General features: G+C 44.8%; 6 protein-coding genes across 10 annotated transcripts; 2 read left to right on the top strand and 4 right to left on the bottom strand.

Moving 5' to 3' along the window:
- Positions 1-1,712: 1,712 nt before the first annotated feature.
- On the bottom strand, positions 1,713-17,970 carry LOC120050736 (cytochrome P450 27C1-like). The gene is made up of 10 exons (XM_038997298.1): positions 17,843-17,970; positions 15,094-15,211; positions 12,448-12,638; positions 9,099-9,298; positions 8,671-8,868; positions 8,166-8,329; positions 5,568-5,734; positions 2,746-2,827; positions 2,366-2,572; positions 1,713-1,965 (listed from the first exon to the last, which is right to left on the bottom strand). Exons 1-10 carry the CDS (start codon positions 17,968-17,970, stop codon positions 1,849-1,851), a joined length of 1,572 nt encoding a protein of 523 aa, XP_038853226.1. The 3' UTR covers positions 1,713-1,848.
- On the bottom strand, positions 12,542-33,248 carry LOC120051283 (mitogen-activated protein kinase kinase kinase 2-like). 2 transcript variants are annotated; one of them, XR_005477249.1, is made up of 16 exons: positions 32,890-33,248; positions 29,245-29,323; positions 28,909-29,027; positions 28,646-28,786; positions 27,520-27,633; positions 27,020-27,116; positions 26,667-26,797; positions 25,988-26,067; positions 25,697-25,857; positions 25,339-25,551; positions 24,977-25,125; positions 24,771-24,902; positions 24,433-24,562; positions 23,986-24,163; positions 22,677-23,045; positions 12,542-12,638 (listed from the first exon to the last, which is right to left on the bottom strand). XR_005477249.1 is itself a non-coding variant. In XM_038998064.1 (15 exons), the coding sequence occupies exons 2-15, from the start codon at positions 29,294-29,296 to the stop codon at positions 22,826-22,828; spliced, it is 1,917 nt and encodes a 638-aa protein (XP_038853992.1). In that variant the 5' UTR covers positions 29,297-29,323; positions 32,890-33,248; the 3' UTR covers positions 18,740-22,825. The 2 variants fall into 2 exon arrangements, 1 of the variants encoding a protein (XP_038853992.1); XM_038998064.1 differs by lacking the exon at positions 12,542-12,638 and having other exon boundaries at positions 18,740-23,045.
- Positions 33,249-36,485: 3,237 nt separating this feature from the next.
- Positions 36,486-40,013, top strand: LOC120050467 (small ubiquitin-related modifier 1-like). Its single transcript, XM_038997056.1, has 5 exons — positions 36,486-36,630; positions 37,231-37,305; positions 38,344-38,421; positions 38,550-38,621; positions 38,899-40,013. The coding sequence occupies exons 1-5, from the start codon at positions 36,619-36,621 to the stop codon at positions 38,965-38,967; spliced, it is 306 nt and encodes a 101-aa protein (XP_038852984.1). The 5' UTR covers positions 36,486-36,618; the 3' UTR covers positions 38,968-40,013.
- Positions 40,014-42,012: 1,999 nt separating this feature from the next.
- On the bottom strand, positions 42,013-45,191 carry LOC120051282 (frizzled-7-like). Its single transcript, XM_038998063.1, has one exon. The coding sequence runs from the start codon at positions 44,527-44,529 to the stop codon at positions 42,850-42,852; it is 1,680 nt and encodes a 559-aa protein (XP_038853991.1). The 5' UTR covers positions 44,530-45,191; the 3' UTR covers positions 42,013-42,849.
- Positions 45,192-83,895: 38,704 nt separating this feature from the next.
- Positions 83,896-113,469, bottom strand: LOC120051281 (cyclin-dependent kinase 15-like). Its single transcript, XM_038998062.1, has 13 exons — positions 113,219-113,469; positions 108,544-108,575; positions 99,889-100,029; positions 99,087-99,181; positions 97,501-97,580; positions 97,142-97,299; positions 96,867-96,990; positions 94,016-94,136; positions 92,494-92,587; positions 92,091-92,154; positions 87,935-87,983; positions 86,429-86,571; positions 83,896-84,672 (listed from the first exon to the last, which is right to left on the bottom strand). Exons 1-13 carry the CDS (start codon positions 113,262-113,264, stop codon positions 84,557-84,559), a joined length of 1,263 nt encoding a protein of 420 aa, XP_038853990.1. The 5' UTR covers positions 113,265-113,469; the 3' UTR covers positions 83,896-84,556.
- An 8,473-nt stretch (positions 113,470-121,942) lies between these two features.
- Positions 121,943-143,026, top strand: LOC120051280 (alsin-like). Of its 4 annotated transcripts, none has more exons than XM_038998058.1 (35): positions 121,943-122,217; positions 122,795-122,899; positions 123,161-123,309; positions 123,501-124,492; positions 124,767-125,130; positions 126,482-126,653; positions 126,886-126,982; positions 127,071-127,148; positions 128,162-128,359; positions 128,551-128,776; positions 129,028-129,217; positions 129,350-129,415; positions 130,092-130,254; positions 130,357-130,488; positions 130,768-130,896; positions 131,087-131,110; positions 132,150-132,220; positions 132,502-132,568; positions 132,769-132,959; positions 133,092-133,157; positions 133,257-133,355; positions 133,534-133,698; positions 134,368-134,479; positions 134,599-134,676; positions 134,821-134,954; positions 135,197-135,361; positions 135,479-135,602; positions 135,883-136,040; positions 136,145-136,261; positions 136,618-136,794; positions 137,027-137,072; positions 137,184-137,245; positions 137,364-137,513; positions 139,155-139,251; positions 141,044-143,026. In XM_038998058.1, exons 2-35 carry the CDS (start codon positions 122,880-122,882, stop codon positions 141,080-141,082), a joined length of 5,118 nt encoding a protein of 1,705 aa, XP_038853986.1. In that variant the 5' UTR covers positions 121,943-122,217; positions 122,795-122,879; the 3' UTR covers positions 141,083-143,026. The 4 variants fall into 4 exon arrangements, with proteins under 4 accessions (XP_038853986.1, XP_038853988.1, XP_038853989.1 ...); XM_038998060.1 differs by having other exon boundaries at positions 121,944-122,217; positions 128,551-128,722; XM_038998061.1 differs by lacking the exon at positions 131,087-131,110 and having other exon boundaries at positions 121,944-122,217; positions 128,551-128,722.
- Positions 143,027-143,581: the final 555 nt, after the last annotated feature.

Genomic DNA, 143,581 nt, shown 5'->3' with positions numbered 1-143,581 from the left:
TTCTTACTTTTACCTAGTTTATGTCACGTCTCTTTGGAGACGTGAAGAGAGGGAATCAAAACTTTCTCTCTGAGAAAGTTTCCCTGGTTGTTTACTTTTGCTTTTCTTACTTTTACCTAGTTTATGTCACGTCTCTTTGGAGACGTGAAGAGAGGGATTTGTAATAAATACCATTTAAAATAACACAAGCATATTGCTATTACATTGTTATAACTAACTTCTTTCTAAGCAGGGTTTCTCACACACTTATAAACAGATACAGAGACAGACACACACACACCCAAGGACAGAGGGCTGACGTAAACCTTTCATAAACACTGATAAGGAAAGGCTTTGATCAAAAGAGTGCTTGGGTCCGCATTTCACGAAATAATGAGACACACACACATAACCAAGGACAGAGGGCTGACTACGCACACACAAAATCTCCTGCTTAGCTGAACATTTGATAACAAAGAACTTTTGCTATAAGACTCAGAAGGATGACGCCCAGCTCATCAGGACCAATCTGAGAAGACAACAACCTGTCCAGAACCAACCAAAGGACCAGAACTTCCAGACTCAACCTACTTTCTGTGTTGTATAAAATGTCTATGCATTTCTGTTATCTGGGCTTTTTTCTGGAGATTCTCTATGAGCCGAAGGAACGAGACCGTATACGCTTGTACCAGATATCTTCACTCTGAATAAAACTGTCACTTGTCATACAATTTACCACCTTGTCCGAATCGATCCTTGACCGGCTCACCCTTCTCAATATCCAATTATCAACACTGTGGTCCATGAGCTACTTAACAAATATGTCTAGGTTGGCTATGGGCCTGTAATATAGCCCATATGTGAGATGTAAAATGTAGGCCTAATCATCCATAAAACTGCCGACAGGATTGATGCCTATGTGGCCTGTACTGTAAAAAAAATGCTTCAACAAGTTGCAAGTAAATGAGTTAGGTTCTAAATAAATAAAATAGGACATTTGTTTAAACCAAATATATGATTCAACACCAACTGTTATGTTTGATTATTAACAAACCTATATTTCAAGTTGCAACCTGCTGTATTTAACACAACTTACTTTCCCCCTTTAGTTAAACCTAATAAATAACATCAATACAAACTAATATTTAACGTAAATAAAACCCATCTTTTAATCTTTGTATGGACCACAGAGTTTCCAGCACTTGTTAAATGCTAATATAGGACATAGGAAACCAATGTGGGCACATTAGTTCACATTTCATAGAGACTTTTAATGAAGTAAAAGGTTGATGGCCAATACCCTAGACAAATATTCAAAGTGTATTAGCATCTAATGATATTATATTATGTTGCCCTTCACACACACACACACACACACACACACACACACACACACACACACACACACACACACACACACACAGTGATACATTTCTCCTCAACACCAATGTGCATTTATTAAGGGGCAGATCAATCTGTAAGTATTAGCGTCGTAGTAAAGGTCAACAGAACAAAGGTCCCAGTCATACACCTCTGATATGCCTGATATGAATCAGATTTGATTTGATGGCATAGCCACAGGAAATAGGGGTGCTGAGGGTGCTGCTGCACCCCCTGAAAAATTATCATAAAAAATAAAATAATAATAATATAATTGTTTCACAAAAGTGGGCCTTTACTAGTTCTGTATTAGCGGACCGATATAAGCTATCTGTAGCACGAGCAAACTTTATTTTTCAGCACCCCCCCCCCCCCCCCCCAAACTACTTCCTGCGGCTATGTTTAAGGGGATCTAGGGGACTGGAGGCTATCACATCACAACACCAGACCCTCCTGTCAATCTCTTTCTATAACTCCCTGGCACCCTCCTCAGGCTCGGGGTAGGAAGCGCAGGGTGATGGGTTTGGACGGGATGAGCAGTGTTCTAGTCTTGGGCTCTGTGGTCGGGGCCCCATCCTCTGGCTGGATCTCATAATGCTGCATCAGCTGTAGAGAAGGAACAAGAGTTCAAGGTCAAGGGTTTAGTGTTAATGAGCCACCTGGTTGTCTGACGTCTCTCTAGCCAGAGAATAAGTTTACAACCATACAATTAAGTCTTTTATAATGTCCCATGCCAAATTTTGCCAACTGGGACAGTAAAAGCAGAATATTGCGCCGCTCATAAAAATGGGGTTCGTCACCCCTGTTGGAAGTGTTGCACACTTAAGTTCCCACACTCTCTCCAATTGCTTCTGGGGATTTACCATTAGCAAATCACCGCAGATGATGGACAAAATCATCCAACAACAATCACCTTCAACCGTCTGGTAACATCATTTTGGCACTGATGGCTTTTTATTACTCAATACTTCCTTGAAAATATCAATGAAATACTAATCTTACTCACCCTGGAGAGTGCAAAGTACATCTCTAGCTCTGCCACTCTCTTGCCCACACAGGCTCTCACGCCCACCCCGAAGGGTATAGAGCTGTAGGGGTGGTGTTGGTACGACTCTGGGTGCCCTCGCAGCCAACGCTCAGGCTTGAAACACTCTGCATCCACAAACTCCCCCTCGTCATGACTGGCAGCATAGTGACATAGATGGAACTGGGTCTGGGAGAGGGGAATAGGAGGAAGTAGATATATAGGAAGTAAAGAGAGACTGACAGAATTTCATGGAAATTACATCACATCCTTCGGGGGATTTTTTTTTGGATTTCTTAAGTATTGACAAAGGTGAAAGAGAGGGGTGTTGATATCTTTCTCGCTTCATCGCCTGCCCCTACCTTCTTTGGGAACCAGTAGTTGTCCACAACAACGTCATTGTCTACGGTTAGACGGCCATTCCCTGGAACTACAGGGTACATCCTGAAGAGAGAACAGCTTCAGCAACATGGGATCCTCTGTAGGGACTGCCTTAAATACACCTTTGTGTGGCTAGGAAGGTTCAGTAAGGTAGTAAGGTACTTAGCATTGGTATTTGGTAAAGTTTTAATACACCTAAACACCAGAAAGAGTTGGCAATGGCAGGTTGTGATTCTGACCTAGATGCTGTTACTGAGCATTTGAATCATTAGAAAATCAAGGACACACGGGAGAAATGGCTATGACCATATAGGAAGAGGTGGAGGGGGCCAATTTCCTTCTATAAGCCTGTCATTCAGGATTTCTATACAAGGTGGTGTCAGAGGAAGGCCCTAAAAATTGTCAAAGACTCCAGCCACCCAAATCATCTGCTACAGCACAGCAAACGGTACCGGAGCGCTAAGTCTGGGAGCAAAATGTCTCCTGAACAGCTTCTAGTTAATAGTTAACCATATACAGTTGAAGTCAGAAGTTTACATACACCTTAGCCAAATACATTTAAACTCAGTTTTTCACAATTCCTGACATTTAATCCTAGTAAAAATTCCCTGTTTTAGGTCCGTTAGGATCACCACTTTATTTTAAGAATGTGAAATGTCCAAATAATAGTAGATAATTATTTATTTCAGCTTTTATTTATTTCATCACATTCCCAATGGGTCAGAAGTTTACACACACTCAATTAGTATTTGGTAGCATTGCATTTAAATTGTTTAACTTGGGTCAAACGTTTCCACAAGCCTCCCACAATAAGTTGGGTGAATGTTGGCCCATTCCTTCTGACAGAGCTGGTGTAACCGAGTCAGGTTTGTAGGCCTCCTTGCTCGCACACGCTTTTTCAGTTCTGCCCACAAATTTTCTATAGGATCGAGGTCAGGGCTTTGTGATGGCCACTCCAATACCTTGACTTTGTTGCCCTTAAGCCATTTTGCCACAACTTTGGAAGTATGCTTGGGGTCATTGTCCATTTGGAAGACCCATTTGCGACCAAGCTTTAACTTCCTTACTGATGTCTTGAGATGTTGCTTCAATATATCCACATCATTTTCCTACCTCATGATGCCATCTATTTTGTGAAGTGCACCAGTCCCTCCTGCAGCAAAGCACCCCCACAACATGATGCTGCCACCCCCGTGCTTCACAGTTGGGATGGTGTTCTTCGGCTTGCAAGCCTCCCCCTTTTTCCTACAAACATAACGATGGTCATTATGGCCAAACAGTTATATTTTAGTTTCATCAGACCAGAAGACATGTCTCCAAAAAGTACGATCTTTGTCCCCATGTGCAGTTGCAAACCGTAGTCTGGCTTTTTTATGGCGGTTTTGGAGCAGTGGCTTCTTCCTTGCTGAGCGACCTTTCAGGTTATGTCGATATAGGACTCGTTTTACTGTGGATATAGATACTTTTGTACCCATTTCCTCCAGCATCTTCACAAGGTCCTTTGCTGTTGTTCTGGGATTGATTTGCACTTTTCGCACCAAAGTACGTTCATCTCTAGGAGACAGAACGCGTCTCCTTCCTGAGCGGTATGACGGCTGCGTGGTCCCATGGTGTTTATACTTGTGTACAGGCGTTTGGAAATTGCTCCCAAGGATGAACCAGACTTGTGGAGGTCTACAATTTTTTTCTGAGGTCTTGGCTGATTTCTTTTGATTTTCCCATGATGTCAAGCGAAGAGGCACTGAGTTTGAAGGTAGGCCTTGAAATACATCCACAGGTATACCTCCAATTGACTCAAATGATGTCTATTCGCCTATCAGAAGCTTCTAATGCCATGACATCATTTTCTGGAATTTTCCAAGCTGTTTAAAGGCACAGTCAACTTAGTGTATGTAAACTTCTGACCCATTGGAATTGTGATACAGTGAAATAATCTGTCCTTAAATAATTGTTGGGAAAATTACTTGTCATCTACAAAGTAGATGTCCTAACCGACTTGCTAAAATGATAGTTTGTTAACAAGAAATGTGTGGAGTTTTAATGAATCCAACATAAGTGTATGCAAACTTCCGACTTCAACTGTAGCTACCTGGATTATCTGCATTGACCCTTTTTGCACACTCTTTTTGACACATACTTACACTTACACATACTCACCCACAGACAACACGTACACACAGGCACACATTTGCCACACACACACATCCACACTCATCACATACGCTGCTGCTTCTGTCTATTATCTATCCTATCCTGTTGCCTAGTCACGTTACCCCTACCGATATGTACATATCTACCTCAATTACCTCATACACCTGCACATCGACTCAGTATTGGTACCCCGTGTATATAGCCAAGTAAACATTACTTATTGTGTATTTATTCCTTGTGTTAATGTTTTTTTATTTATTATTATTATAAAAAATATATATTGTATTCTGCATTGTTGGGAAGGGCCCGTAAGCATTTCACTGTTAGTTTACACCTGTTCTTTATGACATTTGAACACACCATTCAGGTTATATAAGGACACTGCCGCCCCCCCCCCCCCCTTATATACACTGTCCAAAAAGCATGTCCCATACCTTGACCCTCTGCACTCACTTATCAGTCATTATCATCATCAGTATAATTAGGGAAAGGGAAATGCAAGCACACAAACTCTTTGACCAGGCATGCTCAAAATAAGAGGCCAGTTGCAGGTCGCTGTTCTTGGTGCATGTGTGTGCGCGTGTGTTCACCTCAGAACCTGGATGTGTGTACGTGTACATGCATCTGTGCCTACGTGCGTGTGTGTATTCACCTTAGAGTCTCCTTGATGACAGCCTTCAGGTAGGGCATCCTGCTCAGGTCCTCTGATCTGGGCTGCTGTCTTCCCGGACACACGGACATGATCTCACGGTACAGCCTGTCCTGAGACGCGGCGTCGCGAGCCAAGAGGTACAATGCCCACGACAAGGTGTTGGACGTCTGAGGCGAAAGGAGAAGGACGATAGAAAGAAAGAGGGGTTTACTTAGGGTGAAGTGATATGATATATACGGAACAAAAATATAAACGCAGCATGTAAAGTGTTGGTCCCATGTTTCATGAGCTGAAATAAAAGATCCCAGAAATTGTCCATTATCACAAAAAGCCTATTTCTCTCAAATGTTGTGCACAATTGTTAGTGAGCATTTCTCCTTTGCCAAGATAATCCATCCACCTGACAAGTGGCACATCAAGAAGCTGATTAAAAAGCATGATCATTACACAGGTGCACCTTGTGCTGGGGACAATAAAAGTATGTTTTAAAATGTGCAGTTTTGTCACACTACACTGCCACAGATGTCTCAAGTTTTGAAGGAGCGTGCAATTGGTATGCTGATTGCAGGAATGTCCACCAGAGCTGTTGCCAGAGAATTGAATGTTCATTACTCTACCATAAGCCGCCTCCAATGTTGTTTTAGAGAATTTGGCAGTACGTCCAACCGGCCTCCCAACCGCGGACCACGTGTATGGTGTCGTGTGGGCGAGCTGTTTGATGATGTCGACATTGTAAACAGAGTGCCCCATGGTGGTGGTGGTGGGGTTATGCTATAGGCAGGCATAAGCTACGGACAACGAACACAGTTGCATTTTAGCAATGGCAATTTGAAATCACAGAGGATCTCATCACGGTATCTAAGGCCCATTGTCGTGCCATTCATCCGCTGCCATCACCTCATGTTTCAGCATGATAATGCACTGCCCCATATCGCAAGGATCTGAACACAATTCCTGGAAGCTGAATATGCAAGAACTGGGACATTCTCACCAGACATGTTACCCATTGAGCATGTTTGGGATAATTTGGATCAACGTGTACAACAGCTTGTTCCAGTTCCCGCCCATATCCAGCAACTTTGCACAGCCATTGAAGAGGAGTAAGACAACATGCCACAATCAACAGCCTGATCGACTCTATGTGAAAGAGATGTGTCGCGCTGCAATGGTGGTCACACCAGATACTGACTGGTTTTCTGATACATGCCCCAACTTTTCTCTCATTTTATCATTATTTTTACCCCAATTGGTAGTTACAGTCTTGTCCCATCGTTGCAACTCCCATACGGACTCGGGAGAGGTGAAGGTCGAGAGGCCACGCGTCCTCCGAAACACGACCCTGCCAAGCCGCACTGCTTCTTGACACACTGCTCGTTTAACCCGTAAACCAGCCACACCAATGTGTCGGAGGAAACACGGTACAACTGGCGACCGTGTCAGAGTACGTGCGCCCTCCCCTAACCCGGATGACGCTGGGACAATTATGCGTCGCCTCATGGGTCTCCCAGTCGCGGCCGGCTGCGACACAGTCCGGGATCAAACCTGGATCTGTAGTGACGCCTCAAGCACTGCAGTGCCTTAGACCGCTGCGCCACTCGGCAGGCTCTACTTTTTCTTTTAAGGTATCTGTGACCAACAGATGCGTATCTGTGTTCCCAGTCATGTGAAATCCATAGATTAGGGCCTAATTAATACATTTTAGTTGACTGATTTCCTTAAATGAACTGTAACTCAGTAAAATCTTTGACATTGTTGCGTTTAGATTTTTGTTCAGTATACTTTATTGTCCCTGCGGGGAAATTTGACTTGGACAATTAAAATGCTGATGTTTAAAAATATATATATATATTAAAAGTTGAGGGAGTGGTGGAGGCTGTATCAGAGACAAGTTATCAGTGATCATCAACATTTATTGACATCAATTCATCATCAAAGCAGCTGAGGAATTTACTTTGGAACATTAGATCATTTCAAGTGACATCTAGTCATTGAATAAAAGTGAGAACACTGATTCCCAGTAAGCAAAACACATTTTTTATCTCGATGACATTACATAAAAGGTGGAATAAATAGAGCTCGAGGCTTGTGTTTTACTCAGCAACAGATTCCAGAGAGCAGCAAGCGGCGCTTGACAAAGACAAGCCCAGACTGCTCCAGGGAATGCAGTCGGGCAGGTCCTGCTGTGTTTGTATGGTTACTGTGTGTTTGTCTTTGGTTACATGCGTTTGTGTACGAGTACATTTTGTACCCTCTAAAACAAATAAAAAGTTACACTGCAAATATATATATATATATATGTCAACAAACTAAAGGAAATGGTCTCAGTATTTATGGCCTGGGGAGAATCATGTCATCTTAAAGCCAAAATACACCTCCACCCATTCCCTAGGACGTGTCCAGTAGGCACAAAACAGAAGAAAACACTTTGAAATGTAGAGGAAATAATAGCATTTTGCCAATGAGAAATTCACATGTTCATTTTCTGTTGCAAACGGTTTGTTTACGGTGTACCCTACTGAACGCGAACCTGCTGTTGTGTATGGCACCACCCTCCTCTCTGTATGACCTCCCATGACCCTCTCCTCCCATGACCCTCACCGTGTCCACTCCGCCCAGCAACAGCTCTGTGACGCAGATGTACACCTCTCTCAGGGTCAGTTTATCACAGGACAGCAGGTAGGTGAGATACATCCCCTCCACCTGCTTCCCAGCAAGCACCTGGGCATCCATCTGCGCCAACTTATGGTCAATCAGACGCTGAGCTGAGGGTTTATAAAGAAATACATTGAACACACACATTCATGTAGGGGACACACACAAACACAAAATGAGTCTCAATAGTGAACATAGCTCAACAGTTAGTCTCCCTAGGCAGACGGGTTGCCTCCCACATTAACAAAGTTCCCACATAGGTCTGCGATTTCCGACACTTCTCAACAGTGCTTAGCGGCTGACAGTGGCTGACGTGCAATTGACAGGGCAATAGAAACAACCATATGCTTCCATTGTAGAGGTCGAACCTACCATGTCTACTTTCCACCTACACATTTAAGTCTGCTTGTCGCTCAATAGATGGAGCCCCTAACATTATTTACAAACATACCTACATTCACCAGGTCGTCCCAGGCTTGGATAAATCGTTTCCAGAAGGGCAGGACGTTGCGTGTCCAGAGCGGGAGGAAGAGGACGGTCTCAGACAGGGTTAGCATGTCGTTGGCTGCAGCGATGAACTTCAGCGTGTCCTTAGGGATCTCCTCCTGCAGACAACCCAGCCGCGTCTCAAACAGGATGGAAGAGATCCCTGCAGGGACGGAGAGAACACAGTGAACAATGAGGACTACACAGAGCTGGTGGGGATTCTAGGTATCCGAGATGCCATCTCCTGCCGTTGTGCCCCTGAGCAAGGCACTTTACCTAAGCTGCCCTAGGGGCACTGTGGCAGACCCTGGCTTCCAACCCCACTGGGTGTGTGTGTGTTTCTGAAGGGGTTAAAAGCATAAAAAAATACTGAATGAATCAATGGTATCACACCTTCAAAGCCAAACTTGTAGAGCTCTGCGGTGAGGTCTGGTACGGTGGTGTGGTCCTGACTGCGGAGGCGGAGCCTCTCAATACGCTGTAGCAGGTCCCCTACCACCTGGTGGATGACAGGCGCATACGCAGATACCTCCGCTAGCTTCAGCATCTTTGGATTCAGGACACTACGGATACGGTACCACTGTAGGTCTTTACTGTAGGAGAGGAGAGGACAGGAGACAGACAGTGAATCTACAGTAGATATTCAGAATAAAGGGGTGGAGGTATATCTACGTGTCACGGCCAAAATAAAGGGAAAACTTCAGTAACGAGGGATACAAAGTATATTGAAAGCAGCTGCTTTCACACAGGTGTGGTTCCTGAGTTAATTAAGCGATGAACATCCCACCATGCTTCGGGTCATGTCTAAAAATGCCCAGTTGCCTATTATTTTGGCTACCGTGGCTAGAAGAGATCTCAGTGACTTTGAAATGTGTGTGTCAGTCACTAGATCTCAACCCAATTGAACACTTATGGAAGATTATAGAGCGGCGTCTGAGACAGCTTTTTCCACCACCATCAACAAAACACCAAATTATTACATTTCTCATGGAATAATGGTGTCAGATCCCTCCAATAGAGTTCCAGACACTTGTAGAATCTATGCGAAGGTGCATTCAAGCTTTTCTGGCGACTAGTGGTGGCCCAATGCCCCATTTAAGACGCTATGTTGGCGTTTCCTTTATTTTGGCAGTTACCTGTAGGTTAGATGGATAAAGTTGAGGTGGAGGTTCTACTGAAACAGGTTTACCTGTAGGACCATGGTTTCCTCAAACCAGACCAATATTGCTTTTACCCAAGGCAATGATTTATTACCAATAACAGTCATAGTGTATCTTTGAAGCATAGGGTGTAAGCAATGTTCCCTCTAAGCTGCGCACCTCCTCCAGGACTGCCGCGCTGAAGAAATGCCATGCAGAGACCCAAGAGGTTGAACTTTACTGAGTTCGCCGCATTAGTTTGCACTATATAGATTAAAGTTTTTTTCTGTGATCGTATCAAAATTATGAACTGGGTGGTTTGAGCCCTGAATGATGATTTTTCTGACAGGCTGTATCTAGCCACTCCACATTGTGTCGTGCGTGAGATCATCCCTTAGCTGTGGTATATTGGCCATATACCACAACCCCGTGCCGCCTTATTGCATAAATATACAGTGCCTTGCAAAAGTATTCACCCCCTTGGCGTTTTTCCTATTTTTTTGCATTACAACCCTTTGCTATGAAGCCCCTAAATAAGATCTGGTGCAACCAATTACCTTCAGAAGACACAATTAATTAAATAAAGTCCACCGGTGTGCAATCTAAGTGTCACATGATCTCAGTATATGTACACGTGTTCTGAAAGGCCCCAGAGTCTGCAACACCACTAAGCAAGGGGCACCACCAAGCAAGCGGCACCATGAAGACCAAGGAGCTCTCCAAACAGGTCAGGGAAAAAGTTGTGGAGAAGTACAGATCATGGTTGGGTTCTAAAAAAAGATCAGAAACTTTGAACATCCCACAGAGAACCATTTAAATCCATTATTTAAAAAATTGAAAGAATATGGCACCACAACAAACCTACCAAGAGAGGGCCGCCCACCAAAACTCACGGGCCAGGCAAGGAGGGCATTAATCAGAGGCAACAAAGAGACCAAAGATAACCCTGAAGGAGCTGCAAAGCTCCACAGCAGAGATTGGAGTATCTGTCCATACGACCACTTTAAGCCATACACTCCACAGAGATGGGCTTTACGGAAGAGTGGCCAGAAAAAAGCCATTGCTGAAAGAAAAAAATAAGCAAACATGTTTGGTGTTCGCCAAAAGGCATGTGGGAGACTCCCCAAACATATGGAAGAAGGTACTCTGGTCAGATGAGACAAAAAATTTGCTTTTTGGCCATCAAGGAAAACGCTATGTCTGGCACAAACCAAACACCTCTCATCACCCCGAGAACACCATCCCGACAGTAAAGCATGGTGGTGGCAGCATCATGCTGTGGGGATGTTTTTCATCGGCAGGGACTGGGAAACTGGTCAGAATTGAAGGAATGATGGATGGCGTTAAATACAGGCAAATTCTTGAGGGAAACCTGTTTTGTCTTCTGAAACGTTTCAGAGATTTGAGACTGGGACAGAGGTTCACCTTCCAGCAGCACAATGACACTAAGCATACTGCAAAAGCAACACTCGAGTGGTTTAAGGGGAAACCTTTAAACTTCTTGGAATGGCCTAGTCAAAGCCCAGACCTGAATCCATTTGAGAATCTGTGGTATTACTTACAGATTGCTACACCAGCAGGAACCTATCCAACTTGAAGGAGCTGGAGCAGTTTTGACTTGAAGAATGGGCAAAAATCCCAGTGGCTAGATGTGCCAAGCTTATAGAGACATATCCCAAGAGACTTGCAGCTGTAATTGCTGCAAAAGGTGGCTCTACAAAGTATTGACTTTGGGGGGGTGAATAGTTATGCACGCTCAAGTTTTCTGTATTTCTTGTTTGTTTCACAAAAAATATTTTGCATCTTCAAAGTGGTAGTAAATCAAATGATACAAACCCCCCAAAAAATCTATTTTAATTCCAGGTTGTAAGGCAACAAAATAGGACAAATGCCAAGGGGGGTGAATACTTTCGCAAGGCACTGTAGGTCAACAATGGGGAGTTATTGTAGGCCACATTTCAAGCTCTCTTTGAAAAGCTAATCAGGTAAAAAGCTTACATCTTAATTAAAGTGGCAGTGTTGTATTTTGAGACATGCTTGAATATCCTAACTTGTCTAATTCTCTGTATGGTAATAATAATACATTTTATTTTGTAAAGTGGTTTCTTGCATCATACAATGCAATTTAAAGTCACCTATTTGGCCCATGGTGTTACAAACCAAGTAAAACATTATTAATATCAAGCGTTTCATAATGTAAAAACGTTATTAAAAATCAAATGCAATATAGGCCTGAATTGAACACCACATATAGGCTACTGTAAGCTATATCACAGAAATCAAAAGCTATTTACACGTGAAAATGTTATGGGATTTGCTCCATTGGTTTTGTTGGTACAGTAGACCTACATTATGCTCAAATAGCCACAATCGCCTATTGGCTACTGTCTAAAACGGTAATGGTACAGCTGCAGGGTTTACTGTAAACGTGCGGCGGAAGTTGCACAAAATTCTCACATTAAAGTTTCTGCTCACAAGAACTAAAATGTCCTCAGTGCCCCAATTTTGTTTTGAGGGAACAGTGGGTGTAAGTAAGTATTATCCATTCCCTTTCCTACACCCAATCTAGGAATAGTCCTTGATGTGGTTCATCGGCCACTCACTCCACATGGAGTCCATAGGCCTGTCCCCTCATATCGCGGTACTCCTTCCAGTGTGGCAGCTCTGTCCGGACCGGGTAGCGACCCTCCTGGCGGATCACCTGGGATATAAGCTCTGGAGACGCCACGTTCACCACATCAAATGGGCCGAACCGCGAGCACCAGATGGGCCCGTACAGTTTCTTGTGTTCAACCTGGGTTGGGGGAAAAGAGAAGAAGATCTTTGATTCTGGAAATGCACAGTGAGACAGTCCAATATTAAATATGAATTTATGATTCACAAAATATACTCCCAGTATACAAAACATTAGGAACACCTGCTCCTTCCATGACAGACTGACCAGATGAATCCAGGTGAAAACTATGATCCCTTATTGGTGTTACCTGTTAAATCAACTTCAATCAGTGTAGCTGAAGGGAATATGACAGGTTAAAGGATTTTTAAGCCTTGAGGCATGGATTATGTATGTGTGCCATTCAGGGGGTGAATGGGCAAGACAAAAGACTTAAGTGCCTTTTAACGGGGTATGGTAGTAGGTAACAGGCGCACCGGTTTGAGTGTGTCAAGAACTACAACGCTGCTGGGTTTTTCATCCTCAACAGTTTCCCGTGTGTATCAAGAATGTTCCACCACCCAAAGGACATCCAGCCAACTTGATCCAACTGTGGGAAGCGTTGGAGTCAATATGGGCCAGCATCCTCGTGGAATGCTTTTGACACCTTATAGTCCATGCCCCGACAAATTTAGGCTGTTTTGAGGGAAGAAGGTGGTGGACTCAATATTAGGAAGGTGTTCCTAATGTTTTGTTCAGTGTATATAAACTACTTATTAACCTAATTAGTCATAAATCAACCATGAAGCCAGGTGCATAACTTGGGGGGGGGGGGGTCATGATCCCACAAATATCAGAGCCAATTTGACCCCCCTCAATAATATGCTATTATACATTTCATGGATGTGAAATGATTTAACCACCATATGTACTGGCTTTCTACACAGTACTACTCAATTCCAAATGTTATGATTGGATCTCCCTGCTGCCAATTATGCTTTCGGTTTGGTCCGGCCCATGGTTTGTGAAGGGGATAAAAAAGTTGTACAAGGCTTGAAAACCCTAAATTCTGTGAGCTAACGTTTAACAAATAAATAAGTACAGTTATATTTAACATGGTAAATTCATAAGTGCAAATGAGAATTATAAAAAATGATATTTTTCAAACTGAGAAAGTTTCTATTGCGAAGTGACGTCTCGCATGTGAGCCCTATTTCTCAAAATGACTTGATAATTTGTAACGGTTATATTAGGCTCAACTATGCAAGTTCAAGACAGCATTATGCCCTTTTGAAAGAGCTGGTTTCTATTAGGCTACACAGTTAGAGAAGGGTTGTTTCTCTGAACCTCCGGCAGCAGGCTCAAGCCTGTTATCTCTCCAGTCTTGCCTGATTTTAGAAACAAATTTGAAGGCCAGCATTGTGGGGGGAAAGCACTCATGTTTATACAACCCAATAATCACCCTGAGAATACTTCCACAACCACCTTGATCATTTATTTCAATTAAGAATATCTACAAAATAAATTGGCTTACCCTAGTCTTTATTGATATACAGTACATGTGACATTGCACAGCAGTAAACTGGTCTATTTCACCATTATTATTTTCTTCTTCTTGAGTTCAATAGGTAAGGGAAACCAGGTACTGGTGTTTGTATGTGCTGTTTCTTGATGAGTACAGGGTATTCTTATACCATATTTTTGTGTAACAATAGTATACATTCATTCAATTGGCAGAGGTGAGACTGAAAAAGGGAGCACCGGTTGAGAGTGCTGCAGTTACCAATTGTGATCATGGTCACAGCTCTATTGCAAAAGTATCATTCTAAACATTTGTCAGTTTCATTGTGGACTTTTCCCTGAAATTAGATGTTGGCCTATCAGGGGGCTATAGGCTACCTGCATCTAGCTCAGCAAACCATGTCAAAATTGAATTGCAATTACAAACCCAGATTTTAGTCAGTAGCCTATGCCTATTGAAACAAGTCAATCTCGCAAATAGTCCATTTTATAACTGTTTGTAGTCTTTACATCTGCCACAAAATAACGTCAGACCATGTACCACGGGAATGACCCACAAATATATATTATGTTCTAATTACGTTGGTAACCAGTTTATAATTGCAATAAGGCACCTCGGGGTTTTGTGGTATATACACCACACCTCGGGCTTTGTTTAATCATAGCAGTCGTCAAAACAAGTTACATCGACATCCATTGATGGAAAATGATCTGGATAGTTTAATAAAAGTTACTTACATTTTCTCTTGTAAAAAAAATATTCTTAAACTCACATTAATTATAATTGTGATGGAAAATCGAATTTAGCTTCTTAGTCTACATCGTTAAAAATGACGTCGATATTCCTTAATTCACTCGATAACGTGCACTCACTACATGTATGCAGTTAGCCATACAGCAGAAATTAAGCGAGGCACTGTGGGATTAATTTTACCTGCATCGCATGGCTCTTATCTGCATATCCCTTCACGAACAGCCAATACACCGTCGTGGCCAAACTAGGTCCACGTAGATCGTCTATTGTTTTGTACTTCTCCGGACTTGTTTCTATCGTTGTCTGCAAATTTTGTCCTACGTGTCTGCTGGCTCCGGATTTGAACCTCCGACCACCAGACACAAAGCCGTCCAGCGCCACTGACAGTGTCTGGCGGTGGTGAACTGTGAGTCGGAGCGTCCTGGTCACCGCAGCAGGGCTACACATGTTGAGTAGAGCGCGTAAAGGCACATTCTGCCACCTGTGGCTTTTTAATACAGTTTGCCCTGCGGTACATTGGGACTCGCCCATAAGTTTCACATTTCAACATGACATGCACAAAGAACCATTTAATACTAAAAATAAGGTAGAATCAAAACACGAGATATTAAAAGAACACGATAAAACAAGCACACTACAATATATGCAGGTTCAGTTCCAGGACCATATTTACAAATGTGTAGGGTTATTGGACCTATAGAGGTAGGTAGATACAGTGGGGCAAAAAAGTATTTAGTCAGCCACCAATTGTGCAAGTTCTCCCACTTAAAAATATGAGAGAGGCCTGTAATTTTCATCATAGGTACACTTCAACTATGACAGACAAAATAAGGAAAAAAAATCCAGAAAATCACATTGTAGGATTTTTAATGAATTTATTTGCAAATTATGGTGGAAAATAAGTATTTGGTCACCTACAAACAAGCAAGATTTCTGGCTCTCACAGACCTTCTTTAAGAGGCTCCTCTGTCCTCCACTCATTACCTGTATTAATGGCACCTGTTTGAACTTGTTATCAGTATAAAAGACACCTGTCCACAACCTCAAACAGTCACACTCCAAACTCCACTATGGCCAAGACCAAAGAGCTGTCAAGGGACACCAGAAACAAAATTGTAGACCTGCACCAGGCTGGGAAGATTGAATCTGCAATAGGTAAGCAGCTTGGTTTGAAGAAATCAACTGTGGGAGCAATTATTAGGAAATGGAAGACATACAAGACCACTGATAATCTCCCTCGATCTGGGGCTCCACGCAAGATCTCACCCCGTGGGGTCAAAATGATCACAAGAACGGTGAGCAAAAATCCCAGAACCACACGGGGGGACCTAGTGAATGACCTGCAGAGAGCTGGGACCAAAGTAACAAAGCCTACCATCAGTAACACACTATGCCGCCAGGGACTCAAATCCTGCAGTGCCAGACGTGTCACCCTGCTTAAGCCAGTACATGTCCAGGCCCGTCTGAAGTTTGCTAGAGAGCATTTGGATGATCCAGAAGAAGATTGGGAGAATGTCATATGGTCAGATGAAACCAAAATAGAACTTTTTGGGAAAAACTCAACTCGTCGTGTTTGGAGGACAAAGAATGCTGAGTTGCATCCAAAGAACACCATACCTACTGTGAAGCACGGGGGTGGAAACATCATGCTTTGGGGCTGTTTTTCTGCAAAGGGACCAGGACGACTGATCCGTGTAAAGGAAAGAATGAATGGGGCCATGAATCGTGAGATTTTGAGTGAAAACCTCCTTCCATCAGCAAGGGCATTGAAGATGAAACGTGGCTGGGTCTTTCAGCATGACAATGATCCCAAACACACCGCCCGGGCAACGAAGGAGTGGCTTCGTAAGAAGCATTTCAAGGTCCTGGAGTGGCCTAGCCAGTCTCCAGATCTCAACCCCATAGAAAATCTTTGGAGGGAGTTGAAAGTCCGTGTTGCCCAGCAACAGCCCCAAAACATCACTGCTCTAGAGGAGATCTGCATGGAGGAATGGGCCAAAATACCAGCAACAGTGTGTGAAAACCTTGTGAAGACTTACAGAAAACATTTGACCTCTGTCATTGCCAACAAAGGGTATATAACAAAGTATTGAGATAAACTTTTGTTATTGACCAAATACTTATTTTCCACCATAATTTGCAAATAAATTCATAAAAAATCCTACAATGTGATTTTCTGGATTTTTTTCCCCTCATTTTGTCTGTCATAGTTGAAGTGTACCTATGGTGAAAATTACAGGCCTCATATTTTTAAGTGGGAGAACTTGCACAATTGGTGGCTGACTAAATACTTTTTTGCCCCACTGTATGTATAGGTGTAATGTGACTAGGCATCAGGATATGTGATAAACAGAGAAGCAGCAGGGTATATGATGTGTGTGTGTGTGTAGTCAGTATAAATGTATGTGCATGTGTGTTTGTGAGCAAATGATGGAGTGAGTGTTTGTGTGCAGTAGTGTGCATTAGTGTGCATAGAGACGGTGCAAAAATAAGAATAAAATACAAAAAGGTCAACTCAGATAGTCCGTGTAGCCATTTTGTTAGCTATTTAGTTAGCAATCTTATGGCATGGGAATAGAAGCTGTTCAGGAGCCTGTTGGTGTCAGACTTTATTCACTGGTACCGCTTGCCGTGTGGCAGCAGAGAGAACAAATATTCTATGGCTTGGGTGGTTGGAGTCTTTAATGATTTTCCGGGCCTTCCTTTCACACCGCCTGATATAGAGGTCCTGGATGGCAGGGAGCTCGGCCCCAGTGATGTACTAGGCTGTCCGCACCACCCTCTGTAGCGCCATGCAATCGAGGGTGGTGCTATTGGCATACCAAGCAGTGATGCAGCCAGTCAAGATGCTCTCAATGTTACAGCTGTAGAACTTGAGGATTTGAGTGTACGTGACAAACCTTTTAAACCTGAGTGGCAAGAGGCACTGATTTTAAGTTCTTAGTGTTTTAGACACTGAGGAACTTGAAGCTTCCGACCCGCTCCACCGCAGTCCCGTCGATGTGGATGGGAGCGTGCTCATCCCCCTCAGTGTCCCGTAGTCCGCGATCAGGTCCTTGGTCATACTGACATTGAGTTGTTGTTCCGGCGCCACACTGCCAGGTCTCTGACCTCCTCCTTGTAGGCCGTCTCATTATCACCAGTGATCAGGCTTACCCCCGTTGTGTCGTCAGCAAACTTGGTGTTAGAGTTGTGCATGGCCACAATCGTGGGTGAACAAGGAGTGCAGGAGGGGACTAAGCACACACCCTTGTGGGCCCCCCCGGTGTTGAGGGTCAGCGTGGTGGAGGTGTGATGTTGCCTACCCTCACCACCGGGGGTCGGCCCGTCAGGAAGTCCACGATCCAGTTGCAGAGGGAGGTGTTCAGTCTCAGGGTCCTAAGCTTGGTGACGAGCTTAGAGGGACAATGGTGCCGAACACTGAGCTGTAGTCAATGAACAGCATTCTCACCATTGGTATTCGTCTCATCTAGGTGGGTCAGGGCAGTGTGTGTGTGCGACTCAAATTGACCTGTCACTAATTGTGTTTCACAAACTCAGTCCTACATTTAGTTTTTTGCCCTAGCACTATACAGCGGATTCAAATAATCAAAGCTTAAATGAGTTAATTATTTGAATTAGCTGTGTAGTGCTAGGGCAAAAACCAAAATATGCACCCCTCGAGGCACCCAGGACAGAGTTTGGGAAACACTGCTAATAGCTCATACACTTCACATGGAGCAAAGAAGACAACAATAAAAAGTTTATCAAACTGTCAAGTTTCACAGTTGTCCATTACTGGATAAACTGCTTATACTTGCCTGTCAACAACATGCCCATCCTAAAAGGCTCGCATGATGCAATCAGACCTGTAGTACACCTGTCCAAAAGATCACTGCCTTTACAAAATAATCTATTGTGCTCACAAATCACACACACAAAACAGGTTAAATCTTTTGGGGGGGGATGTACATCTTAGAAAAACAGGTGAAATAAATATATTTTATTATTTTCATTGTCATAATTATTAACACATCAAAGTGCCAACAGACTGACAGTCTCCTGATCCTTTTCCATCAAGAGGTCTCCTCTCTTCAGCATTCATTTAGAGGAGCCAATGGGCCTTAGCCTGGTCCCAGATCTATTCTTGTTTACTCCATTGCTGTCATTTGACAAGCCAAACAATGAGTGACATGGAATTAGCATGATGGCTGGCACAAACAGACTGGCACTCAGGCTAAAACCAATGGGCCTCCTGCCACCATTGTACCTCTCTCAGGATCCAACCATGCATAAAATCTCCCATTTAAAAATTAAAAATATATATTAAAAAATTATGCATACCACTGATATACAGTTCTGATATAAACAGGCTTATTGGTCACAAACCAAATAGAATTATAAACATGGCTTCTTTTACAATACACAGAAAACAAATGTGAGGGATATAAGTGTAATCTTTCTTTTTAAAAGGGGTACATTTTTCAAATGTATACATTTGTACATATTTTTTTCTTCTTCAATTATATCTTCTTTTTTTTTTACAGTCTGAATGCGCAAGGCATTTTGGGTGCCCCCAGTGTCCTTTGAGCACAAATTGCAGTACACACACAGCCGCGCACACAGTCACACACACACACGAGAGAAGTGCTTACAGCACCTTGGAGTGGCAGCAGTGGCTTATAAAAAGCACATATTGTACCATATTGGCATAGTTCGTCTGTATCTTGTTGGTTTTCAAGAAGCAGGGGAATACCATGTGGTGACTTATCATACCGTATTTCAGTTCACTTCCTATTACTTTAATAGTCTTGCCCGAATCCCAAACCCACCTGTCCAATCCTCTCAGATCTACACAAGTAGGGAGCAGTGGCAAGGGATTGATTGGTTTGGGATTCAGGCCTCGTCTACCATCACTAACTAACAGTCCCTCTAAGTGGGGAGGTGTAATTAAACCAACTGGAGGACAGCCACCCAGTCTGTGTTCAGAGTTAGAATAGACTTGACTTCTCATTTCAACAGGGGAGTTTTAATCCACAATGGTGAATGAGGCCACCTGGTGGTGAGAATGAAACATTACATTCCTGACCGTAAGATCCTTGTGCAACACAACCACACTGAGTCAATCACATACAACACGCGCGCACACACACACACAGAAGCAAAAGTATTACAATCAGTGTAAAAAATCTGTATAGTCTCAAAAATGTGCAAAAAAGGTCATCGCTAACAGAAACACAAGACAGACTATGCTCAACAGAGTAGAAGTCCATCATCCAATGAGTAACCTTGAAGAAGCGAGCGGTAGAGAACACATTATGTACCAGTTTTAAATAGTGCATATGGCGTTATCATTTCTGTTGAGAGTTGATCTCAGCGAGTCCCAGTGCCAATGGAAATGTCCAGTTTCATTTTTACAGGCAACGCAATGCAGGGGGGTAAGGAAGGGGTCTAACTTCTTGGGGACCAGCTTAGCTGATGATAACACACACGGGTCGCGATTTTGCTTCTCAGACTAAAAGAAAACAGAGTCCAGAATAGTGGAGTCAATAACCATTATTTTTCTTAACCAGCATTCCTTCAGCGCGCGAGAAACACCGGATTTAGTAACTTGTGGTTAAGGGGAGAAAGTGCCTAGGCGATGGGAGAAATACTCCATCATATTTCAGGCTAGTTGATCAGTAGGTTTCCCGAACCCCTCACACAAAAGAGCTTGTGTTTCCATAACTTGAGTACCTATGGGTTAGCTTACAGGCAATGACAACACCCCCTGGAGTCAAATAGACAGCCACTTCCATCATTAAATTAAAAAACACCTATCCTACTGCATCTAGAAAATATGGGTGAAATATATCTGACATATTCTCTGTACCTGGCAGCACAAAACAGTTAGCACTGCTGTGATTTTAGATAAGTCTACTTGTTAGTAATGTTGAGGTGTGGCTGAGTACAGCACTGAAACTAGGGATGGACATTGAAAAAAATGTCTGAGTACTCTCATGCAAATCATTTTGTGTACTGGCATTCAAGCACAAAACAGGGCTGAAGGCAAAACAAGTTTGCAGTATGTTATCGATTGCTTCAATTAAATGTTTTATGCTATATTTTCAGTGCACTTGACACACTCCAAACAAAACACATCTTAAAGTTTGAAATGTCATTTGAACCTGCTAAATAGTTGCATTTGCAAATTTCCAATGCAAATCTAGAATCGAGGACTCGAGCCCATCCCCAACTGAAACATACTGAAAACTGCTCTGGTGTGTGTGTGCCAAAGGAGTGTTTGAGAGGAGACATGACACACCACATACTACTACAACATACCAGTACTTTCTTTCCCAAGGCATAGTAGGGCAAGAGGGCACAATGGTACCAGATGGTGTCCAACACTGTGGAGTATAACTAAGTATTCACCAGCACTGTCGCGTATTGATATTGGCATAATTGCAGAGCTTTTTGCTGAGTACTGTTCAGTGCAGTAGTATCTTAGTCAAGGTGTAAACTGGCTAACGTAGAGAGTGCTTCAGCACAAAGTAGTACCTGATAATAACATACAGTATGCCTACAACTGAGTAACAAGCATCCTAATTGGCTAGCGGTTCTCCACTCTTCCTGTTTTAAAACACCATAATGTACATTTTACCAATCAACTAAAGGCCTGCCTAAACTTTGAGCAATCAACTGGCATCAGTACAACACGGCCAATCACAGAGCTCTGATGTATTTCTGTTAAGAACTGAAGCACCAAACCCATTATGATGAGCACTCTAGGTTTCTGCTTTGGTGTGTCTCGATTGTATCTGATCTGGGGTCAGTAAGAGACCTATGACCCCTGGTGAGGAGAAGGCAGAGAACAGTACCAAAACTGATCTAACACCAGTCTGATACAGAGAGAAAAAAGGCAGATCAGAGAGAGCAGACCAATTCGGCGCACCACTGGCTGAACCACACTGATATAAACACTTGGATATGATCCGAACCGTAAATAGGCTGGTACCTGTCTGATGCGTAGCGAAAACGTTTCAACCAAAGACATGTTCCTACATGGCTAAAAAGGCACACGGCAAAGAACAAAGACTGGAAGGGGATTTGACAACAGACCCTGACAGACAGGCGACGTGACTGACACAGCAGACAAGACAGAGACACTCACAATAGTCGCAGGACAGACTGAAGTAAAGCGAGGGATCCTAGCAACAAAATTATTATTTTCCATCATAGAATGTCTACAGTATAAGTAAGAAGAACCGTTGAGTTCTGGATGTTCTACATGGACTGTGAATGTGCAAGTGAGGGGGGGAGCAGCGTAGGCAGCAGTGTGACAAGAAGACAAGTGTGTGTGTGTGTGTGGGGGGGGGGGGGGGGGGGGGTAGGAGTGTTCTCATCCGGTGTTCTGGTTGTGGATTCGATAGCAGCGTGCTATGGGTTTTCAGCTGTACATTCTGGGTCGAGTTAGGGCCACACTAACCACCAGGGGTGCGTTCAGCAGGACACGACGTTGTGCAACGTTCAGATCGATATAGCGTGTAGAACAAACCTGCCTCTAAGACGTGTAGAGTAAGGAATCGTTTCGGCTCTAGTCATGCCATTTCTATCTGCAACGTTCCACAACGCTTGCCTACTAAACGTGGCCCAGATTATCATGATCGTCACCTCAAATCTCCACTAAGGTCCAGATCAGAAACACCGACGTTGACTCAGTGAGCTAAGCACGGAGTGACTGAGTCCCACTCCACAATCAAAAGCAGGAGATATTAATCATAAAAACATTTTCAAAAAAGGTTATTTTGTCATCTTGGTTGGGAAACTTACCCTATTTCTGAAATTAAGGTGCAACTTTCTTTCTCTAAATGAGTTCATTAATTCCTCCTTGCCAGTCTCCTAAAAACAGAGACGCAGGAGTTGTAGTCCCCATCTCTACCCACCTCATCCAATCACCAGATGGATACCTCCCACCAAGTCCTCTCTGGTCCAATGGGGGCTTTCTGTCTGGAGCTGGGAGGGCGGAGTCAGAGGCAGGGACAGCGAATCATCTAAGGCCATCTCTGGCAGTTCAGGGGTCAGGGGGAAGGGGCTAGTGAACAAAGAAGTGCCTCAGAAGGTCGTCGGCCGAGGGCCTCAGCTTGGTCTCCACGAAGATGCGCTTAAGGAAGTCGCGGCCGTGGTCGGAGACGTGGACGGGCAGCGAGGGGTTGGTGGGCTGGGTGGCGATCTTAAAGATGGCCGCCATGGCCTCGAACTCGGCCCAGGGGGGCCGCTGGGTCAGCATCTCCACCACTGTGCAACCCACACTCCTGGAGAGGACACCACTGACATTAGCCAACATCATCATCAACAACAGTTGACATGACATCCCACCAGTGGCGGCTGGTGGGAGGAGCTATAGGAGGACGGTCCCATTGTAACGGCTGGAATGGAATCAATGGAATGGTACCAAACACATCAAACATATGGAAACTCCGTTCCATTCATTCCATTCCTGACATTAAAACGAGCTCGTCCTCCTATAGCCCCTCTCACCAGCCTCCACAGCATCCCACTCAACACATCAAGATCGTTAGTGGTTCTCATCTCACCAAGAGTTACATTACAAAAAAAGGGAGACACTTTTTCTCAGTGGCTGTTACACTCGTCCACCATAGCCTCCTATCCAGATCCCCTCTCCTTTCTGACCACTAATTTAAAGAGACTTCATTGGAAATCATATGGTAGAAACCTCTTAACGGTGCAGTTCTGTTATGATATTTCCACACTATGAGGTCAAAATAACAGTCTGAAATTGTACAAATTGTGATGAGCTTTTGGTGTAAGAGCTGTTTGAAAAAAATGCCTGGAATTTCAGCCTGTTCAGGTGGGATGGAACTTTTGGCCCACATTATGACAATGGGATCTGATTATAATAGACCAATGACAGTTCATCTGGGTAAGGGGGTGGGCTCTAGACCCTCCTATTAGCCAATCAGGGCTGTCTATATAAATATCTTCAAATGTGTGTTCCTTAACACCCACACGATCAGACAGAGCAAGGGCGAAAGGAGGCTCAGGGAAATAAATGATAAAAAAATACAATTTATTTTCATTAAATAAACAGTTATTTATTAGGCATACAGTGATAAAAAAATTACAAAGACTGCATGTGGGCTTTAAGTCTCAGCCAGTGGTTTGAAAGAGAAGGAGACAAGGAGGTAGAAACTATTTTGCTGATAAGTCTGCCTCAGTAATAATCAGTCTTACCAGATATCAGCCTTCCTGCCATAGCCCTCTCCACTGATCACCTCTGGGCTCATCCAGTAGGGAGTACCAGTCACTGACTTGATCCCTGTTCCTGACAGACAGATGGTCTGTAGCCGCCTGCTCGCCCCAAAGTCCCCCAGCTTCACGTTTCCCACAGAGTCCCGCAGAATGTTGGCCCCTGGAGAGAAAGATGGAGGAAAAAGAGGGAGGGACAGGAAGAGGTAAGGAGGTGGTTTAGGTACATTCTCTCATAAGAAACTACATTACCCAGAAATCACTGCTTGAGTTACAGCAACGTTCCCCTCAATATCCATCAACATTCTGTCATAAGCACGACATGAACCAGAACATGAGAACTCTATGAGTCATGATAATGGTCCTTCCTATCAGAATCCAGCAACATTGTATTCCAATATTCAATCCATTTATCCCTCTCTCCTTCTGTACCTTTGATGTCTCTGTGGACGATCATGTTGCTGTGTAGGTAGGACACTCCCTCCAGGATCTGACGGGTGTATCGACGCGTCACGTTTTCCGTCAAGGCCCCGTACGACTTCAGCTGGTCTTTGATGGAGCCCTGGGGACAGAGGGTGACCATATGAGAGTTCAAGCAACCCGCGGGTCCATTCCAGGTCATCTTTACTGCAGCAGCGTCGTGCCGATCAGCAGTGAAACTTCACTGAAACAAATACAACCTGGAACACAGCCTACGTCGCCACACTGGTGGACGGAGACAGGTTTGAGTTGGTCTAAGTTCAGTTATTCAAACGTATACACACACTTACCCCGGGCATGTACTCCATAAAGATGGACAGAGTTCTCTCGTTGGAGTCTCGGAGACAGCCGTAGTACTGGACGATCCGTTCATGGCACAAGTTCTTCAGTAACTGGATCTCACACTCCAGGGCACTTACCTCCTGCAGATAGACAAGATATATTGAGTACACAGAGTACACAACTCTCGACCACACACAATCTCTGTTCCACTCACCTTGCTGGTCTCGGGACTCTCTGGGTCAAACTGGACCTGTTTAACAGCCAGCTCTCTGCCAGTGTCTGCATCGTAGCACAGGAAGACCCGGCCAAACGCACCCTGACCCAGCAGCTTACCTAGCCGCCAGTTAGTAGGGGCACGTGGAGCTGGACAGACATGGGGGAAATCAAATCAGGTCATTTGTGTGCATTTATAAGATATACGCTGGTTGCAAAAGTGCTTAGCAGCTACACGGCTACCCTTCCACCTGAACATTCTGCCATCCTTCCACCCCCACATCAGTATTCTTCTCTCCATTCTCAATCTCTCCTTTCCCTCCCACCCCTCCCTATTGTCTCCCTCCATCCAGCTCTACTCACAGCGGCTGGGTGGGCTGATGTCCATAACGGAGAGGGTGGGGTTGGGCTCGATGTCGCTGCCCCTGCGTCTGCGACCCCCGGGCTCCTCCAGGTCTGGGGTGAATATGCTGCTGCCACTGCTGGTGCTGGGAGACTGCTCTGTGGGGCTGAAACTGACCGGGGAATGGAAACCGTGGACCTGGGTCCGCCGCGCTCGAGGGAACGTCTTACGCCCTGCAGGGGAGGATGGGAGAGGGAGATTGACGGTAAACAATAGTTTTCTGTGATACTCTAAAAATAAAGAATCAGACACCCGGATTTAAGGTTGAATTGACTGACTTTTGTTTTAGAGAGGGTGTGTTTTTGTTCGTTCCTTTACCATCACTGTAGTCCTGAAGGCCAAAGGAAATGTGGTATCGCCGTGGGTAAGTGCCCCCTTTCCCCGACTTCTCAAACACTGGGATATCATACTCTGGGTAAACTTGGTGGTTGTCTGGGTAGCTCTGTGCCCGGGGCATACGTGACTTAGGATAGTTATCACTGCAAGGAAATACAGGAGGAACACATGTTTTTTTGTTTTTTTTAACTGTTCGATTCAGAAGGTGAAATGTTGAAGGTTACCACAATGCATGCTGGCTATGTGGTTCTTAGCTGGATGTTCACGACTCACCTGTCCAGTGGGCTGTCCAGCGAGGGACAACTCCCCGATGCAGAGTTCTCTGGACTGCTCATTGACAGAGGGTCCAGCATCTAGAAAGGAGAGATTGAGTTTGTGACTCTGCTGTCATTTGTCATACTCTGAACATGTTAATTAAAATGTTCATAACAGTGGTAATGAAGGACAGTTACGAGTAGGCAAGAGTGTTGGGACTAGGCCTTGGTATGACTGTTCCTGATCTGAGCCCCTGTCTCTATCCCCAGTCTCTGAGGTGAGGTCATAGAGCTAGATAGAGGACTCATCTTTGTAGCTGTGTCATTATGGCGTCTGTGACAGCATGGGCATCGCCATTGAGGCCATCTCCATTTTAAAGTAGTCCATTTTTGGATTTTTGAGTGAAGCTAATATTTGTGATTTACCGCCACCTGCAGTCCTGGACAAAATTGTGTGTGTCATTAATTTATTATAGCCACTAGATGGCGGTGACGTAGTTTAAAAGCCATTTACAAACCATAGGCAACCAAATTTGAAGAAGACAATGCTCTGATTATTGGCTGATCGTTCCCAACCCATAGGATTCCCCAAACAGTTGACTACTTTAAAAATGGTGGAAGCCCTAAATGGCAATGTCAATGCTAAAACGGGTTAGATGGATAGAGAGTCCTCTATCCATCTCTATAGGTGAGGTTACCTGGTCCATGCTTTCTGGAATGAACTCTCCCTCGCTGTTAATGCTGGTGAAGGAGCCGTTTCTGGCCACCTGCTGGAGGGCATCAGGAATGTAGCCTGGAGGGGGAGAGCTGCGGTCCCCGGAGTGGGACCCTGGATGAAAGAGAATTACATACATTATTAGCTGAAGACTTACTACTAGACTGGTGGTGAACGACAAGGTGTTTTGGATGTGTCTAATGCCATGAAGCAAATGGATTGGGAGAAAGAAAGAAATGGAAAGTATTTACTAGAAGGACAATTTCACAGATTTAATTAAATGAATTACACACAGATATAGTTGTCATTGAAAACACCACAGAGTTGATGACCCACCTATCAAAGCCAGCATGCTTTTATTGTCTGTGGCCCTGAAGCGGGTGTTGTCCAGGTCTTCGTGTGGGGGCAGCAGGTCCATGCTGGACGTGGAGGTCTGAGAGGAGGAATTAAACACCATCCATCCATATCAAAACAGTTTTACTATACAACCTTTTCCTTTACAGAATAAAACAATGCTTATGTCAGCTTAAACAAAGGTCTCAAGATGATTCATTAAAGTAATTACTCAAGAAAGTGTGCTGAACATAGTGAGCTGTTGATGGGTCAATCAGCCAGTACAGTAGTATGCTATGGATTGTGTGTGATTCCCTACAGTCACTGTGCTGTGATATGGTCTGGGCCCATATCCACAAAGCATCTCAGAGTAGAAGTAATGATCTAGGATCTGTCCACGTAATCTTATTCGTTATTATCCAAAAGGATAAACTGATCCTAGATCAGCACTCCCAACTCTGTGATGCTTTGTGAATATGGGCCGTGAACTGTCTGGTCCTAACCTGAGAGGAGGCCTGGAGCACCAGGAGGATCTTCAGGCTCTTCATGTGGACGCTGCGATCCAGCAGCTCCACGGCCTTGTCCAGGTCATCCTGAGTGGTCAGAGGAATCACCAGCTGGGAGGGAGGAGGGGAGAGAACCACAGAGAGGGAAACAGACAGATCAGCTTGGGAGAAGAGGAAGAAACGGCAGCAAGTGAAGGAAGTGAAATAGAAAAGAAAAGTATTGGTAGTTTCTCACAGAACAATTCATTCTCTCGCTCACACATGTTGATGATTGGCTTTTGGTGCTTATTTGACTGCCAGAGATCAACATTGTGACTAGAGGCTGGGCTATATGGCCCAAATATCATATCACTGTATTTAAAAGAATATTGGACGGTATGAAGGTATTTTATGAACAATACAAGTTCTACATTTGCTTTATGACCCTAAAGTGGCAACACATACATTCTAAGTGATTTCAATTCGTTTTTCTCCAATCTGATTTTTTTATACTGTTCAATTCAACCAAAAATCATTTCCTGCATTTTAATCCATTTCTGCATTTCCTACACTCATTTGAGATCTATCCATTAGCGGCAAACACAATAAATGTACTGGCCAGCTAACTAGCCATTAACGGCAAACAAGATTTAGGCCCAACTTGCTAACAAAAGACAAACTAGCTGTTCGCAGATGTAAGAAACACAAACTAATAGTGTAATTATAGAACACTAGTGGATTTATATTAAGAAGCTAAGTGAAAACATCATAGCTGTCGTCAACATCATTGTAGCATGTGCTGCATCGACCATGCAGACTGAACGCAAGTGTCTCATGGTTTATTGTATTATTTTTAACAAAACAAATACACATGCAAGTGTCTTGTGGTCGAGGAACAACATATGCACTCCTTCGGGGGCGGGGGCTAGGTCTGTGTGGAAAGCGGTATGGAGAGATGACTCAAGTAGCAAACTATAACAGTGGACGTTACACACGTCGTGTCACAAACCAAACATTCAAATACCGTTATAGAAGGTAAAGTTAAAACCCAAACTAGTCGGTGCATCAATACCGGCACATCGTCAAATACGTTATACCGCCCAGCCCCACTGCGACTTGGTGATGACGTTATCGTGATAAGTACCTCATTGTTGGTGTAATGCAGGTCCATGGCCTGTCCGAAGGCCACTTTGGCTTTGTTCCCCAGGTCATCCAGCCTGACTGGGCGAAAGAACTGCAAGATCCTCTTCTCCCCTTTGAACTCAAACTTCACTCGCACATCGTTCTGTAAAACACACACAACACACACCAGCATCCATGAGAGGAAAGGGGATGAGAAAGAGAAATGCCATTCATTGTATTGAGACTATTCTCTGATGAGTGCCAAGTGGAGGCAAGTGGACAGACCTGAATTTTGGGTGAAGAGGCCTTGGGTTTTCCCAGGTCAGATAGGGTCATGGCAGGGCGGCTAGAGCGGTGCAGTTCGGCCAGGTCCTGCATTATAGAGTTCAGCGCCTCCTGTTCATCTGTTTGGGGCAGGTAGAAAGCTCAGAACACAGAATAGAAGCCATAGAACATTCTCTGTTGTTTGACGTTCCGTTCTTAGCCATAGAACCGAGAGTATTGCAAAGCATTCCCAGGGCACCTTAAATGATCAGATATGGCCTAATGTCATGACAGTTCCGATGTATTACAACTGTGTCTATGTGTTGGGAGAAAGTGTGAGGGAGGATGTACACATACTCATTTTGACACGTTGATTCACCCAGGAGTCCAGGATAGAGGATTCTCCCATCAAAGGGGTTCCTTTCTCCTGTAAAATCTGAGTATTGCACACAAACAGAATTAGTCACTCACTAGCAAGCTGATTCAAACTAGAATCATTCTGCATTTCTAGCTAAATATTGTTTACATTGGGTCGTGCCATTTGATTTCATTCACTTTGTTACCGCACTCTTTTTCATTTGAATGAAACTTTCTATACATATTTGCCCATGGCAGAAGTGGTCAGAAAGTAACTTTTTGGACCTGAATGCCAAAACATTTAGGAGAGAAAGGTGCTTAAAGATGACACATTTTGCATACCCCCACCCTACCATGAGACATCCATGTCTTCATCACCGGAAAAGATAAACGGTTCAGTTTGATATACATTTTAAAGCTTACAAACACTAAGCTAAGTACTTTAAAGTCAATTATCTAAAAACGTGTATTTTACATCATCTGTGATGTTTGTGTTGTGCCCACCATCAGTTGAGACACAGCATGCTCTTGAATACAGGGTGGGTGTGATAAATGTACTAAAATGGGAATAGCATTTTATTTTCAACTTTCAAAATGGTAGCAGAAAGATGATTGGAGGTCCACACATCAAAGAATGTTGACTTTAATGGAAATATAATTAGTATTAAATTATACTGTCAGTCCTCCATAGGAAACCTATTGAAATCACAGAAATATAGATAATAGAACTGACATTCCCATTTAAGTTGACATTCGACGGTGGGTAGACCAGCTGCCATCTTTGTGGCAGTAAATGGAAGTAAAAATGTAATTTAAATGCCAATGATGCACCAGTTAAATTGCAGTGGTCTGAAGGGGTATGAATTATACATCTATGATTGACCCACTCTGTATTCAAAAGTATTCTGTGTATCAACCGATGGCAGGCACAACCCAAACACCTCAAATGTAAAATAGGGTCTAAGCTACAACATATGTGAAAATGTTTTGTTTTTTTGATCATTGATGTTCAAGGTTAAAAATACTTTAACTTTTCCATTCAAAATTGTGATATTTCTAAATATGCAACAATTTCTAAGCTTTTACTGAGTTACAGCTCATATGAGGAAATCAGTCAATTGAAATATACTGAACAAAAATATAAACGCAACATATAAAGTGTTGGTTATATGTTTCATGAGCAGAAATAAAAGATCCCAGAAATGTTCCATACGCACAAAAAACATTTCTCTCAAATGTTGTGCACAAATTTGTTTACATCCTTGTTAGTGAGCATTTCTCCTTTGCCAAGATAATCCATCCACCTGACAGGTGTGGCATATCAACCAGTTGTCACAACACAATGCCACAGATTTCTCAAGTGTAAGGACCATGCAATTGGCATGCTGACTGCAGGAATGTCAACCAGAGCTATTACCAGAGAATGTAATGTTCATTTCTCTACCATAAGCCACCTCCAACATCATTTTAGAGAATTTGGCAGTACATCCAACCAGCCTCACAACTGCACACCACGTGTAATCACGCCAGCCCAGGACCACCACATCCAGCTTCTTCAACTGTGGGATCGTCTGAGACCGGCCATCCGGACTAGCTGATAAAACTGGGGAGTATGTCTCATTCTGATTGGCTGGGCCTGGCTCCACAGTGGGTAGGCCTGGCTAACAAGTGGGTGGACCTATGCCCTCCAAGCCACCTGCCCAGTCATGCAAAGTCCATAGATTAGGGCCTAATGAATTTATTTCAATTAACTGATTTCCTTATATGAACTGTAACTCAGTAAAATCTTAGAAATTGTTGCGTGTTGAGTTTATATTTTTGTGCAGTAGAAATTCATCAGGCCATAATCTATGGATTTCACATGACTGGGAATACAGATATTCATCTGTTGGTGACATATCTTAAAAAATAAAAAATGGACCTCAGGATCTCGTAGCTGTATTTTTGTGCATTAAAATTGCCAATCAAATGCAATTGTGTTCGTTGTCCGTAGCTTATGCCTGCCCATACCATATCCCCACCATGTTGACATCAGCAAACCGCTCACCCACACAACGCCATACACATGGTCTGAGGTTGTGAGGCTGGTTGGAGATACTGCCAAATTCTGTAAATTGATGTTGGAGGTGGCTTATGGTAGAGAAATTAACATGACATTCTCTGCCAACAAATGTTGAATAAAATTATATTTTATTATATTTCATTACATTCTCTGACAATTGTTCAGTGGTGTTGGTCATTCAGCTGGTCAAAATATCCACAGGAAAGTATTATTAAACAAACTTCAAAACATGGGTCTATGTGTGTGGCAATCAAAATGGGTTTGCTTATGACCGAAGGCACGTGCACAAGACGGAAGTACATACACTCATTTATACTAACAGGTCTTTACATGGTCTTGCATGTGGCAGGTTATAGAAAATTCAACTTCAGTAAGTTAGGTAACAATAGTTTCCTGTGGATATTTTAACAAAAAATTTGAGCAGCTGAAAGACCAACCACACAGACAACCGGTAGAGTAAGTTCAAATATAATTGTATTCAACATCCTGGCTTGTAAGGAAAATGTCCACGATTTTGCAGTACTTTGTTACAGACTGTATACCAATAATTGGTATCAAAGTCTGATTTATTAGGCAGTGTAGGGGTATGTGTAATTCCACAATAACAGTGTGACAGACTTTTTCACATTAAAATGTCAAACAAAAAACAATAATTGCAAAGCTAAACAACCCATAACTTTATGCACAATGACTACTTTTAATTTTCACTTAACATTTCACAAAAACACATTTACTTGAAGAACAGTGCAGATGTAAACTTTGGTAACAGAATGACGGTTTGTGCCATCATTCTGTTACTAAACTTTGCATCTGCACTGTTTTTTAAGTGAATGTATTTTGTAAAACGTTCAGTGGAAATTGTTAAAAGTAGCTAACGTTAGTCGTTTCTGAGTCTGACAAATCTGAGTCTCACGGTTGCAGTGTCACGGTTACAGTGTAATTGCCCGTATGCAAAATTTGACAAATTTGTGCACCCCTCTACCTAGTAAATGTTTTAGCATTCGGACCACCTCTACCATTGGCAATTATATAGAAAGTGTCATTCAAACCAAATGGGGTGCGGTCAAAAAGTGATTGAAATCAAATGGAACGAACCCATATGAGGCTGTCGTTCAAGCTATTTAGTAATGCAAGTTTATATAGCTAATTGAGCTATAAAATTCGGATCTATGCCTATGGTCATTAGCTAGCTAAACACTGCGATCCAAATCAACACAAGACACCCTAAATTACTAACTTGCACAGTCGGTTCATGACAGAAGTTGACAGCTAGCTAACGTGTTAGTTGGTTATCGACGTAGACATGTATCTGTGCTAGCAAACATATATTATTTGATAACAATCAACAATTTGCAAACGACAGCTAACTAGGATGGCTAACGTTAGATTACATCGCCTTACAGGGAAGTTGTCGAGTTAGCTGGTTAACGTTAGCTAGCTAATGTTTTCCTCGATTAACTTGCTTGCTACCGGTACGTAGCTAGTTAGCTACGTGACGTGAGCCACACACATCGTGCAAATCAATTAGTCAAGTACTTTCTTTCTGTAAATTGTAACGGGTAACAAAAATGTTTCTAATTTACCTGGGTGGATTCTGTATCTTTACTTCCTCATCCACAGGGCCAGCGACAAGAGCCCCGGCCCCGCGGATAGCGGTCTTTGAGAAAGCAGAAGTTTAGAGTCCGCTTCGAACTTTACTTGAGTCCAAGGCCCCGAGTTTCAGGCCAAGATATCACTAACGCTTGTGTTGTGAAAAATGTTCTTCGACGTGAAAACTGACAGTGGCGATGTGAACTAATTAAAACAAGCATTTGAATATCTATCCGTTGACAAAAACTTAATCCACACTTCTGTTTGATCTGTAAATCTAGGTACATGAAAACGGTTCTACCAACACAGCTCAGCTGCAATCTTCCCCCAATAATAACAGCAAGCCTATTTGGAAGAGTCCAACCACAACACAAGTTTGTTGATGTCAGAGAAATGTGTGTGCGCTTCTGGTTTCGTCATCAAAATATGTGGTCGTTCGATTTGGCTGTCAGATTAATAACACAGACAGAAGGGGTAACCTTGAAAAAGAAAAATTGAGTTATATATATATATATATCTTTGTTAATAACTTGCAATCCTAATCCTGCACTTCATAGTTAAAATGTCCATACAATATTATAGAAATCTCACATTATTCAGTTTTGATTCATAATAGGTCAAAATGCATTGCTATGCACCTCCTATCTCACTATGTGCATTGCCATGCACCTCCAATCTCAATCTCCCAACGTTTTTGCAATTTAACCCTGGCATTCACACTTGTGCAATACAATTTAGCTACAGTACTTAAATAATGTGTAATGTGTATGATTTTGTGCATGAAATGTGTAATTGTTTTTACTCCAACATTTAAAATTCCAGGTTGCTTCTTCAGTGCCACCAGGTCTCCTGCTGGCGAATAGTTAGTGATGCAAAGGCCCAAGCACAAAATTAAAAGGACTCTTATTTAGAAGAACAAACTATTCACTTTCTGTGGAAACATAGGCAGGACTACTTCTGTGGGAGAGGTATGGGGGATGATTAAGAGGATGAGTGGAGTCAGACAAAATCGGGATCTCCCTGTGCTGAAAAGTGGGTAGACTGTTGCAATGAGAGACATGGAGAAGGCAGAGATGATAGCTCAGACTTTTGTGAAGGTGCACCGCTCAAATAATCTAACGGAAGAGGGACAGCGTTGGAAAGAGAAGGTCAGAGGAGAGAAGGATGAGATGTGTTCCATCATGGGAAAAGTACTGGGCCTTTACAATAAGGTGTGGCAGGACGGAATACGGAAACCAGGGAAAGACCCTATTAATCCATCAAGTTATAGACCGGTAGCGTTGACATCTCATGTCTGTAAACCTATGGAAAGGAGGATAACAGAAAGGCTGACGTACTTCCTGGAGAGCAGAGGACTAATGTCACCAGGTCAAAGTGGGTTCAGGAAAGGCAGGGGAATGATGCATCCTGTACTGGGTCTAGTCAATCATATGGAAGGCACAGGCAAATAAGGAGGTGGGGGTAGCCATTTTCTTTGATTTAGAGAAGGCCTATGATATGATGGGGAAGGGTGCCTGCGTATCAAACTTGGAGCATGGGGGTTGGAGGAAGGGTTTTTAACTGGATGAAGGACTTTCTTTTTGGACGATCAATACAAGTGAGGGTGGTGAGCTGCATGTCAGAAAGTTATGAGGTAGATAATGGTACCCCCCAGGGAAGTTTGATTAGTCTTTTGTTGTTCTCCATTATGATTGATGATGTATTCATCAGGTGAGATCAGATATTGGGAAGTGGTTGTTTGCGGATGACGGGGCGCTGTGGAAGAGAAGGAGAAAAATTCCCCATACAGCCGAGAGAGTTCAAGAAGAGATCAGAGAAGTTGAGCAGTGGTCTCTCAGGTGGGGCTTCAAGTTCTCAGTTGAGAAAACACAGACTGGGTTTTCTACTAGAAGGAATATTCAGGAGGAAATATACCTGAAGCTCTACAGGAGGAAGGTGGAGACGGTGGAAGTGTTTAGGTTCCTGAGGGTCTGATTTGACACTCAAATGACATGGGCGGAACATATTAACACAGAAGTTATCAAAGGAAATAAAATATTGAATGTGATGCGTTGCCTGTGCGGAATGGAGTGGGGGGGGGGGGGGGGGGGGTCGGATATACTGGCATTAAAAACGTTATATATAGCAATATCAAGGTCATCACTGGACTATGGTAGTGTAGCATATGCATCAGCAGCTCTGACATCTTTAAAAAAGCTAGACGTAATCCAGGCTCAAGCTCTAAGAATATGTTGTGGAGCAGTCAGACATTGCTCGTCCTAATATTTCTAGATTTCTTAGCTCCATTCTTTGACTTTAGATTAATGTGTATTGTTGTGAATTGTTAGATATTACTGCACTGTTGGAGCTAGGAACACAACCACCCGCAATAACCTCTGCTAAATATGTGCATGTGACCAATAAAATTTGATTTGATTTGAGAGATGCCTTTAAAGTTGAGAAGACAATAACTAACCATGACATATTGGGTAAATCCTCAAGGATATAAGGTCACACATCCTGCTGGAAAAGAAGGTGCTCCTAGAGTCCTGGGAGCATAAACCTGATCTGAATACAAGTTTGGGGTGGTTAGGTAAGGGCATAGTGAGAGAGGCGGGACTGTTTGGGAAGGAGTTCAGCCCCCCTGTGGGGGGTACTATGCTGCCTTGAATATACTCTATTCACTGATGGATCTAAGGACCCTAAAACAGGGAGGACAGGTGCAGCTTTTAGTGTTCCTGAGTTTCAGGTGGCAGTGACAAAAAGAGCATTTATCCGTGGAGTTGCTGGCCATACTCTTGGCTGCAGAGTGGGTGGAGGGGGTGAGGCCAGACAGGGTAGTCAACTGCTCTGACTCGTGCAGCACTGATGAGCTTAAATGCATTTCTGTCACAAAGCAGACAAGATGTCTTGTATGAGATTTTGCAGTGCCTGTTTAGGGTGAGACAGAGGTGGTTATTTGTGAGGTTCCTCTGGGTACCAGCTCATGTAGGAGTAGCGGGGAATGAGGAGGTGGATGTTCTCGCCAAGCAGGCTCTCTGACATCCTAATGTTGATACGGACATGTCAATCAGTAAAGCAGAAGCTAAGTGTTAATAAGAACAGTGGTTAAAAAGAAATGGCAAGCAATGTGGAACAGGGAGGGAAAGGGAAGAAACCTGTGTAAGATCCAGGAAAAGGTGGGGGCAGGGATGTCCACCGGTTGAGAAGAAGGGAGGAAAGTGTAATCACAAAGCTGAGACTGGGACACACAAGGCTCAACAGTACATTGAAATTGGTAGGAAAACATACAACTGGGAGGTGTAAACACAGTCAGGAAAACATGGAGACAGTGGAACACATGCTATTTCAGTGCCAGCAATATGGGAGGGAAAGGGGAGTAACTATATTTAAGGAGTAATGGTATTGAAGAGCCAAGCTTAAGTGAACTGCTGAGAAAATCTTCAGAGGTGTAGTGTTTAATTATGTACTTAGTTTCCTTAAAATTAAGGAGACGAGAATAATTGGTATAATTGAGCACTTCCCTGTCTTTGGTCCACACTCCAGTCCAGCTGGGGGCGGTAAAGCACCTTAAAGTTGGTTCCCAACTGCCATATAAAAACCATAGACAAAGAAGACTATTCACTTTCCGGGTCAGTTTATTAATGGTACCTGCTTCTCAAAACAGCAAGAATCCCGAGGCAGTGTTTACATTTTTAACTAAACGTTTTGTGGAATAAAATAAACATCACAAGAGCAATACCATGTCAGACACGGTAGGGGCACAGTTTAACTAACGTCTTGCTTGTCTGTGAATTGGTTGAAGAGACAATAATGGTTTAGCAATGCTTGCTAGCTACGTTAGCCGCTATGTGGGCCGAGAAGAGTTGTGTTTACTAACACAAGCTATCTAGCTAGCTACTGTAGGTAGCTAGATCGAAAATAGTGCCACTGACTATGCACGAACGGTATAACATTAGGTTTTACTTTTGCAAAATTGTAACTAGCTATATGTCACATGGCTCTCCATTTGGTCTACTACGTAACGTTACCGGCAGGTAGCCTAGTGTTGGGCCAATAACAGAAAAGGTTGCTGGATCGAATCCCTGAGCGGACAAGGTAAAAATCTGTCGTTCTGCCCTTGAACAAGGCAGTTAACCCACTGTACCCTGGTAGGCCGTCATTGTAAGTAATAATTTGTTCTTAACTGACTTGCCTAGTTAAATAAAGGGAGAAAAAACAATATTCTGTTTGGCGACCATGGAGGGATTCATGACATGTTGACAGTGCAGTAGGCTGATGTAATGTTGTATGTACATGTCAATGGGACACTTTTCTTACAGGAGTCTAACGTTGTTCATTTCTGTATATTCCAGGAGACAAAACCCTCAAGTGGAGATGGAAGTGAGAAGAAAGATGGAGAGTACATTAAACTGAAGGTGATTGGTCAGGTAAGAGAATATGGAGAAGTATGGATGCATCTCAGACAGGAGAGTTCCCTTCCTTGCCTTTATTCCTTTGCTATATGTAATATGAAAGGACACTGGGCCTTTTCTTAGGCCTTAGGCCTAACATAGGCCTTTTCTTATTTGGGCAAGATTCTGTACTCCCTCTCTCCTCCGCCCTCTCTCCTCGGAAACTGGTGGAGTCGAAGAGTGGTCGAAGAGAGTGTCAATTCGTTAGTTGGCAAATAGAAGAGGGTCCTCCCTTCCTCGATAGCCTCCTTTTGGCAAGTAAGCGCAAGCAAAGATTTCTATAATTAGCTCATTGTTCTTTCTGTGGCAAAGGTGTATCCTACCTGAGTCCTTCCAGAACGAGTTTTGAAATCTGCCACACCCCCTTTGAATCAGCTATTGTTTTCTCAAAGGAGAAAAGCATGCTAACATTTAAAAACCAAATGCTACTTATCCTTTTATCTATAGAATGTCTTTCACAACTAGCTAAATTCGTTTTTTTATCACTTTATGCGTTTATTTTGGGATTCCGCCCTGTAAATGTCATTTGCCTGATGACACACCATTGGAGACTCATTTCATACAAGTGCATTTCCGTCCACTTTCAATCTCCTCGCCGCCTCTCCTCGATTACCTTTGACCTTTTTCAAAAGGAGGACGGAGGAGAGAGGATGCAGGAGTTGAGTTAAAATCCAATTGAGAAAAGGCCACATCCTGGACTTAAAAGCATTTTAAATGGGAATTCTACATTGATCTTGCTATTTAGTCTGGGACTAGTGTACTAGGATCTAGTGCAACTCCAGTCCTCGAGGGCCTGATTGATTAATCAAATTGCATTCTAAACTGAAGATCATGATTAGATGGAGTCAGGTGTGTTGGCTGGGGCAAAACTGTGACACCAATCAGGCCTTCGAGGACTGGAATTGCTCACCCCTGATAGTGTCTGGGAAAGCACCCCTAGAAGCCTGGCACACAAGACTGAGTTGTGTTCACCAGTTAGGAGAAAAAAAGGCCTAATTCTATCTTTACTTTCAGGACAACAGCGAAATTCACTTCAAAGTGAAGATGACAACACATCTAAAGAAGCTAAAGGAATCGTACAGTCAAAGACAGGTAGAGTGGTAGAGTTATGAAGCCAAACTATTGTCCCATCTCATTTTGACAATGTTGGTCAGAATTTCAGAAATAATATCATCATGTTCCCAGTATCTGACGCAACCATGTGTGATTCCTTCCTGCAGGGTGTACCAATGAACACCCTAAGGTTTCTTTTTGAAGGACAGAGAATCTCAGACAACCAAACCCCCAAAGAGGTACCCAACCCATCCCTCTTCCCTTGTATCATCCATACAACCACTAGCCTGGGTGCCAGGCTCTTTCTCTTGCCAAACCCTTATGGAATGGCAATTCCAAACCTGAACAGACTGGCTCCCAGGTTATACAACCACCACTGTGTCTCTTAAAATAATAATTTTCTAATTTATTACATTTTTTTTAGGTGACATTTCAATTTGTTTTCTGTGAACCTTGAACATGCTTGCAGATAAAACTTTCCCCTGCATCTTTGTCTGACTTTCTCTCCCTCCCCAGCTTGGAATGGAAGATGAGGATGTCATTGAAGTGTATCAGGAACAGACCGGTGGACTTTGGAATGATTAGACTTGCTATATTTTTTTCTCATTTTGAATTTTGTATGTATTTTGCTTTTGTGCTTTGCGCCATCTGGATCACACACTCTATTGGGGCTTCCATGTGCGAGGGCACAAAGAGCGACTGTGTTAGAATGTGTAGATCTGTTCTTTCTCCTTTAAAAACACCTCGCACAATGAATTTTTCTCCCTCCTTTTACAATGCAGGTAACATTGTAGTGCAGACAGTGTCATAGCTGAATGTCCCCTATTGAGAGATGGCATGCATACAATGACTGGTTTTCTCTAGACTCTGCTACACATGCCTCTTTCGCACCTAAAGTTGGAATATACCACCTATGAATGCTAAAGCATTGTTTTGAAACTGTTTAACAATCCCAGTTTCCTACCATTGATGGATATGGTGTAATGTTATTTCAAATGTTTTTATGATCATGATGTATATTTTGCATCCAGTATGTGTGTAATAATTATTCATGTTCGGGGTCCCCCAACTGGCGGGACGAATTTGGCCCGCGGGTAATTTTATTTGCCCGCGGGCCAAAAACATTTTTAATTGTTGGACATAAGACTGTAAAAACACCAGCAAGCCTGCTACAAGTGATTTTAATTTTGGATATCTGTTTCAAAGAGAGATATGTGATCATATACAAATGTAAGCAAGGCTTGAAATGATTGTTTTAGTCAAATATATCTGGGCTTCTTGGGGTCAATTTGCAGTCTACAAATTATTCGGAATTATTTTCTGGCCCCTTGACCGTCCGTTCCAAGAAAAAAATTGACCCGCGGCTGAATCTAGTTGATGCCTTTCCTAGGTGTTCTTTTTATTTCTATTTGAATTTCACTGTTTAATCTCTGGCCTCTAATTGGACTTAAATATTTTCTCTTGTTTGTCTGTCCTTTTATCAAAATATGTCTTGCTGTATTGAACCACAACAGTAGCCACACACAGTAATGTCAATGCAACAAATGACTCCTTATGGAGGCATTGATCCGGATGGTTTGAAGCAAATAACGTTTCTTTTTTTTGAATAAAATGTTTAACAAAAACAGGACTGATAGTTTCCAATTTTGACACGTGTATACCATTGCAGACCAAACAATGTTTTGAATTCGGACTGCAGGTTGGATTCCTGTCCACCAGAGTGCGCTCTCGCCATGTTTATGACAAGGAGTGAGTATTTATTTGACATCTCACATTATGAAAACAACTTTGGCCATGTACATAGTCACATGCAGAGGGAATTTACCGTGCTGCCTGTTCTCCATTCAAGGCCTTGGACAATGGAAAAAGCGAAATTATAGTCTTAAAAGAAATGTCCAGTGGGGTTGGTTGTGATTTTTTTTTTTTTTTATGAATGTAGGTTGGAAATGTCACTTTTACTCCAATATGTAGCAGTGATGCTTCTCAATGTATGTTTACTCACTATCTTAACTGGAAAAGGCAAGTGTGGAACTGTAGAGAGGGAGGTTCCTCATGCGTACATCACTGCGCTGCAGACGGAGCCAATATTTATTTGTAAAGCGTCCGATTTCATGGAGGCCCAGGGCAGGGAGAATGGCGTGGAGTTTGAAGGGGGGGAAAGGAAGAGGTGGGGGAGTAGAGTCATTGACCAGTGACAGGGTAAGAGAAACAGCAGAGTGCAGGGGGGGGGGGGGCAGAGAGAGACTAAGGGTCAGGAAACTGTGTATCAGTCCCAGGCCTTGGGTTAAGACTGCCTGGAGGAGATCTGGTTTCTAAACCTGGGATACCTCACAGTGGCAAAACACTACCAGATGTGGGCCAGCCAGGAGACTGGGGGGAGGGGATGGTGTGTGAACTCACGATATGAAGAGTGAACGTGTCTCAATGCAATATATCAACTCAGTTACAGCCTTATGCCATTGTGCTTGCAGAACACTGAAAGTTGCTCAAATTTGTGGATCCTGACACACCCAACCCTGACCAGTTACATCACCTTATAAAAATGTGAAACACAGCAAGAGATAATGACCTATAATTAGCTTGATGTTTTTGCATGTTTTTTAACATGCAAAAAGTCCATACTCTTTCAATCAGATTACGTTGACTGCAGGCATCCGTCCTTGATTGGAGACTGCAATATCATTTCGGTCTTTGCAACAGTTTTAAAGCTAATAAGATAGCGATAGTATGTTTTTCCCCAAACATTCTTTATATTGTTCAACAAAATCATGTCCGCTTGTTGGATTAGGTACTCTTCGTTTCCGTTGAACAAATGCAACAGTAATACGGTACAATGCACATTCAGGTCATTATTGTAGGCTTACTGACACTCCAGTTGAACACAACACGTAATAGATACAGAACAGATACCGCAAAATGTTGCCTAAAAAAAAAAAAAATGTCTTTGTTACACTCTGCCCTGTCTAGGACACACAACCAAAACAAAAAGGGGAGAGGTGAACTCAAAACAAGAAAAGCCAAAAAGGAGATCTCACATTTCAGCAGGAAAGGAGGAGATCTGCTCAAGGCTGTGTGTTGATTTCCTGTTCATAAGCTTTAAGGGCATATCCCCCTTTATCTCATCATGCTAGTTATTTGTTTTCTACAGAAATACCATATCTTTATCAATGGCTCTGATATATTGACCTGACACCATTGGAGAGATACTATTCCACAGGCAAGCAGAGTGAGTAGAAGTTAGACCTGGAGGATAGAAGAGGAGACGACCAGAGAAACTAAATTGCAACACTGTATAACAGGGTAATGTGTCCACACTACAGCCTTATAGGGAGTATTGTGCAAGCAGATGTTAAAAAGTAACTGAGGACGTTAGGTGCGGAATTGTTGATATTCCAAACAATGTTAAAACAGAATCTCTAGGCCTTCATTTAGAGTATACCCATCTCTCAACTCATTGGATACGTTTTAGGAAGTCATCACAATCTCGCTGGTTTTACATTGCCTCGTTCAAGGATTTGTTTTAGACAAACATATGCTTAAAGCATCCAAAATGAACAGCAATGACGTTCAAGTGACAGCAGGTTAAAAACATACTTTTATTCTGTGAAACTGTACAAGTTACAAGCCATATTGCATTAGGAAACATCAAGTAGAAACAGCAAGATTATAATTCTTATAAATACATATGTTCTTTTGAAAAAGAGTGAATAATTACAAAATGTGGCCTGTAACGTGGCAATTTAATAGCAACATCTTACAGCTAGACCATGTCCCAAATGACACCCTATTCCCCATGTAGTTCACTACTTTTGACCAGGGCTCTGGTCAAAAGCAGTGCACTATATAGGGAATAGGGTGCCATAAAACACTATACACAACTAAAAAAAGTGAGTGTGTTAGACATTTCTCTCTGTGCCAAGATGAATGTTCTCAGATGTCTGCGAGTTAGTCTAAAAGTAACATCAGCCACACGTAACAAAAACGGGCACATAAAAAATTTAAAAAGTACAGAAGCAAAGAATGGAATGCAGATTCCAAAAACCTTTGTAATTCCTTGCAAAACATAACATACATTGGTCTTGTCAGACATTAGCCCTGTATACTTGTTGCTCCTTGGATGAGAAACTCACCTGGTAATACAGAATAGTTCACATTGAAAAGGTCATGGCAAAACAGACACTTTCTTTGTTGCTGCTGTTACATCACTGGGTGGCACATTGTGGTTTAAATGAGATTATAGAATGTTTAAAAATGTTATGGGGGTTACTGAAAAGTTAACCCCCCCCAAATAATGAACAAATGTTCAGTCAATGGCTCATAAGGTTGTCAGGAGGGACATTCTCAAAGGAAAAGTACTTTTCAGAGTTCAAATGTCCAATAGGAGGTGGGAACGGATATGCTCAGTCAATTTCATAAAAAAAAAAAATTAAACATGTATAACTCCTCCACGTTAACCTGCTATAAAGTTCATACGGTTGTCTCTCCTTGGTTGCTGTTACTGAGCCGTTTGTAAAACCTGCACCAACTCTGTAATGTTTTCCCCGACCAGATCCAGAACCCAGACGTGATGCCCACAATCATAGTCATCAGGTACTTGATCATGAACACCGTGAAGTCCGGGGTCATCGGGGCAAAGTTGTTGGCCGGGCACGGCACTGCGAAGCGTTTACACGTCTGCATGTGCCAGGTCTTCTCCCATTGGTCGCGGAAGGCCTGCTCGTAAAAGTAGCAGGCGATGACGATGGTGGCGGGGACGGTGTACAGGACGCTGAACACGCCGATTCTCACCATCAGCTTCTCTAGTTTCTCCGTCTTGGTGCCGTCGTGCTTCATGATGGTTCTGATGCGGAACAGAGACACGAAGCCGGCCAGGAGGAACGAGGTTCCGATGAAGAGGTAGACGAACAGGGGGGCCAGGACGAACCCTCGTAATGAATCCACGTTGTAGATGCCGACGTAGCACACCCCTGTGAGAAGATCCCCATCCACCTGCCCCATGGCCAGGATAGTGATGGTTTTGACAGCCGGTACCGCCCAAGCCGCTAGGTGGAAGTATTGCGAGTTGGCCTCGATGGCCTCGTGACCCCACTTCATACCAGCAGACAGGAACCAGGTGAGGGACAGGATGACCCACCATATGGAGCTAGCCATGCCAAAAAAGTAGAGGATCATGAACAGGATGGTGCAGCCCTCTTTCTTGGTGCCCTGGGCCACTGTCTTGTAACCGTCCTCTTTAAACTTGTCTATGCAGACCACTTTATCCTCCAGGAAGAAGCCTGCTGTATAGGCCACCGCCACCATGAAGTAGCAGCCTGAGAGGAAGATGATGGGCCTCTCCGGGTAGCGAAACCTCCTCATGTCTACCAAGTATGTGAGCACAGTGAACAGTGTACTCACACAACACAAGATAGACCAGATACCCACCCAGAGTTTGCCGAATTTCAGTTCCTCCTCGCGGAAATACATTAGTCCGTTGGGCTTGGTGGACTCGCATGGGGCACCACAGTCTTTCACCCCCAGGAATTTGTAGTTGAGGTAGGTTGGGACCTGAAGTTGTAGGGGACAGGAGAAGGGCTGGGCAGCAGGGCGACCGATGTTTGGGTGTAAGGTCATGAGCTCAGGCAGGTTGGGAGTGGGGTCCGAGGTAGCGATGTCCGTGTCTGAAGTGTTTTGACCCACACAGATCTCCCCAGCGCCGTGGACGGGGAAGTTCTCGCAGCGGAGTCTCTCTGGCCATTGAAACCCGAACTTGTTCATGAGCGCCTCGCAGCCCTGGCGTGCGCGCTCGCACAGTGATCGACATGGGGGGATGGCCTGTTCTAGAACTGTGCACACCGGTGCGTACATGGAACACAAGAAAAACTTAAGGTCCATGGAACACTGGACCTTTACGAGCGGGTAAAACTGATGGACCTCCAGCCCCGCATCCTCCTGGCTTGTGTGTCCCAAAAGATTCGGCATGATGGTTTGATTATAGGCAATGTCCGTGCAGAGGGGAATGGAAATTGGTTGACAAAAACCGTGTTCTGGTATAGAAATGCCTTTCTCGCCATGATACTGACCGGTACACGGCTCCAGCAGAAGGCAAACAGTCACCAGCGCGCACCCCGTTATCCAAATCCACTCACAGGTTATCCTTACCGCCATGATAGCAGCCCCCTGTGTTCAGAACAAAAAAGTGTCTTAAGAATATTACACCGGAGCTGCAAAAAGCCCAAGTCGAACTCAGTCCACAAAAAGGTTGAAATGTCCTCTCTTCTCCGTCTATATAAAAAGGGAGAGGAGCCTAAAGTTAAAACAAAGTTAAATGTTTGAAAAATGCCCTCGGTCGCTCTCCCCACATTCCTTATGCCAGTGTTCATAGAACTCTCCAAGAAAATGGAGGATTGCTGGTGAGGGATTTTTTTATTCCAATCAAACCACTGAGAACCTGGGAAATTCCAATAAAGAGTAGTTTTTTGTTGTTGAAGTTCGTACCTTTACTGACCTTCGTATTGGAAACAACCGTATGACTTGAAAATGGAATGCGTAGACTAATTTCTTCCAGATTCCCACAAATCTTCGTTACATCACATTATAGGTTGAAGCAAAGTTGAAGTCTGCAAAAACCTCATGGTTTTCCATCTCGCCTTTACAACTCAGCCAATGTTCAGCTCGAGGCGCATTAGTAGGCTATCTACTACGATTAACCCGGCTCAAAGTCTGAGGTAAAAGTCAAATCTCTTCAAAAAGTATACTACTCGTCAAACTAATTCTTCCCACACCGCTAAGACCGTGATCTGCCTTTCTGGAGAAACTTGCAGGATTGATTCCCCACACCATACTGAGTTTGATCGGTTTCTTGGTGCCCACACATGCGTCTTTTTAGGGGCGCCTTGAAACCACACTTTCTCCACCAATTGAAGGATTTGTTTTCTCTCCCATCTCGTCATTGATTGGAGTGAAGTGAAAAGGGTGGAGTTTTATGCTATCTTCAGCGATAACCTGGATGAGCTTTTTTTAAGATGATTTGTTACTCAATTAAAAGGGTGTAGAATATAAACGTTTTATATTCTATGTTGGGAGCGGGCTATAGATAATTTAGGAGACATTCAAGCATTAGAAGTTGAAAAATAACATTAGACCACCTATCCTACTCTTTTCAGCTTCTTAGACCTACATTAAGTAATTTATGTTATTTTGCATGCCTTATATCTCATTCTGTTGGTCAGGAAAGTGTCAAGGGTTAAACTCGTAAGCCAGGCCTGTGACAAAGTAGAGCAATAATTGTCATATTTATGGTATTGTTTATTTCAGAGTGGAGCCTATAGTTTCTGGTAAATCATCTTGGTTTATGGACTGCAGAAACTGTTAGGCAGCCAATAACATTTTACTCATGACTTGATTCTCCATTAAGTATGTTATAGAATTTTGCACATGGCTTATTCATCAAATATAATTTTAAGTTGTTTGGTTGAGTTTTTCAAAACAAACATGTCCTTATAATGTAATTCTTGGTGGATGTCAGGTCGTTTTCTGGAGGGTGTTAGAGATGGCCTTGCATCCAGTGATGGAGTCAAACTAATGGGCTGCTATTGTTGTAATGACCGACGCTGGAGATGAGAAGCAGGTACGGGGAGTCAACATTTATTCAGGAACAGACAGGTAACAAAACAGGAACAGCGTCAGCACACGGGTACACAACGACAAACGACAGTTAATGCTGAAGCCGGGAACAGAGCGGGAAACCAGACAGATAGAGGGGAGGTAATGACAGAGGTGATTGAGTCCACGTGAGTCCAGTGATCTCTGATGCGCGTGACGGGGGGAAGGCAGGTGTGCGTAATGATGGTGGCAGGAGTGAGTAATGCAGGGGAGCCTGGCGCCTTCGAGCGCCAGGTAGGGGGAGCGGGAGCAAGCGTGACAATTGTACCCTATTGTATAGGGTGACAATTGTACCCTATTATAAAAACATTAGCCTCTCCTTATTCCTAAACATTTTTCATATTTTCCTATTGATTGGATATCTTCACACCCACAACAGTGATTATCATGAGATAGCAGCACATAGCCTATATGATGTAACCATGTGATGTATCATTTATGTAGTTACATAGTAGTAGTCTATCCTCTTAGAAAAAAGGGTTTCAAAGGGGTTCCTCAGCTGTCCCCATAGGATAACTCTTTTGGGTTCCATGTAGAACCCTCTGTGGAAAGGGTTCTACATGGAACCCAAAAGGTTTCCACCTGGAACCCAAAAGGTTTCCACCTGGAACCGAAAAGGGTTCTTCAAAGGGTTCTCCTATGGGGACATCCAAAGAACCCTTTTAAGTTCAAGATAGAACTTTTTTTTCTAAGAGTGTGGGTCTAGATTTTCCCTACATGGTTTTCATGAAGCTTGTTGTTTTGTATTGTGTGTGTAATATAATGACGGTTTGTTTTCTGTAGAGATGGTGGTCCACTGCGTTGGGAGAGCTTATAGGGAGGAAATGCCTTGATGTTTTCCATCCAGCATATGGATTTGCTGTTGCTCTCTCTCTCTCTTTATTTCTTCTACATTCTGTTTTTCAATCGAGGCTCCCAGAGCAGAGAAAGCCATACCGTACTACCCCTCCCGTCCTCCCCCTGTTCCCCTCAGAGAGACCAGCAGGACACAACCCCCGAGGTCTGAAAGTACAGCTATGTATTTATACCATCCCTCTGAATCTATGCAGCAAACCATATGGGAATGTTTTTGACTCAGGGCTGAAAGCAAGCTGCGTTAAAAAAGAGAGAGTTCTGTGTGTGTGCGTGTGTGTGTGTGTGTGTGTGTGTGTGTGTGTGTGTGTGTGTGTGTGTGTGTGTGTGTGTGTGTGTGTGTGTGTGTGTGTGTGTGTGTGTGTGTGTGTGTGTGTGTGGGCGGACATGTGTGTGTTTATACCTCAACTGTCACTGCAGTTTCTCAATGGGCCCTACTAGCCTAAAGACTACCACTGTTCCCTCTCCTATATGAACACATTATAGACCTTAACCCCAATCTCCATCTGTTATGAATGACTATACAGATACAGTCTTTGTAATCTGTTATGAATGACTACACAGATACAGTCTTTGGGATCTGCATAATACGCCGTATCTAGGGACACACGCATGCTGATTCACGCTGTGGAAGGTCAATCTAATTGGGTTTTTATTCACCAGATAATCTAATGCCGTGTGTCATTATAATGATATCTAATTGCGACACCACTATTCCTTATCTACTGCACTACTTTTGACCAGGGCCCATTTGTGATGCAGACTCCAGGTCTGGGTGATGGGTTTCTTTAGAAAGCTCTGTTTTTGCTCTGCTTTACTGGCAACATTGTGTTATACTTAACACTATGCTGTGGCTGCTACAGAACCTAAGTAGGTGGCCTCTCCTTTTTGCCATCCTGTGACTATTGATTATTACCAGGGAGTGAGAATGAATATCTCGCTGCTAAATCCTGAAACATTGATGGGAAATGTTGGTGAGAGTGCCTTTGTCTCTATTGATCAATGTAGAGTATGCCAGAGCTTGCCAATACTTTCTCTTGTGCACAGTTCAAGCAGTATATTTTAATTCCATTCAACCACAACAATACATACACTACTGGTCAAAAGTTTTAAAACACCTACTCATTCAAGGGTTTTTCTTTATTTTTACTATTTTAAAATAAATCAAAATATATTTTATATTTGAGATTCTTCAAATAGCCACCCTTTGCCTTCATGACAGCTTTGCACACTCTTGGCATTCTCACAACCAGCTTCACCTGGAATGCTTTTCCAACAGTCTTGAAGAAGTTCCCACATATGCTGAGCACTTGTTGACTGCTTTTCCTTCACCCTGCGGTCCAACTCATCCCAAACCATCTCAATTGGGTAGAGGTCGTGTGATTGTGGAGGCCATGTCATCTGACGCATCACTCCATCACTCTCCTTCTTGGTCAGGTGTTCTAAGACTTTTGACTGGTAGTGTAGTTCTGAAAAAGTCAACTGAAAAAGAAATAGCCATCTGATGAAATGGAGAGATTAAGTTTAGCTGAACTGAAGAACTGATGACACTAACTGAAGTTCCACAGAGAGGAGACTTCGTTAAGGAAGTATGCAACACTATCTGCACTTCAAACCATGCAGGGTTCCATCACAGCAAGATATCTATGCAAATCTAACCCATCAATCAATTAATCATGTCTTAGAGCTCATCATCAATGACTGATGCTGTTCGGTTATTGATTAATTTACAGTATTCCATGAATTAAAAACCTTTCCCGGCCTACCTCTGGAATGGGTTTTAAAAAATAGATCATAGTTAGAGTATAGCAGAAGCACGCTCGCGTTCACCATGTAAATTTGGAGACGGAGAGAGGTGAGTATACTTCACTCTCCCAACATCAATCATACAGAGCCTAGAGGGCCAAAAAGGGAATGGCCATTTGAACTCATTCCAATTTGCTCCGTTTTTTTGGTTGATTCTTTTCAGTGTGTCAAATAGTTATCTTTTTGCTTTCTCATAATTTGAGTCTAATTGTGTTGCTGTCCTGGGGCTTTCTCTCTCTCTCTCTCTCTCTCTCTCTCTCTCTCTCTCTCTCTCTCTCTCTCTCTCTCTCTCTCTCTCTCTCTCTCTCTCTCTCTCTCTCTTTCCCCTCTCTCTCTCTCTCTCTTTCTCATCTCTCTGACTCTTTCTCTTTGTCTCTCCTTCTCTCTACCAGTTCCATTTTCTTGCCTTTGTTTCTTTCAGTTTTCTCTCAGCCCTTGAGTGGCGCTGAAGTCAAAATTGGCAGTAATTGCTCAAATAGGTTTATTATAGCATACCTCTTGAGATTCCTTGAGGTAGCTATGTACAATATAAGACACTGACTAGTGTCCAGTGGTCCTGATAGATGTATCTGAACTGCATACAGAGTATTGCACCGAGTTGGGTCACCAAGGGTTCAACTGAAGGAGCAGCTTGGAGCTTGGAGATGGCAGTTGTTCAGGAGGAGAATGTCTCATACATAAGACAGCTATGTGTCTGACTCTGGCCCACTGAAATCAGTGAAACAGTTCCTTCCTATTCAATTTGATTGTCTTCACGGTACAGTATATTAGATGATAACACTGAGGCGTACTAGAGAACATTTGACCTTGATTTGCTCACAAATTCCATTGATCTTTGACTGATAATTCCCTTTCCACCTGTGTCGTAACACAATCATTGATTCTCTGGCCTAAATATGATATTCTTTATTAGAATTCTCCGATGCAAATGCTACCGAGGGTCCGCTGTGGGGGGAGAGTATCTTTGCTTATCCTTGTGGTAGGATGGGGGTTAGGGACTCAACTCTGGCTTTAATTAGCGAATTAAGACAACACCCTACCCCCCCCCCCCCCCCCCCACTCTTCCCGCTCTTCCCTCTCTTCTTTCACCAGCGGCAGGGCTCCTCTCAGACCCAACCTGTGGCCAGGGGGAATTTGGGGTATGTAGGGTCATGGAAGGGTCATGGGGTCACACTGCTTCCCTCACTCTACTGATAACCTGGTCAGGGCTCTCGAATGGACATCTGGAATGTTTTGAACCAATGTTGCCTCCTCATCCTCCTGCTTTATTGATCGAACTCATGACATGTCCACAAATACTGCTTCGTATGCAGCTGAAAAATCCCACATGGGATGGGACATTTTTTCAGGGGGTGTCATGCCATCAGTCTTTGTATTGTGATTCACTCTCAGCACTCCTCTCTCTCCCACTGTCTCCCTCTCTCTCTCCCACTCTCTCCCTCTCTAGTTCTCTTTAGCCTCTCTCTCTCTGTCTCTCTCTCTCGCTCTCTCTCTCTCTCTCTCGCTCTCTCTCTCAATTCAATTCAATGGGGCTTTATTGGGAATCATGTGTTTACATTGAGAAAGCAAGTGAAATAAACAATAAGCAAAAGTGAGAAGATCCAAAACAACATCAACAAAAAAGGATTAGAAATGAACAGTAAATATTGCACTCACAAAGGTTTCAAAAAGATAAAGACATTGTGTTGTTATGAATAGTAGGGGAAGATAAATAAACAGACAAATATTGGTGGTATTTACATTGTTGTTTGTGCTCCACAGGTGACCCTTTTCTCATGGCAACGGGCCACAAATCTTGCTGCTGTGATTGCACACTGCGGTATTTCGCCTGGGAGTTGATCAATGTTTGATTTGTTTTCTAATTATTTGTGGGTCTGTGGGATCTGTGGGAAATATGTATATCTGTATAAATATGTATAAATATGTATATCTACTGTGGTCATACATTTGGCAGGAGGTTAGGAAGTGCAGCTCAGTTTCCACATAATTTTGTGGGCAGTGTGCACATAGCCTGTCTTCTCTCGAGAGCCAGGTCTGCCATTGGCAACCTCCCTTAATAGCAAGGCTATGCTCACCGAGACTGTACATAGTCAAGGCTTTTGGGTCAGGCACAGTGGTCAGGTATTCTGTCACGGTGTACTCTCTGTTTGGGGCCAGATAGCATTCCAATTTGCTCTGTTCTTTTGTTAATTATTTTCAGTGTGTCAAATAATTATCATTTGCTTTCTCATAATTTGGTTGGGTTTAATTGTGTTGCTGTACAGGGGTTTTCCCTCTCTCTCTCTCTCTCTCTCTCTCTCTCTCTCTCTCTCTCTCTCTCTCTCTCTCTCTCTCTCTCTCTCTGCCTCTCTCCTACTCTCTCTCTCCCACTCTCTCTCACTCTTTCTCTCTCTCTCCCACTCTCTCTCTCTCCTACTCTCTCTCTCCCACTCTCTCTCACTCACTCTTTCTTTCTTTCTCTCTCTCTCTCTCTCTCTCTCTCTCTCTCTCTCTCTCTCTCTCCCTCCCTCTCTCCCACTCTCGCTCTCTCTCTCTCTCTCTCTCTCCTACTCTCTCTCTCTCTCTCTCTCTCTCTCTCTCTCTCTCTCTCTCTCTCCTACTCTCTCTCTCTCTCTCTCTCTCTCTCTCTCTCTCTCTCTCTCTCTCTCTCTCTCTCTCTCTCTCTCTCTCTCTCTCTCTCTCTCTCTCTCGTCGGAGTGCATGCTGGGAGTGAGTCGTCAAGCAGGAGTGATTGTGAGAGCGACTGGAATTCTTTTCACTCTATTGGGTTTTGGTGTGTATATATATATATATTGATTAGTTTAGTTGTTTTAAGGGTATCTTGTCTAATTATCACTAAGCACGTATAGGGGTGGTGGGATCGTTGAGGTTGGTTTTCGCGAGGGCACAACCAGCGGGTGGGGCTGGTTGCAATGGCCACTCGCGGAAGTTTGGAGTTTGAAAAACTTAGTCGGCGGCATGGAGTAAAGATTCCTGCTGCGGCCGGGTGTTCAGTGGAAGAATGTAGCTTGGCTGTGGGTGCTATCATTGGGTATGATAGCATAAAATCAGCCTCAAGGATGAATAGCGCTGTAGTGATATTCTTAGATTCAATTGAAAAGGTGAATAAGATAGTTGAGAGGGGTGTTGTGTTGCGGGAGACACAGACGCCGGTATTTCCGCTTATGAATCCGGCGAAGAAAGTTATACTTTCTAACGTGCCACCATTTGTTAGAGATGAAGTGTTGGAGCGAGAGTTATCTCGTCATGGTCAAATCGTATCTACAATAAAGAAGGTTCTTTTTGGATGCAAATCTCCGTTGCTGAAACATGTCGTGTCTCATAGGAGACAAGTGCATATGATCTTAAAAAAGGACGTTGATGAACTGAATTTAGCGTTCAGTTTTAAGATTGATGGATTTGATTATGTCTTCTACGCTTCTACTGAATCAATGAAATGCTTTGGCTGTGGAAGAGAGGGGCATTTGGTGCGTAGTTGTCCCGAGAATGAGCGCGCAGAGCCCGGTAATAGCTCTAGTGCTGGTGCAGCTAACGCACCACCGCGAAGGGATGAACATGCTAAGGGTGAAGGGGAAGGGAGAAGGTGGGCAGATGTGGTTGGAAAAGTAGGAGAGGAAGGCATTGTGGATACGGGGGCAATTGTGGTAGATCAGAACAAAGAGGGAGGGGAAACAGTCGGTGAGATTGCGACTGCTGTCGCTGAGGTGGTGCTGGAAAATGAAATTGGAGGTCAAGAGGAGATTGAAATAACGGAAAAGGAAGCAGCTGTTTTCAAAGTACCGAGGAGTAAGAGGAAGAATTTAAGGGGTGGTGAAGGGTCTAATTCTAAGAGGAAGGTAGAGATTGATAAATTAGTTGAGGATGAACAGGTTGTAGAGATGGTGGAGTTTTCTTCTGGGGAGGATAGCGAGAGTGAGTCATCTGACGCGTCACAACAAAATAGCAAGATAAATGGGGTGGAAGGGAGGTATGGGATTGAGAAGGTACGTCAATTTCTGAAGTTGACAAAAGGGAAGAAATATATGCAGGATTACAATGTAACTGATTTTTTCCCTGAAAGTGAATTGTTTATTGAATCAGCAAAGTTTCTGATGTCAAAAATTACAGGGGGAGGTTTGACAAGCCCTGAAATTGCTAGACTCAAGAAAGTGGTCACGAGAGTGATAAGTGATGTAAATTCTAAAGAAAATGAAAGAGTTCAGTTGCAGTTTTAACTCTGTAAAGAGATGTGGTGTCTGTATATTCATCTGTATATTTTTTTCATCCATGAGCAGTTTTAAGATTTCTTCTTTAAACGTAAATGGGGCAAGAGATGGTAAAAAAAGAGCCATAGTGTATGAGTTAATTAGGGGAAAGGGAAGTGACATAAATTTTCTACAAGAAACGCATAGTAATTTGGAAAATGAAGTTATGTGGCAACAGGAGTGGGGGGGGACAGTGGTGTGTAGTCATAAAAACTCAAAAAGTGGGGGTGTGGCTATCTTGTTCTCAAAAGGGTTTTTGCCTTTGTCATATGAGGTTGAAGAGGTAGTTGAGGGGAGGTTATTAAAAGTTAGAGCAAGGTATGAAAACATCATTATGTGTCTGATAAATGTATATGCCACAGTGGTGGCAGTTGAGAGGGTATGTTTTTTAGAGACATTATCAAATACCATTGAGAAATGTAACAATGAAGATTATTTATTTATTGCTGGGGATTTTAACTGCACAGTCAGCGATTTAGATAGAAATCACCAAGAACCTCATATAGCCTCAAGGACTTTTTTAAAACGCCTCATTGTAACACATGAACTGTGTGATATTTGGCGGAGTCAACATGGAGGCACAAGGCAGTACACCTGGGCGCATGTGAGAGAGAACACCATCTCTATGGCCAGGTTAGATAGGTTTTATTGTTTTGAGCATCAATCTCAGGTCTGTAAATCAAGTGTGATAACCCCAGTGGGATTTTCTGATCATTGTTTAATAACAGAGGTGGTGTTCATTAACGATGTAAAACCCAAAAGCGCATACTGGCATTTTAATATAACTTTATTGAGTGATGCTCACTTCAGGAAATGTTTTAGTTTTTTCTGGGAGAGGTGGAGGTCTCAAAAGGCCAGTTTTGTATCCCTTCAACAGTGGTGGGATATAGGGAAAATCCAGATTCAACAATTCTGTAATCAATACACGAGGAATGTCACCAAGGATATCACCAGATCAATGAAAGCCCTAGAGTTTGAAATAGTGGAACTCATGACGTTGGTTGAGACCACAGGAGATCGAGGCCATACTCAGGCTCTCAAGAGGAAAAAAGCTGCATTGGCAGACCTGCTGGGTATCTGGGTAAGTAAGTTTCAGGGAATCTCTGAAATGGATGCCTCATCCAAATTTTTCTTTGGTTTAGAGAAAAAGAATGGACAAAGAAAAATTATTCATTGTCTCAAATCAGCTGTTGGACAAGAGCTCACTAGCCCTAGTGAAATTAGAAAGAGGGCAGTAGAGTTCTATGCTGAGCTCTACAAGTGTGAGTACAAAGAGGATAAAACAGTGACACAGCAGTTCCTTGATGGGCTCCCACAGGTGGCTGCAGAAGCTCAGGTTGAGCTTGAGCAACCATTGTCTTTGCAGGAGTTATACACTGCATTAAAAGGCATGGAAAATGGAAGGGCACCAGGCATTGATGGGCTTTCCATTGACTTTTTTAAGTCTTTTTGGGCTATGTTGGGAGAGGATTGGCTAGCAGTAGTTAATGATAGTTTAACCGGAGGGTTACTACCAATAAGCTGCAGAAGGGCTGTCCTCACCCTACTGCCCAAAAAGGGTGACCCTAGGGAGGTGAAGAACTGGAGGCCGGTGGCTTTATTGTGCACTGATTATAAGATCCTGTCAAAGGCTTTGTCTAACAGGCTGAGGGAGGTGATGGGGCAAATCATACATACGGACCAGTCCTACTGTGTTCCTGGCAGGCAGATAGGGGATAACATTTCTCTGATTCGTGATTTTTTGGACGTCTCTAGGGCTATTGGGTTGGATGCTGGTCTAATTTCAATTGATCAGGAAAAGGCATTTGACCGAGTTGAACATCAATATTTATGGCACACGTTTGAGGCGTTTGGGTTCAGCTCTGGTTTTATTGCCATGATAAAGGTGATATATGGTGACATTGAAAGTGTATTGAAAGTTAACGGTGGTTTGAGTGCTCCTTTTAAAGTGTGTAGAGGTATTAGGCAGGGATGTTCTTTGTCAGGAATGTTATATGCCATTGCTATAGAGCCACTACTAAATAGCATTAGAAGTCGCATTGAAGGGGTGTACCTTTCAGAGGATATTCCTCCTATTCGTCTATCAGCCTATGCTGATGATGTAGTTGTTTTAGTGAAAAATCAAGCGGAGGTGGATAGTTTGAGTCTAATGGTTGATCGTTTTAGGGGAATATCCTCTGCAAAGGTAAATTGGGAAAAGAGTTGTGCTTTACAGATTGGAGAATGGTCTGGAGGGATCATGGCTTTGCCAGGGGGGCTGGAATGGTGTAAGGGAGGTTTTAAGTATCTTGGAGTGTACCTAGGAGATGAGGGGACTATGGAAAAAAATTGGATTGGGGTGGTTGAAATGGTGGAAGGGAGGATGAGGAGATGGCGTTGGTTGCTATCTCGTATGTCATATAGGGGGCGCACTATTATAGTTAACAATGTGATTGCCTCTGCACTGTGGCATCGGTTGTCAGTTTTAGAACCACCATCTGGCCTTCTGGCTAAGATACAGGCAATTATTGTGGATTTCTTTTGGGATAAATATCACTGGGTTCCACAAAGTGTTTTGTATTTGTCAAAAGAGGAGGGGGGACAAGGTATTGTACATCTTGCTAGTAGGGCTGCTGCTTTCCGGTTTCAGTTTATTCAAAGGTTGCTTTATGGACCGGAAAATGTGGTGTGGAGAGGGGTGGCAGGTCTTGTATTACAGTGGGTTGGAGGATTAGGTTTAAAGAAGGCTTTATTTCTGGTTGATAGTAGATTTCTAGGGAGGGAGTACCTCCGTTTTACAGAGGCCTTCTCAGAGTGTGGAGCATAATGAAGGTGTCCAGACGAACTTCAGCGGAGTCAGTGCATTGGCTGTTGGAGGAACCTCTGGTGTATGGGGCAAGACTGGATTGTACAACTGCAGCTGTTCCACATTTCTCCAAGATTCTGGTGAAGGGCAAAATCATCACCTTAAAACAGTTAATGGCCATGGCTGGGCCCGCATTAATGGATGGAAGACGGGTGGCTGAACATTTGGGGGTGAGGTCGGAAAGGATTGTCGGACAACTGCTGGGAAGTTGCAGGAAGGCTCTGTCAGAGGAAGAGTGGGGTATGCTTAATAACCACAAGAAGAAGGTACAAGATGAAGACGTCTCATTTCCAAGACTAGGGATTACACCAAATATCCCAGAGTCAGAAAGAAAGGCGTTATTGCTGGATTTGAGAGGGTTGGAGGAGGTGGGTTTGGATGAGGTGAATGGGAAGGACTTGTATAGGGGGTGTGTCAAGGTGTTGAATAAAGATAAATTGAAAAATAGAAAAGACACTCCATGGAGGGTAAATTGGGCATTGATGACAAGGTAAAGCCAGCATGGAGAGCACTGTACAAGCCACCGTTACAAAAGGGTACTGGTGATATGCAATGGAGGGTTTTACATGGCATCATTGCAGTTAATGCTTTTGTATCTGTTATTAACTCAGATGTTAGAGATGGATGTCCTTTTTGTAATATAAGAGAAACCATTTTTCACTGTTTTATGGAGTGTGAGAGGATAAAACCTCTATTGGAAATGCTGGAATCTTTGTTTAAAGCTGTAGGGGAGATTTTCAATAACACTGTTTTTATTTTGGGGTTTCAATATAGTAAGCAACAGAAAAGAAAATGTCAACTGTTCAATTTTATTTTGGGACAAGCTAAGATGTCAATTTTTCTGAGTAGGAAACATAAGATAGAAACGGGAGATGGGCAGGATGTAAGATGTGTTTTTAAAGGATTAGTGAAAGCAAGAATAAAAGTGGATTTTGAGTTCTTCTCAGCTGTAAAAGATCTCCCATTGTTTGAGGAGAAGTGGGCCTACGAAGGAGCACTTTGTTTTGTAGAGGAGGGGAAATTATTTTTTGTTGATGAAATAAGTTGAATGTATATGTTCTTTTGTATTTTTATTTTATTTATTTTGTTTAGGAATTACATTTGTTGTTTCATTTCTGAAAAGGCAGTGTGTCAATATTTATGTTAACACTAAAATAAAGGTTTTATAAAAACTCAACAAAAAAAACTCTCTCCTACTCTCTCTCTCCCACTCTCTCTCACTCTTTCTCTCTCTCTCTCTCTCTCTCCCTCCCTCTCTCCCACTCTCGCTCTCTCTCCCTCTCTCCTACTCTCTCTCTCTCTCTCTCTCCCTCTCTCCTACTCTCTCTCTCCCACTCTCTCTCACTCTTTCTCTCTCTCTCTCCCTCTCTCTCTCTCTCCCTCTCTCTTGCTCTCTCTCTCTCTCTAGTTTTCTTTATCCTCTCTCTCTCTCTCTAGTTTTCTTTATCCTCTCTCTCTCTCTCTCTCTCTCTCTCTCTCTCTCTCTCCAGTTGTTTTCTTAACTCAAGAGGCCAGCTGTCGGCAGGACACGTCTGACCCTGGATATCTCACAACCCTGTCGTTGTTTCACCGCTGGAGATGTGCGGGGAACGTAAACATACCACGCCACTAACCCAAACACACCCCACCGCAAAGGACCTTTTTAGGCAAAACATTGTGGAAGGCTCTGCAGCATCAAGCGCATGGAGGCAGCAGGCTGGTGTGGATCTGTCAACCTCTCTCTCTCTCTTTCAATCTCTCCCTCAATTACTATCTCTAGCTTTCCCTCCCTCTCGCTTTCTGTTTCTCTCTCAATTTCTCTCTCTCCTTTTCTCTAGCTTAAACATATCAGCATACAATACAAGCATACACACAAATTCAAGTATATACAGTTACAAAACCATATACAGCCACATGCTTCATCGGACTGGTTAGTAGAGTATTGGTAGTGATGAATTGATTGAGTTGAGAATGTAGAAGAGAGTGGTGGGTTCAGTGTAGCTGGCTCAAATCCCTCTACAGTGTACAGGGCCCCTGCAGTACAGGGGCAAGGGTGTACATCTCCTTCCCAAAACACAGGGTTGAATCCCAAACAGCACCCTATTCCCTATATAGTGCACTACTTTTGACCAGAGCCCTATTGGTCCTGCTCAAATGTAGTACACTAAATAAGGAATTGGGTGTCATTTGGGACACACTTGGGAACAACCAGGGGCCAGGGAAAAAGTGGTGATGACAGAATGATTTATTACTTACAAATATGAAGCATGGCTGCTCCATGCATGGACCCCATTTACACACACACACACACACACACACACACACACACACACACACACACACACACACACACACACACACACACACACACACACACACACACACACACACACACACACACACACACACACACACACATCCATGAACCCCATTTACACACACACACACACACAATGCTCCATGCATGAACCCCATTTACACACACACACACACACACACACACACACACACATGCAAACACACACACACGCACACACAATGCTCCATGCATGAACCACATTTACATACACACACACATAATGCTCCATGCATGAACACCATTTACACACACACACACATACACACAATGCTCCACGCATTAACCCCATTTATAAAAGAAACTTCTACAAATTCTGAAAAAAATTGTGATATTTCCCACTGGAAATGTAAGTGGGTGTGAGGTGCAGAGGGCAGTGAGAGGGTGGGTATGACTGGATGTCTTACAATCCTTGTGTAAACTAAGTGGTATGTCAGGCAGCCATCTTGGATTCATCCCAACAAAATGAGGAGAGAAACCCCCACTCAGGTTCTTGAGTTTGGCTCTGTTAAAACTAGCTGTGCCTCAGGTCTAGATGGAGGATTTTATAAACATAGGGTTGCTTGAGACAGCTGAGGATTTAAGCTTACATTAACCTGGGATGATAGATTGTGTGTCTGTGTTAAATGTGTGTTATCCAGCCCATACTGTGATGTACTGTACAGCATGTCTGTGGGTTAACACCTGTGAACATCAATCCAGCGCACCCCATGGGTTCAGCAACAAGGTGGTGTGTGTGTGTGTGTGTGTGTGTGTGTGTGTGTGTCTCCATGCACACGTGTACAGTATGTGTACGTACGTGTGAAACATACTAGTAGAAGAAACCGCGAGAGAGCGCTAAAACAAGTTACAAGGGCGATGGAGTGACAAGGATAGAGAACAGGGATTAAATAACTGAATGGGGGATGGGCGGGGGGAGGAGGAGTTGGAGGGAGAGGGCTAAGGGGGGGTCGGTCTCTAGAGAGGAGTCTTGCGATTACTTACTCACCACTCTCAGTATGGAAGATAAAAGCGAATGAAAATGCATTTATATTCCGAGGAGGCACCGGCAGCCACACCGCTCTGGCTGGCTCATGTTGAATTTATCCAGCTCCCTTCCCTCTCTGAAACACACACCGACAGGCACAAATGAACACACACACCTACGGGCACACGCTCAGACATATATTTATCTGTATGCACGCGCACACAAACACATACACACGAACGCACGCACACACGCACACATTGATAACATTCACCATTTACATTTTTGTTTTATTCACAAATCCATGGCCATGTAGGATCCGCCTGTTGCTACTCAGCCATAGTGACAGATACTATTTCAACTAAAGTCAGTAATCATTGTTAATTAGTGCTTCTCTTACTCCCACAAACTGGACCCCTGTAACCTGCGTTCCTCCTGCCAGTAAGCATATCTCTCCTTCTCATTCACTCTTTCAGTCTCTCTCTTTCTCCCTTCCATCTTTTCATCTCCCCCACTCTATTATCCTCCCGTCATCCAAATTCCAGAGAAAGTGGTGTTGAGAAAAACCAGGCCTCTCCTCTCCAACAGATCTTTCTCTATCTCTCTCTCTCCCTTGCCCTCTCTCCCCCCCTCTCTCTCTCAGTGTCTCCATCTCCCCTTCTCCTCCCTCTGATACACACACACCTACACACACACTGGAGGTCATCGGGCCTATGTTATTGCCCACCTCAGAGATACCATAACCTCACAGATTACATAGGATCTGTATAGATGTTATATTTAAGCAATAAGGCCCGAGGTGGTGTGGTATATTTAAGCAATAAGGCCCGAGGTGGTGTGGTATATTTAAGCAATAAGGCCCGAGGTGGTGTGGTATATTTAAGCAATAAGGCCCGAGGTGGTGTGGTATATTTAAGCAATAAGGCCCGAAGTGGTGTGGTATATTTAAGCAATAAGGCCCGAGGTGGTGTGGTATATTTAAGCAATAAGGCCCGAAGTGGTGTGGTATATTTAAGCAATAAGGCCCGAGGTGGTGTGGTATATTTAAGCAATAAGGCCCGAAGTGGTGTGGTATATTTAAGCAATAAGGCCCGAGGTGGTGTGGTATATTTAAGCAATAAGGCCCGAGGTGGTGTGGTATATTTAAGCAATAAGGCCCGAGGTAGTGTGGTATATTTAAGCAATAAGGCCCGAGGTGGTGTGGTATATTTAAGCAATAAGGCCCGAGGTGGTGTGGTATATTTAAGCAATAAGGCCCGAGGTGGTGTGGTATATTTAAGCAATAAGGCCCGAGGTGGTGTGGTATATTTAAGCAATAAGGCCCGAGGTGGTGTGGTATATTTAAGCAATAAGGCCCGAAGTGGTGTGGTATATTTAAGCAATAAGGCCCGAGGAGGTGTGGTATATGGCCAATAAAAGTGGAGGAGAGATTGACTTCATCACTACTTTAATTTATGAGAGGTATTGACATGTTGAATGCACCGAGCTGTCTGTCTAAACTACTGGCACACAGCTCGGACACCCATGCATACCCCACAAGACATTCCACAAGAGGTCTCTTCACAGTTCCCAAGTCCAGAACAGACTATGGGAGGCACACAGTACTACATAGAGCCATGACTACATGGAACTCTATTCCACATCAAGTAACTGACGCAAGCAGTAAAATTACATTAAAAAAACGGATAAAAAACACCTTATGGAACAGCTGGGACTGTGAAGCCATACAAATATTGGCACAGACACACAGTGTGTGCTGAAATCTGTGAATGTATTGTAATGTTTTAAAATTGTATAAACTGCCTTAGTTTTGCTGGACCCAAGGAAGAGTAGCTGCTGCTTCGGCAGGGATCCATAATAAATACAAATACAACATACAAATATACCATGGCTAAGGGCTGTTCTTAGCCACGACGCAACGTGGACTGCTTGTACAAAGCTCTTAGCCTGGTATATTAGCCATATACCACAAACCCCTGAGGTGCCTTATTGCTATTATAAACTGGTTACCAACGTAATTATATACGGTCTGATATACCACGGTTGTCAGCCAATCAGCATTCAGGGCTAGAACTACCCAGTTTATAATGGCCATTATACAATGGGTGGGTCTAATCTTGAATGCTGATTGGTTAAAACCGCATGTCTAGCCCGTGTCTATTCCACAAGTTACCACCAGTTAAATATATGCATTAAAATGCCTATTAACTCTGTTCCATCTTACTGCGCAATCCACTGTCTCATCAGCCCAGCCAGGCAATTTATAAACTTGATCTGCACTATAAAAAGCATCTACACATTATCTCACATTTCTTTTAGACTAACATTTCGTTTTCAACATTGGAGATTTATATAAACCTTGCTTTCTGTCTCTCCGACATTTGAAACATTGTTCCAATATTCAAAATCGATCTCCTGCTGTCCTATAGTAATGAACGTGTCGGGAGTCAAGATGAGACAGACAGGCAGGCAGCTTTTCTCAGCCAGTAGAAAATCATGAATCAGCATAATTTTCCGGATATATATAAAGAACTATCAATAGAAAACAGGTCAAACTAAACGAAATGCAGCTAGTTTGCAGTCTTTCCAACTTCAGTTTGAAGTGATTGTGTTAGTTGTGTTGTTGGCTAGGTCCTCTGAACAACAGTGTCCTGACGAGAGAGCCAGGTGAAATCGCACATCATTAGCTCATTGTTATGGATGTATCCAAATAAATGTCACTAGAAAACAGCTTAAACAAACGCAAATGCAGCCACTCTGCTGTTATTCTGGATGCTTTTCGATGTGACTGTAAGTTAGCCGTAGTTGGCTAGCTAGCAAGCAAGGGATAAGAACGTTGCCAGCCAGTATGACAATGGAACATTTAGAACGAACGACTGGGTCGCGTCCATAGATACAGAACAAAAAGACTGAACGACTGGGTCACATCTCTGGCAACCAAACCGATAGAACAAACGACCAACCGGCTTGGGTAACAACCCTAGAAGTGTGTCGGGACTATATCTTGTGGAAGGATGAAATAAATGAATCCAAATAACTTTTTTATTAAAATATGTAAATCATTATTTGAATATGTTGGTGACCCGTTGTATAAAAGTGATAATGCCCTCGAAGCTGGTGTTTGGGGGATATATTGGCACAGTTTGCCAATATAACAACACCCGTGCCAATATATACTCCAAACACCGGCTTCTCGGGCATTATCACTTAATTATAAACTGGGGGGTTCGAGCCCTGAATGCTGATTGGCTGAAAGCCATAGTATATCAGACCATATACCACGTCTATGACAAACCATTATTTTTACTTCTCTAATTACGTTGGTAACCAGTTTGTAATAGCAATAAGGCACCTCTGGGATTTGTGGTATATGGCCAATATACCACAGCTAAGGGCTGTATCCAGGCACTCTGCGTTGCGTTGTGCTTAAGAACAGCCCTTAACCATGGTATATTGGCCATATACCACACCCCCCCCGTGCCTTATTGCTTAAATTTCCCACGCCTAAGGGTGGTTTATTCGCATGACGCGAAGCGGAGTGCCTCGATACAGCACTTAGCAGTGGTTTATTGGCCATATGTCACAAACTCATGTGGTGCCATATTGCTATTACATATCTAATATAACAGTAAACAAGTTGTGTCATGCCATGGTATGTTGTCTGGTATACACACGGCTGGAATGATGTTTCAGTATCCAGGACTGAAGCTACCCGGTTTATAATAGTCATTTAATGGGAGTTGTAGGCTCCCTTTGCTGGATCACATATCAGACTGGGATGTATGCTATCCATTGTCTCTCTGATTCGTTTGCCAGATGTGAGAGCGAAGGGCCCCTGAGCCACAAAGCTCTTTCACAGCTAATATTCCCATAATGAGAGCCAGAGATGAGCCAACATAAAGATCCCAGAGATGAACCAACGTAAAGATAGATTATGGCTTTCGCCAATTTCATGATATTAAATACACATCCAGAAGACTTGAGTAACTCTATAAAGTGTAACTCGGGACGGATACAGCACTCGATGTGAAATTGGTAGAGATCCTGGAAAAGTCAACAAGCATCTCTTTGGATTTGCTAGTGCAATGCAGTGACCCAGAGGTCTACAATAACCAGAGAAGGATTTACCTATGGGAGAAGTGGATATATACCCATGGACTGGTTTCCCAGCACAGCAGCGCTATGGTCCGACTGTGTCGGTGTTGCTCAGCTGATGATGTGTTTCCCTGCTGTTCCACAGGTCTTGCGTTGGTCACGTGATACCGTTGACCGCCTCAGACAGACGGATGAAGTGAAGGAAAGAGTCATCCTTTATCTCTTTAGCCCTTTCCCTCATCCCCTTGATGCCCGCTCTGTGAAGGTTCCCAGGGGACCGTTTCAGGAGGAGAGCTTAGATATGGGAGAGTGGCTCTGAGGAAGAAACAGCAGTACGTCTCAAATCTGATAACCACCACTTCAAACAACCACTTAAAGTCAGGGCTTTGTCTTCAAAAAATGGGTTTATCCACTGATATGAACCATATTGTAACTGGCTTAAACAAGGCGTCTGAATGATCTGTGTCACGTGTGATTTGGATGATCCCCGAGAATCTAGATCTCTACTTTCTGATACATTTACCCAATTTTTTCATCCCCACCATTGTTACAAGGCTGTAGCAGTGACATGGTCGTATTCCGATGATTACACTAATAAGGCGTTACTTGCTTGCTGGTAATTATACGTCCAGCTTTCATTAGGGTGGAAAGGGTGCATGTGATTGTGGCCCTCTGACTGGACTGTTGTAATACAGACCGTGGTGTAGTGGATACGGAATGTAGTGCGTACAGAATCAACTGCTGTCACAGACAATGTGTGAGGCTCTTGGCCCTGTCTGAGAAGCTGATGCAACTAGCTGAAATGAAGCCAGTAGACTGTGACACTGACATGACATCACCGGAGTTCAATTACCAAAGATAATATAATCAAAGACAAGACCCCTGCGACACGATCACAGATCAGTCAATCTCATAATGACATATACGATCACAGAGGGGACTTTTTTTAATCTGGCTTTATTCATCGTTGATCTCTGATTTCGTAAGATCAAAGAACATGGAGAAAGTTGTGCTTTCAACCCACACATTGGCTCCATTAACCTTCACATATTGAGGAGTTAAACAGAGTGCCTCGTGGGGGACAAGAGTGACAACAACACCCCCAGCTACAAACATCCACCCAACACCCTCTCTAGACATTCTCAGATTCTCTATTGTCGGATTTCAGAGAGCACCTTTTATGCCATGAAGTCTTTGAAATGAAAGAAAAGATATTGCGTAAAAAGGGCAGGAAGGGTACTGGGGATTCCTGCACTGTTGATGGTATGTTAAAGAGCACATGATATTAACATCCCATTACCATCCCATTCACACACATTAACATGACAAGCTGCCTGAAGGGGGGCCCAGTGCACCCTGGGATACTCCGGACAATAGAGCTCCTCCCACAGGTCAGTCACAGGGAGGAGGAGAGAAAAGAAGAGAGGAGAAGAAGAAGAAGAAAAAAAAAAGAAGAGAGAGAGAAGAGAGAAAGAGGGAGAAAGAAGTAGGGCTGGCGTAAGGGAAAAGGGTAGAGCAGGACAAAGAGAAAGTGTAGAATAGGCAGGGGATACAAAAAAGAGGAGTTTGAGTGGGCGGACTAACTTGAGGGAGAGACGCAGACTGAAAAGTGGTCTGAAAGGCATCTAGAGCTATAGGACCCTGAGATTGTGTTATATAAACTACGGTTCTATGGAGAAAGTTGCCAACTGGTCCAACTGTGGATGCATTCACGTGCACTGTTTGCACACAACCTCAAATGACAGACTATCTTTACTTGATTTGAAGAGTCACTAATACAACTAGTATTGCTAATATCTCTTGAATGAAATGCATGTCATTAATTAGTAGCAGTAATAAGGACACTGTAAATTCTTTCATGTAAATCATGGAGATTTTAATTGTATTTTTCCTCGGTTCGGTCTTCCACTTATCCTACTAACTCATCTTACACAAACAAACCTCAGTCTTGCACAACATCACAAGTGTTCCCAAATTCATCAATATTTATCCGTCAACACCCTCTCCTATTGAAGTTTAGATTCTGGCAAATGTTGTAGCCAAACACCGTCCTCTCTCACTCGCTCTCTCTCTCCCCGCCTCCTCTCTCTTTCCCCCCTCTTTATAGATGTTTGCCCAAAGGCCCTGGCCACAGTTCATGCACGACAAAACACTTCTCGATTTTTGCATCATTTGCTGACCCGCAGCGGTCACTGGGGGTCAAAGGGTCATGGGTAGAGGCTTTGACTGAATTGTGCAGTGGCCATTTTGGAGGGAAAGCAGAGCAGACCTTTTCTCTTTCTTCTCTCTTCTCTCTTTCTTCTCTGTTCTCCTCCGTCTTCTGAAATCGGAGATGTGTCCTCCCTTCTCAATAAATCTTTGTCACTTCCTCAGTTGAACAGGGTTCATGTTCCAACTGAATTCAGGCCTTCATTTTTACTTCTTCCATCCCTATTCTTTTTCAATTTGGTGCCTTGGTGTACCGGTATGTCTTTTCTATTGGGAGGGAGTTAGGCCTTGGGAGGTAACACATGCAAATCATTTCTATCTGATACAAATGTGTGTCTAGACGGCTTATCAGTGTGTGGCTGCCATGTATGTGTCTATGACTCCCGGAGGCACAGTCTCCTCCTGTGTGAGTGACTGGGTTAAGCTCTGAGTGGAGAGGGAACACGAGAGGCTTCCTGACGCCTGATCACTCGCAGTGTGAGTCTAGTCATGGCACTGAGACGCCCCTGTGTGAGAAAGCAGAGAGCAGAGCAACACACTCAGCACACCAAGAGAGATGCCAGAGGAGGAGAGAGAGAGGAAGGGGCTGGAATTCGATAAGTGGTTTGAGTTTTAGAGAGGGAGGGAGGAATTGAGAATCCATTTTAAAGTTTCAGCTGCCATTGCAAAATAATCCTTGTATTGCTCTATGTTTAACTGTAACCCATATTGCTATGGGGCAGTTTCAGGACCCTCCTAAACCCCTCCCTCCCTCCCTCCCTCCCTCCCTCCCTCCCTCCCTCCCTCCCTCCCTCCCTCCCTCCCTCCCTGTCTGTCTGTCTGTCTGTCTGTCTGTCTGTCTGTCTGTCTGTCTGTCTGTCTGTCTGTCTGTCTAGTGGATGGACAGAGGAATGTGCCAGGGAGCCCTGAGTGCAGCCAATCACAGTCTAAGGAGACGCAACGCGCCATTAGGCAAAACACATGAGCTGTCCTCCCAGAAATAGCCCTGGGTTCATTACTAGCTGCCCCCTGCTTCCCCTCTTTCCCTCTTCCCCGCTCCCCTCTCCCCCTCTCCCCTGTCCCTTCTCCCTCCCACAGGCACAGAGGGGTAGAGGCTTGGGGCTCAAAGGGGTAGGGCAACCTAAACATAGACCTCTGGCTGGGGGGAGGGGAGAGAGGTAAGGGGGTGTGGAGGATGTTCAAACGGCCAATTGTTTCTATACGAGCAACTTGACCACATGGTCTTTAGTGGCATGATAAAGCTCAGTGGGAGTAGAGGATGTGTCCGGTCGGAGTCAACCTAAACACTGCTGTAAATCTCTGCACTGTCAAGGTGATGATGAGTACTCGTCTTTAGTTGGGGTCAGAAATAGAGAGAGAAGAGCACATGACAGCAGCTAACAACTTTTCCCAAGTCACTACTCTACTATAGGAAGAATGATACATAAACCGTAAGTATGTGAAGTGTGTGAACTGTCTGAGCTGCAGACATGGACTAGCAAGGACAACAGCTAGCCTCTGCTGGGAAAGAGGTCACACGTCTAGGTTAGGACAATTACAGGGTTATTAATTGGACAGTTTTCACTCTGTGCTGCTCTGGGCTACTCTGGGATTCGCTGGCCTGCTCTGGGCTTCTCTGTGCTGCTCTGGGCTTCTCTGTGCTGCTTCTCTGGGCAGATCTGGTCTTCTCTGTGCTGCTCTGGTCTTCTCTGTGCTGCTCTGGGCTTCTCTGTGCTGCTCCTCTGAGCTGCTCTGGGCTTCTCTGTGCTGCTCTGGGCTTCTCTGTGCTGCTCTGGCCTGTTCTGGGCTTCTCTGTGCTGCTCTGGGCTTCTCTGTGCTGCTTCTCTGGGCTGATCTGGGCTTCTCTGTGCTGCTCTGGTCTTCTCTGTGCTGCTCTGGGCTTCTCTGTGCTGCTCCTCTGAGCTGCTCTGGGCTTCTCTGTGCTGCTCTGGGCTTCTCTGTGCTGCTCTGGCCTGTTCTGGGCTTCTCTGTGCTGCTCTGGGCTTCTCTGTGCTGCTTCTCTGGGCTGATCTGGGCTTCTCTGTGCTGCTCTGGGCTTCTCTGTGCTGCTCTGGGCTTCTCTGGGCTTCTCTGTGCTGCTCTGGGCTTCTCTGTGCTGCTCTGGGCTTCTCTGTGCTGCTCTGGGCTTCTCTGTGCTGCTGCTCTGGGCTTCTCTGTGCTGCTCTGGGCTTCTATGTGCTGCTCTGGGCTTCTATGTGCTGCTCTGGCCTGCTCTGGGCTTCTCTGTGCTGCTCTGGCCTGCTCTGGGCTACTCTGGGCTGCTCTGGGCTTCTCTGTGCTGCTCTGGGCTGATGGACTGAGGAGGCACAGATATGTAAGCACCCACCCTTACATGCAGTTCAAGCGAGAATGTGAACATAAACACACACACATACACACATACACACCAAAGAGAGAGAGCGACACACACACACACCTCACACAGTGTAAGGTTCTGCTTTTCTTTTCTTAGTCAACCTTGTGTTATTTTTCTTTGTGTTCTGGAACGTAGCCCTGTCTTCCATTTTTGTTCATTGATTTCACCTGTGTTCATTTCTCACATGGTCTCATCAGCTCCCTATTTAGTCCAATTCTTTTTGTTTGTATGGTTGTGAGGTATTGTTTGTTTTTGACTGCCTACCTGTGTTTGACCATTGCCTGCGACCACGATTCCTGCCTTTTGCGAAGGCTTAATAAACATCTACCGCGATCTGCGTGTGAATCTACACCTTTTTCTCCCTGACTATTCATTACACACAGAGAGCGATGCATGCAGACACACACATAAACTCAGCAAAAAAAGAAACGTCCTCTCACTGTCAACTGTGTTTATTTTCAGCAAACTTAACGTGTAAATATTTGTATGAACATAACAAGATTCAACAACTGAGACATGAACTGAACAAGTTCCACAGACATGTGACTAACAGAAATTGAATAATGTGTCTCTGAACAAAGCGGGGGGTCAAAATCAAAAGTAACAGTCAGTATCTGGTGTGGCCACCAGCTGCATTAAGTACTGCAGTGCATCTCCTCCTCATGCACTGCACCAGATTTGCCAGTTCTTGCTGTGAGATGTTACCCCACTCTTCCACCAAGGCACCTGCAAGTTCCCGGACATTTCTGGGGGTATGGCCCTAGCCCTCACCCTCCGATCCAACTGGTCCCATACGAGCTCAATGGGATTGAGATCCGGGCTCTTTGCTGGCCATGGCAGAACACTGACATTCCTGTCTTGCAGGAAATCACGCACAGAACGAGTAGTATGGCTGGTGGCATTGTCATGCTGGAGGGTCATGTCAGGATGAGCCTGCAGGAAGGGTACCACATGAGGGAGGAGGATGTCTTCCCTGTAACGCACAGAGTTGAGATTGCCTGCAATGAAAACAAGCTCAGTCCGATGATGCTGTGACACACCGTTTAGACCATGACGGACCCCCTCCACCTCTGACGAGTCACAAAACCGTGACTCGTCAGTGAAGAGCACTTTTTTCCAGTCCTGTCTGGTCCAGCGACGGTGGGTTTATGCCCATAGGCGACGTTGTTGCAGGTGATGTCTGGTGAGGACCTGCCTTACAACAGGCCTACAAGCCCTCAGTCCAGCCTCTCTCAGCCTATTGCGGACAGTCTGAGCACTGATGAAGGGATTGTGCGTTCCTGGTGTAACTCGGGCAGTTGTTGTTGCCATTCTGTACCTGTCCCGCAGGTGTGATGTTCGGATGTACCGATCATGTGCAGGTGTTGTTACACGTGGTCTGCCACTGCGAGGACGATCAGCTGTCTGTCCTGTCTCCCTGTAGCGCTGTCTTAGGCGTCTCACAGTGCGGACATTGCAATTTATTGCCCTGGCCACATTTGCAGTCCTCATGCCTCCTTGCAGCATGCCTAAGGCACGTTCGCGCAGATGAGCAAGGACCCTGGGCATCCTTCTTTTGGTGTTTTTCAGAGTCAGTAGAAAGGCCTTTTTAGTGTCCAAAGTTTTCCTAACTGTGACCTTAATTGCCTACCGTCTGTAAGCTGTTAGTGTCTTAACGACCGTTCCACAGGTGCATGTACATTAATTGTTTATGGTTCATTGAACAAGCATGGGAAACAGTGTTTAAACCCTTTACAATAAAGATCTGTGAAGTTATTTGGATTTTTACAAATTATCTTTGAAAGACAGAGTCCTGAAAAAGGGACGTTTCTTTTTTAGCTGAGTTTACATACGTTTATATAAAACACATACTGCAGTGGCATTTATTTGGTGTGAAAGTCACACAGGGATGTAATTCCCTTGAGAGAAGAGATATGACTGGCTCATTCCTTTACCAATGAGATTACCATACCCTCCATCACTACCTTCATGGTGGAGGTGGAGAAAGAGATGTCTGGAGGATGAGTCTGGATGAGACAGGGCTGATTGCAGGGTGTCGGGCCACTGAGCTACAGGGGTTGGGATCCAAATCAAATCAAGTTTTATTGGTCACATACACATGTTTAGCAGATGATAATGAAAGTGTAGTGAAATGCTTGTGTTTCTAGTTCCGACCGTGCAGTAAGGTAAAAATCTGTCGTTCTGCCCCTGAACAAGGCAGTTAACCCACTGTTCCTAGGCCGTCATTGAAAATAAGAATTTGTTCTTAACTGACTTGCCTAGTTAAATAAAGATTTTTTTTTAAATGATATCTAACTATTTCACAACAACTACCTTATACACACAAGTGTAAAGGAATGAATAAGAATATGTACATATAAATATATGGATGAGTGATGGCCGTGCAGCATAGGCAAGATGCAGTAGAGTACAGAATATACAGTTGAAGTCAGAAGTTTACATGCACTTAGGTTGGAGTCATTAAAACTAGTTTTTCAATCACTCCACAAATTTAATGTTAACAAACCATAGTTTTGTCAAGTCGGTTAGGACATCTACTTTGTGCATGAAGTAATTTTTCCAACAATTGTTTACAGACAGATTATTTCACTTATAATTCACTGTATCACAATTCCAGTGGGTCAGAAGTTTACATACACTAAGTTCACTGTGCCTTTAAACAGCTTGGAAAATTCCAGAAATTATGTCATGGCTTTAGAAGCTTCTGATAGGCTAATTGACATCATTTGAGTCAATTGGAGGTGTACCTGTGGATGTATTTCAAGGCCTACCTTCAAACTCAGTGCCTCTTTGCTTGACATCACGGGAAAATCAAAAGAAATCAGCCAAGACCTCAGAAAATAAATTGTAAACCTCCACAAGACTGGTTCATCCTTGGGAGCAATTTCCAAACGCCTGAAGGTACCACGTTCATCTGTACAAACAATAGTACGCAAGTATAAACAGCATGGGACCACGTAGCCGTCATTCCGCTCAGGAAGGAGATGCGTTCTGTCTCCTAGAGATGAACGTACTTTGGTGTGAAAAGTGCAAATCAATCTCAGAACAACAGCAAATAACCTTGTGAAGATGCTGGAGGAAACGGGTACAAAAGTATCTATATCCACAGCAGAACAAGTCCTATATCGACATGACCTGAAAGACCGCTCAGAAAGGAAGAAGCCACTGCTCCAAAACCGCATAAAAAAGCCAGACTAAGGTTTTCAACTGCACATGGGGACAAAGATTGTACTTTTTGGAGAAAAAAATAGAACTGTTTGGCCATAATGACTATCGTTATGTTTGGAGGAAAAAGGGGGAGGCTTGCAAGCTGAAGAACACCATCCCAACCATGAAGCACGGGGGTGGCAGCATCATGTTGTGGGGGTGCTTTGCTGCAGGAGGGACTGGTGCACTTCACAAAATAGATGGCATCAAAAAGAAAATTATGTGGATATATTGAAGCAACATCTCAAGACATCAGTCAGGAAGTTAAAGCTTGGTCGCAAATGGGTCTTCCAAATGGACACTGACCCCAAGCATACTTCCAAAGTTGTGGCAAAATGGCTTAAGAACAACAAAGTCAAGGTATTGGAGTGGCCATCACAAAGCCCTGACCTCAATCCTATAGAAAATTTGTGGGCAGAACTGAAAAAGCACGTGCGAGCAAGGAGGCCTACAAACCTGATTCAGTTACACCAGCTCTGTCAGGAGGAATGGGCCAAAATTCACCCAACTTATTGTGGGAAGCTTGTGGAAGGCTACCCGAAACGTTTGACCCAAATTAAACAATTAAAGGCAATGCTACCAAATACTAATTGAGTGAATGTAAATGTCTAACCCACTGGGAATGTGATGAAAGAAATAAAAGCTGAAATAAATCATTCTCTCTACTATTATTCTGACATTTCACATTCTTAAAATAAAGTGGTGATCCTAACTGACCTAAAACAGGGAATTTTTACTAGGATTAAATGTATTTGGCTAAGGTGTATGTAAACTTCTGACTTCGACTGTACATATGAGATGAGAAATGGAGGGTAAGTAAACATTACATAAAGTGGCATTGCTTAAAGTGACTAGTGATACATTTATTACATTACAATTTTTTATTATTAAAGTGGCTAGAGATTTGAGTCAGTATGTTGGCAGCAGCCACTCAATGTGGTGACAAAGCAGCCACTCAATGTGGTGATGGCTGTTTAACAGTCTGATGGCCTTGAGATAGAAGCTGTTTTTCAGTCTCTCGGCCCCAGCTTCGATGCACCTGTACTGGCCTCGCCTTCTGGATGATAGCGGGGTAAACAGGCAGTGGCTCGGGTGGTTGTTGTCCTTGATGATCTTTTTGGCCTCCCTGTGACATCGGGTGGTGTAGGTGTCCTGGAGGGCAGGTTGTTTGCCCCCGGTGATGCGTTGTGCAGATCTCACTACCCTCTGGAGAGACTTACGGATCTGGGCGGAGCAGTTGCCGTACCAGGCGGTGATACAGCCCGACAGGATGCTCTCGATTGTGCATCTGTAAAAGTTTGTGAGTGTTTCGATGACAAGCCAAATTTCTTCAGCCTCCTGAGGTTGAAGAGGCGCTGTTGCGCCTTCTTCACCACGCTGTCTGTGTGGGTGGACCATTTCAGTTTGTCTGTGATGTGTACGCCGAGGAATTTAAAACTTTCCACATTCTCCACCTCCCCCAGCAAGACTCAGAGAAGACAGAGATGGGATTAGAGATGGGATTAGAGATTAGGGCAGAAGACACACATAGATACTGCCAGGCAGGCTTCAGTAAAGACATCTGGGCATGGCATCAACTTCTTTGGTTGATCTCTCTCTCTTTTTCTGACAGGCAGGCAGGCAGACAAGCAGGCACACACATAACCTCCCCTGTTATTACCAGAAGTTGCATTCTAAATGGTGTGCTCCATGTCAGTGTGTTTGAGCAGAGTGATTTCAGACCTCACTGTGGCTGTGAAAGGCTTAGAACAGCTTGATCTCTGGAACAGAAAGGGCTCTATTCAATCTGTATTGCTGAAGTGTTACAGATAGCACACTAGAAATGTAAAAGTCATTTCCTATTGAGCCGACATCTGCTACGCTTACCGTGAATGTCGTCTCCGCTAACACAGGACAATTTCAAATCAAATCAATTTCAAATCAAGCTGGAACGCTGAATTTCGAATTGAATAGAGCTCTAAATTAATACTCAACAAACCCTGGAATTCAACAGTTCACACAAGAAAGGCCTAATGGAATTAAACCCTTTAAACGGCAAAGCTTTGACCCCAGACCTTCTTATTTAGTCAGCTTGACAGGCAGATCAAGGCTTTGCTCCTGTGTTATGGCAACACGTGCTGGGTATAGAAACAGTAGGTTCAACTACCGGTCACAGGAGAGGGGGAGAGAGGGAGAGAGGGAGAGAGTGTGTGGCTTCCCCCTTCCTCTTTACAATCCTCCCTCTTTCACTTCCTCTCTACATCTCTCCTTCCATCCCTCTCTCCCTCTCTACTTCCCTGTCTCCCTCCCTCCCTCTTTCCCCGCTCCCTCTTTCCATCCCCCCCTCTAAGCCCTCTCTCCCAGCGAGCTATTGTGGATCCCCAGGTCAATGGGGGGTTCTTCCTGCTCCACTGAGAGAGAAGAGAAGAGTAGTCTGCTGGAATGGGATGCCATGGCGTTCACAGCCCTGAAGTCATAAATACCTCGACTGTGTCAGCATCAGCCTAGTGTGTGTTCAGTTCTTTAAAAAAAAAAAGTAACCTTTACTTAACTAGGCAAGTCAGTTAACAACAGATTCTTATTTACAATGACGGCCTACCCCGGCAATACCCTAACCCGACCAACTGTGCGCCGCCCTATGGGACTCCCAATCACGGCCGGTTGTGATACAGCCTGGAATCGAACCAGGGTCTGTAGTGACGCACCTAGCACTGAGATGCAGTGCCTTGGACCGCTGCACCACTCCGGATGGGACATCACGCCCAGAGCATACACATATATTTACTTGAATGTAAAATACCGTGGGATATGCGTCAACAGCAACCTTGGGAAAATCTTCTGCATTATCATTAACAGCAGACTTGTATATTTCCTCAGTGAAAACAATGTACTGAGCAACTGTCAATTTGGCTTTTTACCAAATTACTGTACGACAGACTACGTATTCACACTGCACACCATAATTGACAAATAAACCAAAACAAAGGCAAAGTCTTCTCATGCTTTGTTGATTTCAAAAAAGCTTTTGCCTCAATTTGGCATGAGGGTCTGCTATACAAAGGGATGGAAAGTGGTGTTGTAGGAAAACATACGACATTATAAAATCCATGTACACAAAAAACAAGTGTCGGGTTAAAATTGGCAAAAAACACACATTTCTTTCTACAGGGCCGTGGGGTGAGACAGTGATGCAGTTTAAGCCCCACCCTCTTCAACATATATATCAACGAATTGGCGCGGGCACTAGAACACTCTGCAGCACCCGACCTCACCCTACTAGAATTTGAAGTCAAATGTCTACTGTTTGCTGATGATCTGGTGCTTCTGTCCCCAACCAAGGAGGGGCCTACAGCAGCACCTAGATCTTCTGCACAGATTCTGTCAGACCTGGGCCTTGACAGTAAATCTCAGTAAGACAAAATAATGGTGTTCCAAAAAAGGTCCAGTTACCAGGACCACAAATACAAATTCCATCTAGACACCGTTACACAGAAAAATATACATACATCGGCCTTAACATCAGCGCCCGCCACAGGTAACTTCCAAAAAGCTGTGAACGAGCTGAGAGAAAAGGCAAGAAGGGCCTTCTATGCCATCAAAAGGAACATAACATTCAACCTACCAATTAGGACCTGGCTAAAAATATTTGAATCAGTTATAGAACCCATTGCCCTTTATGGTTGTGAGGTCTGGGGTCCGCTCACCAACCAAGAATTCACAAAATGGGACAAACACCAAATTGAGACTGCAGCAGAATTCTGCAAAAATATCCTCAGTGTACAACGTAAAACACCAAATAATGCTTGCAGAGCATTAGGCCGATACCCGCTAATTATCAAAATTCAGAAAAGAGACGTTAAATTACAACCACCTAAAAGAAAGCGATTCCCAAACCTTCCATAACAAGGCCATCACCTACAGAGACATTAGCCTGGAGAAGAGTCCCCCAAGCAAGCTCGTCCTGGTGCTCTGTTCAAAAACACAAACAGACCCCACATGGCTACAGGACAGCGACATAATTAGACCCAACCAAATCATGAGAAAACAAAAAGAGAATTACTTGACACATTGGAAAGAATTAACAAAAAAACAGACCAATTTTGATAAACTCCCATATCTATTGAGTGGAATGTCACAATGTGCCTTCACAGCAGCAAGATGTGTTGCCACAAGAAAAGGGCAACCAGTGAAGAACAAACGCCATTGTAAATACAGCACATATTTATGTTTATTTATTTTTCCTTTTTGTACTTCCACTATTTGCACATTGTTATGACACTGTTTATGGCCATAATATGACATCTGAAATGTCTCTATTCCTTTGGATCTTTTGTGTGTGTGATGTTTGCTGTTCATTTTTTGTTGTTTATTTCACTGTTGTTTAAATATTTATTTCACTTGCTTTGTCAATGTAAACATATGTTTCCCATGCCAATAGAGCCCTTGAATTGAAGAGAGAGAGAGAGTAAGAGAGAGAGAGAGAGAAAGAGAGTAAGAGAGAGAGAGAGAGAGTAAGAGAGAGAGAGAGTAAGAGAGAGAGAGAGAGAGAAAGAGAGAGAGAGTGATAAAACAACATTGACATCAATATTCTCACACCTGGCTCAGACACCTGTGCTGATATAAAACTCCTATAACCACAGGTGTACTGGATAGAGTTCCATGCAGCTGGCACGGTAGCCTTCCATGGCCTGAGGTCTGACACGCTATACGGATGTACCACATTGCCCTGCCTCAGCTGCTTTAAGCCCCATAGGCTAAGGACAACACAAAAAATGTCCCAAACGGCAAAGTAGTGCACTAAATAGGATAGAGAGCCATTTGGGACGCACTCACTCTCTGTCTGCTGAGAACAATCATAACCAGTCCCAAAGAGGAGACAGGGAAACCGTGCATCTCTCTAAATGATCAGCTGATATCCCTGGCATTCTAAAGAGAAGGCTGCTGCTTCACTTGGACTGACAAGGCCAGCCGGTTTTCTTACAGTTTATCGGAAATCAGTCTCCAAAAACTCATTCAACTCCGCGTTGGAAAATGAGCAGCCGTCTTCTTATTTGTAACATGTCTGTATGGTCTGGCCCCCTCTCTCTTTCGTCTCTGTCTCTCTCCGTCTCTTTCTCTCTTTCTGGCGTCTCCACAGAGTCCTGTTTGTCTAGTGTTTATGTTTATTGTTTATTTACCGTCTCTCAGTCAGATGACATCTGTTGCTGTGGGGGCTCCTCGTGGCTAGTGTGTGTGTGTTTATGTGTGTGTGTGTGTGTGTGTGTGTGTGTGTGTGTGTGTGTGTGTGTGTGTGTGTGTGTGTGTGTGTGTCTGTGTGTGTGTGTGTGTGTGTGTGTGTGTGTGTGTGTGTGTGTGTGTGTGTTCTCACATGGGGGGAGGAACAACACCAGGCCCAGGCTAGAGATTTGTTCTCCTCTGGAGGTGTTATGCTAATGGTGGGAGGGGTGAGAAGCTACAGGGAAGGGTAGTAGTGGGTGGGGGTGGTCACACACACACACACACAATCACACACACACACACACACACTGGTGGGAAATTAGATTCCTTTGGTCCCCCCTCTCAAAGTGCTCCTCCCCCTTCGGCTCCCATCTGCTGTGACAGAGGTAGAAGTTGAGCGTGAATGACAAACACAGTCAAACATCCACAGCCACCCGGCCGTTCATTCTAGCTCTGTGAGAGAGAATGAGAGAGTGAATGAGTGATCCCCTCCCCCCCGTGCCACCTCTCCTCTATCCGTCTCCAGAAAGCCCAGTAAAAGTGCAATAAACAGGGAATCATTTTGAAGATCTTACAAAATAATATCTTACCCTGGCTCAAATTTGAATCAGGTACTTTGAGTTGTGTCTAGCACCATTCCCTGCCCCCTCGCTATCCCTTAAGTGGATAGAGAGAAAACAATAGACATTTTCGTAGACAATTGAATTAAGCCCATATCAGGCCATGGGATCTCCATGCAAAAGAGAGCACTGTTTACATGCTAATGTAATGCAGGGCCCCTGAGCTCCAGTCCCTGCAGGTGTGCATCACAAAACACTGAGGCCTCCTGTTCGTATAATAGCCCGTTTCCTCTGAGATAATGTTTTGAATAGGATTAAAATAATGAGGTATGCATTGTGTTTTCAATGACTCAATTTGACACCTGCTGTCATTGGATCCCCCTTAGGGACAGATCGAAATTTACTCAGGGGGAGGGTTGGTCTAAAAGGGGGCTCCCAAGTGGCGCAGGGGTCCAAGGCACTGCATCTTAGAGGCGTCACAACTGGCCCGTGATTGGGCGTTCCATAGGGCAGCGCACAATTGGCCCAGCGTCGTCCTAGTTAAATAAAGGTTAAAAAATATATTTTAAAAGGAGGGTTGTCAAACTTTTTATTTTTGCTTTGGGGAGGGTTGGGTGTTTTTTTACTGGGTACAGGGAAGGATAGTACGTTTTTTCCCCCTGTTTTACATTCGTTCTTCTGCTTGTATTTTCCTTATAAACAATGATTTGACCTACTTTTGATATTACCCTAATAAAGTTTAGAAACATTTGTGAAGGTTTGGTATGGTGTGGCTATTATGAAGCTTTAGCTGCTGCAGGTCTATGATATGAAGGCAGTGCACCCCGGTACTCCAACTGACTCCGACATTTGAACCTGAGTTGAGGAAGTCTGTTTCAGGCCTACCAGACTTACTCCTATAATCTAACAATATCACGCTTATCTTTTAAGGAGATGTAAATGTGGCTCACTTGGCCAATATCCCTCATTTATTGGTGGCGCTGGCTGCGCCAGGTCGGATCTGAATGCATATGGATGTCCGTTAAATTTTGCAAATGTCCGGTAAATTAAAATCTTCCCCGTCATGTTGTCCAGCGTTAACTTTTTCTAAAGGAAACTCTGAAATGGCATATCAGTTTTATGAAGATTTTTTGAATATTCACATGAAAACCTGTCGCCAGTTTGATGGAAACCTAGCTATAGACACCCTAAAGACTCTGGCAAGTGCACTAGGCCAGTGTCACTTTGATTTTGCATGCACATCATGGTTCACCAGCAGCTCCAAACATCTAAAAAATAAGCTACCAGCCAAACAAGCTTGTAAGAATTGTACCTAAACTCCCCCTTCATACTCATCTGGAGGTTGAGAATGTTTTTGACCTTATTCTGCAGTCCCAGTCGCTTTTAAAAATCTTTGTGTGTATATTTATTTTTTGAACTGACAAATCAAATCAACCAATCCAAACTGTGCAGCGGCCATTTGATGAATGGAAAGAGACATCTGTTACAAGACATCAAAACGTTTCATGACATTTGGAGATTGTCAAGCCAAGCCTTTGATACTGGATAAGCCTACAAAGTAGTGAGGGATGTATTTTCTGTTTGTTCAGATTGACATAGTCTATTTATTGTGGTGTTGAAAACACAAACCATGATATTGAAGTGCCCGAAGTTGTTATGCTTTGTTTATTGGTTGTGTGGTGCATTGGCACAGAAACCTGTTGGTGGAAAATTTGTTGCATATATTTTATATAATAAAATCTGATTTCCCCCCTAGCTGATCATTGCCTGCAGCCGGCTCTGATCGTAGTGTAATTAATAAACAGATAGGGGGACTGAGCTCGTCTGTGCTGGTCAGCGAACCCTCAACCTTCTGACTCGTAGCCCTGCTTGGCATCAATTGTGCCACAAAAAGTGGCAAAGTCGATATCCACGTTCATAAACACAGGGTCGCTACAGTTATTGTTATTTTCGGTCGCAAACATTGTTTTGAGTTAATTATATGGGGGGGATGGGGCTGTTCAATTTATTTTACAGTACAGTGGGAGGGTCATGTGAAAATCTTTTAATGTTGGGGCGGGGCATGCATTTCTTTAGCACACCTTGAGTTGGATCAGCTCCTCCCCCGCGTACATTTCAATCTGTCCCTTAGCTCTCTCATTTAAAGATGATAGGATGAATTATTGTGAAGGATCATCATTGTTATCACACAGAACTCAGTTAGACAACACTTTACAATAAGGTAAGCTTTGTAATGGGTTTATTATATTGCAATGAGCATACCTGACGTTATCATTGTAAGACTTTAGTCTTCTAAATGGCACCCTACAGTCCACTTCTCTTGACGCTATGGGCTCTGGTCAAAATTTGTGCACAACATAGGGAATAGGGTGCAATTTCAGACGTACCCGTGGTATTTTCCATCAGGGCAACAGAGTGCAAAATGGAAGAGCAACTCCTGCCTTTAGTTTCCTTCCATTCTCTGACAGCGTTTGTAAGGAAACGCTCCATCTCCTCTATCTCCTTTGTCTGTGTCTGTAAAAACACTTGCCTTCTCCAGCGTCTTCCTTTCCTGTCTTTCCTGTCCTCCCTGGATATCTCATACTGCACTCTGCTTCTCTACCTCCCTCATACTCCACTCTGCTTCTCTACCTCCCTCATACTGCACTCTGCTTCTCTACCTCCCTCATACTGCACTCTGCTTCTCTACCTCCCTCATACTGCACTCTGCTTCTCTACCTCCCTCATACTCCACTCTGCTTCTCTACCTCCCTCATACTGCACTCTGCTTCTCTACCTCCCTCATACTGCACTCTGCTTCTCTACCTCCCTCATACTGCACTCTGCTTCTCTACCTCCCTCATACTGCACTCTGCTTCTCTACCTCCCTCATACTGCACTCTGCTTCTCTACCTCCCTCATACTGCACTCTGCTTCTCCACCTCCCTCATACTGCACTCTGCTTCTCTACCTCCCTCATACTGCACTCTGCTTCTCTACCTCCCTCATACTGCACTCTGCTTCTCTACCTCCCTCATACTGCACTCTGCTTCTCTACCTCCCTCATACTGCACTCTGCTTCTCTACCTCCCTCATACTGCACTCTGCTTCTCCACCTCCCTCATACTGCACTCTGCTTCTCTACCTCCCTCATACTGCACTCTGCTTCTCTACCTCCCTCATACTGCACTCTACTTCTCCACCTCCCTCATACTGCACTCTGCTTCTCTACCTCCCTCATACTGCACTCTCTGCAGATCTGATTTCAAATGTTGTATGCCTCCTGGAATTCCTAAAAACGTTCCTGCTCTCTTCCCCCCAACCCCAATCCCTTCTTCCTCTAGTTGTGTAACACTGTGTGTGATTTTATGGACATCTGGCAGGGATGGAAGATATGCATGTCTCCTTCTGGGAGAAAAAAAATAGATGATCAGCTTGTGTAACACAAGCTAAACTACTCAGTTACAACTGATGCACGATAAATACACAAAATGCAATCATGAATCCAAATACTGTCATAGCAATCATCATTTTCATTGGATTGAGAAAGAGTTAATATAATGGAAGAGAGGTGGGTGTAAAGACGAAGCAATAGAGAGGATGAGAAAATAGACAAGACAGCGATTGAGTGGGGGGGGGGGGGGGGGAAGCCAGTGAGAGACCATTTATCTATAGCCCAGTGGTTGATAGCTGGCAAGGCGGCGCGGAGGGAAAGGTCGTGGTGCTGGGGGGAGTCTGTCCCTGTGGAGAGGGGGTCAGTGTGGATGCTGTGAGGGCTTGACCACGCTGTGGGACCAGACCTCCGCTCCCAGACCCAGAGCATATGGTCCCTCTTACCGCTGCCCACAGGACCGTTCACACACACACGCCTGGAAGTCACATGTGCTAAGCAAGCAACTGTTACTGAGTGAGGCAGCCAGGGTTCAAGTTCACCATCCCAGGCCCTTCCTCTACGGTTCTCTGGGTTCGTATTGCTTTAGCCTGACTGGTTGGATCCGGTCTAGTGCTGTGTGAGTGTGGAGGTCCCCCAATGCCTAGTGACACCTCAGCCAGCGGGCAACTTAAACGGGCCAAATGTGAAAGTGTTTGAGTAGGGAAGTTGAAGGGTTGGACACCTAGGAATACTCATAGGATGTTTGTCAGGGGGGAAGATGGTGTTTGGGCATGGATCATCCCATTACATTGTCTTGCCTTCAAAAGGAGGCTGAGGGTGTGAGGTGGATTAGGGGCTGTTGAATGTAGGAAGCAGCTGCCAATCATCAGTTAGGGACATGTCAGTTAGTGGTGGCTCACTAAGCATAGTAAATCACATTAGATCAACATTAGTTTGTTAGACTAGGTTTATGTTACATAGTAACACATACATCCCCCATTCTAGAGAACAGCTTGTTTGAATAGGAGTCTTACCTCACCGTCACGGTTGGCTGTTTGATTCTCGGTCTTTGTTGTAGTTATAGGACCATTTTGTCTTTGTTGGCTGTAAACTGATCGAGAGCTGGCTCAGAAATACTACAGGCTTCATGGCACAGAGTGATGACAAGCTAGCTAGGTGTCATGTGCCCGAGCCGGGGGTTTGGCACCTCAGTCCCCTGTGCTTGTCACACCTCCCGGTGAACTGGCAAAGCAACGCAACACTTCCATTGGGATAAGTTTCTGCTCAAATAAACGCAATGTACCCTCTCCATCTGTGTGTGTGTGTGTGTGTGTGTGTGTGTGTGTGTGTGTGTGTGTGTGTGTGTGTGTGTGTGTGTGTGTGTGTGTGTGTGTGTGTGTGTGTGTGTGTGTGTGTGTGTGTGTGTGTGTGTGAACTTCTCGATAAAACTGTCAGCATAACAACCACCTGTGTACCAGTGCGGTCTCAAGGGGACGACATGCATAGCTTGCAGTGTCCCCTAGTGGCCAACAGATACAGTGCCCTCAGATGATGGGAGGGAACAGCTTCATTTAGGGTAAAGCCTCGCTCGGGGGATGAAGTTCCCTTAAGTACAGATGTAGGATTAGCTCCCCCTCCCCCAATCCTAACCATAACCATTAGTGGGGGAAAATGCAAAACTGACCCCAGATCAGCATCTAGGCCCTAAGGGCACCTTACTCCTTAACCCTCAGACTAGGGAGTTAACGCAGGACATGTGAGAATGGATCTCTCTTGCTTCTCACGGAGACTCTGTAAGTAAACATAACATTGCCCCATATTTCTACTCAATTGCCTCTCCCCTTGCTCTCCGTCTCTCCCTCTGGGGTGACCTGGTGTCTATTCATTAAGTACGAAACCTAATACTGTACATGAGAGCCAGCCAGTGGGGATAGTGTTGTGAAATGGGATTATGACAGAAGAGGAAGTCAGAGTTGTTCATCACCTGGACATGTCTTATTTTACACGGTTATGCAACTTTTACCACCCCCCCCCCCCCCCCCCCCACCCCCCCCCACGCACGCACACCTTTCTCTCCCCCCTCTATCTCTCTCACACACACAAAGATGCACACACACACACACACATTCCGTCTTGTGCCAGCCCAGTCCTGTGTCTTCAGTTTGTTTTACAGTATACTAGAGTTAAAACATGGGGTAGTGGTAGATTACATACCAGCTGAGGCCCTGCAGCAGCCAGTCTTCAGGAGGTCCAGGCTTGCAGTCTTAGAGGAGAGATGGTCAGTGGGATGATAATGGATGGAGTCTGTACGACTGGAGGAGCCTCCTAGGAATGTAGTAACTTCACAAAACAACACGGTTGCCATGCTACAAAAGTCTTTCTAAGTTCATGAGAGAAAAGGGGAGGATGACAGGAAGGACAAAAGCCATTTACAACAATATACACTACATGACCAAAAGTATGTGGACACCTGCTCGTCGAACATCTCATTCCAAAATCCACTCTACTGGGAAGGCTTTCCACTAGATGTTGGAACATTGCTGCAGGGACTTGCGTCCATTCAGTCGCGAGCATTAGGGCTGGCTTGCAGTCGGCGTTCCAATTCATCCCAAAGGTGTTCGATGGTGTTGAGGTCAGGGCTCTGTGCAGGCCAGTCAAGTTCTTCCACACCGATCTCAACAAATAATTTCTGTATGGACCTCGCTTTGAGCACAGGGACATTGTCATGCTGAAACAGGAAAGGCCTTTCTCCAAACTGTTGCCACAAAGTTGGAAGCACAGAATCGTCTAGAATGTAATTGTATGCTGCAGCGTTAAGATTTCCCTTCACTGGAACTAAGGGGCCCGAACCATAAAAAACAGCCCCAGACCATTATTCCTCCTCCACCAAACTTTACAGTTGCCACTATGCATTGCGGCAGATAGCGTTCTCATGGCATCCGCCAAACACAGATTAGTCCGTCGGACTGCCAGATGGTGAAGCGTGCGTGACTCATCACTACAGAGAACATGTTTCCACTGCTCCAGAGTCCAATGGTGGCGAGCTTTACACCCCACCAGCCGGCACTTGGCATTGCGCATGGTGATCTTAGGCTTGTGTGCGGCAGCTCGGCCATGGAAACCCATTTCATGAAGCTCCCAACGAACAGTTATTGTGCTGACGTTGCTTCCAGAGGCAGTTTGGAACTCGGTAGTGAGTGTTGCGACTGAGGACAGATTTTTACTCTGCGGTTCCGTTCTGTGAGCTTGTGTGGCCTACCACAGCGTGGCTGAACCGTTGTTGCTCCTAGACGTTTCCACTTCCCAATAACAACACTTACAGTTGACCGGGTCAGCTCTAGCAGGGCAGAAATTTGACTAACTGACTTGTTGGAAAGGTGGCATTCTATGACGGTGCCACGTTGAAAGTCACTGAGCTCTTCAGAAAGGCCATTCTGCTGCCAATGTTTGTCTTTGGAGATTGCATGGCTTTGTGCTCGATTTTAGACACCTGAAATAGCCGAAACTACTAATTTGAAGTGGTGTCCACATACTTTTGTATATATAGTGTAGCTTGTTAGAGAAGACAATAAACGAAATATGATATGTAGACCTGCAGGCAGTTCTAAATGTATATATCAGAAAATAACACACAATACTGCAACATTTATTGACTCACACACTCCTTCACTCATTCTCCCGAAAAACACACACACACACATTTTAAAGGCAAGCTGCACCCAAGTGTAGGACAACTGAAGAGTGGACATCACAAGATTGCCGAAAAATACGCTATATGGGGTGTTAAGGAGGAAGTTTCACGGTACAATACAACATGAATTACAGTGTACACGCAACGCAACAGTGTACACACAGCCGTCACAGTCATTCTGTTGCAGGGATACCCACCTGCATGCTGTGCAAAAGAACAATCATGGTTCACAAGGACCTGATTAATATAAGAGGTATATAATATATGCATGTTTTGGCAGTACAAAATAAAACACTCATCTGCAAAACAAACCCATCATCATCATTGAATCTCAGTGTACATTTAGGAGGAGGCAGAGAGAGGATAGTGAGTCCAGGGAGACGCTCTGAGAAGGAGAGGGAGGAGGGAGGAAGCAGGAGGAGGTGGTTTAGCAGGAGGAAGATGTTAAGGAGTTCTGAGCTTCCTGACAGTTATCGTAGACGTTGCGTAGCTTTCCGTTGCCACCAACAACAGACGTCGGGTCTCAGATAGAGAGTATATACAGTACATACAGTACTTCTGACGTCATCTAATATGTGATATACCAGGTACCATTCAACCCCTCCCTCTTCTCTCCTGTCTTCTTACAACATGGGAACTCTGACTGAGGAATGCTGGGTGGAGTCAAGAGCAGAGGTTGGTGGAGGACGCTGGTGGTGTAGGTAAGTGTTGTGTGTGTGTGTGTGTGAAGCCTCATGCCTCTCCATCTTGATCAGATGGTGGTCTAGCCTGCAGGCAGGGCTAGGGGCCTGGGGTTAGGGGGTTAGAGGTCCATTATCACCAGCACTTAGCCAAGGGCACCAGCTGGGACGGTCTGATCCTTCGACTGGGACTGAAGATATCCTTCACCTCTGTCTCCAGCCTCACTCCGGGGACCTTGAAGACTGATACAGCTGAGAAAGGGGGGGAGGTAGAGAGAGGGAGGGGGGGGGTAGAGAGAGAGAGACAGATATAGACGGGGAGAGAGAGAGAGAGAGAGAGAGAGAGAGAGAGAGAGAGAGAGAGAGAGAGAGAGAGTCAGGCAACTCTTACGGCTTCACATCATTACAAAGTCAGGTGAAAAAGTTCCTCGGCCAGCTCACCAACAGTAACAAAAAGATAAACATCTCCCAAAATAACTCCCGGAGAAGCCTTATAGGGCAGTTGGTCTGACAGATACCGATCATGGCAGCTCAGACAGCTTAGAGCCTAAACGCCACCACGCCCCCCTTACAGACTTACTGGCTACTAGCTGGGACGCGATCAAAGGGGCCTCTCATAGGCACCTGGTGTTGGGTGTGGTCGTGTACAGTCCAGCTAGAGCCCCATCCCTAACAACTACAATGACTTCTCTTCCCAACACTTGATGCTGCTCGCCACTGTTCCTGTTATATTGTGATACATTGTGTGAAGGTAAAAGGGCTACTCATTACTACTGGTCTGTTTCTAGGCCTTCTCCCTTCTGCCCTGCCGAGACCTTGGCATCATTAAAAGAAGTTTGTTCATCCTGGTGAGAACCTTCTCTCCCCACGCTCTTTCGCTTCTTAGTTGCTCTCTCTCTCGCTCTCTCTCGCTCCCTATTCTCCTTCTCCGCTCTGTTCATTGATGTCTCTCCCCTACGGTCTATTCTCCCTGTCTGGGATGCCATGCAGAGTACTAGTAGTAATGATGGCTCATTATCGAAAGAGCAGAGTGTGTGTGTGTGTGTGTGTGTGTGTGTGTGTGTGTGTGTGGTGTGTGGTGTGTGTGTGTGTGTTTAACTATACTTGTGGGGATAGTAAAACAAAAATTTGATAAACTGGGGAAATTGTGTTGGTGGGAGGTCAAATGTGTTCGGTTTTGGGTTAGGGTTAGGAGCTAGGGTTAGGTTTAGGGTTAAGGTTAGGTTTTGGGGTTAAGGTTAGGGTAAGGGTACGGGTTAGGGGTTAAGGAAAATAGAATTTCGAATGGGACTGAATTGTATGTTCCCACAAGGTTAGTTGCGCAAGACTGTGTGTGTGTGTGTGTGTGTGTGTGTGTGTGTGTGTGTGTGTGTGTGTGTGTGTGTGTGTGTGTGTGTGTGTGTGTGTGTGTGTGTACGCTCCCGCGCATGCATCTGCCAGCATGTGTGTGTAGGACACATTCAGCTGGAAGCCTACTGCTTGACCATATCAGACACTGTATCCCCTGAGGTTTTGTTCCTATCTAATACATTCCTCCATTTCACTAATATCTATCCTAGTACTCCCTGTACTCTTCTTCTGTTCACTGAATATTATTTCTACGGCCTGGAAAAACACATCTATGTTCAAACCGAACCAGGCAGACTGTCAGCGCGATAGACAGACAGGTGGAGAGAGACTTCAAATGCAACTTTGCTTACTTATACATCCACTTTCCTGATGTATATCTGTTTAGCCACCCGAGAGCTGTGGAGACAGTCTGATCTCTTCAAAGGAGCCATCTGTGCTCACAGTAGGAAGCTCGTGTCTTTAATCATGCGTCGGATGGGTAGACTGTTTAAGTGACAAACTGCACGGAGTGTCAATCTCGGAGTGTCAATCTCTCTCACCGGCAGGGAGAAACAGAGAATATTGATGGGGGGGGGGGGGGGGGGGTCAGAGGAGGGAAATATATGCGCATGAATACGCACGCGCACGTACAAGCACATGCTTAGTCTCCAACACTCACTGTCTCGTAGCTGCATGATGGGGGGCGGTAGCGTGTTGAAATAGGGGTGCTGCAGTGCATCCTGGGCCGAGATGCGGTCTCGTGGGATGGTGATCAGAATCTGCTGGGCCAGGTCCTCTGTCTTGTAGGGCAACTTGGACAGTCTGAGGGGGAAGCAGAGGGGACTATAAGAGATACACACACAACCCCCAATAGATACACATACTTTATGTAAATTATTTTACATCCATAACCATTAGACATATAACAACAACCCAGCCACACTTCTCAGTCATTTGCATTAATTCAAGTCAATTTTCCCTACTGGCGTGCATAGCTCTGTACCCCCCCTCCCCGCTTTGTGTGCCTCCTCGCTGTCCTACTGAAGCAACTTTTATCTCAAAATGTAATTATCTGCTATTTCTGTGTGTGTTTTTCTGACAGTGTCCATGTATTTAGAGAAAAGAGCATTTGGTCCCAACAGGGGGTCTAGTTAATTAAATCCATGGCTAGAACAAGAGAGAGAGGGGGAGATGGGTGGGGGAGAGTTGGAGAGGGGATGGGTGGGGGAGAGACCAACTCCCATTCATCCGTCTTGAACAGACCTGCATTAAAAAACACACCATAACTCCCCTGAGTCTCTCTCTCTCTCTCTCTCTCTCTCTCTCTCTCTCTCTCGTGCTGTGCAGCAGGACTGACTCTCTCTTTCTTATCTCCCGTTCTCTCTTGCTCTCCCTTCCTCACTGTCTCTCATTTAAATCCTTTAGATCCATATTCCTAGTAATGTGTTTCCCTATTTCAGAGTGATTTTTTTCAGACAAGACTGCATTAGTGTGCTACAGACTGTTGAGTGGGTCTCATATTTGTTATGACAGCGAGTCAGAGACTACCCCAGACATCCTCTCTCTCCCATAACCCGACTGTGTGTGTGTGTGTGTGTGTGTGTGTGTGTGTGTGTGTGTGTGTGTGTGTGTGTGTGTGTGTGTGTGTGTGTGTGTGTGTGTGTGTGTGTGTGTGTGTGTATGTGTGCATATGTCTGTATGTGCCTGTGTGTGTGTGTGTCTGGCCCCCCCTGTGGGCTGGTACAGGAGCAGAGCTGTGTTGGGTCAGATGTCACCATGATGGTTGGAAGGGGGAGGAAGGCGGGAGGAGGGGAGGAGACACGCCTGGTCAGACAAAGAATCTCCTGTTACCACAGGGCTAACTGCCCACCTCTGCTGCCCCCCCCCCCCCCTCCCCCTCCCCCTCCCCCTCCCCAGCCGGAGGCAATGGAATGGGCAAACACACACGGCCGTCCAAAACGGAGTAGTTCCATACCCTACACTATGTACACATGTATCCAAACTCTACCTCTACAGTCACTTATATGCTGGAGCGGAATACTATTTGTATCAAATGTTCACATTTGCAGGTTGCTGAGATACATTAGACAAACGTGCACGAGTTAAACAGACCTGCAAGACATATTAAACACGTTCACAAACTCATAGTGCTGGCAGAACACTGAGCAAACTGATTTCACCGTACCTTTTCCAAACATTCCTGAATTGCTGGGGCTCACATGGTTGAAACCATTCTGTAGGAAGAGGAGAACAGCACAAGCAGGTTAGTTAGGAAATGTTTGGCCTGCAACTATGGCTGCAAAGGCATGCAAGATGGAACAGTGAGGTGGGTCAGGCCACAGGACACAAAAAAAACAAAATATCTGTGTAAACTTACGGTAAAGTAGTCCTTGTTCTCTTTGATGATTAATGCTACAGCTAGGGTATCCTGGCGGCCAGACTAAGTGAAACATGCTTTGGCACTACTGATCGCAATTTGTGGTTTCTGAGCCCTGGCGTAGAGTTTTAATGAGAGTGTTTTAACGGTTGGATAGCCGGTGCTTTGGACAGCCCCGATGCTCCATGATGAATTAATAGTGAACCGTGGAGATTGAACTGTTTGAAATAAAAACACATTTGAAAAAAAAAAGAAGAAATGTCTCTCCTGCAGGGCGCAACGGAGCATAAACAAACACACATTTTTAGACAAGCATTCTATATAGTATAGGCTAGCTATCACTTTCCCCTGGCCAGTCAGGTCACTGAAGGAATATTTTCCCTATATTTTCCCTCTTCCCTTCTTGGCCTCTCCCTGTTCTGTGCTGGCCACCCGCTCTGCCCTGCTGAAAGCTGCCCAGGCCTTTATCTATTGGTCCATTCAGCTCCCACATCTGGAGAGACCCAGTGCTGCCAGCAGCAGTCAGGGGGCCAGGTAGGGAGCTAGCCAGGAGGGAGAGAGGGGGAGAGGGGATGGGGAGAGGAGAAGATACCTAGGGTCATGCCCACATAAGGACAACCAACATGGGTGTCCTAAAACACCACAGTAACATGCATGTGCACACGCCTGCACTCACTCACTCGCTCTCACACACACACACACACCACCCCCCCACTGCTGTTTTCCCCTTATATCAGCTCATTCTCCACCCCAAACACAGCGGATTGGTACAATATGTCGGAGTCTATAGCTGTCAGACACAGAGGTTCCAAGTCCAGACATTCTTCATGCCCAGATTGCACCCCCCCTCCCCCCACCCCCACACAGACAAGGCAGAGAAAGCTGTCTGGCTCACCCTCCTGTGTGTGTGTGTGTGTGTGTGTGTGTGTGTGTGTGTGTGTGTGTGTGTGTGTGTGTGTGTGTGTGTGTGTGTGTGTGTGTGTGTGTGTGTGTGTGTGTGTGTGTGTGTGTGTGTGTGTGTGTGTGTGTGTGTGTGTACACCAGAGCATGTGAGCGGAGTTAAGTGGTTGAAAATCCCGCTCATCGCTGGAGTTGGTGCTTGCACACAGTCCCGGCGCTCCATGGGCTTTCATACTGCTCAGCTAAAAACCGCTCCGGGCTCACAGGGGAAAACAAACTGCCACGCCAAATTCGCTCCATTCATTCAAATCCCAATTTAACCAACACCCATCTATTTTCGTGGCTACCTGGACCTACCAATTGGTTTTTTAAGTATTGAAACCAAACCATATGGATTTGAATGAAAACTATTTTGAATAAACATGAAAAGGTGAATGTAAGAATGTCATATTAAACAGCATATAAACACTCTAAATAGGTCAGGAGACAGACAGGAAGCGTAAGAAGGAACGGAAATGAATTACTCAGGCTATATCATTTCTATTATGTCAATGCTATAGCCTACAAAGAAATACATTGTGAAGCATTTGTGAGTGCGACACAATAGGCTAGTAGGGACATAAAGGGCTCAGCATTTAAACCACATTTCCTTGTATTAAATCATCATAATCTATATATTGTGCATATAGGCTGTGACTAAAAAGGAAAGCATTTTTAGAATTCATGTTTAGAAACATTTGGCCAGTCTGTGGTTCCAGGCTCATGTGATGGTGCCTGGAGAGCCGGCCAGCAGCAGAGAATATCCTCCCCACACTTGCAGAACAGTTGGGGATCCTAAACACCCTTTTGGCCCTTCTTGCCAGGTTCGGCAGAGACGCTGAGTTGTGTTTTATTTCTCTATAGGTCGGCCTAAAGGTTTTTTAGGCAAAATAACAAAATTAAAACGGAAGCTCCTTGAACGTGGGAATATGCCAGGCCCGTTGGGCCAAAATGAACAAAACGTTTAAGTTTAGAAATACTTTGCTACAATGACACACTTAGTTATCTACCCGCCTATTTCCTTTCTTTTAGCAGGTGCACATAGCATGCTTTTGGGATACGTGTCTTTTCAGATTCCACAAGGATTCTTTGGTTGTGGACACTAAATCATCGCACTTCCTCTCTTGCTCTTGGTCCTCATCTTTGTAAGTCACCTTGATTTAGCAGCTGTGTGTTTTATCAGTTTCTTTATGAACATATTTAGTGAACTCGACAGTAGAAAAAGCAAGGGACTATAGCAGCACACACGCAGACTACAAATGCATGCTGGGACGGGCATGCCTTGAGCTCACGAAGTGAGTGCTATTGTAGCAAAATTGGAGTGGGCGAGAAGACCGACGCTCCAGCATTTAAAAATCTTACTCTATGCTCCAGTCAAATTGGGCACACTCTGCTCCTCGCTCCAATCCAGCTCCACTCCGCTCACATACTCTAGTGTGTACAAGCATCTGCCTGTCTTGTCTGTCTTCTCATCTCCAACCTCACTGCTCTGTTTGCTTTACACATATTTTATACAAAACGTTCTCTCTTTTTGACTTCCGGACCTTTCTACTAGCCCATCTTCTCTCAGCATCTCATCGCCCCCAACCAATGTCAGAGCCCTTATTGAACTGCATGGGGCAGCGCAGACAGGACCCACTGTGTAGTTTGGAGATTCATCTATGCATTTATTCAGCATTTATGAATCTTATGTTTATTTATTAATGTTTGCTGAGGAACTTTAAGACTTTAACAGTCTGAGGTTTTGAATTCCTATGGGTCTTGTAGGGGAGGAATTAGCAGAGACAGAGAGTAACCCATATTTTCTGCAGCGCAACACACACACACACACACACACACACACACACACACACACACACACACACACACACACACACACACACACACACACACACACACACACACACACACACACACACACACACACACACACACACACACACACAGTCTTGTATAACTAACCTTGTGGGGACACACAATTCAGTCCTTCAAAATGCTATTTTCCCTAACCCTAATGCCAAATTTCCCAAACCTTAATGCCAAAACCTAATCTTAACCCCAAAATGTAACCTTAACCATAACCCTAGCTCCTAACCCTAATTCTAACCCTAACACTAATTCTAACCTTAACCTTAAACCCCATAGGAATAGCATTTTAACTTGTGGGGACTAACAAAATGTCCCCAGTTGGACAAATGTTTGTTTGTTTACTATTCTTGTATAGTATAGTATAGTTAAACACACACACACACACACACACAGTCAGCTGTGAAACATGTCACCCTCGAACTCCCTTTGTAGCCCATTACTGGAAGAGTGGGAAGACAAGCTGACTCAGGTTCAACTCAGCATGAGGTTTAAATCTCAGGGTTGGATGGAAGAGTATAAAAGACTGACAAGTACACACATCTGGGTATGGTGTCATTGAACATGGTTTACAAGGTGAAAGTGAGAGATCAGTATAGGTGAGTCAGAGGAGTAGAGCTCTGTCCAAAACCACACAGTCTGGAGGTCCATTTGAAGGTCTTCCTCGTTCCTGACATCATTCTCTCTCAGACCAAAGAGTTAACTCCCACACATAGCCTTCACACGGACTCCTCTCGCAGGTGTGTTTGTCAGCCACACGCCATGCATCTCAACTCTCTTAAACCACAGTGCATTAGAAAGAGCTAAAATACTCTCTTCCCACAGCCGTCTTAAATGCCACGAGTCTGGAAAGCAAAAGCAGCACTATAGACCAACAGGCCCACAGTCCCATACAACCCCAGTGAAAATGTATCTCGTTGACTTCTTCTACCCCCTAGTGGTTAGGGATGAGCCACACAGCAAACCACGAGTCTAGTCTGCTGTGGTGTCGAGCTTTATTAAGTGTGTAGATTACCCAGACTAATCCCAAACTAATCCCTCCCTGACCTTTGTCTGACCCAATGGGAATGACTGTATTTTCTCAGCAGCACATGGATTAGATTATTGTAATGGTCATGAGGGAGGAGGAGGAGGATGAAAGGGAGGAAGAGGTTCTGACCTGGTCTGAAGTTGGGCAGCTCGTTCACTCCTGGCCACGACTCCTCAGTCGGGACCCCTACGACCTGGAGACAGACAGAAAGGGTCCAGAGTGAGCCATCAACCGCCATCTCTACCAGTTTTTATGGATCTACACTCTTAGAAAAAAGGCTTCCAAAGGGGTTCTTCGTCTGTCCCCATAGGAAAACACTTTTTGGTTCCATGTAGCACTCTTTGGGTTCCAGGTAGAACCTTTTTGGGGTTCAATGAAGAACCCGCTGTAGAAAGGTTCTACCTGGAACCAAAAATTGGTTCTCCAATGGGAACAGCCAAAGAACCCGTTAAGCTTCTAGATAGCACCTTTTTTTCTAAGAATGTAGAGAGGATGATGCCATTGAAAAGAGTGAAAGGGGGATCCTACTCACAGCCCATATTTTCTGCAGCTGCTCAAAGACGTCTGCCACCCCTGGAAAGGCTGGCGTCCCCTGGAGCATCTCAATGAAGATGCAACCAGCTCCCCTGGAAGACAACACAGGTTTGAGGGAGTCATTTAATAATGAGTGAAAAAAGAGAGATGGACGGCACATCTTTCTTCAGTACTTCATAATCGGCACAATAAGTGAACTAATTTGGTAAAAACTAAAAGGTAGGTTTTGTATCCTAAGCAGTCTATTTATAGAGGGCAAAACATAGCATAGAAAAAGGGGATGAATTCAAAAACGTATCCTTGGTCAAATATTAAAACCTTCCGAAATATACAACACGAAGCAAATACCTAGGTTATGGCCAACCCATTTGATTATTGCTGTTAAAATACTAACCCTTTTGATACATTTCTCTTTGTATTCAAAGACCTTAAACAACATGTGGTCCCAATCTTTTCTATTTGGAAAGGTCAAATAGAAACATGCCCAGATATCATTAACATTAATGCACAGGATGGTTTATACCAACGCTTATGCTATTCATTAGTACAAAATTATTTTAACTCTGGGGGGAAATAATATTTTGCTTAGGAGAGCAACTAAAACATTTGTTTTTCAGTACGGCACCAAAACATCGTTAGACAAAGGCCAAGAGGTTAAACTCTTCTGAACACGCAACATTCTCTGAGCCAACCTGAGGTAACTCACTCTGTAGGAGAGTACTAATGGCAACACTAATGGCAGCTACTCTTAAACCACCACTGACGCCACGTTCAAAACAACTGAGAACTAGGAAACCTCCGACTTCAGTGCGTTCAAGACAACTGGGAACTAGGAAATCTCCGACTTCAGTGCGTTCAAGACAACTGAGAACTAGGAAATCTCCGACTTCAGTGCGTTCAAGACAACTGGGAACTAGGAAATCTCCGACTTCAGTGCGTTCAAGACAACTGGAACTAGGAAATCTCCGACTTCAGTGCGTTCAAGACAACTGGGAACTCTGAAAAAACCCCAGCTCAGACTAGGAAAAATGACATCATGATTTGACCTAGTTTTTTCTCCCAGAGTTCCCAGTTGTCTTGAAAGCACCATGACACAGTGGTCTAAGTAGTTATGCAGTCTATAGAACAGTATGGGCACGGTCCAGTGGTATTCTGGTGTTATTCTGGTTCAATGCTGGCACAGCCAGAAGAGGACTGGCCACCCCTCATAGCCTGGTTCCTCTCTAGGTTTCTTCCTAGGTTCTGGCCTTTCTAGGGAGCCTATCCTAGCCACCGTGCTTCTACACCTGCATTGCTTGCTGTTTGGGGTTTTAGGCTGGGTTTCTGTACAGCACTTTGAGATATCAGCTGATGTAAGAAGGGCTTTATAAATACATTTGATTTGATGGGTTCAGATCTGGCTGTCCAGTGGGAAAAAGCTGATTGAAATGACAGTATTGCAACCTTGCCTGCAGGGTGGTTGGTTATGGAGGATTTTTAGACCCTGTCCAGATATGTCCAAATATGTCCAGTCCACTCACCAGATGTCCAGAGCAGTGGAGTAATCAGTGGAACCCAGGAGGACATCAGGAGGTCGATACCACAGAGTCACCACCTCAGACGAATATGTCTGGCACGGGATGGACTTGGACCGGGCCAGCCCTAGTAGATACAGACGGAACCATATAGTTATAACATGCATACAATACCACACATATCATACATATCACATCAAATTTTATTTGTCACATGCACATGGCTAGCAGATGTTAATGTAAGTGTAGCGAAATGCTTGTGCTTCTAGTTCCGACAGTGCAGTAATATCTAACAAGTAATCTAACAATTCCCCAGCAACTACATAATACACACAAATCTAAAGGGGTGAATGAGAAAATGTACATATAAGTATATGGATGAGCGATGGCTGAGCGGCATATGCAAGGTGCAGTAGATGGTATAAAACACAGTATATACAGTTGAAGTCGGAAGTTTGCATACACCTTAGCCAAATAAATTTAAACTCAGTTTTTCACAATTCCTGACATTTAATCCTAGTAAAAATTCCCTGTTTTAGGGAAAAACAGCTTCTATCTCAAGGCCATCAGACTGTTAAACAGCCATCACCACATTGAGTGGCTGCTTTGTCACCACATTGAGTGGCTGCTGCCAACATACTGACTCAAATCTCTAGCCACTTTAGTAATAAAAAATTGAATGTAATAAATGTATCACTAGTCACTTTAAGCAATGCCACTTTATGTAATGTTTACATACCCTCCATTTCTCATCTCATATGTACAGTCGAAGTCGGAAGTTTACATACACCGTGGCCAAATACATTTAAACTCAGATTTTCACAAATCCTGACATTTAATCCTAGTAAAAATTCCCTGTCTTAGGTCAGTTAGGATCACCACTTTATTTTAAGACTGTGAAGTGTCAGAATAATAGAAGAGAGAATGATTTATTTCAGCTTTTATTTCTTTAATCACATTCCCAGTGGGTCAGAAGTTTACATACACTCAATTAGTATTTGGTAGCATTGCCTTTAAATTGTTTAACTTGGGTCAAACATTTCGGGTAGCCTTCCACAAGCTTCCCACAATAAGTTGGGTGAATTTTGGCCCATTCTTCCTGACAGAGTTGGTGTAACTGAGTCAGGTTTGAAGGCCTCCTTGCTCGCACACGCATTTTCAGTTCTGCCCACAAATGTTCTATATGATTGAGGTCAGGGCTTTGTGATGGCCACTCCAATACCTTGACTTTGTTGTCCTTAAGCCATTTTGCCACAACTTTGGAAGTATGCTTGGGGTCATTGTCCATTTGGAAGACCCATTTGCGACCAAGCTTCAACTTCCTGACTTATGTCTTGAGATGTTGCTTCAATATATCCACGGAATTTTCTTTCCTCATAATTGCATCTATTTTGTGAAGTGCACCAGTCCCTCCTGCAGCAAAGCACCCCCACAACATGATGCTGCCACCCCCGTGCTTCACGGTTGGGATGATGTTCTTCGGCTTGCAAGCCTCCCCCTTTTTTCTCCAAACATAACGATGGTTATTATAGCCAAACAGTTCTATTTTTGTTTCATCAGACCAGAGGACATTTCTCCAAAAAGTACGATCTTTGTCCCCATGTGCAGTTGCAAACCGTAGTCTGGCTTTTTTATGGCGGTTTTGGAGCAGTGGCTTCTTCGTTGCTGAGCGGCCTTTCAGGTTATGTCGATATAGGACTCGTTTTACTGTGGATATAGATACTTTTGTACCTGTTTCCGCCAGCATCTTCACAAGGTCCTTTGCTGTTGTTCTGGGAATGATTTGCCCTTTTCGCACCAAAGTACGTTCATCTCGAGGAGACAAAACTCCTTCCTGAGCAGTATGATGGCTGCGTGGTCCCATGGTGTTTATATTTGCGTACTATTGTTTGTACAGATGAACGTGGTACCTTCAGGCATTTGGAAATTGCTCCCATGGATGAACCAGACTTGTGTGATTTCTTTTGATTTTCCCGTGATGTCAAGCAAAAAGGCACTGAGTTTGAAGGTAGGCCTTGAAATACATCCACAGGTACACCTCCAATTGACTCAAATTATGTCAATTAGCCTTTCAAAAGCTTCTAAAACCATAACATCATTGTCTGCAATTTTCCAAGCTGTTTAAAGTCGCAGTCAACTTAGTGTATGTAAACTTCTGACCCACTGGAATTGTGATACAGTGAATTATAAGTGAAATAATCTGTCTGTAAACAATTGTTGGAAAAATGACTTGTGTCATACACAAAGTAGATGTCCTAACCGACTTGACAAAACTATAGTTTGTTAACAAGAAATGTGTGGAGTGGTTGAAAAACTAGTTTTAATGACTCCAACCTAAGTGTATGTAAACTTCAACTGTACATATGATATGTGTAATGTAAGATATGTAAACATTATTAAAGCGGCATTATTTAGAGTGGCATTGTATAAAGTGACTAGTGATCCATTTATTAAAGTGGCCAGTCTCAATGTAGGCAGCAGCCTCTCTGAGTTAGTGATTGCTGTTTAGGAGTCTGATGGCCTTGAGATAGAAGTTGTAAGATGAAGTTATAATACCACCTGTATACATGACCAAATAACACATTATAAAGAGAGAGTTATACCATAGGCTTCTACAGAGGATAGACAATGGACAAGCCAGAACTTAAGAGGCTGTGGAGGGGTTGGCTAGGGTTAGGATTGTGGTTGAGGCTAGGGTTAGGTTTGAACCGGGATGTGGATATGAAGCTAGGGTTAGGGTTGTAGTTGAGGCTAGGGTTAGGGTAGAACCGGAATGTGGACATGAAGCTTGGGTTAGGGTTAGATTTGAGGTTAGGGTTGAACCAGAATGTGGACATGAAGCTAGGGTTTGGTTTACCGAAGTCGGCCAGTTTGAGCTCCCCCAGGTAGCTGATGAGCAGGTTCTGGGGTTTGAGGTCCCGGTGCAGGATCCTCCGACCGTGGATGTAGGACAGACCCCGCAGCAGCTGGAACATGAAGATCTGATGGACACACAGACAGACAGACATGCAGGAAGAGTATGGTCAATGGTGAACAATTAAAACAACTGAAAGAGCAGAGGAGAGATTTTAGGGTGAGAGGGAAAAGGTATGGTATTTGTTGAGGTTCTGTTGATCACAATATTGAACTTACCCTGACATTGTAGGAATGCAGGCCCCCTGGGTGCTGCTTCATATACTCAGCCAAGTCTGTTTGTACGTACTCAAAGACAAATGTGAGTGCCTCTTTGGTGTGGATGATGTCATGGAGCAGGACAATGTTGGCGTGTTTCAGGCCTTTCAGGAGTGAAGCTGGACAGACAGACACAGAGCTAATACCAATTCACTTTGTTCACAGTGGAAATGGAGTTTGATAAGCACATGCAATTCTCCTAAACATGCTAAAGCTAACATGACTTCACTTCAGTTCATTTCCTGGGGGGGTTACTCTGAGACGTCGAAGTATCAACCTGTTTCGCATGTACAGCATGGGCCTACTGGAAAAGCTCTCACCCTCTCGGATGGCAGTGAATGGCACGCCTTCTTCAGTCTTCATACGGATCACCTTCAAGGCCACCAGGTGCCCGTTTATCCTGAGGGCAGAGTAGAGGAGAGTAACAGAGAGAGTGAACATCCCACGGCTCAGTTATGGTGAGAGAGGATATAGGCAAATACAGTAATACAGGCAAATACAGTAATCTATTATAATTTATAACGGAGCAATACAATTCATGACCTCATTAAATGTCAATAAAAACACAATCGAACCTCACCCTCCATTTCTGCATTGCTGCCAACCAATCAAATCACATCTCCTACCTGACCGAAAAACTCTTATCTTAGTGCAGCTGTGGCTTTTGGCAGCTCTCTGCCTGGTCGTCTGGAGTCTGACTTGATGAGAATAAAGCTCTCTGCCTGGTCTTCTGAAGTCTGACTTGATGGGTTAATAAAGCTCTCTGCCTGCTCTTCTGGAGTCTGACTTGATGTGTTAATAAAGCTCTCTGCCTGGTCTTCTGGAGTCTGACTTGATGTGTTAATAAAGCTCTCTGTCTGGTCTTCTGGAGTCTGACTTGATGAGTTAATAAAGCTCTCTGCCTGCTCTTCTGGAGTCTGACTTGATGAGTAAATAAAGCTCTCTGCCTGCTCTTCTGGAGTCTGACTTGATGAGTTAATAAAGCTCTCTCCCTGCTCTTCTGGAGTCTGACTTTATGAGTTAATAAAGCTCTCTGTCCTGAACACTAGCATAACGTCACCAAAGATTTGTATAACTAAAGCAAGACAGACCACAGCCTGTCGTTTCAAATGGAAACAAATGAGTAATAGTGGGCAGAGCAAGGAGGTGGGCAGAGCCAAGCACAAGCTAGCGAGATCCTATTGTCACGTTCTAGCACACATTTGCATATTTCCGTTAGGGAAAGCCTACTCTGTGAAGTGTGCGTGTGCAATAACTAAACAAGGGTAAAGTCTACAAAACTTAGTCCACTCTATTCGTAAGAGATTATACTTTTGGGAACCATAAACTGTATTGAGGTCAAATGTTTAATTGTCGGCCAAAATCCATCTCATTCCATCTTCTCCCACTGCCGGCCACTGGGCTTCCTCTCACTACCATATTTGGTAGTGAGTGGAAACGCCAAGCGGATGCTTCGCATTTAAACATCTGGTGAAATATCTGTTCTATCTGTGACGTGACCTCTGGCAGCCTCGACTGTGTGCTGTTTGACCGTATGAAGTGAAACCACTGTGAAAGGCTTTATATGCTCTGTGCTCGTTAGCGTAGAACCGTCCAATAGACGTTCGCAAAAAAAACCTTGTCCTTCGTCAAACGAACAGCACAGGGGACAAATAGGGTCAGTCAAATCAACACCAGCTGACATAGCGGTTTAGTTTGTAGGGATAATATGAAAGATGGGTCATATACGAATGACTACACTGACCTATTGGACGCTGTCAGGGTGGGTGACGTAGTTATTGAGCTGTTCATCAGTGTTGAGTTGTGGTAATGTCTGACTTCAGATTCCGCTTGCTCTTTGGGGTCAAGGTCGGGTTACTGCATAAGCACTTGATGACAACTGATTCATTGATTGATTGATACTGACCGGCTGATTCCCTTGTAGACTGTAGCGTATGTCCCCTCCCCTATCTTCTCCAGGTTCAGGTAGGAGTTAGCTGTGCCAAACTCTAGGCCTGTTTTCTGTGAGGACGGACACGCGTGTGTTAGGTGGGGTAAGGTGCCGACCTCAAACATTTACAGTACATCTTCATATTGACAGAGTGAGGTAACTGCAGGTACATTACAAATATAACCAGGTGCCACCTACCTCACCAAGCCTGATCCCAGATCTGTTTGTACTATCTTGCCAAATCCTAACGTCATTGTCACACACCATAGTAATCATACAGGTGCATCAAAGCTGGGACCGAGTGACTGAAAAATGGCTTCTATCTCTTGGCCATCAGACTGTTAAACAGCCATCACTAACACAGAGAGGCTGCTGCCTACATACAGACTTGAAATCATTGGCCACTCTAACAAATGGATCACTAGTCACTTTATTAATGCCACTTTAATAATGATGTTTACATATCTTGCATATCTTACTCATCCCATATGTAAATATATACTGCATTTTATACCATCTATTGCATCTTGCCTATGGTCATTGCTCATCCATATATTTATATGTACATATTCTTATTTCATCCCTTTACCTAGATTTGTGTGTATTAGGTAGTTGTTGTGTAATTGTTAGATTACTTGTTGATATTGCTACACTGTCGGAACTAGAAGCACAAGCATTTCGCTACACTCGCAATAACATCTGATATCCATGTGTATGTGATGAATAACATTTGATTTTATAACAGATCTGGGATCAGGCTAAACTTCCCAGTGCTCACCCATTGGAAGTCCTGATCGAAACTCTTTCCTCCCATAGGGTCACTGTTGCTGCGTCCTCTCTGGACCGTCAGCCTGCGGACCTGCAGCGTGTGGAACCAGTGAGGCTGGGGCTTGGAGTAGGACGGGTCTGTCTCATCCAACTGGCCAGGTGAATGAGAGAGAATAGAGAGTGACAGGAGAGAGAGAGAGAGAGAGTGTGGTGGATGCAAATAAACACACGGCAGACGACAGAGAGAGAGAGACAGAGACAGAGAGAGAGAGACAGAGACAGAGACAGAGACAGAGACAGAGACAGAGAGAGAGACAGAGAGAGAGAGAGAGAGAGAGAGAGAGAGAGAGATAGAGATAGGGAGAGACAGAGGATAAAGAGAACTAGAGAGAGAGAGAGACACAGATAGACAGACACAAGAGGCAATATGAGGAGACTGTTCTTTCTCAGCCTCCCCACCAACTGTGGCTAACAACATGAAAGACACAGAGAACGCCGAGTGTACAAAACATTAAGAACACATGCTCTTTCCACGACATAGACTGACCAGGTGAATACATGTTAAAGCTATGATCCCATATTGATGTCACCTGTTAAATCCACTTCAAACAGTGTAGATGAGAAGGGGAGAAGACAGGTTAAAGAAGGATTTTTAAGCCTTGACACAATTGAGACATGGATTGTGTATGTGTGCGATTCAGAGAGTGAATGGGCAAGACAAAATATTTAAGTGCCTTTGAACGGGGATATGGCAGTAGGTGCCAGGCGCAGTGTCGAGAACTGCAGGTTCCCGTGTGTGTCAAGAATGGCCCACCACGGGGCTTCCGGTGACGCAACTTGGGAAATGGCTGCCTAGTTTTTCGTACTGCACATCGGTTGGGAATTTCCCCCCCAAATTCAAGTATTTACTCTGAGCATTATAATAACTTACGCAAAATGGAAAAGGGGAAAACAGGAAAAGGTCGTGGAGCTACAACAACAGCCCGTAACAAGACAGCAGAAGATATAATCGTCGAAGAACCCGAAATGGCTAATGCTAGCGCAAATAAGATAGCAGCAGCAAAAGAACCCTCATTTCGTGAGGTGATGAAGGAGGAATTGCGCGAGGCGCTCACAGGCTTACGAGAGGAACTTCGAGAAGATGTAAGAAAATAACTAAATGAGTTCAAGAAGGACATTAACCAGAAACTGGAAGAAAACAAATTAGAACTTCACAGCATATCTACAAGAATGGGGGACGCAGAACAGCGCATTGGGGAAACGGACACATGGAACTTCACAGTCAAGGAAATACTTGAACAGTCACTGAAAAGCCAACATGCACTACAGGCAAAAGTGACAGAACTCGAAGGTTTCTCACGTCGAAACAACATTAGACTTTATAACGTAGTAGAGGGCGCAGAAAAAGACTCTATGCCCAACTTCGTGGAGGGTCTATTCAAGGACATACTTGACGACGACACTGACCTGGGAATCGAGAGAGCACACCGAGCTCTGGCCTCAAAACCCCCAGCGGCGCCCCACCAAGATCCATAGTAATACGGTTCCTAAAATTCTCAGTCAAATAGAAAGTTTTACATGCTACCTGGAAAAAACCTGTTAACTTCCAAGGCCAACGAGTGTTCTTTGATCATGACTACGCGGGAAAGATACTGAAAAGAAGGAAAGAATACACCCCCATTAAGAAAGCACTTAAAGAGAAGGGTATTCGCTTCCAAACACCATACCCGGCAAAAATGCGGGTATTTCTGAAAAATGGCCCGGTTACATACGAGCATGCAGACGAGGCGGCTGAGGACCTGAAGTCAAGGGGCTTCCCAGTGGAGTATACCGCCAGGAGAAAGGCGACATCACCAGCGGAAAGACTCGAGCAGGCTCTCCCATGGATCGTTGTCAACAAGCAAGGTCATGGAGAAAGAGGGAAACCATCTCGGCGAGAGGACGTTCACATCCGAGAGAGACTCAGGCATTTCCAACGGGAAGATGAAAGACACTGAATCGGATTTAACAGAATTAATAGTTACCGCAGCTGTTAAGACTTTGGGTTGTTACGGTTGACATTGCAATAGATAAAATATCTCCCCTATTTTCCCCCAATGCTGAACAAGGGTGAGTACCCAAAAGCATGTGTTCTTTATGAACACATTAAGTAGCGTCACGTTAATAACATATATATTAGCTAAGGATTAATGACACATTGACAACGGGGCGACAGAAGGGCATATCAAGGGGAGGATTCATGATATGCACGCATGACCAATATAGTTTTAACTTGTAATTAACCGATGTGTATAAGCGACGAAATAGGCGCCCTTATTATTTTCGCTTCCACCAGGTCTTGTTTGTGACTACGTCACGCATTTTCATATCTGAGCGAGGGGCCCATCCTGCGGACAGGCTCATCCCCTCAAACCCCAGAGGCAAGAGACAGTCCTCTGACATGGGAGTCCAAATACCAAAGTACTTTCCCACTTTGGTTTACTTTATTATCGTTCTTGAATTTTCGTTCATTTTTAGGTTCATGATAAGCAGGCAGGTATGGTGCACAGCTTTTTTTATTTATATCGATGCATCATCGGGAATTTAAGGTCATAAGTCTCAATGTAAACGGACTGGGGAGTGCCATCAAGAGAAGTAAGGTAATAGCAAAGATGAAACGGGAGAGAGTTGACATACTATTCTGGCAGGAAACTCACTTATCCACACCTGAACACGAGAAACTCAAGAAAATGGGATATAGGAACACTTTTTTTTCTTCTTACAAAATGGGTAGAAGGGGAGTTGCAATCTTGATCCCAAATTCAGTTAATTTTGAGTTTATGTCAGAAATAAAAGACAAGGAGGGTAGATTTATACCTGTTTAATGTAAACTGGATAACAAGGAAGTTACATTATTTAATGTATACGTACCCCCAGGGAGTGACATGGTCTTCTACGGGAAGGTGTTTGATTTAATTGCCACAGAAACCACTGGCACTCTTATCTGTGGAGGGGATTTTAACACAATTCTAAACTCAAAATTGGACAGCACAAATCAAAATAGGAAAATGAGCCTAGTTGCCAAAAAGATCAATAGGATACTGCAGGATCTAGGACTGCTCGATGTATGGCGTGACACCCACAAGACCGATAAGGAATATACTTTTTACTCAGCCCGCCACACTGAATACTCCAGGTTAGACTACTTTTTTATGTACAGTGCAGATAGACACAGGCTTAAGGATTGTAGGATCGGGCAGAGCGACTTATCAGATCATAATGGAGTTTACCTCACTCTACACCTTGATGGCAAACCAAGAAATACTACATGGAGACTTAATACAAGCATGCTGAATGATCCAGCATTCAAGGAATCAATAAAGACAGAATTGAACATCTATCTGGAGAATAATGATAATGGGGAAGTATCTCCTGCTATACTGTGGGATGCAGCTAAGGCGGTTATTAGAGGAAAAATCATAGCCACATCGTCTCTCAAGAAAAAGATTAAAGCACAGAAACTGCTGAAATTACAGGAAACCCTAAGAAACTTAGAACGATCTCATAGTCAATACAAAGACCCTCTTATATTACGAGAGATTCAAAAGGTAAAACAGGAAATTGACCAGATTTATAGAGAAGAAGTAGAGAAAAAGCTTAGGTTCCTGAAACAACGATATTATGAAGCAGGCTCAAAGGCAACCAAATTACTAGCATGGAGACTCAGGAAACAACAAGCACAGAATACCATTTTTAAAATAAAAGACCCCAAAACAAAAAAGATCACATGCAAATTAGATGAAATACAGAGTGCATTTGAATCATATTACACAAATCTGTACAAGCAACCAGAGAAGGCAGATGCACAGACAATAGAGCACTTTTTGAACTCACTTGATCTCCCCTCAATTGGGACAGAGCAAAATGATAGACTAACTTTAGAAATATCCACCGAAGAAATTAATAAAGCAATATCTCAACAAATAATGGACCACATTACTCAGAATAAGACAAGTGCAATATTAATCAGTCTAGATGCAGAAAAAGCATTTGATTCAGTGGGATGGGATTACCTATTCCAAGTTATGGAAAGATTTGGTTTCAACAAAGAAGTGATACAGTGCATCAAAACACTGTATTCATGTCCGACCGCTAGAATAAAGATAAATGGACATTTGACACGAACGATAAAATTAGAGCGAGGGGCAAGACAAGGCTGTAATCTTTCACCCACGCTCTTCTCCTTGTACCTCGAACCATTAGCACAGGCAATAAGACAGGACCCAACCTTAGAGGGAATAACAATAAGAGACAGTGAACATAAGATATGCATGTATGCGGATGACGTTCTGTTATTCCTTAAAGACCCAGGCTCAAGCGTACCTAGATTGATGGATGTTCTACAAACATTTGGAACATATTCAGGGTATGTGCTTAACGTACACAAGACCCAAGCCCTAGTATATAATTATACCCCACAGGAAGAGCTGAAGAATAGGTATAACTTCACCTGGACCTCTTCATCCATTAAATATCTTGGAGTATACCTACCAAAAGATACACCCAAACTTTATTGCATGAATTACGATCACATCAACAAGAAAATATATGATGACCTAGACAGGTGGAACTCACTTCCCTTAGATCTTAGTAGTAGAATTGAAACAATCAAAATGAACATCCTGCCGAGGTTATTGTATTTGTTCCAATCACTGCCCATAGAAATCCCACCTAAACAGTTTAGGGAATGGGATAAACGGATATCAAGGTTTATCTGGAACAGTAAGAGACCAAGAACTAGATATACAACATTACAGTTACCAAAAAACTGTGGGGGTATGGCCTTACCAAACCTAAAAGATTATTATGTGTCAGCCCAATTGAGACCCCTGGTTTGTTGGTGCAATTCAGAATACGAATCCAAATGGAAAGACATCGAGACTACTTTGACAGGGATACCCATACAGTCAGTTTTGGGAAATAAGGACATGGTAAAAGAAATATACAATAGACAAAATCAGTGGATTAATTTCTCTCTGAAGACATGGTTTAGGGTAGTTAAGCAAAATAATTTAGACAGAGAGATCAAACTGCTGAGTTGGCCCGCATACGACCCCAGCTTCATCCCTGCAACTCAGGACAGCAGATTTAAACAATGGACGCAGAAATGCATCACATCATTCAGTACAATTATAAGGAATGGGAACCTAGATAACTTCCAGGACTTAAGTAAAAAACATGGCTTGGATAAACAAGATTTTTACAGATACCTACAAGTCCGACACTATTTCTTAAGGGAGATAAAAGTGACTGACCCTCGAGCACCTCCAAAATTAATCCAAGTATTCACTAACGCATACAACTTGGGGAGTAACAAAAAAACGATTTCAAATCTCTACTTGGGTATTCAATCCTCAAAGAAACATTCTACAAACTATATTAAAAAGAAATGGGAGGAGGAACTTAACATTGAAATAACTGATGAAACATGGTTGAACATATTAGAGACTCAACAAAGCTCCACCAACTCAAGGTCATGGAGAGAATTCTGTTGGAAGAATGTTATACGTTTCTTCATAACACCTAAACTGAAATCAAAACAGACTGGCTCACCACACCCTTGTTGGAGAGAATGCGGTCTATTGAGGGCGGACCACTCTCATATCTTTTGGTCCTGCCCCGCAATCGAAACTTACTGGGGAGAAATAAGATCTAACATTGGAAAAATAATGGGATTTGACATAGAACAAACATTCATTTCTTTGTACTTGGGTGAAATACCAGATAACTTACACAATATAGAAAAGTACCTCTTGAAGGTCCTACTGGCAGCCAGTAAAAAGGCTATCACTAGGAAATGGCTACAAAAAGACCCTCCCACAGTGACACAATGGATAGACATTGTAGAAGAAATACACCACATGGAGCGTATGACCTTTGCTTTAAGAACTCAACAGGAGAGAGGTCAGGAATACTGGGACAAACGGGTTTCATACTTGGAAAAGGTCTAATTCAAAGATGCTAATGTAACTAATATGATGATGAAGGTATGAAGTGCACTGTAACTGCCAGATCATTTTTGTTATTTTATTTTACTTTATTTGTACTTTCTTTGTGTTCCTACAATAAAAACAAAGTATAAAAAAAAAAAAAAGAATGGCCCACCACCGAAAGGATATCCAGCCAACTTGACACAACTGTGGGAAGTACTGGAGTCAACATGGGCCAGCATCCCTGTGGAACACTTCTGACACCTTGTAGAGTTCATGCGCCGACGAATCGAGGCTGTTCAGAGGGTAAAGAGGGGGGGTTCCTAATGTTTGGTGTACTCAGTGTAAAAGTCACAATAGAGAACAGGACATTTCAATGTGAGCTGTGCTGATACAGAGGCCTGTGATGTCCCATGGGAACATTATCCATCCCCTCACCACCGCCAGGGCCCTACGCTACTCAATGGAATTGCTTTCCTCTGTTCCTGTCGACGGCGCCTTTTTCCAAAAATACATTCGTTAGACACGGCAGAATGTGTGTTGTGGATTCTCTGAATGTCGTGGACAGGCGTGGGCGAAGAAAGGGCCAAGAGAGACAGGCAGCCTGCTGTTGTGATGACACATCTATTATTGTAACTGGCCATCTTGCAGCTAGTCAGCTAGAATACATTACCCACCAGCTTTGTTTACAACTTAGGCATAAAAACAAAAACTCACAAGCTAGCTGAAAGAATCGCTGGCTACCCCGAGAGAAAAGGTTACTGTCAACGCAGAGGCAGGAGCGTTTTCCCCGAGAGAGAATTCCCCGTCAGGAGCATTTCATTGAACCTAATTGATGTGTGCACAGGGCACACTGACAGACAGAGAGACATCACTAAAGACACGACACCGTTGAATATCATGTGACACTCAGTGTTAGTGTGATAATCCAAGGACACTGACAGTAATAACACAGTGGCACCAGCCATCACCCTAACCAAGCCTGCAGAATCAGACACAGACACACACACACACACACACACGCTCACTGCTACCTCAGCAGATGGGAAGAACGCGACACTCCTGCTCTTGGGAGATGGGGGCTCCTCCATTCCCTCCTCCTCCTCCCTCCCCTCCTCCTCCTCCTCCCCTCTTTCTCCATCTTCTTCGACCACAGCACCAGCAGCAACTCCGAGCACACAGAGTAGCTGTGGCCCTGACCCTCCATCTCAAATCCTCCATCTTCCTCTCCCTCCTCTCTCACTTCCTAGGCACTTTCTCTCTCCTCCCTCTCCTTCCCTCTCTCGGTCTCTCTTTCTTTCCTGTTTTCGGTGCGGTGTGTTGGCCCTGAAGCTCATATGACAAGCATGAGTCTGGCTCCAGGAGTACAGTCCCATGACCCCCTCCTTATCCCAGTAGCAGATAAACGGAAACACCATGGAACTCGACCTAATTTGAACAAGAGTGTACATTCATGTCAGCGCAAGCTGAAGAAGAGATGACAAGTGTGTCTCGGCGTGTGTGTGTGTGTGAAGAGAGACACAAAAGGAAGGGGACAGAGAGGAACTCATGGAGGGAAATCTCATTTGAGTGTTTTATACGAATTAACATTCTATTTCTGTTCCATTTAGGGGTTGGTGGAGGGGGGGAAGGGGTTCTGTCTCATTTCCTCTACACACCACTGGAGGCTTCTCTCCTGTCTTCTTCTCTGGTATTTATTTCAATGGAATCCCAAATATTTGCATGGGGCATTCCAAATATAATACAGTGAGTGATTGATAGAATTCCTCCATTATCCCTCAACCGCCATCGCTCATTGCTCATCCACCCCTCCAGAAAGTCTTGGCGTGCCGAAAACACAGTTTGAGGCCTAACACCAGCTAGCTACAGATCCAATCCAGCCTGTATGAGGGCGAGGTGTGAGGACTGAGGAGGATTGCGTGTGAGAGGAGAGATCAGCGGGTGAAAACGGTCTCCCACAGAGCTGCCATAACCTGCCAATCTGAACCACTAGTAGCTTTTACTGTTTGTGGTTCACTTTCCCCATTTTCCTAAAACAGGTTTCTATCCCCTCAAACATTTTCTGAACTGCACACAAAACATTTCTGCACAGGTTTTGGAGGACACGGGGCAGTTAGTACCACCACATAATGATGCTTTTTGGGAGTGCTGAGTGGTCCACGTAGGGCAGCAGCAAATGGGAATTAGCTCCATAAAGAGTGTAATTACTGTTTTAGTAGTCGAGGGCAGGGCAGGCTAGAATGTAGAGCTCAGAGGGGAGGCAAGGCTATTTTTGTCTCGCTTTCTTTTCAGAGACGTAGAATGTCAAATCTGATGGTGCTCTTTCCGCTATGGGGAGGAGACAGGACTTAATGGCCCTTGAAATGAAATGCCTCTCCAACTTCAACGCGACAGCGGGAGCAACGCTGAGTGGTGGTGGTGGTGGAGTGTGTGTGTGTGTGTGTCTACAGCCCCTCCCTCCCTCTCATGCTCCATCTCCTCCACCCACTCTTCTCAGCAGGGGGCAGTGTTGACTATTCTGTTCATCTTCTCTCTCCCCGGGAGGGACGGAAGAGGACGCCAGAGAGAAACAGAGAGAGGGAACAACAAAGTACGTCTAACTGTCTAAAACTCTTGTGATACATAGTCGAATCTGACCCTTAAAAATAGTCTTTCGTAAGTGTTTCAGTCACGGACAATGACACAGGGTATCTTACCTCCTCATATCCCAGCTGTCTTTGCTTCAGACCTGCCAGGAACAAAAGACAGAAAGAGTGAACACTTGTTAAGAACAATTGGATAGAACACTGGTTAGAACACTTGGATAGAACACTTGGATAGAACACTATGATAGAACACTTGGATAGAACACATGGTTTGAACACATGGTTAGAACACTATGATAGAACACTTGGAAACAACATTTGGACCAAACCATTCGGAGCAAACCATAAACTTTTAGTTCCTGTGTTACAAGGATGCTACATTGTCTACTGCTTTTATCGTTGCTTTATAAGAATTCAGCTGAAGATAGAATTTAACGTTAAGTCCACTGTGGTAAAATTCTGTAGCTGGGAGATTCTAATGGAATGTGAAAAGTGGAGCAGGGATGTCAAATGAGAGAGGAGTGGAGCAGGGAAGGAAGGAGAGGAGGAGGAGGGAGAGGAAGAGGATGAGTGACAGGAGGAAGAGATGAAAATGTGTGCGTGTGACATGTGAGTGATGATGATGATATAAGTTGGGGAGTGTGAGACAGTGAGAGAGATACACAGACTTGGAGAGAGACACAGACAGACAGAGAGACAGAGAGAGACAAGGAGAGAGAGACAGACAGACAGAGAGACAGAGAGAGACAGAGACACAGAGAGACTGAGAGAGACAGTGAGACAGAGAGACAGAGAGAGACAGAGACACAGAGAGACTTGGAGAAAGACACAGAGAGACAGAGAGAGACAGAGAGAGACACAGAGACAGCGACACAGAGAGACAGAGACACAAAGAGACTTGGAGAGAGACTAGGAGAGACAGAGACACAGAGAGACTTGGAGAGACAGAGAGAGACAGAGAGACAGCGACACAGAGAGACAGAGACACAGAGACTTGGAGAGACAGAGACACAGAAAGACTTGGAGAGAGACAGAGAGAGACACAGACACAGAGAGAGATAGAGACACAGCCAGATGGGGAGAGAGACAGAAAGAAAGAGATACAAAGACAGAGAGAGAGAACTTGGAGAGGAGTCTGGGTCAGTAGCTCTTTCTCATAAGTGACAGTCAAAGTTTGCAGGAACATGACTGCTCCTTATCTTCTAAATGGGAAGGCATCGCTGTACCCATCCAGACAAGACATTACCTTTAGGGCTGCTTGACTTGAATAACAATAGGCTTTACAGAAAGCCTTATTCCCTGTATAGCAACACATATAGTATTTAAACAGAAAAAGATACTGTAATATAATATAAAACTATAATTGTTTGTCAATAATCAATTTTATATGGGAAATTGAGGGTATAAATGTATGTTGTTGTTCATATAAAAGCCACATCTATAAATTGACACATTGGATAATTAAACCCATACAAACATGTTCCAGTCTAAATATATTTGTCTTGGAAGAATACAGTACAGCTGGCACATTGCCTTTTCCAAATAACTAAAATTCCTCTTGGCTCAGCATGTGCAGCCATCGACAAAGTCAAGTTATAATTCGATTGGGTAGAAACTAGGAATGCCAACCAGGAAATGGAGGTCATGATCTCTGCAGTATGTGCAGACATCCTGGGGTAGGGACGTTCTGGTATGACTCTGACTGAAGGGCATTGGACTAAGGTGAGGTAAAGTAGCTACCATAGAAATAGAATCCCTAGAACGGAGGCCTCCCGAGTGGTGCAGCGGTCTAAGGTACTGCATCGCAGTTCTTGAGGAGTCACTACAGACCCGGGTTCGATCCCGGGCTGTGTCACAGCCGGCCGTGACCGGGAGATCCATGAGGCAGCACACAATTGTCCCAGCGTCGTTCAGGTAAGGGGAAGGTTTGGCCGGCCGGAATGTCCTTGTCCCATCGCGCTTTAGCGACTCCTTGTGGCGGGCCGGGCGCCTGCACGCTGACCACGGTTGCCAGTTTGGCGTTTCCTCCGACACATTGGTGCGGCTGGCTTCTGGGTTAAGCGAGCAGTGTGTCAAGAAGCAGTGCGGCTTGGCAGGGTCGTGTTTCGGAAGACGCATGGCTCTCGACCTTCACCTGACCCGAGTCCGAACGGGAGTTGCAGCGTTGGGACAAGACTGTAACTACCAATTGGGGAGAAAAAGGGGAAAAAGTAGGTTAGGATATTATAGGATATTATATTATAGCCACTAGCTCTGCCTTGGTACAGCACGTCAATGCAGTCAGGGTTATTTATGGAAGAGAGATGGAGGCACAGAGAGACATTCACTCATGCTCCATCACACGCCGAGCCGAGCCCACCATTCACCACCTACACTCCCTCCATTCCTATCCCTCCATCTCGCCCTCATACAGACCCGTACATACAGATAGCCCTCATCAGTATTCCTGAGGCAGAACAGAGCAGAGCAGAGTGGGCCGTAGCTGTTGGAGGTGGACACTTGTCACAGGAAGGCAGGCAGCTTCCAGGCAGCTTGTTAATCCACTACCCACTGGGAGCAGCCTGGGGGGCTCAGAGCCAGGCAGGCATATGTTGACCGGACCGAGCCGCTGTAGCCTTCCAGCCAGGTCTACCAGACAGTCACACACAGAAAGACATCACACTGATGGACACCACACAGGTACAGCTTGAGGGGTGTCAAAAAAAGTGCAACTTTGTCTATTGTCCAACTCACCCAGGGGGGAGTGGGGGTATTGAGGAGGGGATGAGATGTGTCAGAGAGAGCGAGCGAAGCTGAAAAAGCACACATACACACAGATTGGATTCTTCAAGTACCCACTCCTCAATGAATTGAGGTTGAGGCATTTTGGGGGGGAGTCGATGTGTCATTGATGCTCTTATACTATTTCCTCTGAGCTCTATTGGAATTGAAATACCCTGTGGTGTGTCCCCCTCGTAGCCAGTCCTGTCCTCTATAATCTTACCTCTGGCATACTATCATACTGTGTTGTGTGGGATACATGGAAAATAGCACAAGTCAGTAATGATTCAAGACGTGAGTAAACATGCAATCATGTGTAGAAGCGGTGTACGAGCAGCCTAGTGTACAGACATACTATCAGCCTCTCTGAATAGCGTAGAGATAGGCGCTCGTTTGGACATCCTGTGAGTTATGCTCCCAGGCCAAGCAGCTGAGCAGTACATCATCCTGATACCAGATCTCTCTCTCTCTGATAGAAATGTGCAAAGCTCATCCGAGTCTCTTCAGATCACAGAAAACAACCGTTTCCTTGTTCAAACTGACAGGACAGTAGAGAGGAGGAACATCGGCTGTCCTGCCTGTGTACGATAACAAAATCACTTAGCACAGTTCTGATTCGAACAACACACAACCAATGTGGCGGAAACTGGTTAGTGGACGTGCCATTGCATTTGAATTGGCAGTGACCCCTAACAGATTTGCCCTGAGTCTTTTAGAGGACTACAGAGCACTTACTTTATTTTGTTTACACTGCAGCTGTGAGAGTGATGCATTATTCATCTCTGTCTACAGAACCACCAGCATCCTGCTTCCCTAGCTCTATAACATTACAACTACCCTGACTGTATAACAGCACTATAACTACCCTGAGTGTATAACAGCACTATAACTACCCTGAGTGTATAACAGCACTATAACTACCCTGAGTGTATAACAGCACTATAACTACCCTGACTGTATAACAGCACTATAACTACCCTGACTGTATAACAGCACTATAACTACCCTGACTGTATAACAGCACTATATCTACCCTGACTGTATAACAGCACTATAACTACCCTGACTGTATAACAGCACTATAACTACCCTGACTGTATAACAGCACTATAACTACCCTGACTGTATAACAGCACTATAACTACCCTGAGTGTATAACAACACTATATCTACCCTGAGTGTATAACAGCACTATAACTACCCAGTACCCATCCCCCCTGACAACCAACCTCCCCCCTAGGAACTGGAACCGCCTGCACATTGATGCCTTAGCTGTCTACCTTCCCTCCCCCTGACAACCTGCACCCACCCTGGGGGAGATGTGGGTTACCATCTCACTCCTCTCCCGTCTTGTCTCCCACTGAGTGAGAAAAACACATGTTCTGCTTCTTACCTCATCCTTCACCTCTCTCCTCACCCCTTTCCTCTCCCACTTAGCGAGCAAAACACCGCTCTGCTCCTGCCTCCCCTCAACCTCTCTTCTCCTCTCTCCCCTCGTGATCACATCACCCCTCGCGTGTCTTCTCTCCCACTTTGGGAGCAAAACAGCCCCTTTGCTCATCAGCATTTTTATGCTTTATTCAATAAGCTGTGGGTTTCCTAGCTGCATCTGTAGATCAGCAGTAGAACTTGCCAGTCCGTGCCAAGCTACTGACACTTGGAACAGTCCAGTCCCTAGTGGTGCCCGCATCCCTGGAACACGGCAACATACCACGCTACAACACCCGACCCTGTTAACAAGCTGCTGCCTGTCATTACCTGTAGAGTGTGTAAGGATAGTTGTCATGCCAACAAGTTAGGTATTGTGTTCCCTAGGTAACATACAATACATTCCCCATGCAGTGTATCCTGGAATCTGGCATAGTACAAAGATGGAACACAATAAGCATAGCAGGCTACCAACGAGAACTCTGTAAATACTGTTTGTGGGTATGAGGAAGCTTGAGCAAGCACTGTTCGATCCACTAACCCGACTGGAGCCAGTGTGGTACTGTTTCTAGGGAGGGTAGGTTTGACTGATACTCACCCAGGCGATGGAAAGCCTCAGTGGCTGCTTGTCGTAGGTTCTGCATCCCAGCGTTGGTTCCTGCCTGGTGGTGCTGTGGAACTGCTGTGGAACCGCTATAGAACCTCACTTCCACCCCGGCATCCTTAGAACTGGACCCAGCTACAGCAGCGCTCTCATCTCAGTCACAGCCCCTCCTTGTCTTCAGCAACCTAGGACGTAAACAGCTTTAGCAACACAGACAGGATTTTCCTATTTTTCCCTTTTCCTCCTTTCTCCTTTTGCCTGAAGGTGCTCTTGCCTCCTCTATTGCTCTCTCTGTTTTGCTCTCTCCCTCTCACAATATTGCACTGTATCCTCCCACTCTCTCTTTCCCTCCTTTCTCCCTGTCTCCTCCTGCTGCCAGTTCCTCTGCTGCCTGGGAGACAACATTCAATAGCCAATCAGCGGCGTCAGATAGGAGGCACTGCCCAATGAGCTCTCAGTGGAGGAGAGAGCAGGGGCTGCTGGTGTGTTTTGAAAGGTTGGAGCTTGAGCATTGTGTTCAGGGAGTCACTAATGTGTGTGTGTGCTGTGGGCAGAAGTGAGCCACGCTTTTGATCATCTTCATTCCATTAACTCAAGCATAGATTGGTTAAAAAAAAACATCTAATTCGGCACACAGAAACTAGAGGCCGTGAGTAACTTGGTCAAAAAGAATGGCACCGATTGGCCAGTAGTCTCACTTAAACCCTCATATTTGCCTCAAGGACCCGTAAGGTCCATTAGAATAGATTTTCCTCCATCTTGGACATTTTGGAAAACCTGAAAAACATATTCTCATGAACCATAAGTCCAAAGAACATCAAGTTTGGTACATCACTTAACTTAGTTTGAGAAACGCTTGATTGGTTAGGAGATGTCTGAGTTATTGATAAATCAGGTCCATTTCAAATAAATCCTTTGTAAATCCCCTTCACAATGGTCTATCAACTTGAAACATTGTAGGCTCATCACAGACATTACCACGGTGAACCATGTTAAGTTTTGATTATGTAATGATAATGCTTCGAATAATCATCAAAAATCTTCTCATTAACTAAAAGTCAGATTCACTCCAAATTAGTCGCTAAAGAGTATGAGAAAAGAACATTGACGCATTCAAAGATGGCCGCGCTATAACAGTAGATGCATATTAGCATCTATGCTAAAGTATGCCAAATATATATATATTTTTAAACAAACTTATTCTCATGAACCATAGGACCAAATGACAAATCACATGAGTTATTAACAAATCCAAAATCAGATTTTATGTGTCCATTTAAACCACTGTAAATCTACTCCACAGTGGCCTATCGACTTGAAATGTGTCATCACTCTCATGGACGTCCCTAAGATGAACCGTACTGAATTCTGTTTTGATATCTGAAAAAACAAGGAAACTATTAACTATTAACAACTCATTCTTTGCATATGTAACGCTAATGCTCAAAATGATCTGCAGTCATCTTCTCCTCATGAACCCTTTGGAATTACCTGGATTTCTGCATAAATTTGACATAAAATTTGATCTGATCTTCATCTAAGTCACAACAATAGACAAACTCAGTGTGCTTAAACTAATAACACACAAATTATTGTATTTTTCTTGTCTATATTGAATACATCATTTAAACATTCACAGTGTAGTTTGGGAAAAGTATGTGAACCCCTAGGCTAATGACTCCAAAAGCTAATTGGAGTCAGGGGGCAACTAACCTGGAGTCGAATCAATGAGACGAGATTGGAGATTTTGGTTAGAGCTGCCCTGACCCATAAAAAACACTCACAAAATTTGAGTTTGCTATTCACAAAAAGCATTGCCTGATGTGAACCATGCCTCAAACAAAAGAGATCTCAGAAGACCTAAGACTAAGAATTGTTGCCTTGCATGAAGCTGGAAAGGGTTACAAAAGTATCTCTAAAAGTCCGTCCAAGGTAAGACAAATTGTCTATGAATTGAGAAATTTCAGCACTGTTGCTACTCTCCCAAGTAGTGGCCGTCCTGCAAAGATGACTGCAAGAGCACAGCACAGAATGCTCAATGGGGTTAAGAAGAATCCTAGAGTGTCAGCTAAAGACTTACAGAAATCTCTGGAAGATGCTATCTCTGTTGACGAGTCTACAATGCGTAAAACACTAAACAAGAATGGTGTTCATGGGAGGACACCATGGAAGAAGCCACTGATTCTGACTATCTCTGAAACTTACTTAGATATTACCTTTTATGATATAGTGGTAGCAATACATGGTTATAACATTTACCGAAAAGACAGAAACGCCAACGGAGGCGGTGTTGCGGTCTATATTCAGAACCACATTCCTGTAAAGCTTAGAGACGATCTAATGTTAAATACTGTTGAAGTAATATCGCTACAGGTTCATCTGCCTCTTGTGGGAAGCTGCTATAGACCACCGAGTGCTAACAGTCAGTATCTGGATAATGTGTGTGAAATGCTTGATAATGTATGTGATATCAACAGAGAAGTATCTTTTCTGGGTGATTTAAATATTGACTGGCTATCATCAAGCTGCCCACTCAGGAAAAAACTTCAAACTGTAACCAGTGCCTGCAACCTGGATCAGGTTGTCAGTCAACCTACCAGGGTAGTTACAAACAGCACAGGAATTAAATCATGTATTGATCACATTTTTACTGACACTGCAGATATTTGCTTTAAAGCAGTATCCAAATCCATAGGATGTAGTGATCACAATATAATAGCCATATCTAGGAAAATCAAAGTTCCAAAGGCTGGGCCTAATATAGTGTTTGAGAGGTCATAGAAGAAGTTTTGTAGTGATTCATATGTTGATGATGTAAAGAATATTTGCTGGTCTGTGGTGTGTAATGAGGAGCAACCAGACGCTGCACTTGATCTAACATTATCTAACAACACAGAAGGGGTTCTTTAATGGAAGCCTATCTGTAACGTCCTGACCAGAGTTCTTATGTGTTTTGCTTGTTTAGTGTTGGTCAGGACGTGAGCTGGGTGGGAATTCTATGTTGTGTGTCTAGTTCGTCTGTTTCTATGTTCAGCCTGATATGGTTCTCAATCAGAGACAGCTGTCAATCGTTGTCCCTGATTGAGAATCATATATAGGTGGCTTGTTTTGTGTTGGGGATTGTGGGTGGTTGTTTCCTGTCTCTGTGTTTGTGTTCTGCACCAGCTAGGACTGTGACGGTATGTTCTTTTGTTATTTTGTATAGTGTATTGTTTTGTGTTGATTAAATTCATTATGGAAAATTACCACGCTGCGTATTGGTCCTCTGATCCTTCTCGCCTCTCCTCGTCTGAGGAGGAGAACGACTTAGACTGTCGTTACAGAACCACCCACCAAACAAGGATCAAGCAGCGTGGCAACGGGCAGCAGCGACAGCAGCAGCGGTACCAGGAGGAATGGTCATGGGAGCAAATATTTAACGGAGAAGGACCCTGGGCTAAGGTTGGAGAATATCGCCGCTCTCGGGAAGAGATGGAGGCAGCTAAAGCCCAGGAGCGGTGGTCTGAGGAGGCAGCACGGAAGCGGGGCTGGAAGCCCGTGAAGAAACCCCAAAAATTTCTTGGGGGGGGGGGCTAAAGGGTAGTGTGGCGAGGGCAGGTAGGAAACCTGCGCCCACTTCCCATGCTTACCGTGGAGAGCAGGAGTACGGGCAGACACCGTGTTATGCGGAAGAGCGCACGGTGTCTCCTGTACGGGTGCATAGCCCGGTGCGGGTTATTCCACCTCCCCGCACTGGGCGGGCTAGAGTGAGCATTGAGCCAAGTGCCATGAAGCCGGCTCTACATATCTGGCCTCCAGTACGTCTCCTCGGGCCGGTGTACATGGCACCAGCCTTACGCATGGTGTCCCCGGTTCGCCAACACAGCCCAGTGCGGGTTATTCCACCTCCCCGCACTGGACGGGCTACGGGGAGCATGCAACCAGGTAAGGTTGGGCAGGCTCAGTGCTCAAGGGAGCCAGTACGCCTGCACTGTCCGGTATATCCGGCGCTACCTTCCCGCCCCAGCCCAGTACCACCAGTGCCAACACCACGCACCAGGCTTCCAGTGCGTCTCCAGAGCCCTGTTCCTCCTCCACGCACTCTCCCTGTGGTGCGTGTCTCCAGCCCGGTACCACCAGTTCCGGCACCACGCACCAAGCCTCCTGTGCGTCTCCAGAGCCCTGTACGCACTGTTCCTTCTCCCCGCATTCGCCCTGAGGTGCGTGCCCTCAGCCCGGTACCTCCAGTTCCGGTACCACGCACCAGGCCTATAGTGCGCATCGAGAGTCCAGTGTGCCCTGTTCCTGCTCCCTGCACTAGCCTTGAGGTGCGTGTCTCCAGTCCGGTACCACCAGTTCCGGCACCACGCACCAGGCCTACTGTGCGCCTCAGCAGGTCAGAGTCGGTCGTCTGCCCAGTGCCGTCTGAGCTGCCTGCACTGCTCGTCTGCCCAGCGCCGTCTGAGCTGCCTGCACTGCTCGTCTGCCCAGCACCGTCTGAGCTGCTTGTCTGCCCAGCGCCGTCTGAGCTGCTTGTCTGCCCAGCGCCGTCTGAGCCATCCGTCTGCCCAGCGCCGTCTGAGCCATCCGTCTGCCCAGCGCCGTCTGAGCCATCCGTCTGCCCAGCGCCGTCTGAGCCATCCGTCTGCCCAGCGCCGTCTGAGCCATCCGTCTGCCCAGCGCCGTCTGAGCCATCCGTCTGCCCAGCGCCTTCAGAGCCGCCCGTCTGCCCCGAGCCATTAGAGCCGTCCGTCAGTCAGGAGCCGCCAGAGCCGTCCGTCAGTCAGGAGCCGCCAGAGCCGCCAGCCAGTCAGGAGCCGCCAGAGCCGCCAGCCAGTCAGGAGCCGCCAGAGCCGCCAGCCAGTCAGGAGCCGCCAGAGACGCCAGCCAGTCAGGAGCCGCCAGAGACGCCAGCCAGTCAGGAGCCGCCAGAGACGCCAGCCAGTCAGGAGCTGCCAGAGCCGCCAGCCAGTCAGGAGCTGCCAGAGCCGCCAGCCAGTCAGGAGCTGCCAGAGCCGCCAGCCAGTCAGGAGCTGCCAGCCAGTCAGGAGCTGCCAGAGCTGCCCTACAGTCATGAGCTGCCCTCCAGTCATGAGCTGCCCTCCAGTCATGAGCTGCCCTCCAGTCATGAGCTGCCCTCCAGTCATGAGCTGCCACCCAGTCCGGAGCTGCCACCCAGTCCGGAGCTGCCACCCAGTCCGGAGCTGCCACCCAGTCCGGAGCTGCCACCCAGTCCGGAGCTGCCACCCAGTCCGGAGCTGCCACTCAGTCCGGAGCTGCCACTCAGTCCGGAGCTGCCACTCAGTCCGGAGCTGCCATTCAGTCCGGAGCTGCCATTCAGTCCGGAGCTGCCATTCGTCCGGAGTTGCCCCTCTGTCCTGAGCTACCTCTCTGTCCTGAGCTACCTCTCTGTCCTGAGCTACCTCTCTGTCCTGAGCTACCTCTCTGTCCTGAGCTACCTCTCTGTCCTGAGCTACCTCTCTGTCCTGAGCTACCTCCTAAATCATGTGGGGGCCTTGGGGAGGATTCTTAGGCCAAGGTCGTGGGCGAGGGTCGCCACTCAAAGGACGCTAAGGAGGGGGACAAAGACAGTGGTGGAGTGGTGTCCTCGTCCACCGTCGGAGCCGCCACCGTGGACAGATGCCCACCCAGACCCTCCCCTTGAGTTTTAGGGGTGCGTTCGGAGTCCGCACCTCAGGGGGGGGGGGGGGTACTGTAACGTCCTGACCAGAGTTCTTATGTGTTTTGCTTGTTTAGTGTTGGTCAGGACGTGAGCTGGGTGGGAATTCTATGTTGTGTGTCTAGTTCGTCTGTTTCTATGTTCAGCCTGATATGGTTCTCAATCAGAGACAGCTGTCAATCGTTGTCCCTGATTGAGAATCATATATAGGTGGCTTGTTTTGTGTTGGGGATTGTGGGTGGTTGTTTCCTGTCTCTGTGTTTGTGTTCTGCACCAGCTAGGACTGTGACGGTATGTTCTTTTGTTATTTTGTATAGTGTATTGTTTTGTGTTGATTAAATTCATTATGGAAAATTACCACGCTGCGTATTGGTCCTCTGATCCTTCTCGCCTCTCCTCGTCTGAGGAGGAGAACGACTTAGACTGTCGTTACACTATCAAACATAATCCAGTTAGAATCAGGAATTCCCGAGGGTAGCTGTTTAGGCCCCTTGCTTTTTTCAATTTTTACTAACAACATGCCACTGACTTTGAGTAAAACCAGAGTTTCTATGTATGCAGATGACTCAACACTATACACGTCAGCTACTACAGCGCTGCAGTTAGTTTCAGTGTGGGTGGCAAGGAATAAGTTAGTCCTAAATATTTCTAAAACTAAAAGCATTGTATTTGGAACAAAACACTCACTAAACCCTAAACCTCAACTAAATGTTGTAATAAATCATGTGGAGATTGGGGAAGTTGAGATGACTAAACTAACTGCTTGGAGTAACACTATATTGTAAACTGTCATGGTCAAAACATGTTGATGCAGTAGTAGCTAAGATGGGGAGAAGTCTGTTTATAATAAAGCGATGCTCTGCCTTCTTAACAACACTATCAACAAGGCAGGTCCTACAGGCCCTAGTTTTGTCACACCTTGACTACTGTTCACTCGTGTGGTCAGGTGCCACAAAAAAGGACTTAGGAAAATGGCAATTGGCTCAGAACAGAGCAGCATGGCTGGCCCTTGGATGTACACAGAGAGCTAATATGAATAATATGCATGTCAATCTCTCCTGGCTGAAAGCGGAGGAGAGAATGACTTCATTACTACTTTTATTTATGAGAGGTATTGAAATGTTGAATGCACCGAGCTGTCTGTCTAAACTACTGGCACACAGCTCGGACACCCATGCATACCCGACAAGACATGCCACAAGAGGTCTCTTCACAGTCCTCAAGTCCAGAACAGACTATGGGAGGCACACAGTACTACTGTCAGAGTGTGCGCAACTGGTCGAAGGAAGTCAGGTGCAGGAGAGCAGAGATGAGTGAACAGGCACACTTTATTCAGGCAGAGGAAAACAGCCGGACGCAACTGCGTCACAGCACTCCGGCCCAAGGGAAAAAAGCGAATGCGCACAAATTACACAAAATGGTACAAAATACAAAACCACGGGTACAACCATACCCGGCGCAAAACCAGCCTGAAGCGTCACACACGTAACGAAACGAACAATGCCACACACAGACATGGGAGGAACAGAGGATAATATACACGTAGAGTAATGAGGGGATGTAAACCAGGTGTGCGGGAAAACAAGACAAAACAAATGGAAAATGAAAGGTGGAGCGGCGATGGCTAGAAGACCGGTGACGTCAACCGCCGAACGCCGCCCGAACAAGGAGAGGGACCGACTTCGGCGGGAGTCGTGACAACTACATAGAGCCATGACTACATGGAACTATTCCACATCAAGAAACTGACGCAAGCAGTAAAATTTGATTTAAAAAGCAGATAAAAAACACCTTATGGAACAGCAGGGACTGTGAAGCAACATAAACATTGGCACAGACACACGCACACACACACACACACACACACACACACACACACACACACACACACACACACACACACACACACACACACACACACACACACACACACACACACACACACGCACGCACGATAACATATCCACTATACATACACATGGATTTAGTACTGTAGATAGGTGGTAGTGGTGGAGTAGGGGCCTGAGGGCACACAGTGTGTTATGAGGGAGCATCATGGTTTGGGGATGCTTTGCTGCCTCAGGGCCTGGACAGCTTGCTATCATCGAAGGAAAAATGAATTCCCAACTTTATCAAGACATTTTGCAGGAGAATGTAAGGCTATCTGTCTGCCAATTGAAGCGCAAAAGAAGTTAGGTGATGGAACAGGACAACAACACAAAAGACAGAAGTAAATCAACAACAGAATGGCTTGAACAGAAGAAAATGTGCCTTCTGGAGTGGCCCAGTCAGTACTGACCTCAACCCGATTGAGATGCTGTGGCATGACCTCAAGAGAGCGGTTCACACCAGACATCCCAAGAATATTGTGGATCTGAAACAGTTTTGTAAAGAGGAATGGTCCAAAATTTCTCCTGACCATTGTGCAGGTCTGATCCGCAACAACAGAAAACATTTGGTTGAGGTTATTACTGCCAAAGGAAGGTCAACCTGTTATTAAATTCAAGGGTTCATATACTTTTTCCAACCTGCACTGTGAATGTTTACACGGTGTGTTCAATAAAGACATGAAAAATTATAATTGTTTATGTGTTATTAGTTTAAGCAGACTGTTTGTCAATTGTTGTGACTTAGATGAAAATCAGATCAAATTTTATGACCAATTTATGCAGAAATCCAGGTAATTCTAAAGGGTTCACATACTTTTTCTTCCCACTGTATGTCACTCCAGATTTTGTATTTAGTCATTCAAATATGACTGCACTGTACCTATAGATGCAAGTTAGCACATATTCTAAATCTAAAAATACTTATCATAATGTTTTCACTGATTGCACATAAAGAAAGATAGTTCTTACATGATAGAGTGCTTGCTTTGTTATCCAACTGATATGGTTCTTTCTCATCCTGTGGACCCCAATCATTGCTGCTCGCAACTATATTTTTTCCAAAATGTACAAATTGGAAAAAAAACTTTCAATGATTTATCACCTACCTGCACCTTGTACCTGCACCCGTTTTTCACCTTGACATTGACACACATTAATCAAATAGGAAATCACAGAGTAAAACAGCAGAATTCCATATCTGGTGTATTTCAAAATAGATAGCTAACAAAGCTAAGCTACTTGACAGAATCGATGTAATCATAATTTTTTTTAAAGGCAAGAAAATAGGCACGCTTTGAGGACTCTCGGCTTCCGTTCCACTTGTGGTCACAACGACAAAGCGAAAATAAAAAGGATAGCAATTAGCTAGCCAGCTAATCCCTTGCATGACTCAGTCGCTGTACATTTCACAGGTTTATGAAGAAATGGACATGGTCGGGGGACCGGTAAGTGAAAGACAATTGTATCTCAGATTGTACATAATACATGGTTATTAGCTACAGTACATGGAGCAAGTGGAAGGATACATGTCAGCTCCGAGTTGCTATTTAACGTTAGTTATACGGAGACTATAACAAAGTCAATACAGTACTGAGACTGTCAAAGGCTCTTGTAGGCATCTAGTAATTGTGGCATGACGTAATCCTCCTAGCTAGTTGCGTCATTTCAAGCAAACGCATTAGCTAATGGACTGAAAATAATATTTAATCAAATAAATAGCTAACAGTATCTAGCTAACGTTAGTTAAGCTGGCTACTCAAATAGGGGGGGTCAGTGTTAGCTAGTTTACGTCACTCCCGCATGATTGACAGCTAGCTATGTAAACCTTGAAAAGAAAATCTCTCTCTCTCTCTCCTGTCAACAACAACACAAGCTTTCTCGTACCGTCACTCGTGCTGGTTATTTTGAAGCCACCTAGCTACCTGTAGGGTCTGTATGCAGTTCAGTTAGGCAGTGTTACCATTAGCTAGTCATTTCTGTAAGTTGTCTTGTGTCCAATGTTGTTTACCGTATTCAATACAGGGCTGAATTTCGAAACGGATTTGGAGTTTTTCAAGTTGAATTTCACCAGTCTCTGCATCAGCATTGCCATGGATAAATCTCAGTGATGGAGTCCCAGAGGAAAAGGTGTGTAGCCCCTAGGTAGGGTGTTGTCAATAAATGTTATGTGATCATCGTATGACAACTCATAATATTTTGCATGTAAGTCTATGCCCTCACAAAGCTCTTGTTGTTTCTCTAGCTAGCTACTATAACTTCTGTTCCAGGGCATGTTTTGTCTTGGTAATTCAAAAACAATGTATGCTTTATCAGTGTGGTTGTTCAGAATCCTTGAGACATGACTTGTCAATGTCTGACTGACTGTCTACTTCTGTATGTGTTCTCCAGCTCTGGTGAGGAGGACAGTTCAGGGGAGCGAGGGTTGCTCCACACCTGGAAGGGCTACTCCTATAGTGTCACCCCAGAGAGAGTGCTCCTGTCCAGGCCTGTGCTGCAGGCTGCCCTGGGGACACGCCATGGGGTTCTACTGGTGGAGGGTGAGAGTCAATGGACAGACTTTGATATAATGGCAAAACTCTGACATTTATGATTAGCCTGCTTGATCTATAATTAAAATATTAATTTATTTTGCATTGGGTTTGTTTACTGATGTACACATACTACTGGCAATCATTTCTAACAGATCCTCTTGTCTAATGACTGGAATGTTGTGTTGTGATGTATTTAGGTGGGCAGGTGTACAGCTTCGGTGAGTTCCCATGGAAACAGAGCCAGGTGTCGGAGGTGGGCCCCCTGAAGCCTGTCCTAGAGAGCGCTCTCAGTGGCCAGCGCGTGGTCGCCGTGGCAGCGGGCAGCTTCCATAGCGGGGCGCTTACCGAGGACGGCGGGGTCCACATGTGGGGGGAGAACTCCTTCGGCCAGTGTGGCTTGTCCAGCCTCACTGTAGTCCCCAACCCTACTCCAGTGGCTGTCATGGACCCCGACACCAGCCCCCCCCATACCATCCGGGTCCTGGAGCTGGCCTGCGGGGAGCAGCACTCCCTTGCTCTCTCTGCCCAGCACGAGGTGTGGGCCTGGGGCAGCGGCTGCCAGCTGGGCCTGGTCACCACCTTCTTCCCTGTTTGGAAGCCCCAAAAGGTGGAGCACCTGGTGGGCAGACACGTCCTTCAGGTGGCCTGTGGGGCCTTCCACAGCCTTGCCTTGGTGCGTTGCCTACCCCCTCAGGAGTCCCGGCGGCCCCTGCCAGACAAGTGTGGCCAGTGCAACCAGCTGCTCTACACCATGACGGACAAGGAGGACCATGTCATTATCTCAGATAGTCATTACTGCCCCCTAGGGGTGGAGTTGCTGGCTGAGGGAGAAGCCAGGCTGGGGCCTGGAAGGTCCCCTCCACTAGGGCTTCAGAGCTCCCCTTCAGAGCCCCTCTCCTCTCATACCTCGGCCTCAGTACCAGGTCCCCATCCCTCCATAACAGAACATACAGACTATGAGAGGGGGAGGACAGTGGCACAGAATGGGGAAGTCTTAACCACCACAGACGCTGACATCTCTGCTGCTGGGACAGACTCTGATCGAGCTGTTGGAGGTGTGGGGGGTGCAGGGTCCCGGAACTCCCCCTACCCTGATGATCAGGCAGTGAAAGAATATCTCAAGAAACTGTCTGACACCTCTTTGGCTGAGGAGACTGCCAAGATGACCATAGCAGGAGCAAGTTTTCAGGTTAGTAGTGATGAGTTGATGCTTTAAGCCTGAAGCTACCCATTTTTGCACACTTGGTGGGTGACACACTGACTTTCTTGTAGTTTGAGGTCTTTGAAAAGTGACAATGAGCTGTCACGCTGTGTTTCCTGGGTCGTGTTCATTAAGGCACGCAAAGGTAAAACATTTTTATTAAGGAAAACTAAAATGTGCCTTTCTTATAGGTCCAGGAAGTCTTCCTGTTTCTGTCAGTTTTCTTTTGTGTGTTGCCTAATGCACCCTGTGTTTGTTTCAGCCCCCAGCAGATAGCCTTGACCTCCTGACCTCTGACCTCATCCCCGGGGTCATGCCAGTGACCACCAGCTCTGCCCTCAACAGCCTGGTCTCATCCTGTGCCTCCGCCGTGGGCGAGAGAGTGGTCTCCACCTACGAGGCTCTGTCCCTGAAGAAGATGATTAACTACTACTACCCTGGGGTTGTGGGTGTAGCAGGAGTACCCGGTGGAGTACCCGGGGGGTTTCCAGGGGGACCCGCGGAGGAGCGGGTGCGTCTGGAAGAGTCCATGCAGGGGAAGAAGAGCTGCAGCACGGGGGATATCCGTGAGGAGGAAGCCGAGGGCCTGAGTCGACGTCTCTCTCTGCCTGGACTCCTCTCTCAGGGTAGATACGCTGTTCGTCTCTTATCCTCCTCCTCTGCTCATCGCCTCTTATCCTTCTTATCTTCCTCCTATACTCTGATGTGTAAGTATGCGTGTGTGTGTCCCCACTTATCCAGCCTGCGAACATATCGAACGTCCATCTGAACTACAGTACTATGCAGTATGTTTGGGATTGCTGTGAAGGCTCACCATTTGTCTCGGTGTGGTGTTTCATGGCTCTTGTGTGTGTAACGTTGTGTGTGTGTAACATTATGTGGGTTACAGTCAGTGAACGGTGGTTTTTGTTCTGAGATTAAAGCACTCCGCCATAGAGGAATGTGAGGCCATATTAATGTGAGGACTTAACCAGACGGGTTGCAGGAAGGAGAGAGAGAGAGGGAGGGATGGAAGGAGAGGGGAGGGTGAGAGAATAAGAAGGAGAGGGGAGGGTGAGAGAATAAGATGGAGAAGAAGGGAAAGTCTGTGAGGGAAGGAGAGAGCTGAGGAAGTCGGTGTGATTTTTTTTATCTGTGCGGGAGAGAGGGTGAGGGAGAAGGGGGGGGGGGGGTGGAGAGGGCAAGATGGCCTAATAATCGCTTGGGAAACACAGTCGCAGTGGTAGGGCCTGCAGTAACGGAGGAATCTTCTATTGTCACTTAGGTAGGGTGACAGCTGAAAGGTAGGATTTGTCCCTAGCTCTCCGAGGGTGTCTGAAGGGGATTTTGGATATGCAAGAAAATAATTTGACACATGGGTATAATACACGCTTGTACATGTCTTGTGAAACAGGACAAATGAAAACACCCACCAAATGATTATTATTAGCTCCCTGCTGCAGCCAAGAAGGGGACAGACAGCTCTCAGATGGCTCTCTCTGGGCTGGCAGATGGCTCTCTCTGGGCTGGCAGATGGCTCTCTCTCTGTGGGCTGGCAGATGGTTCTCTCTGTGGGCTGGCAGATGGTTCTCTCTGTGGGCTGGCAGATGGCTGTCTCTATGGGAGCAACTAACTCACGCCTCCCCAGTGACGTCTCGGTCTGTCTGTCCTCATTAACAGTCCCTCTCATACTCTTACTGTGGTACGGGACCTGGCTCCGGCTGGGCTCGATGCCTCGTCGTCTGGAGAATGCTGTGTTTCTGGTTTATTGCAGGGGCTTAGAAATGTTTTGTATTTCCAGAGTAGATGAAGATCACTCCATGACTAAACCAGTCATCCTGAGCATTTCTTTACAGTTGTTTACACTCACCTGTGGAACAGAGAGGACTTCATCCGTAACATTAACTTCAGTTGACCGCTGGAACTGAACATGGTTTGAGAGGAAGCGTAGAAAATGTACAATTTTTAAGAAACATATGGGTCTGTCTCCATCTGTAGTGTCCCCCAGGTTGCTGCGGAGGGCCAGCCGGCCCAGGGTGCGAGCGGTGCCCCTCACCCCTGTGGGAGGGCTCCCAGAGGCGGGGGAGCTGCTCCCCTCCCTGCAGACCGAGGTGTGGAGCTGGGGGCGGGGCGAGGAGGGCCAGCTAGGCCATGGGGACAACCTCCCCAGGTCAGTGTCCACTCTACATCAATCACCGAGGGCTGGGGGATGAGAACCATGATTGACAGTTGTGTAGACCAGTAAAGCATCAGAGTATGAGCACTGAATCTGATCTAGGATCTGTTTGGCTTTTGAGATAAATAAGATTACATGGACAGGCCGGACCTGATCCTAGATCAGCACTCCTACTCTGAAATGCTTTGGCCCTGGTTGTTGACTGAGAGGTGTTTCTGACCTGCAGGCTGCAGCCACTGTGCATCAAGTGTCTGAGCAGTAAGGAGGTGGTGCTTGTGGCTGCTGGGGCACATCACTCCCTGGCCCTGACTGCACAGTCCCAGGTCAGGAACTACATTATCACTCCTCATGGGAATCTGAGTCTGAGGGATTCCTCCCAACTGTGTGAACATTTGTTTGTGTGTGTTCAAGGTCTTCTCCTGGGGTAGTAACAGCTCTGGCCAGCTGGGACACATGGCGTCTCCTACTACTATCCCTCGCCTTGCCACGGTAAGAGTGTGTTTCTTTAATTGAGGAAAATGTTGCTCATACAGTCATCTTTACCACACACTAACCCAGTGTTCCTCCTTTATTCATTCAGCAGCGACGCCCCGCCGCTGGGCAATGCATGCGAGGGGTGTTCTTTGGCTCCCCGCTACCTTTGCCACCGCTGCTGAAAACAATCTTAGGAGAAACACTGCTAACCTATATACCCACATGAATAAACTCTGCAACAGCGATTAAAGCACTCTCCGTCGTAGAACAATAACGCCACATTTCCACTGGGGATTTATCCCAGTGTTTTACCCCGAAAGGCTGAGACTTTTCTGTTTCCATCTACGCTCGCCGGCTCCCGCGTCTCACTGGGCAGATGGCTCAGCGGCCCTGCTCTGACTTGGCACCAAGGCAAGGCCCTGGGTTCTTTTGGGATTTTAATTTAACTAACAATGGCTAACTGTGAACTTGAACACCTTCTCACGAAGCAACCGGTCCTGAATGAAGCGGAGGTTGTTGATTCTGCTCGCCACAAGTCTCCTGATGGAAACAATAAGACTACCTTAACATAAAACACAGGAGACAACCTGGTGTGAGTCTCAATGGAAAGCACCCTCCACTGCTTACAGTGATCGCAAATCATAGGATATATATATATATAGCTATTGCATTTGTGCAGGACTGTTTGTATAAGCGTGAGTAACCTTGGCGTGTGCGAGACGCAACTGTTCATATCTCCTTTATCTGCAGCTTGATATATAAATACACCCCCTGGACAGAACACTAGTCTATCGCAGAGCCTCCCCTCCAATCTATCTCCTTAAAGCTGATTGCCACGCAGAGACGCGTCAGGTCCCATTTCTACAGTCTTTGGTATGACTCGGCCGGGGATCGAGCTCCCAACCTTCCAATCTCGGGGTGGACACTCTAACCACAAGGCCACCGAGTTGTAGAAGCCTAGGGCAACACAAAAGGCTGTATGTACGGTGATCTGATCTGCTCTGTTTGTCCCTGGTGTGACCCTGTAGCTGTCTGAGGGGATCCGTGTATGGGACGTGGGTGCGGGGGCGCAGCACACCCTCCTCCTGGCCGATGGGGACTGTTACCAGCCCATCCTTTACTATAGCGGACAGCAGGTCAGAGAGGGGGCGCAGGACGCACCCCAGGACCAGACAGAAGGGTACAGCTACACCCAGCAACCAGTGCTGCTCCCCTTCTGCATGAACGTGAGTAGTGGGTCACACACACACACACACACACACACACACACACACACACACACACACACACACACACACACACACACACACACACACACTGTACTGAACGTTTTTAGTGTAGTCAGCATCTGCTTTGTGATTTCAACTGACATTTGGCCTGACGGTGGTGTGTGTGGGTTTGTGTATCTGTGTTTTAGTTGGGCTACGTGAGCGGCGTGTTTGCGGGGGGCCAGAGCTGCGTGGCGCTAGCCGACCGCAGCGTCATGGGTTTCACCGCCAGCCTCCACGAGCTGGCTACTGCCGAGAGGAAGTTCTACTGCAAGCTGAGCTCTGTGAAGAACCACATACTGCGCCCTCTGTTGGACCTGGGTGAGGACTACTGCTGCCGCTACAGCTCCGCTGGACAGAGGCCATGGGTCAGAGGTTAGGGAGAGAGAGAAGGAAGGATGAGTTTTATTATAATGGTAACCATTATCCAATCAAAAACAAAAGTGAACGGTCTGCGTTCAAAAAGATCTGGCATAAAGCTTACATTTTGTTAAATGTTATACCTGTAACTTTTGGTTAACCGTGTGCTGGAATAGAGTAAATTAGTAAGTATTAGGTTGGATTCTGTTGGATGTGTTTGTTAACAGGTGTGTGTGTGTGGGATGTGTTCTCCGTCTACCCCTCAGAGTCGTTGAGTACAGCTCTAGGCCCGGCGTCCACAGTGCTGCTACGGAGCCTGGCGAGGTGTTATAGCCACCTATGTCACCTGACTGGCCAGCACTCTGCCTCCCTCACCGCCAACCTGCGCCGCCGCCGGGAGTTTAAAAGCCTGGTTATGCTGGAGCATGCCAGCATCTTCCTGGACACATACAATGAGTATGTACAGTTGTGTACACAGACGCACAATGTCTGACACTCCCACTGGTTTTTAATAGGTTGTTTTACATGCAGTTCTGCGCGTATAATGACCTCTCTTTCCGTTCCTTCCCCCTCCTCGCTCCCTGCCAGGTACTGCTGCTCTGTGGGTAACTTCCTGGTGATGGGGGGCTTCCAGGCTCTGGCCAAGCCCTCGCTGTGAGTGTACACACACTAGGACATCTAGCAGCCCTAGCTTATTATCCTTACCATTTGCGTGCCCATAATACTATATGTTCATTATCCTTAACATTGACCTAGGCCTGTGTGCTCATTATTATTAACATTGAACTAGGCCTGTGTCAGAGGACAGCTGTTTGATGCCTCATAATTCTGCACACGAGACTCAGGAAGCTCATGCAGCTTTAATTGGAAAGGGAAAAGTCAAAGGATTAATTCTTATGGATTGTTTTTAATTATGAAACGGGTGGTTCGAGTCCTTAATGCTGATTGGCTGACAATACCACGGGTATGACAAAACATATTTTTTTATACTGTTCTAATTACGTTGGTAACCAGTTTATAATAGCAATAAGGCACCTCGGGGGTTTGTGGTATATGGGCTGTATCCAGGGACTCCGTGTTGCGTCATGCATAAGAACAGCCCTTAGCCGTGGTATATTGGCCATATACCACAAACCCCCGAGGTGCCATATTGCTTAATCATAAACCAATGTGTTTCTTCATCAAGGCTTCAACTAAGAGCGACTGAATTACCCTTCTCATACTTTTAACTGAATTAAAACAGGAAGTCTCTTATTTCCTTTTCCATCTCTCCTCTCTTCCCCATCCTCCTCCCTCCATCCCCTCCACCATCTTCTGTTCCTCTGCTCAGAGAATTCTTTGGGAAGTGTCCAGAGCTGTTGCAGCGGCTGGCAGAGTCCAGCGAGGAGAACATTCCTCTGAGTGACCTGTTGGTGACTCTCTTCTACCTGCCCATGAGACACCTTCACGAGTATGGCAGGCTGCTGCTCAAACTGGGAACCTGCTTCGAGGTGGTACGTGGAGGAACTAGGACCGGGGCGTGCGCACACACACACACGCATGCTCACACACCTTCATACATACTCTCACTTCCTTGTGTGTCTCTCTCTCTCTAGAGCTCAGTGGACTACCAGAAGCTGCAGGATGGCTGCTCTAAGTTTGAGGCCCTGGCTCTTCATCTGAAGAGGAGGAGGAAGGAGGCAGAGTACACATACCACTTCTGGAAGAGCTTCCCTGGCAAGATGACGGTCAGTGGCCTGGTCAGTTGGTTTGACCACAGTAATCAGTGCCAGATTCACACTATTGAGCCAATGCCAACCATACTGTGCTCGCTCAGATATTTTCTTTTCACATTGTCCTTTCAAGCATGGTTCCAGCAACTATGGTGGATTTATAACCAGGCCACCACAGTACAGCTTGGTTCGGTTTGGCTCCATAGTGTGAAATGGGTATAAGAGCTTTTATTCAGCCCAAAATCTCCAGTTTACCAACCTCTTATCCCATTTCACCTGGCGATCCTGTTCTAGGATTCCCTGCGTAATCCCCGCCGGAGGCTGATCTGTGAGAGCAGTAACAAGGCCCTGACGCTACAGAACTCTGGAAGGTTCTCTGTCAACTGGTTCATCCTCTTCAACGATGCACTCGTCCACGCTCAGGTAAACGCAGCTTTTCACAGCTCTTACAGCTGGCTCTTACAAAGGTGCCAATGTCCTTTCAGTTCGTTCGTTCTTTCATTCACTATTTTTTTTATTTTATTAGTTTAACACCCTTAGAGCATTTGATATGAATATATCTGGTGTGTTGACTGACTCCTATCAAGTTGTGTGTTTGTCTTTGTCCTATCAGGGCGTGGTTCCCTATAAAAGCCTTGTAAGTATGCAGCAGCAGCCAGTGTACTGACCCCTAGTCAATGCAGCGCCCCTGTGTGGCCAGGGCTTGGCTTAGGACGTAGGTTTGATGTAGCAGCTCTTTAGGCACCTTCTGCCTGTCCTAAACCACAAACACCGGCTTCACAGCTTAAAATAACACCCACACAGACAGACAGTTTTTCTGATCTTCTTCATGCACATATGGTGTACTAACACCTGGCTGGAATAAGCCTCGATTTCTTGAAGCTCACAGTAAAGAGTAAAGAATGGTGGTTATTTACCTTCTCTGCCTTCTCCCTCAGGCTTTAACTAATACAACTGCTCCTGAACATCAGGAGCCCCAGAGCGGGTTCTGTACACCACTCTACAGTGTGCAGCTTCTCCTCAGCCGAGCCCAGTGCCCCCTGCCCTCTGATGCTAGCCTCAGGATACTGTGTTTTTAAAGCTGAGCTGATACCTTTAATAACTAAGGCTCTCTGTAGTATATTGCCTACTTCTATGACCTCGTTGTAGTCATAGCAACACGTTGACTCTGCTTACAGACGTCAATATAAACACAAATCTAAAAAAGTTAAGACTGACGTTATCGGGTCTTCCCAACGTGTGCGTCTTGGTTATCTAACTAAGATGCCTTCTGGCCCATTTTTAGTTTTTGCTATTTGGAGCCTTAGTTATCATTACTCTGAAACCATGTGACACAACACGTGAGGATCAGCTGTCTCAGGTTCACTTCTCTCAAACAGTTTCTGTTCCTTTTTGATTTATGTTTAATTCCAAGGAGAACATTTTCTTGTGTTTTTGACGACGTAGTGAGTGTTTTTAGTCCCCGTCGGTTCCACCTTGTGTGCTGTCTGTCGGCCTGCCTCGTGCCCTGTCGCCCTTGCCTCTCCGTGTGCCATGCATATTGGCATCTCCTAGGTCATGTGACTGTGTTAGCTCCAGTGCCCTGACTACTTCCCTGGCTGTTGAACCAGTGTACTCTATCTGTAGCTGAGTATATCGGCATATTGATGTCTCTCTCTTCCCTTCCTCTTCTGCAGTTCTCCACCCACCACGTCTTCCCATTGGCCACACTGTGGGTCGAGCCCATCCCGGAGGAGAACACTGGCCTGTGAGTCTGTCAATCACCCTATCTGCCCAATCAGTGTTTAACTGGTGTGTTATTGACCCCTTAGCTCAGGGTTTCACAAACTTGGGCCTGGGGACACCAAAGGGTGCATGTTTTTTTCTTCCCCAAGCACTACAAAGCTGATTCAACTAACCATCAAGCTTTGATCATTTGAATCAGCTGTGTAGTGATAGGGCAAAAACCAAAAAGTGCACCCCTTGGGGTCCCCAGGACCGAGTTTGGGGAAACGCTGCCTCAGCTGAGCTGTGCTATGTTCCATCCAGGCATGGACTGAAGGTGATCTCACCTGAGGAGACCTTCACCCTGTTGGCCTGTTCTTCCATGGAGAAGGTAGGCCACTAGCCAATAGCCAGGCTTCACTACTCACCTGCTCAGGTTACAAGTATGTAGTGGTTGTGTCTTTGTAGGTTCTTGTAAAGCTGCCTAGTTGGGTTCTGTTTGTGGAGCGTGTGGTGACAGGAAGTGTAACGACCCATTAAGTTCAACTAAATTCACTTCAATATGACTATTAACCGACCTGTGTTCTCCAGGCCAAGTGGCTGCGCTCCATCAACCAGGCGGTGGACCAGGCCATGAGTGGGGCGGGGCAGTCAGGCTCAGGGGCAGGGCAGAGAGCGGAGCCTCCCATCTCCCGGACCGCCTCCTACACCTTCTACAAGGACAGCCGTCTGAAGGAGGCCATCTACGAGGGCCGCTGGCTGGCCGGCAAGCCCAATGGGAGGTGGGTCTGGCTGGGGAAGGAGGGAATCAGGACCTGGTACTTCTGGTTCCACTTCCGTACAGTCACAATGAATTGAAAATTGAGGGGTTGTAGGAAAGCGCTGACTTGTTGTGTATGTGTCCTTGTTTCCAGGGGTATGGTGAAGTGGCTTGATGGGAGAATTTACACGGGGACATTCAAGAACGGACTGGAGGATGGGTCAGTCAGTGTAAATCGATCAATAAATCAATGTGTCAATCACCGTAGTCAGAAATAAAGGCATTTCTCATTGTTCTGCTATTTGTTTATGGGTCGTAGTTTTGGAGATTACGTTATGCCCAGCAAGACGTTGAACCTGAACGACCACTATCAAGGCCACTGGAAAGAAGGGAAGATGCACGGCATCGGAACATACAAGTGAGTCCGTTTGGCTTTGTGAGGAGTTCAACGTTATTTAACAAAGGCCCTTGGGGAAAAAAAGTGATTTTTAACCTTTTTTTTTTTGCGTGACCTGGAGTTTGCAGGCATGTCTATGTGTACATCGGCTGTAGGGTTTCTGCTGTGTATCCTACCAATGTGACTGTCGTCTATGCAGGTATGCTACAGGTGAGTTGTACGAGGGCTCGTTCCAGGACAACATGCGCCACGGTCACGGGATGCTGCGCAGCGGCACGCTGAACTCCTCCTCCCCCAGCGTCTTCATCGGCCAATGGGTGCACGACAAGAAGACTGGCTACGGCGTCTTTGATGACATCACCAGGTAGTGGACCGCTCCAGCCCGCCCTTTTCTTTATTTTAATTTTATTTTTAATTTTATCCCATTTTCTCCCCAATTTTTGTGGTATCCAATCGCTAGTAATTACTATCTTGTCTCATCGCTACAACTCCCATACGGGCTCGGGAGAGACGAAGGTCGAAAGCCATGCGTCCTCCGAAGCACAACCCAACCAAGCCGCACTGCTTCTTAACACAGCACGCCTCCAACCCGGAAGCCAGCCGCACCAATGTGTCGGAGGAAACACCGTGTACCTGGCCCCCTTGGTTAGCTCGCACTGCGCCCGGCCCGCCACAGGAGTCGCTGGAGCGCGATGAGACAAGGATATCCCTACCGGCCAAACCCTCCCTAACCCGGACGACGCTATGCCAATTGTGCGTCGCCCCACGGACCTCCCGGTCGCGGCCGGCTGCGACAGAGCCTGGGCGCGAACCCAGAGACTCTGGTGGCGCAGCTAGCACTGCGATGCAGTGCCCTAGACCACTGCGCCACCCGGGAGGCCCAGCCCGCCCTTTTCATACTACCGTGGTGAACTGGCCCGGTTACGCATCCAGCTAGCTCAGTACGATCGGGGTTGGATTGATAGTGTGAAAAGGGTTTTAGTGTATCTGAAGTGCTGATGACGTTACGTGGTGACCTGTTTTGTTCCGTCAGAGGAGAGAAGTACATGGGCATGTGGCAGGATGACCAGCGGCAGGGCACGGGTGTCATAGTAACCCAGTTTGGCCTGTACTACGAGGGAGCCTTCAACAACAACAAGATGCAGGTGAGTCCTGGGCAGTGGGGTTCTTCCTCCTGACGCTAGCTGAACATTAGCGCCAAGGTGTTAGAGGAGTGGAATCACCTCTCCATTTTGCTCTTCTTTTTTCTCTCTCGCTGTCTCAGGGCACAGGGGTGCTGCTGTCTGAGGACAACACCACATATGAAGGAGAGTTCTCGGAGGACTGGACTCTCAACGGAAAGGTCAGTGAAAGAAGAGCGACGCACAAACAAGCCTGAACACTGTCTCTCACACACACAGCTTGCACTCGTACACATTTTCGCTTAGCCACATACATTTGTGCAGACACATGTATAATACAGCACATTGCTGTCCCTACCTCTCAGGGTGTGCTGACCATGCCTAATGGGGACTACTTTGAGGGCTCCTTCACCGGGGAGTGGGGCTCTGGCCTGAAGGTCACCGGATCCTTCTTCAAACCCAACCTCTACGACTCAGACGGGGACAAGGGCCGCGCTGTGTACGTCTCTGTGCCATTGGTTTTAGTATGGTGGAGGATTAGCATATTCAAAGATTTTGATCTTGAGTGTTTAAAAAATGTTTTTTAATAATATATGTACAAATAAATTGCAAGGCTGTCTGTCCACAGGACATGTTTTTGCATCTATGCCTTGAAAAAAGGTTTTGAAATGAACCCGGTGAATGTGAAAGTGTATGTGAACATATAAATAGTGTATTAATTCCTTGTATGTGCGTCTCCAGTAAGCTGGGGCGCCTGGCAGTGCGTCCGGAGGAGAAGTGGAGGGTGGTGTTTGAGGAGTGTTGGATGAGGCTGGGCTGTGAGGCCCCTGGCCAGGGAGAGAACCAGCGAGCCTGGGAGAATATCGCTGTAGCCTTGACCACCAGCAGGAGACGGCACAGAGACAGGTAGAGCGAACAGAGTCCACACACAGTACTTCCATCTCACACTCACTCGCTATTTCTTTCTCACACACACACACACACAAAGTACAGTAGTCTAAGTGATATTGGTGTGTGTTGCAGCCCGGAGATGAACCTGAGTCGGACTCAAAACAGAACGCTGGAGAGTCTGGAGTTCATCCCTCAGCAGCATGTTGGTCCTGTTACCATGGAGAAGTATGACAGTATCCGGCGTTACCTCATCAAGGTGAGCCAACGACCCCCAGGTGTCTTACTAACCCTCCTAATCACCCTCGGCCAATGGACCCACGCACCAAAGTGTCTGACAAGCAATATCCTTCAGTGTGGGTTAAGTTGTTTTTCTAATAATCATGAAGAGATGTCTGAACTGTCGTCCTGAGGTGTCCTTGTTCATACTGATTTACTCTTTAGTTCTAACCTCTGACTTAACACCACAAAATATGAATATCCTGAAACTCACACATTAACCTTCACTGTCCTCCATTTTGTGCCCCCCCCCCCCACAGGCGTGTGACACGCCCCTGCACCCCCTGGGCTGGCTGATGGAGACCCTGGTGGCTGTCTACAGGATGACCTATGTGGGGGTGGGGGCCAACCGCCGCCTCCTGCTGCAGGCTGTCAACGAGATCATGTCCTACCTGGCCCGCATCTTCCAGCTCGTCAGGTGTGTGTATTGCCTAAAACAGTTAGATACTATTTTTCCATTCAGTTTGGCCCTAGGCTAGCCTGTTTAAGCCATGTAATGTATGTGTGATGTTTGTCTTTCAGGTTCCTGTTCCCAGATCTGCCTGAGGAGGGTGGAGCGATCCCTGAACCATCCTCTGACCCCCAGGACAAGAAGGACTCTAACTGCGCAGACACCCAGCTAGAATCCCCCAAACCTGGGTACGACCATAGCATATCCACCCTCCCTGGTTGGAGCCTTCAGTGGTGTGGCTACACGGCAGTCGCATACTGAATCCATTGTCTTAGATGACTTCTAGATAAATATGTAGGCTATGTATTGGTGTAAATTTGGTTGAGAACACATCTATATCATGGATCTGTTTTGCAGTGGAGGGTCCAATGGGAGCTACCTATGGAGGATTATGTACAAAACTATAGAAGATTACGTTACAGTATGTCTTATGTAAAAGAGCACATGTCACTGTTCTTTAAATACTGTTTCCTTCCAGAAGAAATGAAGTATTTAAGCCCCTGAATGTGTGTTGAATGATGTCCTGTGTGTGTGGTTTCCCCAGGCGTGTGGTGAGTAGCTCTGCTCTACTCCTGCCGGTGTTGCTGCCTCGTCTCTACCCCCCTCTCTTCACCCTGTACGCCCTGGAGAAGGAGAGGGAGGACGACGTGTACTGGGAGTGTGTCCTCCGCCTCAACAAACAGCCAGACGTGGCCCTGCTCGCCTTCCTCGGAGTGCAACAGTGAGTCTCTCTCGGACTGACCAATGAGGTTGGGAATAAATAGTAGCCTCTACTGATCTCGCCATCTTACGTTCTGTTGAATCCGTGTAGCGAAACAGAATGTCAGGATAGTCGTACGAGGCTAAATGAAAAGGACCCCATTTAAAAAAAAATCTATCACGTAACCTGACGGTCCTGACCTGGAAAAAACTGTAATTATAGCATGTTAAAATGCATCTCTTTTTGCTTTCAGTAAGTTTTGGCCGGTTTCAGTTCCAGTGCTGGGGGAGAAGACCGAGGTATGACACTAAGTACATTCTGAATCACACTGCCCTCCTGTGGGGGAATTAACACATTACATCAAGTACATGTTTGATTGTCCTTACTGACAGTCTCTCTCCTCTTTTTAGGTTGTGTCCAGCACAAAAGACGCCTGTTTTGCCTCAGCAACGGAGACCTTACAGCAGATCAGGTACGCTTTATCCAGAGCCGTACTATATCAGCATGAATGAATGAGTCTCATGCACTCTTATGATATTGTAGTTTAACCTGGTTAAGACTGGGGGGTTTTTCGCCATTTTTTTTTTCAGCACAACGTTCACCCCATCCGACAAGCTGCAGGTGATCCAGCTGACATTTGAGGAGATCACAAAGGAAGTGATGTCATCTCTGGAGGATAACTTCCTGTGGTCCATGGACGACCTGTTTCCTGTGTTCCTCTACGTGGTGCTGCGTGCCCGGTAAGTCGATGAGAACACATGTTCCTGAGAGATGCACAGAAATCTGATTTTTATCCAAGTAGAATCAGAACTACAAATCTATTTACAGTACCAGTCAAAAGTTTGGACACCTACTCATTCCAGGGTTTTTCTTTATTTTTACTATTTTCTACATCGTTGAATAATAGTGAGGACATCAAAACTATGAAATAACACACATGGAATCATGTAGTAACCAAAAAATAGTTAAACAAATCAAAATATACTTGAGATTCTTCAAAGTAGCCACCCTTTGCCTTGATGACAGCTTTGTACATGCTTGGCATTCTCTCAACCAGCTTCATGAGGTAGTCACCTGGAATGCATTTCAATTAACAGGTGTGCCTTGTTAAAAGTTAATTTGTGGAATTTCTTTCCTTCTTAATGCGTTTGAGCCAATCCGTTGTGTTGTGACAAGGTAGGGTTGGTATACACAAGATAGCCCTATTTGGTACAATACCAAGTCCATATTATGGCAAGAACAGCTCAAATAAGCAGAGAGAAACGACAGTCCATCTTCATGTCTTAAAATAATGGTCAGTCAATCCCGAAAATGTAAAGCACTTTGAATGTTTCTTCAAGTGCAGTCGCACTTGGCTCTCAGGAGGACCACCACAGGAAAGGAAGACCCAGAGTTACCTCTGCTGCAGAGGACAAGTTCATTAGAGTAACCAGCCTCAGAAATTTCAGCCCAAATAAATACTTCACAGAGTTCAAGTAACAGACACATATCAACTGTTCAGAGGAGACTGTGTGAATCAGGCCTTCATGGTTGAATTGCTGAAGAAAAAAACACTACTAAAGGACACCAATAAGAAGAGACTTGCTTGTGCCAAGAAACACAAGCAATGGACATTAGACCGGTGGAAATCTGTCCTTTGGTCTGAGTCCGAATTTGAGATTTTTGGTTCCAACCGTCGTGTCTTTGTGAGACGCAGAGTAGGTGAACGGATGATATCTCCGCATGTGTGGTTCCCACTATGAAGCATGGAGGAGGTGTGGGGGTGCTTTGCTGGTGACACGGTCTGTGAATAATTTAGAATTCAAGGCACACTTAACCAGCATGACTACCACAGCATTCTGCAGCGATACGCCATCCCATCTGGTTGGGGCTTAGTGGAATTATCATTTGTTTTCCAACGGGACAATGACCCAACACAGCTGTGTAAGGGGTATTTGACCAAGAAGGATAGTGATGGAATGCTGCATCAGATGACCCGGCCTCCACAATCACCCAACCTCAACCCAATTGAGATGGTTTGGGATGAATTGGAGGGCAGAGTGAAGGAAAAGCAGCCAACAAGTGCTCAGCTTATGTGAGAAGTCCTTCAAGACTGTTGGAAAAACATTCCAGGTGAAGCTGGTTGAGAGAATGCCAAGATTGTGCAAAGCTGTCATCAAGGCAAAGGGTGGCTACTTTGAAGAATCTCATATTTTATGTTTTGATTAGTTTAACACTTTGTTGGTTACTACATGATTCCATGTGTGTTATTTCATAGTTTTGATGTCTTCACTATTATTCTGCAATGTAGAACATAGTAAAAATAAAGAAAAACCCTTGAATGAGTAGGTGTTCAAACTTGACTGGTTGTGTTATGTAACGAAGGCTGTGTTTCTCTTCAGGATCAGGAACCTGGGGTCAGAGGTGAGTCTGATAGAGGACCTGATGGACCCCTGTGTACAGCACGGAGAACACGGCATCATGTTCACCACACTCAAGGTATACACACACACACACACCCACACCCACACACAGCATTCATTCTATGGCAGATACCATGCACTCAAACTCAACTTCTTCAGATACTCATAACATTAATGTGATCGATGCACGCTTAAACACACTGCTTCATTCAAGATACACCCAAACTTTATTGCATGAATTACGATCACATCAACAAGAAAATATATGATGACCTAGACAGGTGGAACTCACTTCCCTTAGATCTTAGTAGTAGAATTGAAACAATCAAAATGAACATCCTGCCGAGGTTATTGTATTTGTTCCAATCACTGCCCATAGAAATCCCACCTAAACAGTTTAGGGAATGGGATAAACGGATATCAAGGTTTATCTGGAACATTAAGAGACCAAGAACTAGATATACAACATTACAATTACCAAAAAACTGTGTGGGTATGGCCTTACCAAACCTAAAAGATTATTATGTGTCAGCCCAATTGAGACCCCTGGTTTGTTGGTGCAATTCAGAATACGAATCCAAATGGAAAGACATCGAGACTACTTTGACAGGGATACCCATACAGTCAGTTTTGGGAAATAAGGACATGGTAAAAGAAATATACAATAGACAAAATCAGTGGATTAATTTCTCTCTGAAGACATGGTTTAGGGTAGTTAAGCAAAATAATTTAGACGGAGAGATCAAACTGCTGAGTTGGCCCGCATACGACCCCAGCTTCATCCCTGCAACTCAGGACAGCAGATTTAAACAATGGACGCAGAAATGCATCACATCATTCAGTACAATTATAAGGAATGGGAACCTAGATAACTTCCAGGACTTAAGTAAAAAACATGGCTTGGATAAACAAGATTTTTACAGATACCTACAAGTCCGACACTATTTCTTAAGGGAGATAAAAGTGACTGACCCTCGAGCACCTCCAAAATTAATCCAAGTATTCACTAACGCATACAACTTGGGGAGTAACAAAAAAACGATTTCAAATCTCTACTTGGGTATTCAATCCTCAAAGAAACATTCTACAAACTATATTAAAAAGAAATGGGAGGAGGAACTTAACATTGAAATAACTGATGAAACATGGTTGAACATATTAGAGACTCAACAAAGCTCCACCAACTCAAGGTCATGGAGAGAATTCTGTTGGAAGAATGTTATACGTTTCTTCATAACACCTAAACTGAAATCAAAACAGACTGGCTCACCACACCCTTGTTGGAGAGAATGCGGTCTATTGAGGGCGGACCACTCTCATATCTTTTGGTCCTGCCCCGCAATCGAAACTTACTGGGGAGAAATAAGATCTAACATTGGAAAAATAATGGGATTTGACATTTCTTTGTACTTGGGTGAAATACCAGATAACTTACACAATAGAGAAAAGTACCTCTTGAAGGTCCTACTGGCAGCCAGTAAAAAGGCTGTCACTAGGAAATGGCTACAAAAAGACACTCCCACAGTGACACAATGGATAGACATTGTAGAAGAAATACACCACATGGAGCGTATGACCTTTGCTTTAAGAACTCAACAGGAGAGAGGTCAGGAATACTGGGACAAACGGGTTTCATACTTGGAAAAGGTCTAATTCAAAGATGCTAATGTAACTAATATGATGATGAAGGTATGAAGTGCACTGTAACTGCCAGATCATTTTTGTTCTTTTATTTTACTTTATTTGTACTTTCTTTGTGTTCCTACAATAAAAACAAAGTATAAAAAAAAAAACACACTGCTTCATTGGGAATAAATGAATCTAACTTTCTGTATAATATATTCATTTTATTTCCCTCTGTCTGTCAGGCGTGTTACTATCAGATCCAGCATGAGAAGACCACATAAGAACCACAGAGAATCTCTGTACTGTACACTGCAGCAGCTCTATGTAAAGTGGCAGTCAGCCAATTAGAGGGCAGGGATTGGAGAGGTTTGGAGTGATGCTGTGTCAGGGTCGTCACAGGAGGGTCACGATGACTGACAGACAGGCTGCTGACTGTCCATCTGTTCCCCCGTAGCAGGACCCCCTCCCCCTTACATACACACATACACTGACGCATGAGCTTACACACACGTAAATACACACACTACACAGCTCCCCGCTCTAACCACTGCCTTTTGGTGACCAGGTCATCAGGCTCCTACACCTACTTGATTGATCAGGTTGACCTCTGTAAAACTGTTTTGGCAGTTTGGCCAGTTCATCTGTCCATAGGCTTTGTGACTCTTTAGTCCCTGAATGAAGGAACCTGCTCCTTGAGCCGTCTGGAATAGGGGCTTACTGTGATGTGCGCCGAGCCAGTGGAGTTTTAGCTTGATCGTGGACTGTTGTGAATATGACTGGCTATTTCCTATTCACGCTATAGTAGTGGCAGAGATGATAACCGCCTCATTTGTCACCCAGCTCTGGTAGTGAAATGGAAGTCTATGAAGAGAAACTGAATCGTTACAATCCAAGTGAGACTCACCCTGAACTTGGAGCCTGTCTAATAACAAGACACCATCCTGTATGTACAGTATGAGGTGGCAACAAGTACGCATCACATGGCCACCTGTTGCTTCCATTGGACCTCAGCCCTCAAAAGCACATGTTATTTAATGGACCAAAGCAACACGTCACATTGATGCCACTTAAAACACGAAAAGGATTTAACCTCCGTGACATCTGAGGATCTTTGTACGGAGCGCTAGCCGGCGCTCACTCGGAGCAACACCAGTTGAAGTTGTTTTGTAGTTGAAATGTAAAATGCACATTCGGTACAGTTTTGGTGTTATTGTTGTGTTCACTGTTCTGGGAAAAAATCTGAAATATACAGCTCTGTATTCGGGTGTTTTTTTTGACGATATGAGGTTGGGTGACGCTCTAATGTTTCTCACGTAATGCAGTTAAATGACAGCCAGCTAATGTGCACCTCATCTGCTAGCCTTTTAAAACATTTCCATTCATACGGTGTTATTTGTATTTATAACCACTCTGTTTGCATGGTATTTATAATGCTACAAGGTGGTTTTTTCAGGGCACTTTGTTATTCTACACCAGAGCTGTAATTCAAATGAACACTCGGCCACCTACATGAAATGTTGACATTTGATGGGTAACACACAGTAGACTGTTTCTTTTTTGTTATAAATCTCTTCCTGCAACATAGCTCATGTAATATTCATGTTTGGGGTTCCTCAAATCAGATGGAGGCTGTTACCAGGAAGCAATATTGTTAATGTGTTTGTTTGGTGCGCTCCTTTCATGCAGACAGACTTATGACAGTATTATGCAGGTAGTAACAAATACTGCATAATACTGTCAAGGCAATCACTACCCTGAAGAAACTGTCGCTGTTCAACTAGTTGGAGGCTGATCATGTTGTAGTGGCATTGTGATGGTTAGACAGTGGTCATACAGTGACATTGAAGTCTACCAAAAGTAATTTTCCCTGTTGCAAATTGGCACAATGTTCTTTGAATATCTTTTTTTATATCTCAAATCTGGGCAGAATTATTAGTCTGGGGAATATAGTTTGTTACAACTATTAATTGAGTGTTTGATGGGACATGCAGTACATAAGAATTGCTATTTTAAACATAATTTGATTGTAACCTGGTATTTGGTTAAGTCTTTATTCAGCTTGTTTGTAATTTGTATGGTCATTCCAAGATTTACTTCCATTTTCCCCCATAATTCCTTTGGCAAGGACTGGTTATTTACCTGTATATTTGTTTACACCTGAAACACATGAGGTGCTGCATGATAGGAAATATATGAAGTGTTTGAATAACATACATTATGGTCTATGAAGGAAGATGTGACTGCTTTTACTTCCAGGTTAAGGTGTGTTCAATTGGACAGAGCGATCTGTATGTTGGCACTTTTTTTTTTTTTTTTTTTAGGGGAATGATGTCAACATTTTGTCTAATGTACATCTTAATGTAAAGAAATGGCAATAAAGCGAACTGACAAAGTTCCCTTTAAATGAAATTTGCCTCTGTACAAGTTTGCTTTAAGTCCGTATGTTCCCTGTTTGGTTTAATGGGTTAGATACTTTACTTTTAACAGTCAGATTAGAGGCCAAAGGTGACTGTTTTGTAAATATTTGTAGTGCTGCTGACAATCCTCTAAGCTTTGACCCATTTCTAAAACGCTAAAGAGGCAGAGGGTGAATTAATGACAATACAAAAATAACTTTTAAGCCAAAATCTTTTACAGTGCAGCAAGATAATCTTAGATTAATAAATTACTTCATAAATCACCATCAACAACCAGTTTCTGATGTTTGATGAAACATTGGTAAATAAGTCCACAGTAAGGAGTTGACTGTGTGACAGTCTTAGGCTTTGATTCAATCAGAT

Source organism: Salvelinus namaycush, chromosome 7 (assembly GCF_016432855.1).
Source record: "Salvelinus namaycush isolate Seneca chromosome 7, SaNama_1.0, whole genome shotgun sequence".
In the NCBI taxonomy this organism is placed as follows: domain Eukaryota; kingdom Metazoa; phylum Chordata; class Actinopteri; order Salmoniformes; family Salmonidae; genus Salvelinus; species Salvelinus namaycush.
This window is presented reverse-complemented; position numbering and strand designations above follow the sequence as displayed.

What these genes read in the sequence shown, in the direction of transcription:
- LOC120051283 (XM_038998064.1), bottom strand. Translation starts at nt 29,296, where the DNA reads ATGGGAGAATCCTCTATCCTGGACTCCTGGGTGAATCAACGTGTCAAA. An exon ending in AGAGTCCCGAGACCAGCAAG is followed by an intron (nt 24,903 to 24,976) that starts GTGAGTGGAACA and finishes GTCTATCTGCAG; the next exon opens with GAGGTAAGTGCCCTGGAGTG. An exon ending in GGCAGGAAGGCTGATATCTG is followed by an intron (nt 23,046 to 23,985) that starts GTAAGACTGATT and finishes TGTCCTCTCCAG; the next exon opens with GAGTGTGGGTTGCACAGTGG.
- LOC120050467 (XM_038997056.1), top strand. An exon ending in AACTGAAGGTGATTGGTCAG is followed by an intron (nt 37,306 to 38,343) that starts GTAAGAGAATAT and finishes CTTTACTTTCAG; the next exon opens with GACAACAGCGAAATTCACTT. An exon ending in AATCGTACAGTCAAAGACAG is followed by an intron (nt 38,422 to 38,549) that starts GTAGAGTGGTAG and finishes TCCTTCCTGCAG; the next exon opens with GGTGTACCAATGAACACCCT.
- LOC120051281 (XM_038998062.1), bottom strand. Translation starts at nt 113,264, where the DNA reads ATGCAGAACCTACGACAAGCAGCCACTGAGGCTTTCCATCGCCTGG. An exon ending in GTCTACAAGGGAATCAGCCG is followed by an intron (nt 97,581 to 99,086) that starts GTCAGTATCAAT and finishes CTCTGCCCTCAG; the next exon opens with GATAAACGGGCACCTGGTGG. An exon ending in AGCTGCAGAAAATATGGGCT is followed by an intron (nt 92,155 to 92,493) that starts GTGAGTAGGATC and finishes GTCTGTCTCCAG; the next exon opens with GTCGTAGGGGTCCCGACTGA.
- LOC120050736 (XM_038997298.1), bottom strand. Translation starts at nt 17,970, where the DNA reads ATGCACAACTCTAACACCAAGTTTGCTGACGACACAACGGGGGTAAGC. An exon ending in CGCCGGAACAACAACTCAAT is followed by an intron (nt 15,212 to 17,842) that starts GTCAGTATGACC and finishes CAACATGTGTAG; the next exon opens with CCCTGCTGCGGTGACCAGGA. An exon ending in GGACGACCTGGTGAATGTAG is followed by an intron (nt 8,330 to 8,670) that starts GTATGTTTGTAA and finishes ATAAACCCTCAG; the next exon opens with CTCAGCGTCTGATTGACCAT.
- LOC120051282 (XM_038998063.1), bottom strand. Translation starts at nt 44,529, where the DNA reads ATGGCGGTAAGGATAACCTGTGAGTGGATTTGGATAACGGGGTGCGCG.
- LOC120051280 (XM_038998058.1), top strand. Translation starts at nt 122,880, where the DNA reads ATGGAGTCCCAGAGGAAAAG. An exon ending in CCCTGACTGCACAGTCCCAG is followed by an intron (nt 126,983 to 127,070) that starts GTCAGGAACTAC and finishes TGTGTGTTCAAG; the next exon opens with GTCTTCTCCTGGGGTAGTAA. An exon ending in GCTCTGGCCAAGCCCTCGCT is followed by an intron (nt 129,416 to 130,091) that starts GTGAGTGTACAC and finishes TCCTCTGCTCAG; the next exon opens with AGAATTCTTTGGGAAGTGTC.